This window comes from Homarus americanus, unplaced genomic scaffold (assembly GCF_018991925.1).
Source record: "Homarus americanus isolate GMGI-L3 unplaced genomic scaffold, GMGI_Hamer_2.0 scaffold4060, whole genome shotgun sequence".
NCBI classification, from domain to species: Eukaryota; Metazoa; Arthropoda; class Malacostraca; order Decapoda; family Nephropidae; genus Homarus; species Homarus americanus.
In genome coordinates this window covers 9,891,824-9,992,921 of record NW_024746161.1, presented here as the reverse complement: position 1 = coordinate 9,992,921, position 101,098 = coordinate 9,891,824, and the positions used below count along the sequence as shown (strand labels likewise).

The window sequence follows — 101,098 nt, the reverse complement described above, 5'->3', positions numbered from 1 at the left end:
CTCGCCACTTATGCCGCATTGTATATTAAAAGGATCTCAAGGATGCATCTGGTTTAAAATAAAAATACTTCTTTGGTGGGAGAGGATTAAATAATGACTGATTAAGTGAACCGACAGTCCTACCTTTAGTAGGGTTCTTACGAGACGGCAACAGTTTGTCGACGATTAGCGACAGAAATCAACCAAACCGAACATATCACAAGATATGTAAGATTAGTTTGGTTTAGTTCGTGCTGTCTGTTATTATTAGTGATTTCAATCTCCAGCCTTCCTGGGGGAGTTTTGATGAGGTCATAAAGTTCTGAATGAAAATTGTATATTTCACATTGATACATGTTTTCTTTCTCTCCTATTAGATAGGCATCTATGGACTGTATTACAACAAAAGTGTCCGAAAAGTTCTGCCCTCCCCTCTTCACAACTAACAGGATCAACCATGATACTATTGATGTTTTTAGTTAACCCCCAAAATTAATTAAGATACTTGTCCTTCGTGTCATAAAAGGAGAAGTAGTGCTCACCCTATCCTGCCAGTTACACAAGGACCTGGTGGGACCCCCCAATCATAAAAGATGAGGAACATCCCTTCAGCAACACAAGGACCTGAAGGGACCCTCCAATAAACCCTAAAACAGCACATTCCCTTAGATCGCACGTTAAACCAGCTTAGCTTAGCTTATCTAACCTCCCTTGCCCCTGGAGGACTGAGGGACGTCTGTCACTGGTTAATCCACATACCAGCCTCCGCAAGGTGGAAAGCCCACCTGCTCTCATTCTCCTTCTGTACTTCCCACTTCTTAACTATACCTTGCCCTAAATCTCCTTGTTCACCTCAGAGTCACGGCTCTCTTATCTTGGTGTTCTGACTGACCTTGCCTGGTGGTAGAGTACGCCTTCATGGCGCCACCCGTCATGTCTTGGGCCGGGGATCATCCTACCTGTAACAACGTTCATGAATGAGGCTACAGTTCTGATTTCACTACTCTTATTATATACATCTTTATTGATATTTAAACCAAAATTCTATAAAGAGTAATACAAGAGAAAGTAGATACTTCTACTCTTCAACAAGGATCAATTCAGCTCATCAATATAACTTGACACAGCGAATACAAGAAATCATAATGGTCAGCACCCCAAATAATAATTACTGACAAACCATTTTCCGGTGGTGATTCTTTTTCATTTCATATGCAGTATTTTCCTATGACATTTTCTTTAAGCGAGTGATGCCAAATACTTGTATGTGTTATCTAACCAAACCTTACCAGAGAAACCAGAAGGAACTGACTTAACCTCCTATCCAGAGTAGCTCCGCTTAACCCACCAATTACAAGACAAAAGAAGCAAGAAACCAAGAGCACCAAACCTAAAAAAATAAGAAAAACACAACAAATTTATATTTCCAATGATAAAGCTGTACAGAATTATTTGTTTTGTTTTATCTCCCTCTATACAAATAATGATAAAGTTCCATGGTTGTCCTTTTCCGAATCTTAACGCAAACGTTTATCAACGACCGGATTGTTATAGTGATAATGTAATGCAGATTTATCCGGGAAGGTTAGGTTAGGTTAGGTTAGGTTAGGTCATCTTATGTTTCTGAGTCCATATTTATAGTGAAAATGTGTAAATACAAAATAACCGTGGTATTTTTTTTTAATTGTATGCATGTAACTCTACACAAAGTGATACAGTTGTTATTACAGTAAATGTTCAAAGCTCCCTCTCGCTGCCTCTGTATCACTTTGTAGAGGTAAATACTTGCCAAAAATTACACAAGAATCTAAGTTCGTTCACTCCAGCCTAACTGTCCTTACCTTTCAAGTGCTACGAACCTGATCTGACCCACCTAACTAAAAAGTTATGGTTAGGTTAGGTTAGGTTAGATTAGGTTTCCTTGGTTCGATACTAAAAATATGCAAGGTTTCCCTCCAAACTGTTCAAGTGAGTTAAACAGCTTATATCTGATGCCCAATTGTTTTTAAACTCCAGTTTAAAGTGCTGTATATTTCTTCTCTCACGCGCCAACTGACAATGTAAACATGAAATGGAGTGAGGTGTATCATTCTTCAATAAAATATGCTTGAAGCGTATTTAAAACAATTTTACCTGCTGTAAGGAAACTTCTAGTCCAATGTTTTCAGTGCCAGAGGGTGGACCCACACGCCATATTGTAAACACAGGCAACAAATTCATAGCTTATTTCCCTTTTAACTATAACAGTAAGATTTGACAAATGTTATTTGTGTTTTTTCGTGGAGTCATTGGTGAGAGTTTTTTGTTTAGGGGAATAAGGTAATGTTATATAGTTTTAGCAGTTGGTTCCTATGGGTTGCGTGACTTCAGTCAGATCCGGCACAACTACATCCTCACTGTGTAGCCTATTGTACATCCTTATATTTAACACATTAACCTTAACAAATACAACCCGTATTGACCATCACTTACCTCTTGATTTTATATTCTCCCACCAACGATAACACAGGCCCGCTTCACGCCGAGCATTCTAGAATTCTTCATATGACACTGGATTACTTCACCCGACTCGCGCCTATCAGACTGATAGGCGTTGGAAGCGCCTCTGATTATTTTAGTCAGGTATGTATTTTAAGCATTTTTTGGATTTTTACAAATAATATAATATTGTATTAAACCATATAATATTATACCTAAAACATTTTAAATATATATACTCACTACTGTATTTTATCATTCTTTACTTGAAATTGGCTCATACACACTTCTCTCATTAAACATATCCATTACCAGTGAGGCACAAAAAGTTAAGCCACAGTGACAGGCGAAGATTGTTAAATGAGTGTGTTTACAAATCCCTTGACTATAACATCCATTACGGTATTACATTCTTCTGAATTTAGATTATTGTATGTTCAGCTTGCTTCTCTTCGTGTCGTGTTAAACCGTGACACACTGTGGTAGAAGTGGTAGCTGTCATTTGAGGGTTAACGGTGTAAGATTTCCTGGTCGTCAACACCAGGAACATTACTTACAGCTGAAACATCTATTCTGGGCATTCTAAGTTGTGGGTCTTTATAATTATGAGTGTGGCTCATCTTGACGGAAGTGAAGATTGTTCTTTGGTGAACTGAAAAATGCGAATGTCACTTGGTTTTAGGTGTGTAAAACTAAACAAAAATTGTTTCTCTTCTCTTTCATCATCAATGTAACGTACCAAAAAACAGGAAGGAAGCTTAACCCTTTCCCGCCAATTGTCGCACTTTAAAATTTCATTCTGCATACCACCAGACAATTTTATACAGCTTAGAGAAAACCTCAGGAGCTAACGGTTAAAAACATATCTTGATTAATAACTACTTATGATGTTATCACATTAGGCCTATGGATGGTGTACAGTATACGTCTAGAGACGACTGTCCCCGAACTCCTCTCGCCGCCCGAGCCATCCTCACGTGATTGTAGTCACGTGACAAATCTATTTGACAAGTTTCATACGTATCTTATCTAATTGTTTTATACTCATAAAATATATAATGTATATTATTTATGAACTGAAGTGGTTTTTCGTTTAAATATTCTCCATAATGAATTATTTATTAATATTTATATATGGAAGTCATTTAGCGGTGACGCGGCACGTGTAACAGATTGGAAGCGTTACTCAGCTGCCAGACGTAAGATGCAACCACCACTTGAGTAGGTTGTCCAACTGATTTTCTTTGGTAATGGACAACTAATAAAATGTAATCAACTGCATTAAATCAAAACTATTAGTTATATTTTGTCGAAAAATATAATGAGAACAAGGATTTTATAGCTATCAAGCATGCGTGTTGCAGCCAGGACTGAGGCAGCAGCTAGGTGGAGTCTCATGTTCCTCGAAACACCTAGTAGTGCAGTGTGTGAAGCAATGGCAGCTAGGGACGCTTACAATTCAGGCCTTAGTTGTTAATGTGTCTGTTTCTTGTGCGCTGGAAATATCACAGTTCCAATAGTGGATGGCAGAGATATTGTAAGTATGTTGTGTTTGGCATACGCTTTCTCTTATTCAAATAGCACTAAGATTCAGTAATACTTAAATTCTTTTCAAGGTCATCTGCGATAAATTGTTAGGAATGACCTATACAAACGTTCATTAGAAGTATTATCATGATATTACATAAAATATGTACATGAGAGTGGTTCTATTATCAAATGTTTTAGTAGTTAATAAAATAAGGTAGTGTATCTGCTTGTCAGTTTGCGTTCACTCGACTGATTAAAGTTATTTTTGGTATGCATGGTAACGTGGATAATACATAAAAGTATTGAATGATTTATTTAATTTTGAGTTTGTTTCATCATTTACATAAATTATAACTGAACGGCGAAGAAAACTTTTATTTGTTTCATTTTTGAAAGAGTGGGGGGATGGCAAGCGACATTTAACCCTGACCAGTTTCCGTACGTCATGTTACTCTCTGACTCCTGCCCCCAAGGTCCTGGGTGCCTGCGCCAACGCCCGTACCTTAATAATTCTCTCTCTTTCTCTTTTTCTCGCAGTATGGCTGCTTAGCTACTTATTAAACTGAGTTGGACCGGGTGAGAGTGACTTTATTGCCAACTTCGGTACAGAACCGTTTTATATATATATATATATATATATATATATATATATATTCCTCAACACGGCACCTTTAACTTTGAGACACCAAGCGTACGACTGCTCTACCAAATCGTTTAGATACTTTACATTACAACGCAAAGAACATCCAAACACTATATAACTGATATTACCTTTAAGATTTTAGACCGGTATGGGGGTTTAGTAATTAAAACGAAGATATGCTGAGACTTCCAAACTGTAAATTAATTACGAGTAGTGTTTTAATAAATGTTAATTTAATGGACGTGCATTTAATATTGTACTGACAATTCCGTCACCTCTTCAAGTGCTTAGAATAAACTTGTAGGCGCACGGATTTAGTGGTGTACGTAGTGTACAAAATTTACCTCGAGCTTAAAGGTGAAATTTTACTATTTGTTGCGACTACGTTCTTATCTCCCAATAGGATTTTTTATTTACTTTATGCATTATACCAAACCTCTGAAATTTTGGATCGACTGGTGAAATACGAAGTCCATGCTGAAAAGTAGATAATGAGCGTGTTCTGTCATAAATGTGATATATTACCAGGAAAGTCATTGTCTCTGCTGTCTTGTTTTTGTCCTTAAAATTAGTTGTTTGGGTAAACTCAAGATTTCCGAATCTCGTCTACACTAGGCATATCCTCCCCTCCCCCACACCGGGCTTAACATAACCAAATAAGGTGTTGCACTACCAATTCATAACTGCTTGTTCCATGTACACTGTGACCGTTATGAACAACAAGCTCAAAATAACCAGAACTCACACGCTTTTATACTTCATTATCGGATTTATATTTTATCGCACGCTGCAACTCACTGCACATGAATAATTTGACCAAATCGGCCTTTTAATATTGACAAGGAATATGAACCACGTTTAGCTTGAAATGAATAGGTAGGTGTTTTTTTTAATGTCGCCGTGAAAGTGAGAAGAAATTTGATTTGGGCGTATTTTGTTTTCGCTTATTAAAGAGATGTAATATGAATTTGGTTTGTAGATTTGTCACGAGGAAGTCCCGATCCAATATGATTTTCGACGCATTTTGCGATTTCACGAAATATGCTCTTTTTTTATATTTCCGATCCCACCCAGTAAGAGAACGATAGTGAGGATTTAATTTGCAGTTGATAAGCGTTATGTCATAAGAACACATACAGTGTAGAGTCTGGTCATGGTTACACTTTATTGATTGAGTCAGTAGCTGGTGCCCTTTTAATTTTTGTTTTTGGTCGTTCGAGTTTTGACGGTGAGTAACTTCAGTAAGCATGCTTATAACGTTTTATTGTTAGCATTAAAGATGTTGACCATATATTTATTATGGTTGATTGTTTATTTCGGAACTTGAAAAATATTTGCCTTATGGTACTGGATAAAGTTAGTTTCATTTCCAAATAAAGGTAAACAATAAGTACACTGTTGGTACGTATGATAAGCTTTCAAGTTTACTCGTACGTAAAAGACTATAAGGTGATATTTTGTAATAAATTTATTCAAATTTCTTTATTTCAGATGTTGCAGCTCTTCATACATTTACTGTACGTGACTTAAAATTGCTGAGTGGCCGTAAAATTGCTTGCTATCAGACTACCCCCAGCCACCAGTGTTAATTATGAAAAATTGTGGTGTTATAATGTAAATACGGAGCATTACATAATCTGCATATATTCATATGTAGATCAAAAATAAATAAACTACGGGGATTCATGTCAGACAAATGTAAAATACATTTCTGGACTCATAAACAAGTGCAATGTTAGAAACTTGGCACAATGGAAACACTCGTAGAAATACTGTTGCCAAAAATCTTTGAAGATGTTTGGAACCTAGATACCCCATTGGAACCTGAGGCGGTGATGTTTACAGACTACCGCTACTACATTAACACAATGCAGATGTGTAAACCTCAGAGGCTTGTCCAAGCGCCACGGAAACCCAGGTAAGTTGTTAATGTAATAACCCAAATCATCACACTTTAGGTATGCTCATAAGTGACGGGTAGCTGCACATGAATTGTAATTTAGATATTGCTTGCTTCAGTACACCTGTTTTGCGTGTTACAAACATGTATAATATATGCAGTCACTGTTATTTAACAATCACCCACAAATTTTGTACATCCAATCATCAGACACAAATAAACACGTCTTTTACACAAGCCTTCTGTATTCACATGTCAAGTACTGAGGTGTATGTACTTGTAGATATACGCAACCTGTAGGTGTACATCCACTAAAAAATTATTCGGCACCCGTGTCATATTGTATCACGTCGTAAGGGTGCCGAATAATTTTTTAGTGGGTTTACATGTTTATATAAATGCTCACGACCACACAGGTGTACATAGTCATACAGGTGTACACACAATAAAACAATATTCGGCACCCTTACGGCGTGATACAATATGACACGGGTGCCGAATAATATTTTAGTGGGTGTACTTTAAATAACGCGAATGTAAGCAGGCGACCAAGAAAGTGTCGTAAATTGCCAGTGTGTGAGTCGCTACAAGTGTCAATAGTCATAAAACTCGTTAACTTCGTTTGTTGTACCAATTTGCCTCTATTTTTTAAAAGTTAATTATATGTTTCCGACACTTCATGGCCCACTGTATACTTTTGCTAATTATTTATTATACAGTTGTTAACTTTAAATTATTGTTAATATGATGTTGATGCGGCCCACAGGAGAGGTACATGGATTTCGTAACAACGCATACAGTGGTCTTACAAAGTCTGACTGCGAACGGTATTTTCCCTAAAATATGTTCATTTACTAAAAAAAATTGCAAGTCCTACATAAATACGTATCTGTAAGAACATTTAATTTTGTATTGACGTTAGAGAAAAAAAATTCCGTCCATGATTGCAAAAAGATTGTTCGTGATGGCATTCCTGGAGCAGCTCATGTTATTATTCTGCCCGCACAGGTTGGGCTTCTGTTCATAAAAAAAGAGAGAAGGCTTAGAAATGTATTTAAAAACATATGTTTATGGTGTGGCGGAGGACAACCAAGAGTAAGTAACGGCAGTAACGAGAGCCTTAAGTGGAATAAACGGTGAAGGTGAGGAAAATTAGCTTTTGTAAGATGTTGGACTTATTGGTGTACTGAAACAGCCCAAGACGTTTCGTATATACTCAAGGTGTAAACTCGTGATTTACACGTTTGGATTGCACTCCCCATTAAGCTGAATTGTGATATACGGTACTTTTAACACTGTCGGCGCAACAGAATGTGTGCACGTGCATTTTTAGAGTTAGTTATCACAAATAGCATCCGAGCGCATTTAGAGAAAAACAAATTAATCTATGACTCTCAACATGGATTTACAAAGGGAAAATCTCGTCTAACAAATCGGCTGACGTTTTTTAGGAAAGTCTTCGAGGTAGTAGATAATGACGAAAATTACGATGTTATTTACTTAGACTTTAGCAAAGCATTTGACAAAGTACCGCATCATCCATCATCACTACATATAACACCACCCATCATCACTACATATAACACCATCCATCATCACTACATATAACACCATCCATCATCACTACATATAACACCATCCATCATCACTACATATAACATCATCATCATCATAACACCACATTATCACTACATATAACACCACCCATCATCACTACATATAACACCACCCATCATCACTACATATAACACCACCCATTATCACTACATATAACACCATCCATCATCACTACATATAACATCATCCATCATCACTACATATAACACCACCCATCATCACTACATATAACACCATCCATCATCACTACATATAACACCACCCATCATCACTACATATAACACCACCCATCATCACTACATATAACACCACCCATTATCACTACATATAACATCATCCATCATCACTACATATAACACCATCCATCATCACTACATATAACACCTTCCATCATCACTACATATAACACCATCCATCATCACAACATATAACATCATCCATCATCACTACATTTAACACCATCCATCATCACTACATATAACACCATCCATCATCACTACATATAATACCATCCATCATCACTACAGATCGGTAAAGTAGTTTCCGAGATTCTCGTGCGGACACAGACAGGCAGACATATTTCTTTGTTTTATATATATATATATATATATATATATATATATATATATATATATATATATATATATATATATATATATGCTGATAACCACAAGGAAAGAAGAAAACACGAAGTTCCCAAGCGCTTTCGTGTAATTCACATCTTCAGGGGTGAGTACAGACTAGAGATAAGTACAAATCAAGGTGTATATATACAGAGGAGGGTGAGACCAGGTCTCACCCTCCTCTGTGACGGTATTGGCATGTACGAGTATTAACAAAATTGTCTGGCTTCGTCCGAGACATCTTGGTATTCCTAATGATCACGTACCCACGGTTGTCTGTCTGTGAATCTGTGACAGTCAAGGTTAGATTAGGTTGAAGTGGTTACCTGTGTCAGGAAGGGTAAACTGTGACAATTCGAGTTGTAAAACTGTATGATAAACGCAAAATACGGAACCAACCTTCCGAAATGTTTGTTTTCTCACGGGAACATTGTTATTGCACGTTAGGTGGTTTTAAAAACTACTGTATATAAAGCAGACTGGTCAATTAATCTTAAGAGAGAAATTTGGCCGTTAATAGTAGAGCAATTTGAGAATGTACAGTCTGGTTCAAGATTCTTCGAACTGCTGGAGACAGCTGGCAACTCAAGGCCGTTTGTTTACTATAGCACGAAGTATAATATAATACTAAACAACAATCCCTTCCATTTAATTAAGCAACGAGGAACTAAGTAACCAATCACTGATCACTTATTACGTACTATAGTAACAAACGGCCTTGTGTTGCCAGCTATCTCCAGCAGTGTTTGAAGAATCTTGAACGAGACTGTACAAGTTGTGAACAAGGTGTTCTTGTGTTTTGGCATGAATTTGAAATGAAAATACAGGTACATGCCAGACAGCTCAGCATAATGGCAGCAGTCATTAACATCACCCAACCTAAATCGAACATAAAACCTAAATATATGATTATGACATAACTAAAATCTTATTAATAAAATCTTAATTATAAGCTAAGACCCGAAACCGTTAAAAAATCAGAGGAAAGATCGTTTGGTTGAGCTTGTTCGTGAGTGTGAAAGCTTTTGGATGTGTAAAAATACTTTGAGAGTAAAAGCCTTACAATGTGTATCCTATAGGCCTAGAAAAAGACACGCCCCAATATACGAGAGGTTCATTATGAACATAAACTGCTAAGAGAAAGCATTGTACAGTATAAGGTCGTTCATGAGGACGTTAATGCTATGTAAAGTTAGCTTATATTTGTTTGAATTGACTAATTATTATATTTATATATTTGGGAAAATATCCAAAGTTCTCTGGCATCAGAAAACCTGTAAATTGTTTTAAGTGGTCTAATTTGTACTGTTATACACGTTGCCTCGGCTTTACGTGGTGTTATTGTAATCGTTACCAGGCCTTGATATGCGTTTATTTTTATTTTAGTAATTGAAGTTAGTGATGAGGATGGCCTGAAAATTGATGGTGACCATCTGAATGATCAATAGTTCCTGACTGTCATGGACTGGGAAATCTGCGAATTGGTGAAAAGTATCGTACCGCACTTTGGACCCATGGCCTCGAACGTCAACAGTGCCACTTGTGTTTGGCACTACTCACCTGTTGGTACGGTACTGAACAGCGAATATTATGTGAGAAATTGTATTATGGTACGAAAAAGAGTTCTTCATTTACTTTCCACATAGGACACGGCTCTATGTGAACACTGCAGTGAGTGACGCAGAGGAATGGTGAAAGTTTTGTCGTGTGAGTTCTTGTATTATTATTGACCTAATTTTCTCAATGCAGTAGATTTATTTTCCTTTTTTACCCAGTCTCTTCACAATGATAGTATTAAAACGTCTGCTCGTTATTCGTTTTTCCTCCTGGAATATTGGGGAAGATAATTATGATGATAAATCATTACATCCGTGTCGGTTTACCTTTAATAGCGCACTTAATAATGTACGTAGGTGCCAAGCACCGATCGGATAAAGTTTTGTTGTGTAAACATGCCAAGTGGACAAGTAGAGAAACGTACCAGCACCAACTTTTTACATGACACTCTGGACTTATTGTACCTTACTCGAATGATGGTGTTAGGGGTTCCGCATTAAACAGTTTGAGTAATATATATATATATATATATATATATATATATATATATATATATATATATATATATATATATATATATATATATATATATTGATAAAATCACACGGGAAAATGGAAACAACGGAGTACCTTAGCTTTCGTCTTTATTCAAGACATCTTCAGAGGCAACTGGATTACATGGACAGAGAGAGGCTTCCCATTGCTTGGGAAAAAAGCTTAGAAGTATTTAAATCATCTTGTGTCACAGAAAGACTTCTGGTTGAAGCTAGTTTGATTAAGGAATTAAAATCAATAAACCTTAGTGATGGTCAGTTCAAAACTGATAATATGTTACATAAATTTATTTGTCAGTGGCCCAAGGTTAAAAATGCTTTGAAAACCTTTGATCTAGATGTATGATAGTTATTTTGTGGGTCCCTTATTTTTGACCTGACCTGACTAGTCACGTCACCCCCCTCTTTAGCTCCTCTACATGTGTGTTGGTGTGGGGATTAGTGGATGACATCATTATGACCTGACCTCATGTTTTTAAGGTCACCCTGTATATTTAAGCCTCTCTCTGTCCATGTAATCCAGTTGCCTCTGAAGATGTCTTGAATAAAGACGAAAGGTGGTACCCATTTTCCCGTGTGATTTTATCAAGATTTATCTTATCCACGTTTCCATTGTGGATTTACATGAAATATATATATATATATATATATATATATATATATATATATATATATATATATATATATATATATATCTTGATAAAATCACACGGGAAAAGGGAAACAACGGAGCACCTTAGCTTTCGTCTTTATTCTGCAAATCATGGAAATTCTTAGTTGCTTATCTTTAACTGGATACAGAAAAGTGAATTAAAAATTTTGTTCAGGGAGGCCCGGGCGCGAGCTTACCTAACCTCGCGTACCTCCCTTTCACCCAACCCCCCTTCCGCGTGGTGTATTATGTAGCTCTGGCGGAGGTGCTCGAGCTGCCCCTTCCCCTCCTGCGCCAGTGTGGAGAGAGGCGTCGACCTGTGTCCTAGAACCTTCGCCCCGTGTCACTGTCCACATGTCCGTCTATTTTATCAGTGTTTAACACCGAGTCCGCGAAATAAAGTGTATGTGGAAGACTATAGTGCGTTAACGGTGCTTATTCATGTGCAAGTTCCCCTCTTTCAATTTGAGGGAGCAGGGACCAAACCAGCTCAGGACATTGGTAGGAGTGGAGGAATATCTGAGGGAGAAAGTTCGTTTACCTTTGGAAAATGAAAATGTGCAGGAAACAGTTTGCGAAGATCTATTGGAAGGAAATAAATGTCTAAGTTATAATCGTGACAAGGCAAAACAAACGCTTACTGATAATGTATACGCATTTGAATTTGTAATGCAAGTTTTATAGTTTGTGACATTCATAGAGAATGTTTATTACTACTACTTCTTATATTTTTATTTGTTGATATTTACGATTGTTATTGCTGTTGTTTGTTATTAATAATAATTAGTATTATTATTGTTATTACTAATACTATCATTGTGTTTAATTTGAACTAAGTATTGAGGGTGTTTTAGCCTTATGTAAGGAGAATTTACCCTAATTCTTAAGACACAATTATATACTGTAAGCTTATGTAACAGACAAAATTACTTAACGGTAAAACTACAGGAAGATGTAAACAAATTTTTCGAATGGTCTGAAAAATAGCAGATGAAATTCAATGTGGACAAATGTAAAGTACTCAGTATAGGAGATGTAAACAGGGAAACCAGATACCATATGAACAACGATGTTATTGAGAAATCCAATTGCGAGAAAGATTTAGGAGTAATGATAAGTAGGAATCTTATGCCTCATTTACACACAATTGCAGGGTCTCAATTGTTTCTCTTACTTTGACAACACAACATGCCGGTACATACAGCATATTGTGTGTGTGTGTATTTATTTTGTGCCTAAACACATTTATATAGCTGTCTCCACTTATCACTAACCCATAACTGTTATCATCTGCTACTCAGGGCCTTTTACTGAAAAACTCTCATAACAGTACCGGTATATCAGCTGTTATCGTGCTTCTGTGCAACCAATGGTTTCTGGTAGTGGTGTTTAGTGTTATATACAGCGCGTGTTGTATCTACCTACCCGAGGGATGGATGACGTTCCGGAATACTTGGATGGGCTCTTTATGTCATGATCCGGCCCTCCTGGCCTAACCCAACGTGTACGGGGTTAAGACAGCAAGGGGGCCTATCTGACCGGTCGGTAGTTACTTCACGATATATATATATATTTAGAGAGAGAGGAAACAGTACCGTCGCATATTCGTGCCTTTGAGGTGTGACGGGAGGTGCCACTTGCGGTGTAGTGCGAATACGAAGTGGTGTATGACTCGCAGGTCACTTGATGTCTCTCACCGTCACTACTAACGTCAAGGTCTCGTACGTGTTCTCTGCTAATCCCTAACGCGTCCTCTAACTCAGGTCTTTTTACCCAAGACGTTTATCATTTGAATTTTATTTTATCATTTGAATTTTATTTTATCATTTGAATTTTATTTTATCATTAGAATTGGTATTAGCTGCGTCAGCCACTTCTATGAATATCATACTAGATGGACTAACCCCACTCACTCACAAGTGCCCATCGCCCGCTGAGGCAGCCTATGACCAATGCTTGGTCACCTTTGTTTATGTTCAGTTTTTGAGGCGTACATGGGAGAACAAAATCATGGTGATAGAAACATCGTATCAGTTGTCTTGTGTCACTCACACACACACACGCGCAGTATCTCTGCTCTGCTTTAGGTTGTCCCCCGTTCCCTGTCGCACACTAGAGGGACCCAATAACTTTAATTTGACCTACTCTGCTTGCCACTTCCTATTTACGGCCAGTCTGCGCTTGCTTTCCTTCCCACATGAACCCAGATTTACTCTTGCACTCTCACTCATGCTTTCGCATATTCAAGCTATATCTATCGCACTCTTACACTCACGCTTATTCACGCTTACTCTATCGTACTGTCATATTCACGCTTACTCGCTAAACACTCATGGTCACCTCTAGTGGGCGGCCATTAGGTAAATAAGGTGAAAGGCTTCATAAAAAATGATACAGTAAACCGCATGCCTCCCACAAGTGTATACGGTGGACCTCCCTCAGCTAGGCCATCACGTTCAGCTCGACTTGGTTCACCCACAGCGATTTTAAGATGGTGCTGACTGACCTCTGTTGCTCTGCTTGCTCACGCGCCGGACTTAAAAAAATAAAAGATCTTCAGCTGGATAACACAACGGGTGGTTCTTTCCCGCATCAAGCGCTGTGTGAGTTAAGATCTGTATCCTAACAATAAAATGAAGCAAGCGTCTCTGTACCGTGCTGTGAGACGCTCTTCACGTAAACATTTCAGTTGTTGTCCACCTGCAGTATTATCACCAAATTTTGAGACGCATGATGTATTTGGGAATTATATAACGTTTTTAGGGTGATGTAAAGCCATACTCTTGTGTGCATAGAAACCTCGTTCTATATAACCCAATCTCCACTGTATTCATCAAGTGCATGAGTTCATCGTTGTGACTATAGAGTGCTGGCTGCAGTGGTGTTGTGTTTGGTGTAGGTTGTGTAGTGAGAATGGTTGATGACAGGTGGGTGGGTGTGATGGTTGTAGCAGCAGGTGTGTGTGTGTGTGTGGGAGGTTGTTTAAAGCGTCGCCGTGGTAGCATTACGTAAGTGAGGCATCAGGTGGGTTGTGTAAGTGGGGTGGTGGTGTGGCGCTGCTCTTCCCTGCCGTGTGTGTGTGTGCGTGCTTGCGTGTGCGTTTTGTGCTTTGTGTGTGCGTATTTGCGTGTATGCTCGAGTGGGTGTGTGGAACTGAGCGTTTTGTATGCGTGTTTGCGCGTGTGTGTGGGGGGGAGGTGTGTGTGTACCCAACATCCGCCTGCTGCTATCTCTGTACTCACCACAGACCCGACAACACTAGCCCACCTGTACTCTTGAGTTTACTTTACCCTGGACACCTTAACACATCCATTTGCTGATTGGTCACTTGCCGTCCGCTTACAGCCAACCAGCAGCGAGTTCCACAGACTGGGCCTTGCTTTCGGACAGCGGTGATTGGCCAGTTACTGCCTTCACCTCAGCCAATCAGCAGCGCCGCTCACTTCCGATCTGTCTATCCGATCCGGCAGAATCGTATAAATACCCCCAGCGCAAAGCTCTTTTTTTTTTTTTTTGAACTAGCAAATCCACTATCCACTGGCCATTACAACGACGCTCGCTGAAAAAGGCGTCAAAGGAAGGTTGCTGGGGTGGATCCAGAACTACCTCACACAGAGAGAAGCACGAGTACGCTTTCAGGGAGCAACCTCAAGCTACAGGGTCCATGAAAATGGAACCCCACAAGGAGGCATCCTCAGTCCAATGCTGTTCAATGTCCTGATGGAAAATCTAGTCAAACTTCCTTTCAGACAAACAGCCAAGCTCCTATGCTATGCAGACGACTTACAGCTTATAGTAAGAGGATCAAACAGACAAGCCAACACGCAACATGCACTCCAACTTATAGAAGAGGAGTGCAACAGACTTGGACTCAAGATAAACCCAGCCAAGTCGAAAGCGATGGCCATCTGCACAGACACACCAGACAAGATGCTCTCCATACAAAACACGCCGGTAGTCTGGACCAACACCCACCAGTGTCTTGGAATCTGGTTTGACCAAAAACTCACCTTCAAGCCGCAACTCGAGTATCTCAGGCACAGGACGAAGAGCAGACACAATATAATGAGGTCGCTCACCAGCACAACCGCAGGAGCAAACCTTCATGTGCTCAAAGCCTACTACACGGCCGCCATCAGATCGCTGGTAGATTACAGTGCTCCAGCACTCATTGGACTGAGAGAAGACCAAATAGCCAAGCTAGAAGTCATCCAAAATAATGCTCTCAGGACCATGCTCGGAGCACCCATGTGGACCAGAATTTGCAATTTGCAAATGGAAACCGAACTACCACCCCTGGCAGTACGAGTCAAGCAGGTGACAGCCGGTCTCCTCGCCAAAATCTGTAGATCAGATAAGCCCACAGTTGCCAAAATTCGAATCAGTGCCTCCCTCCACCTCGACCACAGAGTGCGAGGGGCCACCTGGTCGCACGAGGCAAGCGAGGTCATCCGACACCTGCAAGCAGAAACACTCGTCAAGAACAACCAAGACACACGAGACAATGGTTACGTTGTTCCTCCACCATGGAGCCCTCCACCAGCCACATTCAAAATTACCGACCTATGCGATAGTAAAGCCAACCTCCAGAAGGAGGACCTTAAAAAAATAACTCTCGAAGCCATAGCCACCGAGACACCGGCTGATGCAGCATCATACTTCACAGACGGCTCGGTGGACCCAAAACATCATAGATCCGGAGCGGCCTTCTACACCCAAGGCCAGACCCTCCGATGGAGACTTTCCAATGACTGCTCCACCCTACAAACAGAGCTGGTAGCAATCTCAAAGGCCCTGCAACACGCTGCAACACAACACAACAAGTCCATCATAATTCACACGGACTCGAAATCGGCCATGCAGGCGCTGCAACACAGTCAACCAAGAGACAACGTCCACATCATTACCTCGATCCTCGCACAGCTACAGGAATTCCAAAGCCAAAACCGCCCAGTCGTCTTACACTGGATTCCCAGTCATGTAGGGATCGGAGGAAACGACGTGGCAGACGAAGCAGCCAAGGCAGCTACACGTTCTAGTAGCGTACACATCCAAGTTCCAGCAAGCGTGCAACAGATCAAGAATCACCTCAGAAAGACTAGCAAGCTCCACATCAAAAAGAGCTTCCTTCACGCATTCAACGCTGGTTCCCAATCAGCCAAATGGTACCTGGCGGCCACAAAAGGGGAACCACCTTTCGCTGACAAGAAAACTCCAAGACAAACTCAAGTCAGCCTTCATCGACTACGACTAGGGTACAAGTGCTCCTGGCAGATGATCGGAAATGACGTCATGGAATGCACCTACTGTCAGGAGCCAGCAGCCAACCCACTTGAACACTATCTCCTCGACTGCGAAGTCACACAAAGCCTCCGAAACAGAACTCAAATCTCCCAAGAAACACACACAACACCAGCGGCCACTCTAACCCGAAAGGCCCATACAGACCACATTCACCACCTACTCCGGGTCATCACACGATACCCACCACCCAGATAGCTTAGAAAGTATCCTCTCCCAGCAAGTGCGGACCCCAGTTCGGGGGGCGCGCCACTCCGAAACTGACCACGTCCAAGAGTGGGGGTTGGTGGTAAGCGTCCACTGATCGGGGGTCCGCTCACACTTGCAACCTGCAGTATCCTTCCAATCTGCAGGTGGGACCACCTCCAATCCCAATCTGGTCTGGCTGCTCCTGGAGCTCCAGCCGGAACCACCAAACGGGCCGCCTATAGGCAAAGGCCCGTTTCGGACTACGGTCCGACAATCTCAACAACAACAGCTCTTTTTTATAATGAAAATTGAAATATCACTTCAATCCTCCCTTTATCCTTCCCCTGAACCTATTTCCCCCCTGTCACTAGCTTTTATTCATTCATTCATTGCTCTTTTTTTCTTTTTTCCCGCTCTGCCATTCGCTACCAACAACTTTTGGAGCTTCTAAACTTGGAAAAAAAAAGTTCTTTTTTCTAAACTTGGAAAAAAAGCTTATTAAAACAAAGGATACGTTGCTCAGCCAGCTCCACAGGAACCTGGCTAGAGGTCGTCGCCCCTTCCTTGGAACAATGGTTACTGCAAAAATAAACATATTTTTAACTAAATGGAAAAGGCTTGAGAGCTAGAACCTAATTACACAAGATGTAAGTTCAAATATAATCATAATAACCTCAGCATATCTGGTTGAGCCGGATACTGTCAACCTCTTACTGTCCTTCAAATTTCCTCCCTCTCTTTTCCTTGATCCTAAACCAGTCCCCTCTCCCCCCCTCTCCCCCAAATCGCCACCAATGTACTTCCAATCCTAATCCCAGCCCTCCCACCCAGCATTACAAGCAATAGCCCTCTACCTCATCTACAGATGCCAAGTCAAGGAACAAAGTGACTCAACACAGAAACTTACCAAAACTGGATGAATAATATAGATAACGAAGAATTCCAAGAACACAGTTGGTTTAAATCTGCCAGGAAGAAAATAATTGAACCATCTGCTCCAATATACACATAAAATATTAATAGAGAGAATAAAAGATGATAGTGATCTACCAGCTCCACTAAGAACCTCTCTCCATACTGTGTACTTTTAGACTAACATAACTAACATTTAACTAACACATTAGAAAAAAGTAACAAGTATAATAAGCAGCACTATACAAATAAACCAATACTAATACGAAGGTCTGACGACCCAAGGGAGCAAAACAAAGAAAAAAATAGAATAGATGAAGTGATCTGGTTGAGCCCTCCTACTGTATTTCAGTTTCATCACTTTTCTTCAATCCTTAATACAGTGACCCCTCGGTTAACGAACTCAATCTGTTCGAGGAGGTCGTTCGTTAACCGAAACCATTGTTTCAATGGGTTTTTGGGTAATTGGTTCCAGCTCACCGAAAATTTCCTAAATTCAACAAAAATGGTAGAAAAGTTCACTTACTTTGAGGTGTGTATGTAGAAGGCTCCTGGATGATGATGATGATGATGGGATTTAGAATGGGGGTGGAGGAGAAGGAAGAAGAGAAGGCATTGGGGTGGAAGAGAAGTCACCCCATGGTGCCATTTCATCCAAAAAAATTTAGCTCTCTTGGTGTAATTCAAGATTATTTTCTTTAAATCAACACTGCACTGCATTAAATATTGTCAATATGTAAAATATATTTCAAAATGACCAATAATTTGCTTGGAAACAGAAAAAAGCGTTTAGTTGAAGAGAGTCTCAAGCAAGATGTTACCTCCAGTGAAAACAGAGAGAGACTAACGCCTGTTTGCTGTGTTAAGAGGCTGGATGCCGCGCATTAAACTAGTCACTTTACCTTCAATTATGTTCAATAAATTGTTAAAATGACTAAAAAATTGAATATTAAACTTTTAAAATTATTGAATAGTATAAACTTCTTGATATTTACTAAAATAGTAAGGAATTTAAGCCCTAGAACCGATTACTGTATTGGCGGACTGATACTAAAGCTGGTTGCCCGGTCAGTGCAAGCGAAAACATGTTGAGGTCGGTTCGTAAGAAATTCGTTAACCGAATTGAAGATCCTAATGGAAGGCAGTTCGTTAACCGAGGCGTTCGTTAAACGAGGGGTCACTGTAATCTTCTTTCACCTCATAACTCATGACTCCAAAGCCAAGTGCGATGGAACAATACCATAACATAAAATCCAGGATGGGTGTTTAAAGGGCTAACTGACGCAACTATTAGTCTGGGTTTTCAGTGTGTAAACAGGAAGTAGAGTGTTAATGTTCCTTGGTGAAAAAAAATATTACAGAAATTGAGAATAATTTTAGGAAGGTTGTAAGTTGAAAATTTAATTTATCACTGTTTTTTGCGAGTACTTGTGGTCTCTTGGATTACTTCATAAACTGGTGAGGATTGTAATGCTGAAATATTTTAATATATTTTGGACTCAACTGTGCTGAAGTTATATGTTTGATACAATACAATATACTCCAGGAATATTATATATGGCAGAGTTATGATATGACAGTGAAGGATCGTGGGACATACGGGACAATGCGATTGTGTCGCTGGTGATGGTGGCTCAGGGAAGAATATCTGCAAGACAAATACGAGATTGAGGTTGCCTAACATGGATGCAGTATTGAAAAAGCGCTGCCACCGCAATAAACTATGTAACCACGACTCCCAAGACTGGGCACATGGGTGTCCGCAGCCTACTGAAATACCCGCCAAGTTGAAGGCCTCGTTGTGTAAGACGCTTGATGCAAGAGGCGATGATGAGGTACAGTCAGCAGCGATAGCTACCTCTTTCCCGGATGTGACCAGCCCAGTGAGGACTAAGCTGAAGCATGTTAACATGAGTGCTGGTGGAGGGGAAGTCAGTCTTGGTGATGGAGGGGCATCGGCCCACAGTCCTCCATCTCAACCATGGTTACCAAATCTTACTGATCTGTTGTAAGTTGCGTCGTTTTTGTTTTTGTAATTATAAGAGAACATTTTTCTTTATTCTCTTTCAAATGACATTAGCATCTAGATATTCATATACATGGTGTTCGGTAAATACCTTTCATAAATTAGATAAATGAATAAATGTCAATTCTCAATAGCTTTGGAGTTACAGCACATGTCATGCTTGGTAGGAATGTGATTAAACCTATGGGGTGTATATGAAACATGCAATACACTGTACTAGTGACATTTATTAACAATAATAATGCCATATGATTTGTATTGGTATTAACATTTAGAGGAAATGTTCAAGTTCCGCCCCTCTTGCTCAATGCAGGGCTCGGCCTGTCGCACTAGTGTCGTTAAAGACCCCAGGGCAAGGGGTGTTGTCACACCGTCCTGTACACGGCCACAATTCCTCAGGGCTTGCGAACCCCTGTAACATACACCTTGCTTTTTATGTGACCCCTCAGGTAGAAATCAAGGGGATTTATATCAGGTAACCGTAGGATTCATCACATTCCTATAAAACCTTTCATGTGCCATAATTCCGAAACTATTTAGAATTGACAGTTTGGTCATTTAGTCATTTATCGTCATTCATGTCTCAGGAATACATCCCCTGAATTATGAAAGGTATTTACGGAACACCCTGTATACCGTGTTTACTTTATAAATGGACAGAACTGTGTAGACAATCAGTAAGGGTCTATAGCTTCTTACGACAGTGTACAGTGCAATAATAATATTTCAGTCCGCTCCATAACTTATGACTCGGTGAAGATGTCACATGATCGTTAAACATTATCTCAATATGTATCGCCACCAGGTCATGCATCAGCAAAGGTCACCCAGCGTATGAAAGAGACAATCCATATATGGTTAAGTATTGGCGGTCTTGGCTGGAGGTCAAAGTACAACTTGTCTACGAAAAAGTGTCATACAGAGCTGTTGCAAGCCTTGATGACGTCCTGGGCAGAACCTGAATTTGCCCTCTGTAAATAATCATTGATGAATTTAATTTTAATTGATATAGATAATATAGCTTTAATTAGGATTGTTTTGACAAAGCTAATTATCTGTCGTGTTAGGGTTATGTGACTTATGTCTAAAACGATTACTGTACAGTGGTTACAGTAATCGTTAACGAAAATTGATACAGTAATACAGGAGTGCACATGAAAATAATGCCTGTATCTTCGAGGATTATCAAAATTATGTAAGGAGTTTTCTGGTGTGTGTGTGTAATACACACACACACACACCTCACAGTCATACACACTGTGTATGACTGTGAGGTTCTGATGGCGTGATTTGGATGAAAGGCTGTGAGGGATTGTGAGGGTGAGAGGCTCTGAAGATGGAAAGTTGTGAGGCATGAGTAAGGATGTGGTGATGTGAGGTTGTATGAGGGCCATGAAGTCATGTGGGGGTATGAGGTTATGAGAATATGAGGTCATGTGAAAGTATGAGTTTGTTTGGAGGTATGAGGTAATGTGATAATATGAGGCCAGATGAAGTTATGCGAAAGGTTGTGTGAGGGTATGAGGCATGATGGTGTGAGGTTGTATGGTGGCGCAAAGTTCTTTCAGGATGTGTGAGTGTGAAATTTTTTGTAAGAGTGTGAGGTCATTTATGAATTTGAGGTTTTGTTAGGAAGTGAAGATGTGTGACTGTGTGAGGCTGGTGTAAAAGTATGAGACTGGTGAGGCTGGTTTGAGTGTATAGGGTGTGAGGCTGGTGTAAAAGTATAAGGCTGGTGTGAAGATGTAAGGCTGGTGTGGAGGTGTAAGGCTGGTGTGAAGGTGTAGGGCTGGTGTGAAGGTGTGACACTGGTGTAAAAGTGTGAGGGTCTATGAGGCTGCTGTGACGGTGTATGCCCGTTGAAGGTGTGTGAGTAATAAAAAACATATTATATTAATATAACTCCAACAGAGACGAGAGATGTTTTACTCAACCTCAGACAATCTTTGCTCTGGGGGTGGCACTCATGTTGAGACCGGCCCAAAAATATTCTTTGCCCCAGCCCTACCAAGGCTTAATTTGGCCCTGGGTGCAATTACTTAAGGTGCTGGATGTGTGGACTCAAATCCTGGAAATGGCAATATCAACAATATACCGGGTATATCTGGACTTTGTCAAGGCTCTCGACAACGTACCCCACAAAAAGCTGAAAATTAAACTGAAATGGTAACAGAATTTGGGGGAACCTCCTAGAGTGGATCAGAGACTTTCTTCATGACTGCAAATACTGTGTGATGAATAATGGCACAAAATTGTCATGCGTACGCGTGACAAATGGGGTACCACAGGGCAGTGTGCTGGGACCATTGTTGTTTGTTTGTTTTGTAAGTTACTTACCAAAAGCTATACACTCCTCCATACAAATGTTTACAGATGATGCCAAGTTATTCAGGGAAATTAAAATCCAAGTGGACTGTGAAGAATTACATAAAGATCTCTCTCAGCTTCAGGAGTGGTCTGAGGAATAACCATTAAAATTCAATGTCAGGTATATATATATATAGTGTAAACCTGGGCACTTACTTCCCTATACAGTACTGTACTGTACTGTGTACCCTGCTAACTACAGTAAACGTAGAGACTTGTGATGCTGTTCATACCATAAATTTATTGCAATTTCCCATGTCACAAATGAATTTGGTGAAGTATCATTAGTGTGTGTGTAGTAGTGTACAGAAATATTCCCTCCCAGTTTGTAGAGTTAAATACCAGCAACCCCCCTTCCCGTTACTCACCTTAAAATTCACTTAAACCATTTTATAATTGCTATTTTCCTTAGACTTCTTAACTAAATTTTCATGAAAAAATATCATGGTCCACCACCCCTCATTGCACTTCCCTGTTCATTCTCTACCATAGATCATTTCAACTGGAGTAACATGTTTCATTCCCTACAGAAAGTCTTGCCGCCTGCAGAATAACTATAGCCCACTTAAGATCGTACGAGCCAGCTACCAGTATATGTACGATGACACTAACCTTGAGTACCTGGACTGTGTCAATTCTGTGGCGCACGGTGAGTCTGTGTTACATTTGTGGAATTTGACGCTCAAAATTCCGGTAAAAACCCTTACCTGATAACCCCAAGGTCTCTAGCATACCAGATAAATGGTCCCATACCTGTACAGAATACACTGTATTGTATTGTTATTTGTTGTCAGGGATGTGCAGCACACCTTCCGTATACTGTTCCAGGGTCAGAGAAATATATGCACACAGAGTTACAAGGGAGACACAAAATAAAGTTTGTGCTTATTGATTTATTTTTCTGTGAAATTAAGGGATCATTGTGCTTAGTGAAGATACAGTATAGTACTGTGCAGTATATGGAAATGTATTGTGCGTAGTGTAGACATAGTGTATTGTGTATACTTTAGGGGTGCAGTAGGCCTCCCCCTCCCTACTGCTGATGAAGCACTGAAAGAATAAATCTTATCTACCTCTTTTAATTGTTTGGCTTAATTTATATTTTAATATGAAAAATTCATTATGGATTAAAGACTCAATGTACTGTATACTGTACTGTATACATAGTTTATTTTTCTTCACAGTTGGTCACTGCCACCCAGCAGTGGTTAAGGCTGCCTCAGTAAGTATGGAGTCAGCAGTTACCAGCTGTGGATGGGAGATTGATTATGGGGACCTCCAATATCCAAAAGAGCTTCATCAATTTCTACCAACCTGCTTGAACACTTTTCTCTTTTGTAATTCAGGGTATGTATATGATTTAGCATAGGTATCAATAATATACAGTATAGCATATACAGTACTGTACTGTATACTCTGTATATATATATTCATTCGTTAACTCATATTACTGTGAAAGATGGGACTGCTTTGGTACTCTCCATCCATAACATGGCCCCAAATCTGGTTTGTGCCTCTTGCTTCACGCAATCCAAGTTGCATTACTAGACAAGACAGCCCATTCTCAAGCAATTCCTTGTTCAATGTGTATAAAGCACATGCTTAATCCACACCCCTTTTTCTTCTCTTCTCATATACATACAGGTTTCCTATTTTTTTTTCACTGAGAATTTTTCATATGTAAAGAGTAGTGATAACCCCAGAAAAGATGTAAATGTGCATGCCAATATTGAAGACATTGTTAGTATAAGTACCCCTTGCCATCTGGTATTCAACAACAACAAAAAATAAGAATTAACCTCCAAAAACTAACAATTAGAAGTTCTAAAAATCATAAGTTCTAGAAATGTTATAACTCTGTGCCTAAGTAGATACTGTACCTTTAAGAATGATGATTTTTTTTAGTCATTGAATGTTTACATCTGTATTCACATGATAGTCTGATAGAAGTTTGCAATCTTTTGTGATATTTATTCATTTATAGATCGGAGGCAGTGGATCTTGCTTTGCAGTTGTCACGACTATATACCAACGGCACTGATGCAATTGTAGTCGACAATGCTTTCCATGGGTCTATTGATTCTGTCCATCAGCTCTCTCCTAAGGTTTTCAAATGTAATAATATAAGTAAGTTTAATATTGTTCTTGTATGACCAGTGGTTCCCAACATTATTTAGTCATACTGTAGACAGTATCACTAACCTGTCTTTCCACCATTGTATACTACCTTACATATTAAGTCTTAGTTTATTATAGTAGAACAAAACTTTTAACACCATAGAACCAAAAAATTTCAGACTAACATCATGTACCGGTAATATCTGGACAGTTCTCACTTACCACTGGTTGGGAGCCACTACCTTAGAAAACTGCCTCAAGCATTATTTATACTGCATATAACACAAAATTATATTTATGAAATTAGTAGAGTATGTTTTTATGAAAATATTAGAATGGAAGAATTATCTCGAAATCTCATTTTATAACTGAAAATTGGACTGGACGACATGTGTTCATCATCATGATAATAAGTCAACAACTAAATCCCAGGAAACCCTTCAGCTTTAGGAATTGGTACTACTCCAATAATACTCCAATAATATTTACCTCCTCCAGATAAAACCAGAATACTGTACTATACTGTGCACAAAAAAGCTTCTAGAAGCTCATGTTGCCATTCAAAGAAAATTACATGCCAGCATATCAACAGGTGTTGACCTCACCTGTCACTTGTCAGTTACAACATATGATATCAAACCAACCGTAGCTCATTGCCAGCCACCTTCAGAACATACCCTTAGGAGGGGGGAGAGTAACTGAGTCACCGAGTCCAATCTTCAGTTATAAAATGGATTTTCAGGATCAATCCCACATTTCATTTATATCTGTAACAACTGGATTGCACAACTTGTGTACAGTATTTAATTGCATTACATTTATTTTTATCCAATGTTTCTCTAGCCTTGACATGAACTGGTTGATGGAAGAATTTTTCCACTACTGACTCATGTAGTGAACAGCTCATAGGTCTAAATATTTCCATAAGTACTCCCAGCCAAAGGTCAATACTGCAACAGAAGCTTCTATCAATGGTCTGGCCAAAGCACTATTATAAATCACTAACATTTAAGTGGACAACTTGTGTTTCTGAAAGTGTGAAATAAAAATAATCCATCACCAAAAATACTGAAATAGAATCCGGCTTAATTTATGTAATACAGAGTATAAGCTTGGAAATGCTTACAAGGGTGTTTATATTATCTGTGTGTAGACTTTCTAGGAAAACATACTAAAATACTTAATACTGCAGCATTTACCTGAAAGAAAATATTCTCACGAAATCTAAATGTTTAGAAAAATTAGGAAATGGGCAAGAAATATCATCTCCTACTCTGTGACTCAAATCCAAAGAAATAATTTGAATAGGAATTTAAAGCTGATGGGTGAGAGAGATGTCAATCTATCCTGCTAAAGAGGAGCTACCAGTAGAATGATCCTGAGGAATTTCATCAATTCCTGATTATTTGCAGCTTCTGATTAAGAGGCAAGAACAGAAAACAAAAAATTTCCAGGCTTTCTAAACCAAGGAGAATGTGTATCTTTCCTGAGACTCCCCTTAAACCCCTCCAGAGGGAGCTTTGGTATGAGCACAAGAAGTCTGCAATTGATATTAATGAAACCTTGTTTTGGTAGACATTACTGCAGATGTACAGTATTGTGCACAAAGAAAAGTTTGTTCTTTCCTCAAAGCTTGTCTCCCATAGCTACATCTCAAAAAGAAGAGACTAGAAGCTCCCTCAGATTTATGTTCAAATGTCTTAGAGGCTGAGACTGAATCCCTTTGTTTACAAATCCCTCCAAGAAATGGAAATCCCATCCTCAATTAGATCAATCTGTCCCAACAAATAGTTCTCATTGAGAATGCATGAGAAGCTCTTAGTGTTATTTTTCAACTATAGTATTCCTCCACCATATAAATGCCACTTCGAGCTGTTAAAAAATGTTTAATGTGTAGCCACTTCCTACCATATGATGTATTAATCACTGAAATAAACACAAATATTCTAGGAGGCCTGGTGTGATTTACATCACTTTTTGTTCAGTAATATAACCATATGGCTGTGTGTCACAAGCCAAAAGAAATACTGTACAGTATTCCAAGTATCAAAATATATGAATTGCACTTATCTACTAGTTATACTGTGGTGCAAGACAGAGTGAGAAGGCACTGGGAAGTGGGCAAAGGTTGGAGTTAATGTCATAGGTTGCAACTGACAAATGACAGGGTGAAGTTCACACTGCTGATATGGCATTGTATACTTATTAGACCTTTTGTGTTTAATTCTATGGTCTAAGCAGTACACTAGTAATATAGTACTATACTGTACATGTGCCATCCAGTCCAGTTGTTAAAGTTATGAATTTATTTTTGAAGGATATTTGTATTTGGACTAATATATTGTCTAATATAAGTATCAAGTATATACAGTATACAGGTACATGTAACAACATTGTTTTTAATTTTTTAATGAAGAAAAAATATTCTTTTATAATTGATGGCAGTTCAACCAGATTGGGTGCACACGGTTGCAATGCCTGACCTGTACCGAGGGCCATATCAGGAAGATGATCCCTTAGCAGTTGAAAAATATATTGCTGATGCCAGAGATATGATTGATAAAGCTCGGCATTATGGAAGAAAGGTCAGACTTTTGTGGATTCCTTTGAATGTGGATTTTTTTTCATGAAATTGAATGAGATACACCTATACTATTATAAGGCTTCATCCAAGATACATCACATTTTAGTGCATAACAGAGACAGGCCTACAATCCCAATTTAAGTTAACAATTAGTGCTTAGTGAGTAAGGTTGGACAGTGTGTACTGGTAGATGTAATGATTTAAATTTTCTCTCAGCATTCAAGCTGGTCCACGGTTGCAGTCCCATTAATTAAATCTCATCACTCACAGTGCCTCCATACACACTCAGTTTTCAGTGGTTTGATCATGAAACAGTGCTTTGAGTCACCAAAATCAAATTTCCAATGCCAGTGTACTGTGACTTAAATAACACTTGATTGGCTTACTTTCAGTAGTAAATAAGATTCAAATTTCATAATGGTGACATTCCCTCCCTGTGTTTTATATTGTAAGTATAATTAGTTTTGTCATGATATTTGAAATTAAGCATTATAAACATCAGTAGTATTGTAAGTGACAATTATCAATATTATTTTTCCATAGATTGCATGCTTCATTGCGGAGCCAATGTTAACAGTACCTGGTTGTATCATCCCTCCCAACACCTGGCTGCAGGGTATGTATAGGTGAGTGTAAACTTCTCTTGGAGGTTGGTTCTAGGTTCTCTTGGAGGTTGGTTCTAGGTTCTCTTGGAGGTTGGTTCAAGGTTCTGTTGGAGATTGGCTCAAGGTTCTCTTGGAGATCGGCTCAAGGTTCTGTTGGAGATTGGTTCAATTTTCTCTTGGAGAGTGGCTCAAGGTTCTCATGGAGGTTGGTTCAAATTTCTCTTGGAGATCGGCTCAAGGTTCTGTTGGAGATTGGTTCAAGGTTCTCTTGGAGATTGGTTCAATTTTCTCTTGGAGAGTGGCTCAAGGTTCTCTTGGAGATTGGCTCAAGGTTCTCTTGGAGGTTGGTTCAAAGTTCTCTTGGAGGTTGGCTCAAGGTTCTCTTGGAGGTTCCCAAATCTAAACATACGTAGTATGGGTGACCTCCCAGGTTGTGTAATGTGAAATGAAGTGGATGTGTAGTGGATATGATGTGTAATGAAGATTATTTGGGTGTAAAGTGGAGATGAAATGGATCTCTAGTGCATGTTTAGCGGAGATGATGTGGATCTTTAGTGGAAATGAAGTGGATCTTTTGATATGTAGTCAATGTCAGTTCTGTCACATCCACTGATCAGGGTTCGTTGTCTCCTCTTTGTGGGTTCCATCACATGTTTGGGGAATGAGTCTTGTCAGAGGTCAAGAAATTATTTGCCCTCATGTGTGAGGTAAGGTTCACTCAATCTATTGTTTCAAGATAAGAACTTGTGATCTGGATATGTCTGGATTATTTTGTGTTTTCAAATCACACTAAATTGATTCTGATGATCCCATTTCTTTTAGCCCATCATTGGTGGGCATTGTCAGGCGGTGGTGCATAAAGTTCTGGAAAATTCTACTTAAAACCTATCTCTATTAACCCTTTCACCGCATGTCACGCACTTGCTATTTTATTCCGGCTACCGCCAGACGATTTTATTCAGCTTAGGGTAACCTCCCACTGTGAAAGGGTTAAGTAAAAGTATTATTACTGGGGAACATTCAGTTCTAGAAAGTTGGATGTTTGCTTTGTAAAATAAATTATATGGAAAGGTGGATCAGCAAGGCTGATTACAGGTAAGAATGACAGACACAAAATCTTCCAAATGGGTAGTGATTCTGAGTCAGGTGGCATAGAGATGTTATTACTGAAAAGTGGGAGAAAGTGCTACAGCCTGTAATGGTAAAAGGGATAAATGCAAGTTTTCTGGTTTTGAAGGTGCTGGTAAACAAGAATCTGATAACCACTGTTATATTCATCACTCCACAGGTTAGGTTAAGTGACAAAGAAAAAGATAAATTCTTGAATAAGCTACTGGAATCAGGAGGCTTGTTCGTTGGTTAGTTGTTCGACAAAGAGTTGGACAGGGCTGTGTACTATCTTCAACATTATTATAGACAGGTATTCTATTTAATCAGAGTAGTGATAGACGATTAATGCAAGCCCATGCATTGTACAGGTATATACCGTAAGTTTCTTTTTGAACTCTTATCAGGAATGTTGGCAGCCATCTGAGAAGCCCACTGGGTCTACTCCAAGCCATAGGCAGATAGACATATGACTGTCCCTCAGCTTACTTTGAAGACTATCTGGCATCTCTGAGTCTGTATTCAACATACAGTATTACATTCAAGTGGCCAAAGCTTGCACTTGTATAGAGGTATTTTTGGATAAAATTTTTGTGGTATATCCAATAATGGATTTCACAGGGGCTATCAAGCCATTAATATTTAGTAGACCTCACCACACCAACTCTAAAGCTGAGAGCAACTAGATTTTACATAAAAACATGCCATCATTATTAAGTTCCTGTGAGTGGTGCCTAAATTAAATCCAGTAGATACTAGTACTACTGTGTAAGTACAGTGTAAAGGAAATCTGCTGTTACAGATAATGCAATTCTGTGCAAGATATAAACACAGATTACTGTACCATTAGTGATAGGTATTTTGATGCACCTCATCAATTGTCACAGCAGCTTAATCCAGAAGCAATGCATTTTTAGCATTATTTTGCATTTTGTTATCACAGGTATCCTGTTTCTCAGTGTCATTAGATATTTATTGCATTAATATTTTTATACCCTTTTGTGTCATCAGGATGGTGCGGGAATTTGGTGGTCTTTGCATAGCTGATGAGGTACAAACGAGCCTTGGACGTGTTGGTTCACACTTTTGGTCATTCCAAGCCCAAGGCGTCACCCCAGACATTCTCATTATTGGAAAGTCAGTTGGTAAGTGTTACTGTATTCATAAATTGAGCTGTAGTACAGCATGAAATGATATACACATGGATCTAAATAAAAATAAAAGTAACAAGCTTTATCATAATGTTCCTGGTACAATAGGCATCATATCTAGTCTTGAGGTTTATTAGTACTGTATAGTACATAGTCAAATTAGATTGACTCGAATATTTAATTAATTAATCAATTACTGGAACTATTTTGGTGTCTTAGAAATACAGTAGACTGTAAAACCATCATTGCATGTAAATAATCATGGCACAAATGCTGACATACCAGTACTGTACTTATGTTTAATTGTAATTTTTAATCTCTTTGCTCCAAGGGGCCAATTTGGCTCTTAAACCCCCTATCTGAAGTATAACATTTTACCTGTTCTTGGCATAAAATGTTTAATTTTTGCTATAATACCTCAATATGTTTACTGTTGTACAGCAATATCCTCTTTAACTGGATTAATTAGTGCAGAGCAGTTCTGGATCGAGAGATTTCTTGGGTTTGTCGACAAATTTTCCCATCGAGGGAAAAATTGTACAGTTGACCCTCGTTAAAACGGACTAATAGGGGGGGAAGGGTGTCCGTTTTAGCCGATTGTCTGAATTAACCGATTTAGGTTAGGAAATACAGTACTGTACCGTATATACACTTTACGCTGAACATGATACACAGTATCAAAAATACAGGAAATACTGTAAACATCATATAACTAGCTATATAAAACATTACAATATGTAAAAATAAAAAAGTTAATACCGTAAATTGTTAAGTTCATTTACCTTTGGTAGATGATAGATGAGCTTGATGTGGTGGAGGTGGGGGGTAGAGGTGATAACTTGTCATTCGGAGTCAGTAGAGCTATGATGCTCCACTGGTCCTTGTCCCCCACTCGTAGAAGGCTGAGGTGACTGAGGATGGCCTGAGTCAGCAGCAGGAGGGTCATCAATATCGTCAGCAGGCTCAACAGCTGCAGCAGGGTTGGGACGAACTGGCTTGAAGAATGAGTCTAGTTTCAGTTGTTTACCTTGATAATGCTGCCTCTGGATAATGAGTTCCCTAAAGGCTCTAAAATATTGATAGTAATGCTGAACATCATCAGTTTCTGCTGACAATTCAATGTACGAAGTGACATTATCAGTGGATTCTCGTATAACAGAGAGTTTGGGTTTCTTGGGCAATGGTTCGTCGTCTTCCTCATCTTCACTATCTCTGCTGTCACCAACGAGAATTTCATCCGCTATTTCTTCTTCTGTTAAGACTTGGTATCCAGGGTCACCCTCTGTGTCTTCTAGCCAGTTTCTGATGTCGTCTTCTGTGACATCATTTTCGCCCGCCCTCTTAAGGATTCGATGAAAGTCCCTTGCCTCGAATCCTTCGAAATCATATTCTACCTCCACATTGTACAGAAGTTTTTTCCAAGCATTGGCTAGAGTGGTAGTCTTCAGTGCCTTCCATGAAGCTGCCAAGTTTAATATTGCAGACTTGAGGTTGTAGTTCTTGACGTTATTAACAGTTCTTTGTCCTCGTGTGTCTTCCGTAAGATCTTCCTCTTCTTCTGTCACCGCAAGAACTTCGTCCAGATATCTTCGTTGGTATATTCTCTTGCAGGCTACAATTATACCCTGATCCATTGGCTGGATCAGGGAGGTAACATTGGGTGGCAAGAACATGCATCTTATTTTACCATCATTACTGACAAGCTTGTCAGCACCTGGGTGAGCAGGTGCATTGTCCAAAATTAGTAGCGCCTTCACCTCAGCAGCAGGAAGTTTGGGGACATCTTCTTGATATTATCGCACTGCAGGAATGAAATGCGAGAAAAAACAATCATTAAAGATTTGCATGTTGAACCACAATTTTTTGGAGTGGTAATAGTGCACTGGTAGATGGTGCATCATGTCTTTCAAAATTCGTGGGCGAGCTGACCTCCCCACCATCACTAACTTTAAACGGTGCATACCGTCTGTGTTCGCGCAACACAATGCCGAAAATCGTTCCTTACTTACTTTATGACCAGGTGAGGAGGCTTCATTCTTGAAAGCTTGGGTATTCTGGGGTAGGGACCGCCAATACAACCTAGTTTCATCCCCATTATAGACTTGGGAAATCAGGAGCCCTACACTCTTAATTAAGTCATTTAGCCTCTCCCTGAATGGTTCGATGTCCTCGGTGGGTGCGCTACCAGCTTCACCATGGGTAATTTTATTACACATTCCATGGCGATTTCTAAATTGTCATAACCACCCGTCACTAGCTTCAAAATTCTCGATGCCCATATGACTTGCTAGCTTAGCAGCAGCAGCTTGAATTTCTACACCACGGACGACATTACCACAGGATCATTGCTGCACAAACCACTTCGTCACTGCCTCCTCAAGATTTGTATCTTTTGCCACTCATACCCTTCCTTGCACCAACAGATGATGATTTGGAAATTGCATCAACATTATATTTCAAAGAAAATGCAGTGAGTTTGTCCTTAGCCTTGCGTATGTCCGAAACTGTTTGCTTTTTAACACCATACTCGTCACAAACTCTAGCCACCGAAGCACCAGCCTCTAACTTCCTTATAAGTTCCAGTTTCTGGTTCACAGAAATGGTCACATACTTCCTCTTCAGCGTATTACTCCCCCTTGAAGACATGATGTAAAATACAAGGCTGAAAGATGCCTAATCACTGAAATATCAACGAAAATTGCAGGGCAACACAACACTGATACTCGAATATGGCGCTAGGTCAACAATGACTGGCAGTCTTGTGAGCGTGAGTCACGCGCACTAGACCGCGACGTGACCCATCTATCGGACAATCCCAGAACCAGAAATTTGACACGGACAGTCCCTCGCTTAGTTCAGATTTCGTTCGATTTATCTGATATCCAGATTAAAGGGGTCCGAACTAACGAGGGTCGACTTTACTGTGTAACCCCAGAATTTTTCTGAGTACATGTACTGGGGAAAGTTTTCCAAGTCTAATTTATGCATCTCGCACAGACAGACACAGAGCTGTATTTATTTTTGCAAACGCCACTGTGCATGTACAATATAAATGTTGTAAATTAACAAAATATACTACTGTACACAGAGGGTCATTATACCTCGGGGATGTGTTCCAGAGAATAGTGTCTTGTAATGAAATGTTTTATAATGAGGAATTTTTCCCCATAAGAATTAATGTAATTAGGAATAAAGGAGTTTACTTAGTAAAATTCTTAAATTAATTTATTAATATTAAAAGACAATTGATCCAACCCTGTAATGTTGTTAGATTTGATGTTGAAGTAATATGAGCTTAATACTCATTTTGATTAAAAAGATCAGAAATAAACACTTATCACTGAAAAAAAATTGAGGAAGTCTATTTGTCAGTTATTATGTATAGATACATTAGATGACTTTTTTTTTTTTGTTAGGTAATGGGTATCCAATGGCATCTGTTGTAACATCCAGAGAAGTTGCTGCTCTTCTTGGAGAGCGCATAAAAGAGGTAAACTGTGGTATTCTGTTTTCTTTTTATATTGTGACAGTGATCTTTGTAAATACTGTATACAGTATCTTAATTTGATGAGATCTCGGGTCATGCCTAGGCCATGTCCATATGTGACATTAGTGTATTTTTCATAATTTGGCAAATTTGTGTGGTTAATGGAGCTACACCATAAATATTAATTTGCATGATAAACTCAGTAACATTGTATTTCAGTACCAGTGCACAAAAATGATGAATGCAGTGGGATGTGCTGTACTTGAGGTCTTACAGCAAGAACATCTCATGGGCTCTGCTTCTGTGGTAGGATCAGTCCTTAAAGATGAATTACTCAAACTTCAGCAGAAGCATGAGTACATTGGTAAGTAATATTTATACAGTATACATATATGTATACAGTAGACTCGCAACTTACGCATATTTTTCTTATGTGGTTTCAACTATATGCGGATTACCCCAGGTTACAACTTCCAATTTCGAACTCAAAGTTTTCCAAATTGGGTCATAAACGCACCAAACACTAGCCCACCAAACCCCATCCCACCTCTCTGTCTCCAGTTGCCGTATGGGTATTGTCGGAGTAACACCTGCCTCTTGTGTGTGTCAGCAGGGCATATGATTAAACCAGGCATGATTTATAGGTTTGCCAACCCTCGTGCTCTGAAGGGAAAAAATAAAAATCTCCTCCTCGTCTACTGGCAGTCAAACAAGAAAGCCTGGGTGACAGCAATGCTTTTCCTTGAGTGGTTCCACAAATGTTTTATCCCCAAGGTAAAGAACTACCTGGAGAAGCTGGGCCTGCCTTTCAAGCTGTTGCTGGTCGTTGACAATGCACCAGGCCACTCGGATGCCATAAAATTCACACACGATGACGTCGAGGTAGTGTTCCTTCCACCCAACACCGCCTCCATGGAGGAAGGCACTAACAACAGTGTTATGGCATGCTGGAAGGAATTCAAAATTGCCAATTGCATCAGTTTTGTGCAGGAGGCCATGGGTGAACTGAAACCAGAGTCAGTTAATTCGTGTTGGCGGGCACTGTGGAGTGACTGTGTGCATGCCTTCAAAGAATTCCCTACGATCGACTCTAAAGTTAAGCACGTCATGACAGTGGCCAGGGCTGTAGGCGGCGATGGGTTTGAAGACATGGTCGAGCAGGAAATCGAGGAGCTAATTGAAGGGCACAGGAAAACTCTGACTGAGGCTGAGTTGGAGGAAATAGTGAGAGCGGACAAAGAAGACGGCGGTGGCGATGATGAAGAACAAGAAGAACCAGCATGTTGGGATATACACATGTTAAGTGAAGTGTTTCAGGTGGCCAAGCACTTGAAAAACTTAGTGTCTGAGTATGACTCCTCTATGGAGCACAGCATAACTTCTCACGAGGTCTTACAAGCGTCATGGCTCAGTATAAGAAAATGTTCCAGCAGCTAAAGAAACAACAATGGCAGCTTCCCATCACCATGTTCTTTAAGAAAAGCTCAGCATGAACATCGTCAGCATATCAGCCAACGCCCTCAACTTCTTGTGGTGACCTTGAGCTGCCCACATCCTCCCTGCATTGTTATCTGAGCTTGACAATCCCCCCACGGTGACTTTGGAAAGGGATGAATAATCTCAAAACAACAACACGTGTCTGTCTACATAAAGTTTTTCAACTAATATTTTTGGCTTTATGTACATAACTTTCTTCATTTATTTTTACTCATTTACAGGCACACACTGTCCTAAGGGCAAAGCTGTACTGTACATGTACTCAAATATACTAAATAATTACTAACATTTTTGTCTAGTTCAAACTATAGCATGTTTACATTCAAATTAATCACTATCTTATAAGAATCCCAGCAATGTAAAGTATATTCTCCTAGGTCAGTTCATTGGCATTTTATAAGAGAAAAACTTAGTCACTCTAAAGGATTGATAAAAAAATACGCACAAGACCTTCGACACCAGCCGTTACAATACATCACCTCACCCCCCCTTTTCCTCCCTCATCTTCCCAGCCAGGGTTTGGTGGTTTTAGGCTTAAAGTTTTTCTCATATAAAATAATAGACTAAAGTTAAGAGAATATAATTTGCATAGCTAGAATCCTTGCAAGACAGCGAATAATTTGAATATAGACATCACCTGTATTACATTACAGTAGTGATTTATGAGTTTGAGTGTATATGTATGTATATGTCACAAATGAAAATTTTGTCAGTACACAGAGCAATCACTAACGTTGGGACTCGAAAATACGTAATTTGACAAATTTTTGTACGACTGAGGTGGTCGTATGTCCGGGTGGTCGTAGGTCGAGCAAACCCTCGGTTAACGAATTCCTTACGAATTTTCCCAACATGTTTTCGCCTGCCCTCTAGCTGTAGTATTAGTCCGCCAATACAGTAATCGGTTTTAGGGCTTAAATTCCTTACCATTTTAGTAAATATCAAGAAGGTTGTACTATTCAATAATTTTAAAAGTTTTATATTAAATTTTTTAGTCATTTTAACAATTATTAAACATAATTGAAGTACAGGAAGCTAGTTTTTTGCGCACCAAACAGCCACTCAACACACCAAGCTTGGCGTCAGTTTGTTTACCAGTTCAGAGGAAGGAACATCTTGTTTGAGACTCTTGAACATAAATGCTTTTTTCTGTGTTTCCAGTCAAATTATTGGTCATTTTGAAATATATTTTACATATTGACAATATATAATGCAGTGCAGTGTTGATTTAAAGAAAATAATCTTTAATTACACCAAGTGAACTAAAATTTTATGGGTGAAATGGCAGCATGGGGTGACTTCTCTTCCACCCCAATGCCTTCTCTTCTCCCTTCTCCTCCACCCTCATTCTAATTCCCATCATCATCATCATCAACCAGGAGCCTTCTACATGCACACCTCAAAGTAAGTGTACTTTACTGCATTTATTTTTAGTTTGTATGTAATTTTCGGTGAGCTGGAACCAATTACCCAAAAACCCATTGAAACAATGGTTTCGGTTAACGAATTTTCCTGTTAACGAGCAACCTTCTGGAACGAATTGTGCTCATTAACCTAGGGACCACTGTATATATACATGCATACATACATACTGTACAGTGGTCCCTCGATTAACGAACACAATTGGCTCCACAGAGTCGTTCGAAAACCGAAAATTTCGTGAACTGAATCAATTATTTAAATGGGATATCGGGTAATTGGTTCCAACTCACAAAAAAGTACACACACACACATATTTACAATACAGGTAAAGGAAATTACTGTCTCTAGAACAAAAGGTTCCCTGTCCCAGCCGCAAAAATGCTGGCAACTTTAAAACTACCCATAGACATTCTTGGGTACATCCAGGGTGTCATACGCGAATTATAGAAGACCACGAAATAAAAATCCGCAAAACTGGGGGGGGAGGGGGGGGGGCTGTAAAAGTAAAAAGGTAGAAACAAAAGAGCTTTATATAATATATTTGTTTTAAAATTACCATAGCTATGTAAGAAGTAGAAAGAATATAAAAACATGGGACAAATAACAAAGGTGTGCTGCTAAAGTTGTGTACAGTATGTGCAACTGGAAGAATTAAGTGCACCCCACTTGATGAACTATTGCATGGCCTCGCAGGTTAGAGAAAACATTGCTCTTGAAAGGTGTTATTTATTAGAATATTATAGGCTATATATTTCTTTGTACAGGCATACTTCTTACGGTAGTCTTGCTATATACTGTATATATTTCCATAATTTAAATTACCGTAGAAGTCCAAAAATCCGGACTGCTTGGGGATTGGGTCGGTCCGGATTTTCGGATTTTCCGGATTCTCAGGCAGTACTTTTAAAATTCAAATTTATATCATAAATTGTAGACTTTCCAATGTTGTATGTTTCCATTAGAACAGTATTGCTCACACAACGTTCTATTTTAATTATTTAAAGTTGGTCACTCAATTTCAACGTGTTCTTCTTTCTCTTCACACAACGAAGTTTATCTACTTTAGGAGCCATTATTATGGGCTCTGTAAATGGAAAGAGTAGGACTCAAAATTACATATGTTGTCACAGTTTGATTGCTCCTTTTAAAGTGGCGACTGCGTGGTCGCTTGTTGTCACTGTGCAGCTGTGGCGCTCACGCATGCACACATACACACAAAAGCCAGCTAAAAAAAAAGTTTGAGTTTTCGAAAAGTCCGGATTTTTGGACTTTTACTGTACCTACAAATTAAAACACATTGTCCACCTTTCCAGGCCAAGTAAGAGGGAAAGGTCTCATGTTTGGAATAGAAATAGTCTGGAGTAAGCAAAGCAAGAAACCTTCCAAAGAGATAGCCGATCACATTGTATTTGAGTAAGTATTAATATGTTTATTTTGTTCAGTTAAGTAATAAAAATGTTGCCAATGAAACCTCTGTTATATATATATCTTGATAAAATCACACGGGAAAAGGGAAACAACGGAGCACCTTAGCTTTCGTCTTTATTCAAGACATCTTCAGAGGCAACTGAGTTGCCTCTGAAGATGAACATTGTGGATCTACATGAAATATATATATATATATATATAAACACCACTATATATATATATATATATATATATATATATATATATATATATATATATATATATATATATATATATATATATATATATATATATATATATATATATATATATGTGTGTGTGTGTGTGTGTATATATGTGTATATAACCACAGAGGAAAAAAAAGCGCAAAGTTCCCAAGCACTTTTGTGAAATTTACATCTCCAGACCCCTAATTTTTGGGTAAAACAACCTGAATTTTTCATATATTATTCTTGAACAGTCTCGTTCAAGATTCTTCGAACACTGCTGGAGACAGCTGGCAACTCAAGGCTGGTTCTTTACTATAGTATGTAGTATAAAATAACATGAAACAACAAAGCCCTACCATTAAATTAAGCAACGGGGAACTAAGTAATCAATCGCCAATCACTTTTACATTTATTCATAATTTTTACTTCGTACTATCGTAAACAAATGGCCTTGAGTTGCCAGCTGTCTCCAGCAGAGTTCGAAAAATCTTGACCAAGACTGTACCCTCTTGCATAATTCGACCCTAGCTTTTGATAAATGCTGTACTACCAAGTGTAATCCTAGAAATATTTTGTAGCAGAACCCAGATTCACACCAACACATCTTGGCCATTACCACCACCACAACAGCTAATGCTATAAACAGTGCTACCAACTCTGAAACTCCTGAAGAAATATTTAATCTCTTTGTTTTTGACCTTATGGTAATTTTTTTTTGCACATTATATATATGTGAGATTGTATGCATGAAGTTGAGTAAAAAAAAAAGTATGCACTGTATTTCTATCCAAAATTACGAGTTGAAAAATAATTATTGTAATATAGCTCACAACTTAACCTGGATTGTTAGGGCGAAGGCTAGGGGGTTGTGGCTATAGTGATGATTTTTGTGTTACTATTACAAATGCAAAACTAATATAAAATACTGAAAACAGCAAAAATCTAAAACACGAAAGGAATATTATGACAGATGTAAAGTACAAGTAATGGCCTACATGGGAAGCCAAAAGGCTGATGCAAAGTCACAACTCCCAGTACCTCCTTTCCCAGCTTTCATAAACCATACCACCTATCTTTCTTATGTTGTTTAACAATTGTGGGTGAATTTATAGTAAAGCACTGGTCTTTCTCTCACTGTTATTAATATGCATTTCACAATGTTTGGACATTTCTAAGACTTTTTCTTCGATTATATTTCTGCCGGAAATTAAAAAGAAGCTCTGACATCCCCCCCCCCCCCAAGCCAGTGCTCCGTTACCTCCGTGTTTGCTTCTTAAGTGTCTACAGCACATGTGCTGGGGTGGTGTGGGAGTTCCTTATTGGCTATAGCGAGAGGAGACTTATTATTGGGCAAGAGTTTTTTGTCTAAGCCAATGAACAATGCATGGGTGCAGAGATTTGAATTTTCAGTACCAGATATGGCTGAACAGGTTGAAGAGCTGTGCCGACATTGTGATAGAGATTATTTTACATCAATTGCCGAGTTTCATCAGAAAAACAGTGAGGCCATTTCATTTTTTAGAAAACACGGTGCATTACAGAACAACGTTCAAATCGATTCAAACAATGACGTCCCAGATGAACCTAATTCTTCTTCAGATTAAGGTTGGATGTGGAGGCATGAACTCAGGGGGCAATTCCAAATTCATTCGAAGCTCATCAAAAACCATAGGAAAAACATACCGGGTATTTTTAATATCCAAAGAAAGAACAGTGCTTTTCTATAAATTTACCCAATTGTGCTACTTCAAGCAACATTTACATTATGTACCTTTAAGGAAAAGCTAAATGAAAGTTTAACACAACTGCCATTTGCAAAAATACTGGCTGCATGGCCTCAACTCTTGCCATAACAATGCAGCCCAGCTGAAACACTGCCTTTGCCTACCCACTAGCAATGGTGCTTCCACGGTCTGCTTCCTCCTTCCCTGCACAGCATGCCAACTCACACAAAACAATGTTTATTCCCTTTATGTTTTTAACCTATGATAATTATTTTATTTACTTTTTATGCAGAATATGTATGTAGGATTGTGTGTGCATGTAATTGAGTAAAAAAATAAAATAAATGGAGAAAGTTATGTACAGTACTGTATTTCTACCTGAAATTACAAATTGAAAAATAACCATAACATAGCTCACAGCTCGACCTGGTAGCGAGAGGGCTCAGGGAATGTGGTTATAGTAACAAGTTTAACTTGACAACAATGCCACCAGCGATGTTAACAGAAACAAATGAAAAGAAAATTATTTATAAATCTTCATTTGCATCAGGTATTTGTAGATTAATGCAACATATATATTATAGTGACTGAGGGCCTGCTCTTCATGTAATAACATTAAAAAAAAAAATTAGGAGTACGGCCTACCACAAACATTTACTGGGTAGCTATTGTTCACCATAAATGACCCATGGACATGAATAAATTTGAGTCCCTCAAAAATATTACATGTTTATAATCCAACCCTCTACTTTTTGCATAAAAATTGGATCATAAAAACTTGAATTATACTGGAGTATATATACTGTAGTATATACACCGTATATGTAAGTAAGACCTCCGTAAGTCAGACTTTATGTGGCTCGAGGCTGTCCAACTTTCCTAGAATACCGACTTTTGCCTTAACCTCCTCGTAGTTGCTTTCAATCATCATTTTGTTGAAAATTGCTTTCCCAAAACAATATTCAAGTTAATAGTATACATATACACTGTACTTACTTTTATTGTACCAGATGAATCTTGTAATGGAAGACACTGGAGGTGCTTACACTTACATATATTCACACTTATATTTACACTTCATATTCAGTTTCACTATTATCTAGTACACTATGCACTTAAATCTGGCTGTCATAAAAAGTACTCAACTTCAGCCCAAACTCCTCACAGATACCATTCATGAAGACTAGCATTGATTCTGTTTCATATCTTCAGTTTCTTTTCAATTGGTACAGTTCTAAGCACCATTCTTTTTCTCCTAGTGCTCCTCAGTGTTGTTTTGCCTTTATTTGCTGTAGAGGCAATAGTAATACACCAGGGAAGCACTAAATCCAGAATGGACAGTAGAGCAGTGATCACAACAATAAACATGTGGGAACTGACCTCTCTCCCAACTGCCTCCCCACAGAACCCCAAAGACTGTACTGTACTGTACATGAAAGTGACTACCCTAAGCACAGCATAAAATATGCTATAGAACAGTGGCACCATCTATTGAGATTTCAGCAAAATTTGCAGATGCCAGATACTTCCAGATATATATTGTTGCTCGATACTTCATTATATTTAATCACAAGTACTGTACCCTGTACCACAATATACATTTTTCATGTTTATCAGCAGAGTTCCATTCCATGGGAAAATTAGTTTTAGCAATTTTATCTTCATATTAAGGTTCAAATACTGTACATATTATGTTCAAGCAATCAGCGGGCTGGAACAGGCGTTTCCCTTTGTGTGGGCCTACTAGGGTACAGGAGGTCCCGACTTACGAAAGCCCATCGATACAAACAGGGTTAAACTTGAAATTTACAGTACGTATTTTATTTCTTGATTTATTTTTATTTATTTTATTTTTTTACTGTATTTTGTCATTCTATTTCTTCTTTTGTCTTCAATTGATTTTAGATGTATATAAGGACTTAGGCTATGATATAGTGGGTTTTAAACATTGTTCTGTAAGTATGGTAGGCATATAGCGTGTGTTCAGACTTACGGATGTCCTCGGGAACGGAACCCTTTCGTAACCCGGGAACCCCCTGTACTAATTTGTATATTTTGATCTTACTTTTCTTCTTTAGGTTGGACCTTCCTGGTCCAGCAAAAGATTTTCTTGTCATATGTTGTTTTTTTATACTTCCTTTACATATTTGTGCCAATTATGTACCTTAAAATTCTGTAACAACATTAATACATAATGTTACGATGACTTATTTACCATATACCTGTATGCTGAAGCAGAGTTCGAGTTTTTAGGACATTTTTTTTTTTTTTTTTGCAAAAAGTAGGGGGTTGAACTCCTGTACTGTATACCTGTATAAGCATAATATTCAAATTTATGCTTTTCTGTGGGCCATTTATGATGAATGATAGCGACCCATTATATACAAGCTAAATTTACCAGTAAGCTCCATTATCCTGGATTTGTCTACCATGCCCCGAGATTCTTTATGTTGCTACATGAAAATGTATCTACTCGATCATGTGCTTTTCCTAATTTCATGTATGTATATTTCTCTTATATACTTTTACACAAACTCTTGATCCACACATTCTCTGCCTTTCCTGAACTTACAAACATTGCTCTATCTCTAACACACTCTTTTTTGCTACAACTCTCGGTAACAACTCGCACCATGTTCTTTCACTGATATACTCAACAGAATTAAATCCTATGTTTACATGTGCTGTATTCTTGTCATATTTTTCTTTATAAAGTAGTTCTAAATACTTCACAGATTTTGACAACATTGTGCTTAAGTCAGAGTGCCTTTTTTTCTTTCTTAAACTGTACTTAAGTTGGAACAATAGTATGGTGTACTTCAAAATAAATGTACTTTCTAGAAAGTTTATCTGTAAAAAAGTTACTTAAATACAGTTACTGCACTACTCCACACCTCTGCCTAATTTACAATTACAATATTGTCATTCTTTTTTGGTTACAGAATGAAAAAGGAGTATGTCATAATGGCTAATGAAGGAAATAGTCGAAACATCCTCTTGCTGATGCCACCCATGTGCTTTACACAAGAGAATGCCCTCCTTCTCGTCAAAAGATTAGATAAGGTTCTCTCTGCAATACCAAGCAAGAGATTTTCAAGATCTTCTAACATGTAAGGAGTAAAATTAATTATTTCTACCTGTTGTCATTCTTAAATTTAGAGAGCCAGAGATGGTTCTTTATCAGGGGAACTTATAAGACAAATACATAGTAACTTTATTTATCTCTTAGAAAAAGCAAATACAGTATAGTCTTGATTTATGCGGATTTCCTTTACGCGGTTGGTCATTTACGCTGCACCTGGCCAGACCGGCAATTATTAGTTATGTGGTACATTCCATCATTTACGCAGGCAGGGTGCGCGCTAGGTCACCCAGTCAACAAAACATTACCGAGTTCTTCACCCACCACCCACCACAGCCAGCCCAAGTCAGTGATAGTGAGGATATGGACTTTGAGGGGTTTGACAAAGAGGCCCTGCAAGCCTCTGTGGTGGATAGTGATATAGGTGATGCAGGTGAGGGCCAATAATCTGCCCTCTGCCTCGGAACCAACCCCCCATCCCCGTGTGCCCAGCCATCTCTTCTACTAACGAAAGTGTTAAAAAACCTAATATTATTGATATTTCTCTTAAATATTAATTGTGTGTGCATACCATCATAAAATTAAGATGTTATTTTTACTACAACGTACGTATTGTCGGAAAAAGGGTAGTCTGGCGGTCGGCCCAGTCACTATTTCAATTAATCCCATATGTTCTGTTATTTCGTTTACGCGTTTCTCATTTTACGCGGACCTCCACGGGTTTAATTGACCACGTAAACCGAGACTATACTGTACAGGTAGAGCATCATTTGTTTAACAGAATAGATTGTACATGAAAAACAGTTAACACATCATATTGTGAAAAAATGGCAATTTAGATGTTTCTGAAGGATGAATGTAAAAATGAGAAGACAATTTCCCTGACAAGTGACTGTGTTAGTGTGTCAGCGCCAATATTACTGGCCAAGGTGTCAGTGACCAGTGCATTTATTTATGCCATAATTATGGAAAAACATGACCCTTTTTTTTTTCCTCTATATTTGCCTCTTCAGCAGGGATTTACTGTGTATGCTAAATTGTTTCTTCATATTTCAAAAGTGGTTAGGTTAGGTTACCGAATCCATTTTAAAATAAAAATGATGCTTGCCATCCATAAAGATATTATTGGTTATGTCACAAAGCAAACCCCTTTCTTGGGTTTCAAATGTGTTAGATCATTATACAATAATAGGTTTTACATATAATTGTTTCTCAAGAGATACAGTATTATTATTTTGTTTCCTCTTTCTCCGTCATTCCACACATGCACACCTTACTTCATACATAATAACCCTATACTGTATTGTATACAGTACCGTACAGGTATAAGTACTTGCTTGTTTTTATGTCCATTGCAGTATATTTAAGTCCATTTATATTTTTTAATATCTTATCTTTTTCCTTTTAGAGCACCATCAGCACCTGTAGGAATCTGTGAGGGTCGCTTAGGTACCTTTCAGCCTCAAGAGGATGATGACGATGATGGCACTTCATCAATGAGGGACACTGTGGATCTTGAATGTGCTCAACATAGCTACCAAGATCTTGACTGAAATTAATATTTTTGTAAAAGAAAAGAAAAGGAAATAAATAATAATCTAATTTTTCACAAAATTGTGTATTTTTTGTGTGTAAATTTATCATTTTATGCTTAATTACTATAATATTACTTTGAAGTGAGATTGAAAATTCAAATGTACCTAAGAATACAGTGAAAGCTTTCATAAACATTAAAAGAGAAAGACATTGCTCTCTCAAGATACTAAAGTTGAAAAGTGTTACAGGCAGTCCCTGATTTATGAACAAACAGTTTACAAAAAAATAAAGTTACAAAAAAAAAAAAAAAAAAAAAATCCCATGATTTACATTAACAAAATATCCAGTTATTAAAAAAAAATTCATAATTTTTTTAGTTTTTCCTAAGTACAGTACTGTGATGATAAAAATAAGCCAATTAAATATTGTAAAAAAAAAATTATTCTGTATTTTTACATTTCATATGCTATCAGCACAGTATACAGATATACAATAAAATTGTAGATATAAGAGAAAGTGTGGAATTTAGAAGCGAACAAAAGTTAGGTGTGGATATTGCTGGCTCACATGAGAGAATATAGCATCAACTGACTGATTAACAGCATTTACGCCATGTAAATAAGGTAGCGAGAATTTAGGATGATGCAATAACTCATCAGCAGTCTTGGTTGGGTCAAGCTGAATAAACACCCTTCTCGTGTGTGTCCAGGCCGGACAAGACTCAAACCCTTGACATATTGGTGAAAGATACACGAGTTACTGTTGTAGAAAGGGAATTAATGTATTACTACAGTAATATATTTATCGTACATGTTAGCTTTGCATTTCACTCTCCAGAATTCACTATGTTTCAAATCTTGTCCGGTTTCTCATAAGTACAGGTATAAAATTATTAATAAGATAAATAAATGCAATACAATTGTTATAGCCTGTTAACTATAGGTTCTGTTGAAGTTAACTAGGCTGGTACATTTATATTATATTGGGTTAGAGTAGCGAAACCCAATTGTCTGTTTCTTCCTTTATTGAAGAACTATCGTTTATACAATTCCTGAGTGTATATCAACCGTAACTTTCACTATTTATGGGTGTGAAGAGAAAGGACGGCGGCTATGTAAATAGACCATTTAATCACGTCCTTTCGATGTGAGATTATGAGTGGGACTTCTATGAGGAGTGACCCATCGAGGGAGAACGGAATAGGCAACGTCGTCCTCCCTCGAGGGAAGACGGAACCATCCACGATGGCTCTCAAATAACGTCTTCCTCTAGTCAAGGATATCAAACTACTGCCCGCTTTAGGTGGCCAGGGAGCCGGCTACTTAATGCCCTAACTCAGCATAATATGACGCAGCTTCCCATGGACACACCTTATCACGTGCACTGAACATGTCACCTCATAGCTAGTGTAGTTACAGGGGATGAATCAGTATATAAATCAAATGTAATTAACCCATTTATATAATTCTTCTGTTTATGAAACAGGGGCCATTACACAGTAAGTACTGCATTTATTTCTCTTACTATGTTTATTATTGCTATTAAAAAATATTCTGTTGCACTTTAAGACAGTTTTTTTTTCTCCATAAGAATATATTTTAGCTTTTATAATGAGAGTCTATGGGAAAATGCTATCTAATTTACAAAAACTAAAGACAGGTACAATATACAAAATGTTTTTTTCAGGAACAGAATCCTTTTGTAAATTCGGGAATGCTTACTGGTGTGGGATGTAGAGGTGTAAAGGACTCGGGCTCCATGAAAAAAATGAACTAGAATAAAAGTAAATACGAAGATACTTCTCAAAAGGTCTTTGAAACATGCAGTTCAAGCCCAGAAATCTTAAATAATTAAAATGCACCACTGCATTTATCAGCTGACATCAAGCAAAAGTTTTCACCCACTTCTCACTTGGTGGCAGCATGGGCTTTTTGCCAAAGGCCAGCCAAGCTTGCTTACTCTTTTCTGCTCAATCTCTCTGCTGTGCAGACCCTTGCTCTGCCTCTACCATAACTCTCGATCACATGAAAGAGGCACCAATTCCCATCAACATCTCGAGTGTTTCTTCTACCACTCCACGCTCCTAGAAGTCTCACATGACTTTCTCCATATAAGTTTGTCTTGGAAGTCTTACAAAATTTCTTGACCAGAGACAATATAAGAGAGGCCTGGGAAAAAGTGAGTCAGTTGTTTGAATAACAAGTGTCAGGTTTGGCCAGAAGTTGTTTATGATTTTGCAGGATGAAACTGCTCAGCTTACCAATGACCTGACCAACGAAGATGGAATGACAGATGTTGAAGCAGAAAATGCTTAAGAGCTTCTCGATTTCCAGGGGACAGAACTAACAGATGAAGAGCTAATGGAACTTTCATAAAATCCTGAACCTTCTGAAGAAGTCACAAAAGTGGATGAACCTGAATAAATTTTTGCAAGAAAAATATTGGCCAAATGACAGTGCTGGACAAGGTAACTGACAATAATCCTAATTTTGAGGGAAGCTACAATGTAAGGCACAAAGTTTTTGTAAGTTTGGTCAGTTACAACCAGGCCCATACCCTGTACTTACCTTCATGTATCTAAGATTAGGTTAAAACACAAAATTATACAGTAGTCCCTCAACCAATGTAAGTCTGCACAATACAAATCTGATAATGTGCATAAAATTTAAGTTTATACGCATACTTTTTTAGGTTCACATTGACAAAAAATGGTTAATAAATTTTCTGATACATAGTTCTCAAGTTGCCTTCCTCATCCCAATTATTTCTTTAATGTTTAAACTCTACTGAACACAAATCTGCTAAATAAGGCATTTCCAGGAATGTGCATCTCACATTGGATGAGGGGGTTCTGTATACTGTATAGTAATAAATCTGAAGGGTAATAACAGGGCCATGGTAGAATCATATAAATTATCAAAGTTATCTTTCAATAAATATAAGGCATTATAATTTTCTGATATCTCCTACTGGTAGCTTTTATTTTAAAAAAAAATAAATAAAATATGTTAGTACAGTATTCATTAAGCTATTTAATATTGCAGGAATGTCAGCACAACACACACAAAAATATTCATATAAATTTTATTTGATCATATAGAGGGAGTGTACAGTACCTGTACTATAGCCTCAGGAGACAGAGGAATGTTAAATTTTCCATTACTTTCTCTTTGTATTGGGAAGCATTCAAGTCTTGGTGAATGAAGTATGTGAAGGCAATAAAATGGAGGAAAGTATCTTGAATCATTTACAACAATGAGGAACTCCGACCTTTTTGTACCACTGTCACCCACTACAAATCATCCAGCTGAAAAAAATAAATAAAATAAATAAAATACAAATTAAAATTAATTTCATATTTTCATTACAGTATTACACTTAATAGTAGTAGAACAGTAGTGATAGAATAGTAGTAGTAGGAATGGTAATACTGTAGCAGTGGAGTAGTACTGTAGTTGTACTGTAGTAGTAATGGCAGTAGTTGTAGTATTATTAGTAGTAAACCTATAGCAGAAATAGAAGTAGTCATGCAGGTACAGTACAGTATCAATCTTCCAAAGAGTAAGGAAATTTGCACTCTAAAATTAACTTAGAATGATGATAAATTCTGAGTGCATGACAACCAATGTCAACAACATATCTCATACAATATTTGTAATTAACGCACTGATGCTTTGAAAAAATTCACCATAACTTAAATGCTTTTTTATACTGAAAATTTTATGAAACAGGTTTTGAAAATTCATTTACACCTAATACCACAAAAAAAATTTAAGAAATTCAACAATAATTCCACTAAGAAAATCAGTAGCATGAGAGTTCACCTGAGTACAACAACAACCTAGTACAGTACTTATCTTTCCTCACCTTTTGTCACTCTTGCAGTAGGTTAGAATTAACAGCATATGAAAGTCTTAAGTACTTTCATTCACTCTAACTAATCATACATGTGCATCATTTAGTGTTGTCCTTCCAGTAAAAGATCTCCAGATGTTTTCTATCTAGTTACTCCCCTCACCTCACGAAGACTATTATCACCCACCAGCAGCACATCCATCGCCCCATTACTATCTTTCCCTCTGGTAATGAGATTCACCATCATCATTTATTATCACCAACATTTTACAGAGCCTTTTCCACACTTACCTATGTTAGCCACAATTGTCTGATGTCAGCTCTCCATGCTGTGCAGTCTCTTGCAACCTCTCTCCTCAGGTTCTTAAGTCTAATATCATTTCTTTTAACCATTGACTGCTTTATTTTCAAGAAACCATTAACTATTACTATTTTTCTGCCCTCCCCCACATAAAGTACCTACACTTAAATACTAAAATGTACAAACCAAGTCTTCAACGTCGTCATCATTAACAGCTTGAGGTTGATCAACTGGCTGCTGTGGTTCGTCCATCTGAAGAAATGCCTCTGCTGCATCTGTTGTTATGTTGCTTCTTGGATTTTCTTCACTACTGATCATACCGAGGTTACCTGAATAGTGGACAAATGAGTCTTGATTCATCTTAGATAATTAAAAAAAATATTAGGGAACTGCACCATATATGTTCAATATAATTTATATAACTGCATCGCTATTTTACATGTGGGTTTGAAGGAATTCTAAAATACGTGTATTAATTTTTTTATAAACACATACTATAAGAGCTAATCAGATGGAATTACCATGGCTATCCTGAGCTATAAAATAAAGGTTACATAAAAAATAGATGCTCTATGACATTTCTCATCAAAGGTATACAGCCACTCTCTATATCGAGACACCAACCATAGACAATAAAAAAAGCCATCGTTATAAGGATAAATATGTAAAACACTGTACACCTATATAAAAATAACCACCACCGCACACCCTCATATCTTGGCAAACACTGTAAGTCTGAAACCATACAGTTATTTGGGGCCTTTAGGACTTCTGAATTTTGAATTTTTTAACTTTGAATTTGCATTAATAATTTCTAACTTATTTACTTAATGTATCTACAGTACTGTATATAGTACTGTACAAAGCAAATAATACATTAATATAGTTATGCATAATCTTTTTCAATCACTTAACTCTCACACTTTACATGTTTTTCCACAATTATCTTTAAGGAACATATCTATCATATTAACTGAGGAACACCAATAAAGAAATTATCTGCTAACTGAACAAAGGTGAATAAAGCTTACTTTCTTTGACACGGTCCCAAAGATTATGTTGAGACAGGTAAGTCACAGTATCTTTGAAAGTAGGGGCAAATTTGTTGTAGGTTGATGGATCGATGATAATCGACTCTCGGCGGAAGGCAGTGAGGCAATCCATCACTTTAGTCATCACTGCAGCACTACCACCAACACCACCATTACCAAGACCATCCATCAACTGTATTATAACATCTCCAAGTTCCTTACAAACTGAAAGAATATAACGACTTACAGAAGTTCATATACTGTATAAACAACACTTTTTTCATAAGTTTTCCATAAAAGTGAATCATGTAAGTATATAATTACCTTTACAAAACACATCTACTCTTCTCTACAAAGTTTGGTACAATACAAAGAAAAATTTTTGACATGACAATGAACACAAACTGTATATCATTAATGTACAATCTCTCACTCATCAATTTCTTGATTACACTTTTCACAACTTTCATAACCTGATCTAACAGCTCCAGGCCCATGTAATTTCCAAGTTCAGGTAAATAATAAACCACTTTAGAATTACAATGCGAGACATACTTAGGTTAAAGTTCGGAGCTTCACCGCCGAGGAGTGCCATAAAGTCTTGGACAGGTGTAGCCGAGGTGACATGAGTCACCAGGGGGAGAGTCAAATCACCTACACTCATATTGTCATCTCCATCCAGCTTGGCTTTCTTGTTGCTCTCAAAATCATCTTTACTGTTGACAAAATAATAAGTCTGTGACATGGAATCATTTCAAATACACTGTGATTCACTCAATCACCAGTCCAATTTTATTTTAAGTACTGTATATGAATACATGAATAATATAACACAACCTTTGAAAAGTTCCAGCAGTGACAGGAACTTCTGATGAGGTTTGTAAGAGTTACATGCTTTAATTTCCAGTTTGTCATGGTACAGTACAGTACTCTGTATCTAATTCATTATTCTCACCTTGCAAACATATCTTGGTTGCCCCTTTTGGTTTTCTTAACAATTTGTTTGGTAGGGAAGTGAGTCTTGAAGGAGGATGCCACTCTATCTCTGGTGTCACACAGCCTCTCAGGGGTCTCAAGAATTTTCTGTATAAGACTTATAACCATAAGCTTATATTCTACGCACAAAGTCAGTACAGCATGCCCTTAAAATTCGCGGAGGTTAGGTTCTCAAAATGGCCGCGAATAGTGAAATCCGCGAATAACATTTGCTGATCGGGGGGGGGGTTAAATTTTTACTTGTGTACAAAGAATGTATATTCCCTTTATGTGTTTGCCCTTAGGACAATTATTTCTTTTACCTGTATTGTTTATACTGTATATGTGTGTGTGTGTGTGTGTATAGACATACACACACAAAACACATACAAATAAATAATAATGGGAAAATCCTCTCACAAATAATCAGAAACAAGACAACAAAATGTAATTAAAATGCGAGTCTACCCTCAAGTTCACTCCGTGCTTTGTTATTAAATGGAGTTGACTTGAGGGTAGACTATCACATTTTTAATATATTTTGTTGTCATGTTTCTGATTATATGTGAGAGGATTTTCCAATTATTATTTATTTGTATGTGTTTTGTGTGTGTGTGTGTCTACAAACACATACACTAGTATACAATGTAGGTAAAAGAAATTCCCGTCTCTCGAACGAATGGCTCCCTGTCCCAGCCACGAAAATGCCAGCAATTTAAAACTACCCTTAGACGTTCTTGGGTACACCCACAGTGTCATCCACGAATAATCGAGGTCCGCGAATTGTCAAGGCATGTTGTACTGTTGCTCATGTACTGCCTATACAAAACTGAAAAGTCATAAAACTGTCAGGTACATTAATGTCAAGTTGTGAGCTCATATTATACAGGTACGGGACCATTTATCCAGTATGCTTGGGACCTGGGAATACAGAATAAAGTTTTTTTTCTCCAGAATTTGGAGTGCGAGGCCTAAACTGTACTAAATTAACAGTAAGCCCTCTGTAACTGGCTGCGAAGCCTCTGTTCAGATTACGTACTACATTCACCACTAAAAGTAGCTTTAACTGTACACTTCAATATCTCAGAACTGTAAAACTGCAGATATCAACTGAAAATAGTGCTTTTCACTTTTGAACTTAAAGAAGAAAAAACTCTACAGGAGAGGAAATATTTTTCTACTATTATTTGTAGAATTAACTGCTGCCAGTCTAACTGTAAGATACTCTAAGATAAGGCTCAAGAACTATGTACCAACTATATTAAATAATAGCCAGTCACCCTCTCCATAGAATAAACTACCAAGACACTGCTGTTACCCACACATTCCAGATCCTCTTTCTGGTTGTTGCTAACAATGATGTCATTGAACTAACAACCCACTCTAAGAAACACTCGCCTAAGACCATTAACTCTTCCACACTCTCAGTGTAAGTCAATAATTCATACAAGGTTCACTACCTTGAGACCCTTCCCTAAGTTTCTTACGAACATCAATTTCCACGATCAGTTTGCCAATAAAATCCAATCTATCATCCCCCTCTTTGTAATTCCAATCATAACACATGTTATTTCTAACCACGCTACCTCTAATTTGTGTAAGTTCCATATACAGTCGACCCTCATTAATTCGGACTAATAGGGGGGGAAGGGTGTCCGTTTTAGCCGATTGTCCGAATTAACCGATTTAGGGGTTAATATTGCATAATATTGCATAATATTGCATTATACAGCTATGTGTATGTTTATTTGAGTGCCCCGTCATAGGAGTCCGTTTTCTCTCACTTCAAGACGCCCGAGTCGTCCGTTTTCTCTTAATCTTAGAGTGCACCAGAGACTTCATTATTCCTTAGAAGTGACACAGAATTTGATATTGCAACTGGGGTTGCAATTGTTGAGGCAACTTAGGTATGTCTGATTACAGTTGGAATATTCAATATCCATTGTGAGTGATGTTTAAAGCTTCAACTGTCTTTATGGTTGGTAAAACTTGTCAAGTCTGTCAGTCTGAGTGGCATGTGTGAGGCCTTGTGTTTGTACAACCGCTAAATATATAAATATATAATGTTATGGTAATTATCAGAAACACACATAGGCATGACGAGGTTTATTACAAAGTGATGAAAAGGATACTGTACAGTGGGTAGTTCAAAAAACATGTAGCCATGTCTCTTTATTTGAGTGCCCCGTCATAGGAGTCCCTTTTCTCTCACTTCAGGACGCCTGAGTCGTCCGTTTTCTCTTAATCTTAGAGTGCACCAGAGACTTCATTATTCCTTAAAAGTGACACAGAATTTGAAATTGCAACCCCAATTGCAACTGGGACAATCCCAGAACCAGAAATTTGATACGGACAGTTCAGATTTCGTCCGAATTATCCGAAATCCAGATTAAAGGGGTCCGAATTAACGAGGGTCGACTGTACTCATGTCTCCTCAAAGTTCACCTCCCTTATGCCTTGCAGATTTTGCTTATGAAGCTCCCTGCTCCTGTCCCTTCACATCTTTCCATCCAAATATTACTTACAGCTCATTAACATTTGGGTATACAATACAGTCAGTCACCTCTTTATTACACAGCTAAATTATGAACTTCCATTTTTCTTATCCATTTGCCAGTTATAGAGCCCTTCAGAAGTCTCAGTCATGAGTAGTACCTATGCTAATACCATAGTCTGGAAAAGGTACTCAAGTTTCAATAGTACACATAGATCTGTCCAAAAACATGAATGGTAATTAAAGAGAGAACTTACTACAACATGAGTGGCAGGAAGTGGTATGGGATCGTAGGCGTGAACAGTGCGGTGGGTGAGGACATTGAAGAAATACTGCAATTGAGGGTTGAGCACTTGTGTGGGGACCAAATCTTCCTCTCCATCTCTGACATCATTTACATACAGTATTTCATTAACATCAAAATTAATTAAAATAACTAACAAAAACACTACTGTATATTCAATACTTCCTAATCTAAAGGCAGCTACAGTACTTTGGTTATCCCTAAAAGTTCCATGTTCACTATTATCATTAAATATTCATAAGAAGGGGATCATCATAATTATCACATTAAATACAGTACAGTATTCCACACTACAATGCATAATTACCTTACATACAAAACCTCAAAGCACGAGAAAAGTATCCATCTATAAAAATGGGTCTAGGATAACGATCAGTCCCTGTTATTTGTCAGGTTACGTCATAAAAAATAGAGATGAATGGTGAAGCAACTGACAGCGAGGAATTTTCCCCATAAGAATTAATGGAATAAGTGGGAGTACATTCCTAGTCATTGCTAGCATCACTCGTGAAAGAGGAAATTTTATGTAATTAATTTAATGAAAATGAATATTACTGTGTAAATTACATAGGCTCAGCGTGGCTGTACACCACAACAGGTAATGACAAATGTAAAGGACGAAAACCACGAATAACAGCAAAATTTTTCCACTCCTGACGAAAGACAAATATGTGAAATGACGAATAGAGACAAATAATGGGGACGAACTGTAACATCAATGCCATTAATACTCACTCTTCTTGGCTGGTTAGATCCATAACAGAAATTAAGTCATCCATTTTCTTAGTGTCACTGTCACTAAACTTCCCCGTGTAGCGTTGAAGGGTAGGAAAGGTGAACATACGAATATCTTCTTGATATGGAAGTGGTATCCAAATAAGACACTGTTAAAACAAAATAAATGTTACTTTGGGTGGGTAGGTAACACATTCAATCCCTGGTGAGAGTAAATTGAGAGGGTGGATAAATGAGGTGCTCTGGGTTGGAACAAGAGTAGTGTCAAAATGACTTGAGATATGTTTAAAGATACCATTATGCATAGTTAAAAACTGAACTCTTAACTGTATTTTCTGGTGTTCTTAATTTCTTCTCGTCTGGAGCCCCTCAAATAGTAGTAAATCAAGTGGCCCCCAGTCCCAAAAGGGCCCAACCTAATATAGCCAATCCATTACAAATAGGAACCATTAATATTGATGTTTACTTGGATTTGAGCTTACTATAATTCAGCCCTAATCCTGCTATGACTGGGGCTTATTTAACCAGTTTCTACTAATTAGTCTAACTTAGAAAAATTTTCACTACTCAGAGGCTCTCTAGAATTACTGACGCTGAAGGCAATATATTTGGACATAATTACCTCATAATCTGCTGTTATATCTGGGAAGAGTGCACCCATGACGGGATTAGAATTAGTGTTGTAGATCCTCCTGGTAATAGCCACCATGTCTAACTCTTCTAATAGTTGAATGAAGACTGACAGTGCCACAGCTGCTGCCTGCAACACCAGTAACTTGTTTGTTAGTCTGGAAGCATTTTAAACCAACAACTGTGCTAATACACCTACAGTAAACCCTTGATAACTCGGCACATATGGGGCTCTGGCCATGCTGAGTTATCCCAAATCCCGACTTATCGAGGCACTTCCCCCTTCCTACAAAAATACAATACAAAAAAATTATCGACCCATATATGTGTACACGTAATTACTAAATGTAAAAAAAGTAACACTTACCAACACTGCAGGTGAAGAATAAAGCATCATAGTAGGTGACACCAAGGCATGGTAGGTGACACAGATGCATGACAGGTGAAACAAAGGCATGGTAGGTGACACAGAGGCATGGTAGGTGATGCAGGTGGCCAGATATGCTGAGATTTTCCCAGATAATTTTACATATCTCGGAATTTCCCAAGTTATACTAATACATTCCGAGACCATATCGATGCCGAGTTATATGATATTCCGAGCTATCAAATGCTGAGTTACCGAGGGTTTACTCTACCACACAAGCACACTTCCCAATGTGCAATCATGGCATTACCCAGACAGTGCTCACTCACACTTAAAGATGCTCACTCCTACTCTCAATTCCCTTGAGTTTACCACTTGCACCATTTACCAAGAAGTCTAAATGCTCAGCACCTGCTTCTCCTTCCAGCCTACATCACCAAAACTGGTAAGGTCACAAATTTTTTTTTCCAGGAAACCCGGGTGTGACCGAGCTAGGGCTGGGTAATTGATTTTTCACATACATGTGCCCAACACTTTGGATTTAGTCAGGTGCTCCGTGACCCCACCTCCCCGTACATGTTTAAGGATTAGTGATTTATGTCAGGTGCAGGTAATGTACCTCTACGTCAAGCTGCCAACCTGCCTTTAGTCAGTTGGTGTCAAGTTGTCAACATTTCAAAGGAACCTGGTTTGTTCACATTTGAAGGACAAAATCAACCATTTCTACAATTACTGTACCTCCTCATCTGGTCGAGCAATGACGACCAAAACTTGATCCCCAGCACGCATTAGGTGAGGCACGCATGATGACTTGGTAAGTCCTAATACAGTAAGACATCGAGGACTGTTTGAACTGTACTTCAATTTTGCATCCTCATCTGTTCAAAAATACATAAATTGAAAAAGAACATTAGTATTATTAAAAACAAGTTTACTACAAAGTAATGCAAAGATATAAAAGGTTTCTATTATATACAGGAAGAAAATGTACACTGAGCTTTGAAGGAATACCATGTCTGAATGTCACACTGGAAGAAACTTTGATACAGGTAAAGAAATGTGGCAGAGGCTATAAGTGAGGCTGCTCAGCGGATGAAGAAAATTCAGGTTGTCCAGGTAGTGTGGCATCTAGAGCATGTTCAGTCAGTTTCAACATTTGGTATGACATGTTACATGTAACTTGTCTCAAGAAAGCGGAGGAAACAGGAACTGTTACAGACACCCGTGAAATCAATCCCATCTCAAAAGGGAATAAGATTTGCTTATGTTCAAGTTCAATGATGGCAGCATTATTTTCGTTGACTACAAAACCAGTGACTGACTGGTTCTACATACAAAACTGAAGAAAATAAGACCCTGGTTGTAGCTGTAGTAAAATTAATATGGTTGTTTTAAGTAATGTTATTTAATGTTAATAAATGGAACAATAGAAGTAGCTAACGATAATGGTAAAGAAAAAAAGAGAGATCGCGTATGTAAGTGCGCACATGTGAAAACATATCGTCATTACTCTTTATAAGAATATGAAAGCAACACTTATTTACCGTTCATATATATTTTAATTAATGTTTCTGATTTTTTTTTATTGAACTAATGTTTGTGTGCAAAATGAACAATACAATTCATTAATAATACGTGGAATATTAACACAAGGAGACGAGACGACTGCCGGCATTGTTTTCGTTAATTCTTACAAAACCAGTGACTGATTGGTTCTACATATAAAACTGAAGAAAATAAGACCCTGATTGTAGCTGTAGTAAAATTAATGTAAAAAAATTAATATGCTTGTTTGAAGTAATGTTATTTAATGTAATAAATGGAACAATATAAGTAGCTAACCATTAATGGTTAAGAAAAAAAGTGAGACTGCGCGTATGTGAAAACATATCGTCATTACTCTACATAAGAATATGAAAGCAACACTCGTTTACTGCTCATATATACTGAAGGGTTAAATGTTGTACTCTGTATAGACAAGCAGAGAGAGAGAGAGGGAGCAGCCGACCTGCCGGATGTAAACAAACCTTAATTTCCCCCAGCTTTGTTGTTTTTTATGGGGATTGGCCCACCCGGGCATAGGTCACTGACCCACATTGGGGCCTGAGGGGCAAAAATTTAATATTCCTGTAATTATAATAATAATAATAATAATAATAATAATAATAATGCAAAAAAAAAAAAAAAAAAAGCTGCCTATCTACCTATTGGACAAACTAAAATCGTTCCGAACCACGGGAGTTTCCAGACCACAGAATGCCGGACTAGAGAGGTACAACCTGTATACAATACATCAAAAGGGATTTTCACTAAAAATGAAAGTTTACCTGAGACAGGAACCAATGTTTTTCCATACTTGTAACCAGGAATAACTTCCTCAGCTTCAACTACTGTTTGTGCATCATCCTGGCGATGGTAGGACGCTTCACTCAAAATTTCTTCCGACTCATCATGGGCGTACTTTGTCTTCCATGTGGGGATTGTTTGACGCTTCACCTATATACAGTATCAGGAAAGAGAAAGGTCTTAAATATTTCAAGCAGATCATTAACCAGTTATATATTTGGCTAATAACAGACAATTTTATTCAGCACAGAGGGGATCCCATAGACAAGTGGTTAAAACCTAACCTAGGGTTTGTTTATACAAACCCTGCTCTTTTGTTTATTCAAGGATCAAGAGCCTCAGTACAGTACAGTACAGTACAGTACAATACAGTACAGTATAATGTAACGAGGTTCACGTGCATAGCCTCATGAGATGACATACTCTTAGTTTGCCTGAGATAAACTATGATTAGTTCACCTAGTCTTTTCAAGTAGCTCAAATATTCGATCTAATTGGTGAATAAAAAAAAAAAAAAATAAAAATTCTTAAATTCACTGCATTATGCTGAATGTAATTTTTTAGGATTCTGCCAACATAGGTTTATGAGCTCAATGTACTTTATATATTCGACCACTACAATACTCTACTGTGAAAATATTACTCCCTCAAAACAGTCAATACGGAGGACAATGGTGCCCAAGATAGAGAGGCTTATGCACCACACAACAAACTCTTACTATCAACCTCGAAATTCTATCTGTGTTGAAGTTGACAACTAAAACCTAGTAAAGTACTGTACTGTATTATATCTTAACCTTGATTAAGCCAGTGATGGGAATCAGTAACTCTCGGCCAATTTCTAATTCGGTGTTCCAATTCATACTAGATGCAGAGGTTCTTTGAAAGAATATGAGCTGTGGAATGGCTTCATCAAAGCTGCATGATATGCCATCAACCTGTGAAACAAAAACAAAAAATCATACCATTAACTTTTAGAATGACTATATTGTGATGGAAAAAAGGAAATGTAATAACATCAGATACAGCAGCTGCCTTTGGTTATTTTGTGACCTTTTATACCTAATTTAATAAAACAAATTTAGGTACCATCAGTCCCTGATGTAATGTTTAGCCTATTGTATGTAATAAAGCAATAGATTAATGAATAAACCTTGATCAAGATATCATTTCTTGATATTTAAAATATTTTTATTATCTACAGTACAGTATACTCTTTGTAGTGGGAATCACTGTGTGGATGCCATCCTGAACATATGGACAGCTGCACATTAACATGCAATAGCTCCAATGTTTACATCTGGTACAGATTTAATTCTGTATAAGCAATAAGAAAAACTTATTTATTCCCATCTTCTACAGAAAAATTTTCTCAAGATGTTGATTAGTGCTGTTACTGGGTAAGTCAGAGGCTGCAGGGCTGTGACGTAGTATTATGATACACCTCTATATTCTTCTATTGCTGTGAAATTTGATTTGTTTCTGTACAGTTTTCTTTATTTTTATTTTTCCTTGATGTATTAGAACACTGGTTGGTTGTATCTAGTAAGCAAATAAACCTTTTAACTTTTATTTGGTGATTTTTTTTTTGGCTCGGTGATTTTTTTTGGCTCTCCAGTTCCTAACCCCTTATTTTGTATTGAATTACCATACTGTACATGTACAGTATGTATTGTTATCTCTCAACAGTATACCAAAATAATTGGTAAGCAGCCAGTTCAGTACAGAGAGGTAACACTGAAATTTGAGGAGCAGTTCAGTATAGATAGGTACTGTAATACTATATTTCTATAACATGATTATACAATTCACAAACTTTCTCAGTCCCCATCTCACAAAAAACTTGAAGCTACTGTGCAGGGAACTGTTACAATGGAGCATTAGCTATTTGACATCAACATGTTCTAAATACACAAGAAACATGGGGAAGCTTGAATGTTACAGCTGGCAGTGAACCTCACAATCTTTCATGCTACATGTTATATTCTTAAATCATACAATAACCATAAATCACATACAGTACAGCAATTCCTAAAATTACACATGGGTCATGTTCCTAGAGAATGGTGTGTAAACTAAACTTGTTTAAATCAATGGTAACTATTCATGACAAATAAAAGGAAGCATTTCTTGACCTCCAAACAATATTCCTTCCTTTCATATACTGTACTTCACTTGTAGTTAAGGAAATAATGAATTAAAAGGTATATTTAATGAACCTCAAATGTAAAAATAAAAAAGGGACTTACTACACTTGGTATTCTATAGCAAAATTGTGTACTGTGAGTACTATATTGATCTCATGTAATTTGAGTGTTCACTGTACTTAAGTCTATACAATACTAACTTCTGTCACAATCCTGGTCGCAAGGAGTTCACCTGCTAGCTGGACTGGTGACTTAGGTTTACCATTCCAGTTCTGGGGTACAGCTCCTTTCCTATTCTTATCTTTACTTGCTCCATTGGATGGTCCGGGTTCATCCATATCCTCGTCATCGTCCACATCCGCCATATTTGGCCCACTGGTGGTAGAATTCAGTAAAATTCAAAATTACAATTCACATTACAACTATCCAATAGACATACAAGGAAAAAAATCTCATGCCTGTACCACACATGACTAAAGCAGCTCATTCATTTCTCAAGTTATATAGTGAACATATAAATTGGTTACTGTAGTTATAGACAACACTGACCTTACTAGTGAATTATAAAGGAGGTATAGTATAATGATCTAATACAATCAAACTATGGTCAGTGGCAGGACAATTAGGTAGTACATCTTCTGAAAACATGTGATTAATAACAAGCAGACAAGGGACTGATTTGTTATTAATCATAATCAAATAATCATATTTCCTACAATGATTTTTTGGATGATTAAAAATCTTTATTATAATTGTAATCATGATGTGAAAACATTTACTAATCACAGTACTGTACTGTGTAATCATAATCAAAATTTGACAATCATTCTGAATTGCTGGCAAAATGTTCCAACCTGATCCCTGCAAACTATCTGATGCCCACTTTGAGGAGCTCATGTTTCTAAAATGCAATATATAAGCTTGTCAGGAAAATTCAACATTTCAACAAGTACTGACTCTGATTAATCTGTAGATTATCGTTTGCTTATTTTTATCATTATGTCCAAAACATAGTACAATACAGTGATCCCTCGGTTAACGAGCAGCTCGGTTAACGAATTACCTTCCATAAGATTCTTCACTTCGGTTAACGAGCAATCCCTCGATTAACGAAATCCTTACGAGCTCCCCTCAACATGTTTTCGCTCGTTCACTAGCTGTCCTATTAGTCCGCCAATACTGTAATCGGTTCTAGGGCTTAAATTCCTTACCATTTTAGTAAATACCCTGTATCAAGAAGGTTGTACTATTCAATCATTTTAAAAGTTTTATATTAAATTTTTTAGTCATTTTAACAATTATTGAATATAATTGAAGTTCAGGAAACTAGTTTTATGCGCGCCAAACAGCCACTCAACACACCAAGCTTGGCCTCAGTTTGTTTACAGGTTCAGAAGAAGGAACATCTAGTTTGAGACTCTTCAACATAAATGCTTTTTTTCTGTGTTTCCAGTCAAATTATTGGTCATTTTGAAATATATTTTACATATTGATAATATATAACGCAGTGTAGTGTTGATTTAAAAAAAATAATCTTGAATTACACCAAGTGAACTAAAATTTTATGGGTGAAATGGCAGCATGGGGTGACTTCTCTTCCACCCCAATGCCTTCTCTTCTCCCTTCTCCTCCACCCCCATTCTAATTCCCATCATCATCATCATCAACCAGGAGCCTTCTACATGCACACCTCAAAGTAAGTGTACTTTACTGCATTTATTTTTCGTGTGTATGTAATTTTTGGTGAGCTGGAACCAATTACCCAAAAACCCATTAAAACAATGGTTTCGGTTAACAAATTTTTCGGTTCACGAGCAACCTTCTGGAACGAATTGTGCTCGTTAACCGAGGGACCACTGTACCTATATATACTATTATAAGGCATACTCATTTCACTTGCATTCAAGTAAAAAATGTTTGTAGTAATCAAGTAAAAAAATGTTTGTACAGTAGTATTATTATTGTCTACTACCTTGTGTAAACTATATCATAACAAATGTACTCATTTTACTTTCAGCTTCACACTACATCACATTCAAAATCATATACTGTAGAGTACTGTACAGGTATAATCAAATACCTGTACAGTAATCATAAAATCAAATACAGTACAGTATAGTAACCAAATAATTAATCATAATCATGTTTTTTAATGATTATATATTCCTAATACAGTTGTCCCTAGATTAACCCTTAGGCCCTGGGAGACGTTCAGCGCGCCCCGGGTGACGCTCCAGAGCGCGCACCTATTCCCGCCACAGTTTAAATGCCCAGCGTGACTATTCATTATCAGGTTCCAGTGTGACTATTTGCCTCTCACACCACACGCTCGGCCACAAGGAAGCTTCCTGAACATAATTACCTACTTTTGTTTGTTTCAATTTCATTGTTTATCAATTTTATCATGTTGTATCAAAGTAATATTGATAAAAGTTGTGTAGTTGTATTGTAGGGTAGTATTACTGTAAAACAATGCTATGATTATAAGTGTTTTTATTTGTGGAATTATTATTATTTTATGCATTACTTGCTCTACCAAACACAAAGACAGCCAGGCAGACACGGTGACCTAATGGTGAGTGTTGCCAACCACTTTTTTTATGAAAAATTATGCAAATACTGTAAAATATTCTAAATTAATTATTTATAGCAAATAATACTAAGATTAGTAAATACATACATTATTGACCACTTCAGACACAAAGGAGTGCTAAAAATACCTGCTAAGTGCTGAGGGACCACGAGCGTCAGCTGTCAAACTAACACTGTCTCCTTATCTTTCCCCCTCCTCCCTCCCTCTGCTCGGCCAGAGAAGTTTCTCGAGGGTCAATATATAGTTTTTCTTACTTATTTTTTATTGTTTTATCATTTTAAAAGGTTAAAAATTATTTCTGGAAAATTAGATTTTTTCTCAATTTACCCCCGGGTGGGGGGTACTGCCACCAGCACCCTAACCCGGGCTTAAGGGTTAACGAATGGGCCAATTAACGAAATTTCGGTTAACGAATTAGCTCCAATAAGGATTTTCAATTCCATTAATGAGTAAAACTTTGATTAACGAAAGCTTTGCGAGAAACACGCAAGAAATTGGTTCTATGTTTACATTCGTTTCCAATGGAGTAAATATCAAGAAAGTTGTGCTCTTAAATATTTTTGCAAATTTTATATTAAAATTATCGGTCATTCTAATTTAGTTAACATATTGATAATATATACAGTACAGGGAACAGTTTTTGTGTACCAATCAGCTGATCGAATCACCCACCAATGCTTCTCAGTTTAACTTTGTTTACAGTAGAGTGAACATCCAGTTTGTTGGTCTCTTGAATATTTTTGCATTTTTACATTAAAATTATTGGTCATTCTGAAATTTAGTTAACATATTGATAATATACAGTGCAGAAATTATTATGAAACATGAAGAAGGCATTAGAACCAATGCACTCTGTAAAGAATATGGCATGTCATCATCGACTGCCTCTACAATCAGCTGTTTGATATGTAAACAAAGCTGTCGGGAATATGACAAGTAAGTTAAAATATAGTATTCTATTGTTTTTTATTTATTATTATACAGTATACTGTACAGTACAGTACTGTATTTAGTTTATATTTAATGTTTTGTTAATTCTATTACCGGTATACAGTACTTCGTACGTATGTACTTTTTCTGTGAGTTGGAACCAATTACCCAATATACCATTGAAATATTAGATTCAGTTAACGAAATTTTCGGTTAACGAACGACTCTGTGGAACCAATTGTGTTCGTTAATCAAGGAACCACTGTATAGTCATAATCAGCATTTATTGTGATCATTAATCATAAGCTTAATTTTAAACAAATGGTGTAATCAGCTTCAAGATTGATTAACAAGTACAGCTGTAATGCTCACTTACATTATACTTAAGTCAATACCCGTATTCTTAAGTCCTGAAATAATCTTAGAGGACTGATCATCACTGAACTCCCCACTGAAGTCTGTTATCAGGACAATCTTCTTACTGCAAAACTGTAAATCACTGAAAAGACAAAATTACAATATTGAATTAATTTCTGACACAAGCCCTGGGATGAGGAATGTGAGATATATTACAAAAAATAACACATTTTGATCTACCAAAACCCATAATATCTTCAAAAAACAGCCACATTTTTTTTTCATTATTAGATGCCTTACTATAGCACAAGTTAGCCTCAACCAATCCCAACTAATTTTCCCTCATTTGGCTGCCATGCTATAAGTGTTTCCCCAGTAAATACCTAAGATATCCATTTGGTAATCCATGTCACTCCAAACATCAAGGCCATCTTCATAACACCAAGCTTTTCAAACATACACAAACTGCTGCTTACTAGATATATTCCCTCTTCTGTCTAGTGCCTACTTTCCCCATCATGTCTGTCTCCTTCTTCGTCTTTTCCTGTCTCTCCTAATATCCAGTGCCTATTTAAATACTCTTTCTACCACTCAATCCTTTCTACCTCCTTCACTGTGTCTATATCACTTCAGGAATCCCCAGTCAGGTCTTTGTCTAACATGCCCTCCCCTCCCACATCTCCCTGTCTCTCTTATTCTCTGCTCAATATAAATGTTGCTCTTAAACTCATCACTTTTTATTTGTTTCTTGTTGTTGCATCCAGAATCTTCTTGGCCAACTCTCCCCCAATACTGTACTCTAGTGATACTGGAAACAAACATCAAAAAGAAGAAAAGAAAAACTATTCCTGTGAGTACCATTACTGAGTCTCTCCTCAACTTACGACGGGGTTCCATCCCGACGACCAGGACGTAAGTCAAATTGGTCATAAGTCGAAAAGACGAGAATATTACATAGAAATTATAAAATGAAATACAGTAGAGTAAAAGTAATCAATAATGAAAAATGAATAAAGTGTTACTGTGCACTTACCTTTAACGTAGTCAGCTGAATGCACACGGGGCCTCAATAATATTTTAATTAAGCACGGAGACTACATTAATTGGATGAAGCAGAGGAGGAGACAGGGCTGGGTGGGTCATCAAGTTTGCTTTCTTCAAACAGGCTAACATACTTGCTTGTTGAAGGTATTGGATCATCTTTAGGAAGTGAAGAGGCAGCAGTGGTGGGGCGTGAGGAGACAACAGTGGGGGACTTCTTAAAAAATATGTCCAATTTAGACTGCACAGTTTGCCCTTTCTTTTCATTGTAAATCTCCCAGTAGCAAGCAAGTGCATCTTGGATCAGTCTGGCAACTTTTGCAAAATGCTCAACATTTTGATCCATTTCTTCAAACATTTGCATCCCTTTATTAATAGTAGCAAATGCCTCTGCCATTTGTTTCAATGAAAACTTTTTGAGGGGTGCAGGTTCTACTTCTACATCTTGTCTCTCTTCTTCCGCTGCAATTTTCTGTGCATCCAGTTCAATAAGATCCTCATTACTTAGCTCTTCTGCTACACTTTCCACCAACTGCTCAACATCTTCATTATCAATTTCTAGCTCCAACTATTTACCCATCTGCACTATCTTGTTACTAATCTCAGAAATTGCTTCATCTTCATTAAATCCTTTGAAACTGTTCACATATCTTTTCAGGACCTTCTTCCATATCACATTCATGCACTGACCTGTAACCTCATCCCATGCTGCAGCTATGTTCTTTGTACATTGCAAAATGTTGTAGCCCTTCCAAAACTCTCTGAGTGTTTTCTTACCTCCAGTAGCAGGTTTTGCCTATCTTTAAATTACCAACAATAAATACAAGCATCCTTCACCAAAAACAGTGAAATTATAATTTTAGATGTAAAATTAGAAATTATTTAACCATCATTTATGAGAGAGATAATACAATGCATATACTTCTTGGTAAATCACTCATTAGACATCTTATGTAATTTATTTATGCATTCTTACAATAATCACATGCTTAATGTATTAATGCCATACACTTACCAATAGTAAGAAGTGTATTACTGTATGTGCTGGCTAGCTAGTGCAGTGTAGTGGTGGTGGTCGTTGTGGAGTGAGGTGGTGGTAGCAGTGGTCAGTTGAATATGATGCTTTTCAGTAAATCATTCATTACCACAACTTATGCAATGAACAATTGTGCCTTATAAAGCGTAAAATACACTACAATACGTGCATCAGTTTTTTTTCACTCACCACTCTTACACGACGTGACCACCTATTACATACAATTACATCACTTTAATACTGCATCATGATATTGTGGCATTGAGAATTTTTAATATCATGATTTTTGGGCTTATCTGAATGAAAACTCCCACTTTGACTGACTCATGGAATGTAGCCCCATCAACACCATGCTAAAATATGTTCACTTAAAGACTGGGTTTTCAGGAATGCAACCTGAACATATACTGTATCATGAGATACCCGTACCTGTATGCAGAGGCAGATGTGCCTATCATTCACACTGGTCCTAGACCAGTTAACATAAAAATACACAACAAAATAAGAAGGCCATATGATACTCACTCAGGGTCTTGCAAAAGGTCCATGGCAACTATGAGAGCATCTAGCCAGTCTCCCGGGGAATTCCCACGAGGAAGGTCATCCACTTCAGCTATCATCTGCCAATCCACAAACCTTGGCTCTTTCATTACTATGGAAAATATAATCGTTCAAGTTAGTCTAATTAAGAACAGATTATCGTTTGGTTACATTCTGAAATGTGAAAATATTTTATTAGATGGAAAAGAATGAAGTCAATACCAAAAAAAGAACAAATGATTGACATTCAAATCTCTTGAAACTAGATGGCTGAAGTATAATGCACACACACACACACATTCTAAGCCTATGATCTATAACCAGGAGATATAATACAAGTGGCTTGAGGCTAATCTAAATAAGGAGTACAGGATCCATCACTGTTGCAAATGTCACCCTTATAAGGTCGAGTACAAGTAACTGTTTCTTTAATTGACACTAAACAACATGAGGTCAGAACAAGCTCATGAATATGCACCTTGCCCCTCCATTTGGGTCAGCCATCTTGTTTTTCCGAGGCAACAATACCCATTCATTCCCTGAAGAAGGATACAAATCATTTAGATTATTCCCATTCACTAATGTCGGGTCTCAGTGTGCACTCTACTTGAGCTGCCCAACTAAGTATAGCTACCAGTAGCCATAAATGAATACTGTAGTGCCTGTGAACAGTGTTGGGGAGGCCAAAAGGCCTACAATAAAAATCTAGATTATATAAAGTAAAAATGGTAACAGAACAAGAACTGTATAACTTTAATAACAGGGAAACTCTAACACCTCACCTGTGATGTGCTGGTACTGGTTAGCTTTTGCAAGACGATTCTCCGTGTCATTAGTGCCAAACAACACTATGCCAACCATGTCTCGACATTTTTCAGCAAACAGCTGCAGAATTTAATTTGTTTTATGCACACAACCAGCACCATATAATTATTGTAAATAAAGAGGTTCAGTATAGGTGCAAACTTAATAAACAAGCATCTAAAAATAAAACTTTCCTTGAAAACTATTTTTCACTTTGTCCATTGTATACAAGACAAGCAGCTATGTACAGTATAAGCATAATACATTACCTTTCTCTGCAGGATATTTACTAAACATGTCTTGGACTGAGAGAAGAATGTTTCACCTACTCCTGCTCGTACGCCAGGGCCGACATCCATCACCACCACAATGCCCTCCTAAAATTTATATGATATAGTACAGTAATTATGTTATGCCTAAGCTTAACCTCACCTACTGATCTTAGGTATACTGTACTGTAGTTTGGTTATTTTTGGTTATAAAGTTACAGTATTTCTCTATTTATGAACTTTAGGTACGATGTTTGAAATTTCAAGTTTAACAAAATAGGTATTGTACATACGGAAAGAGGTGAAAGAAACCCCATTCCATTCACCTGATGATAATGCCATGTTTGTTTATGTATCAACTGTTTATGTGACTAGGAATGAATCATGCTCACTAAGAAACAGCAACTACAGTATATCAAATTTTTTTTTTATATAATGATAAATTTTTCTGACAGGAAGATTTTCCCCCCAAAAGACAAATAGGATTTGCAATTCTTATAATACTGGACAGTATTAGTTTGGCAATACACAGAAGCCCTTCCCACCATTGTCCTTCCATACACATGAACACCTCAAGGTTTATTAGGTGGTATCATTTTACAAGTGGACTCTCAAAAGATGTTTCCAAATGAATAGTTGCTATAGGTAGATCTCATCCAACTCTTATGACTTTTCCTTATGGCATTTCTATCCCAAATTACATTAAGCATGATATTTAATTTTTTTGGTTATTTACAATATATATTCCTCCAACAAATTTGCTCTTATTGGTACCAGATAACATAATACCCGGTGAGTACTTTCTGCTTAATATGGCAAGGGGTCCAGGGGGGGGGGGGGATCCCCCAGCTAGGAAGTTAGGTAGGTTTCTTTCGTTAGATAGGTCAGGTCTTATCAGGTTCATTATTATTCATTTGCGACAGAAGTGTATAGAATGAAAGTTACTCGGAATGATGAGATATATCTATTGCATGCATTAAAAACCTTAAAATCACAGAGTCCACTTGTAAAAATTTACCTATTAGGTTGTATTGGGTTAGGTTAGGTTAGGTTAGGTTTGGTAGGCTAGGGTATTAATACAGTATTTTGGTTGATATAGGTAGGTCGCTGGGAAGCATTCCGTCAATTTGGGTTTGGTCAGCCAGTTTTGGGGAAACATTTGTCAACAGTTCAAGCCAAAACAAAGTATTGCCAGCTGGAGTGCTGGATGACATGTACAGTCTTTATTTGCAGAAAATTTGGGAAGAAACAATTGAAAATAATATAACTCCTCTTCCCAAATTAGTTTATTCTTGCAAATTTTTCATTAGGTAGCTGGTTAACACAGACCCCTGTCATTTAGTGTTACCTAGATTTCTTTGGTTCACGTCGGTCCGACTAATTACCCAAATGTAGCCGCAGTGAAGTCAAATAATGGTCCTACATGAATATATCGGACTGCCAATCACTTCTCGACTAGTATTTGGTGTCACAAAGTCACAAAAAATTGGAAAACTTACTTTAATCTGAGTTAATAGATCGCATGCATGTACCGAGGGAGCGAGTAATTACCCAAATGTACCCAAATGTAGTCGCAATGAAGTCAAAAGATGGTCCTACAAGCGTAAATCGGGCTGTGAATCACTTCTCGATTATTATTTGGTGTCATAAAGTCACAAAAAATTGGTAAACTTAATTTAATCTGAGTTGCGTTAGGTTAGGTTAGGTTAGGTACATGCACTCGATCTATTAACTCAGATTAAATTACGTTTTCCATTTTTTTTTTTACTTTGTGACACCAAATACTAGTCGAGAAGTGATTGGCAGTCCGATTTATTCATGTAGGACTATTATTTGACTTCATTGCGGCTACATTTGGGTAATTAGTCGGACCCAAGACAGACAATACTCTATGGTTCATTCCAGCCAAAATTACACATAATTCAGAGACCAGTGTTTGTCAAGTCACTCAAGTACCAATGGTGTAGAAGCAGTGGCACTACAAGGTTAAGAAAGTCACTAAATGCTTCAAGAGGCTCCAGGTAGATAAATAGCTACAGTATTTATTCAGTAAAATCATTTTACAAGTTCACATTCATTCCTCACGTATAGTCAGCCATGTGAGAATTGTACTCAGGACACAATGGTGAGACATACGCTCATTACAGATGTACAATATTAGTAGAAAATAGGTGATTTAGGTGACCAAGAATTACCAAATTTAAGGTGAAAATACACGATATAATTCTCTCCTTTACCAGTGGTTGAAGTATTTTTGTGTATAGCTTATTAAAATACTTACCCCGGGTTTAGCTCTCGGTCCCATTACGTAGATGTGATATAATACAATCAAAGATTATAACAAGAAAGATGTTCAATTCTCCAGACAAATAATAACGCGTGTGAGTCGCTGCTTGCCGCCACTTTCCTTTTACCACAAGAGAACAATGTGTCTATCTCTGTACACCGTCCTGTCTGTATCCGAATTTGTCGCCATAACTACTGGTACAATAATTTCTTTTTCGCAATTTACCCACTAGTTAAAGTTATAATTACAACTTTATAAATCTATCAACATGGCATAATAAATAGACTCTCGGGAATTATCCGTAAATAATTATGGTTTCCATTACGTGAGTCGAGATAATAATTTAATTATCAGTTTAAACTGTTTGAACACTTATCAGCTTACTCTCTTTTTATAAAATGACAAAATATATCTAAATAAAAACTTTTATATGAAAGAACAGTGATTCGAGGTTAAGACCGACTTTTTTTTAAACATGTAAAGTGATGTGTCAGTGGTCAAAAATTTTAATAATTTGTTTATACGATCGGTAACTTAAAATAGTTAAATATATCTGATAACATAGTCAAATAAAACATCACAAGATAACCAAATAAAGAAATTCAAATTATTTTTAACATGTCGCATCAAGATAACGCTTATCTATAGTGCTTGGTGAGTGGTGACGTCAAGAAAGTGAGTGAGTGAGTGAGGTGACAGTGTTTCGTAACAATGACATTTTACGCTGTTGTCATCCTGTGAACAATTGATAATCCAGCATACTTAATTGAGTTTGCGTCAGTGTAATGGTATGCTGCTACCAATTACTGATTTAGAGAAGTTAATCATCCATGCCCACCCATTTTCTATCATGCCTCACCCAATGTGCACCTATTCTCTCTCATTATTACGTCAAACTCATTTTCTATCATTAGTTACTCCCATACTCACCCATTCTTTATCATGATATTCTTGGAAACTGATGATCAAAATAAAAATCAAGACGTCGTGATAGACCAATCGCTTTAGGCATTCCCAGAAAAGGTGCAACACAGTGAAGTGGATTTCTCCCCTACAAACGCTGTTTGTCGCTGAGTACTGAGTAGCCGACCCAGCGAATTCCCCAGTGTTTGCCTCGTTGTCTAGGTCAACCAGCGCCGCCCACGGAGCGGGGGTTAACTATCTACCCACGCCTACCTCCGCTATAAAAGACCTGACCTCGTGGTGACCTCTCTCTTCTTCTAGCTACAGCCGCAGCAAGCAACACCTCCGCCGCTGCCTGGCGGCCCTCGCTCCCGCCGGCGAGCATGGCGACCCACAAGCTGTTCTCCTCTGAGCACCCTCACCAATCAGCTCTCTCTACATCACGCTGCCACTTCCCAGCACCAAGCTCCATTGTACATCCAATACAATATGTATACAGAGAGCACATTGTGAGTTTCCTTCCTCCATCCCATCCTGAGTGTGAACCAATATCTCATAACCCCACAACAGCGACTAAGATGATTCCTTAACTAAATCGTCTCAATTATCCAACTACAGTAGATTGAGGGTCTTAAGACTACTTGCTCCAGCGTAGACGGTTCCTATTCTAGAGGGACTAGCACCACCCCTAATCTTCCTAGCTGTAGATAATAGACAACCTTCCTGGCCAGAATCCATCAATCACGCCGGCAGACTAGGAAATAGGGCCTTAAAGCCACTAAGCATGAATAAAATCACCACTTACCCAGAGCGTATATATAGTATTCAAATACACTTTACATTCTCTTACATCCACAGAAAGTACTCAGCTATTTCTTCAACTTGAGTATTCTTTTCTTCGACCACTAATTTCCTTTCACTTCCTCTTCTTTTACAAAAAGAAAACCCGTTGATAACAACCTCACCCTGACACTCTTACCTCTGGCATTCACTGATTTGGTCTCATCAATCAGTAGAAGTTTAAATGAAGACACACGCAACCCTCGTACGTCCATCCAAAGTGAAAAAATGCACATTCTCATCAAAACAATATACGTAGTGATATATTTTTCATGAATGTCAAAGTTGATATAAATTAAATGTTAGTATTTTGACGATTCCCTTACATGGCGTTTTAGAGCGATAGAACGATATGATAAGATAAGAAACCCCCAAAGAAGGGGAAGAGGTAGGAAGAACACTTTTAGTTAGTACATGTGTGTTCCCTAGTGCGTCCACACCTCCCTCACACCAGCACTCTATTTGGTGCTTCTTCCACACTTCTATGTACTTGGATAAGTGGTTGTAAGCGACTTGAGATTAAGGACAGCACTACAACAGACAAAATGCGTGGGTTTCTCGTCTACTTCCTTGCCTTGGTAGTTCTTGTGTCCCTGAGTGAAGGTAAGGAAGTTGTTCAGCGTCCAACAAGTCCGTTTATAGCCATTTACTGTTATTATGTAAGGGGGTGATAGCTCTTAACACGGTACAGTATTGTTATGATCAATATTAACGTATAAAACATCTACTACTGTATATATCATCAGCCTCCTTGTTGAGGGATAAAAAAGACGGGACAGTTAACTTTGCCCACAGCATGATTATGTGCTTATAATTCCATTCCTAACTCAAACTAGTTTTCAAAACACATTTCTATGACACTTGATGTCTATATGGCGACAAAACCTTATCAGTTATTGACAAAAAAAATGCGTGTAGAACCAGCCTCTCCTGTACACGACAAAGTGAGGAAACACTGGCTGTACGTAATTATTTATAAATACAGTACTCTGAGAAAACTATCAATGTATTTATGCCATTGACGGTGTTGTTGTAATGCTGTTTCTGTTTTGATAGCTTCATCAGAAAGTTAATAAACTGTTTGGTAGTCATTTGTGTACAAAATACCTTTTTAGTCAGCAAATTTGATTATAAATATAACAAGGGAAGCTTCACATAGGGTACCGAACACGGAGAAAGAGCGAGAGCGTGACGTGCTGAATAAATCATCCGGCATTAGCCAAATAAAATATTAAAAGTGGCGTCCAGTAGCGAAGGGGTTAGTGGAAATAGTTTATTAAGTAAACCAGTTAACCGTGTTCTGAAGTCTTTAGTTATAGAATAAATTTACCCAACAATCCTTTGAAAATCCCTCTTTGTGTCGTAGCTAAAGTTAACCAATTAGAAGGGTTATAGAGCGAAATTTGAGAACCATACCACAGGTGCTATCATTTGTTGCCGTTATCACTACCGATTTAATCTTATCTGCACCACACACATGCACACAAGACACAACTGATAAGACAATTAGTAGTTATGTCTCTCTTGTTTATCGGTGGCACTTTGTGTGCATCAATTTTTGTTATAACAGATGTATTATAGTCCTCCCAGGTTAATTAAAGGAGTATTATTGACCTCCCAGGCAAATTAGAGCTGTATGATTGACCTCCCAGGTAAGTTACAATTGTATTATTGTCTTATCACGTAAATTAGAGCTGTATTATTTACCTCCCAGGTATGTTACGGGTGTTCTCTTCTCCCCAGGTCTCGAGTGCTACACTTGCGTCAGTAATATGAACGACTTGACATGCGTGAACAACCCATCTGATGTGGTGAATGGCTCGCCCATCACCAACTGTAAACAAGGCGACAATATGTGTTGTACCATCCTTCGGCAGGAGTACCTAGAGGAAAAAGGTATGCCCTCTCCAACAGTAGTACACTCCAGGTTCAAGTTTAAACCACCGTCCTCAAAAGGGTTATATAATATAGTTTAATTCGTCTCAGATTCTCTTCTTTCAGCATTATAATTTTAGTTTCTACGTGTATGTTAACTATTATCATATGTTCGTTCTTTATTTCCCTCATACAGGTAAGGTAATATCCTTCTCCCGCTCTTGCCAGAAGGATTGCCCTAAAAATGGCTTCCATAAGCTGCCAGACTCCACTTTCATGATCTACCAGACTTACTGTGACACTCCTAAGTGCAACAAAGGACCAGGGAACAAACCCCTTAACGGTATTTGCTTCAACAGTTCTTTAATGATATATAGTTTAGGTATATAGTTAAGGTAGAGTTTCGGTGTTAATTTTGATGCTGCTTTTTTTTTAAGTCATTTTTGTGTTTTAATTTAAGTCGTCCAGGTAGTTGTATTTTTACAGTATCATTTACGAGGACTAATGATCGTAGGAAATTTTATGACCCAGAGCTGTATATCGTAAAGCCACAAACTTAGTTATGTCTATACACAGTACCTTATGCTATTCTCTAATGTGGGAAATGTTTCAGTGGTCTTACTTCTTACATCATTAACCTGGAATGTTTTCGGGTCTTGCCTGAGCCCTTTTACTCCTGAGCCTATTGAGAAACTCGCTGATGGATGTTCTCATGACAGATGGCGGCGGAGGTGGCGATGACGATGGCCACGTGATTCATAACATCCCTGGTAACAGCTGCCCGGCCTCAGCCACAATCAACTCTGGTCTCCTCTTGACAGCCGCCGCTCATGCCATCTTCCCCAGGAACTAAGGGGTTGTTGTCACATCTGCTTTCTCACGAACAAAGGTTTGATCAAAGATACAGTATATAGTCTTTGGGTTTGTTTTCACCTTATTGTTGCCAGCTTCGACAGCAACTAGTACTTTATAACACCATGTTAGCCTTCCCAGGAACTAGCTCTTTGTTGTCACCACATTTGCTTTGATATTGTAATCAAAAACTGTACACTCAATGGCAGGGTTTCAATTGTTTCTCTTACTTTGACGTACTCCTGTACAGTATATCATTTCTCACTCTTGATCTTTTATTATTATTATTGTTATTATTATTATTATTATTATTATTATTATTATTATTATTATTATTATTATTATTATATTTGATTATATATATTTTATAATTTGTTATTAATTTTTTTATCATTTTATATTTTGTTTCGCCCCCAGGCCCTGATGTAAGTCATTGACCTGTGGCCTGGTGGACTAATCCCGTAAAAGAAAAAGAAATATATAAAAATTTGTTGCTCCTAGTTTGGCCATTCCCGGTCACTACTGTGTTGTCATCTCACTGCCAACCGCTTTAGAGGTGAATTTCTACAGGGATTACTTCCTGTCAGCCTGTCTTTGTAATGGAGTTTGGGTCATGACAATAGTTTATATACTTGTTTTAATTGTTTTCCTTATATTTGACTTTTATTGTATCAAGATATTAAGGAAAACTTTATGATGAATATCTACAGAATATATCACTGTGTTTATTATATATCCTGATATTAATGAGCCAAGGCAATGTATCGATAAAATTTCTCTTGTCAAATAAAAATGCATTTATTTATTTTTCAATTTGACTTCGAAGATCCTGCGAATGGAAGGAATAAGGAAACAAGTCATGTAATAAAAGTAGTTTATAGTAAATTATCACAGACAAAATGGATGGGTAAATCGAAGTGCGTTTGAAAATTATTTTAGTACAGTATAGTAAAAGTTAATATGAGTGAGATATTAACTTAGAAAATACTGTAGAATGTGTTTATGATACGGTTTTATGGAGATAGATTGATTATATACAGGAGACATGCAGTTAATATATCCCTACGTGTATACAGATATCCCTTGGTTTGTGCTAAAGAGATAAATATACTCTTAGGTGTGTATAGAAGCTATTAATATCTCTCTCTCTCTCTCTCTCTCTCTCTCTCTCTCTCTCTCTCTCTCTATATATATATATATATATATATATATATATATATATATATATATATATATATATATATATATATATATACAGGAGACGTTGATAATATCTCAATGACACCACTATTAATTGTCTCCCGTACACACACAGACGCCATAAAACAGTAGCCTATTTCCTTTGAATCTGACATGTTCCCATACCTATAGACAACCACAATATACCGGTGCATATACGTCAATAGAAGCTGTAACTGGTTAAAACTTACACCAGCTCTTTGTTTGTGGTAGTAGTGGAGGTGAGAGTAATGGTGTTTTGTTTTCAGTCCACCGCTGTACACTCACTTCCCGGCAACAACAGTTGATACGGCACTCAAATATGCTTCTAATACCCCCCCCCTCCCCCCTTTCAATAGAGGAAGGAGGGTACTTGTTCTCCTTCTGTGGGTGCGGGAGAGGATGGGTGTTCTTCTACCCTGAGGGGGGCGGGGCGGAGGGGATGATGCACTGTACCTAATTGGAGGATGTGTATATATTATCATCTCTACAATGTACGGGACCATAATGCTAGGAATTAAGTCACGAGGTGGGCATTTATAGCAAAATATAACATATGAATAGCTGAAAATGCACAATATATTTTCCGTACACGCACACACACGAGTTAACGGGTTCGTATCCTCCAAAATCGTACTTTTTTTCTTAGTCTAATTAAATATAAGGGTTATCTACCTACGGTGATAGTCTGGAACAATTCTTAGGCTACATTGTCCGTCACACAGTATTCATATAATGAATACCCGGTAATGCGAGCTAGTTTGAGGCTATCATTGAAATACTAAACTCTTAGATTACGAATTCTACAAGCAAGAAATAATAGTTTTGTACACGATCACTACACGATCACACTTACAGAGTCCTTCCTTGATTGGATGATTTAAACTTAAGAACTAAAATTACTTTCAAAAATATCAACGACATTACACTGATACGTTCATTTGACCGATAACCCTTTAGGCGCGAAATTTCAACCACGAGTCCTCATTAAGAGGTTATTACCAAACAAACGTGATTACACTAACAGATCCTATGGAAAAGATTCTCTACCTTAACTCTGTTTCTGACATTAATTTTGGATGTAATTTATAGTTTCTACGTCAAAAGGTTCGTCATACTCTTACATCATTAGTCGAGGAATATTCACTGCACGAACTTTTTTTTTTTAAATATCAACCCTGTATAGAAGGATGGCTTAGTCTTCGAAACCACTTGGTGACAGAAGGCGTTATAGTAGCACGAGGCCATAGCCAGCCACTGTCTCGAACAAAGGAATTGTCACGCATCACTGTGCACACTAGTGATGCTGTGTGTGTTGCAAGACTTAAAGAGAGAGAGAGAGAGAGAGAGAGAGAGAGAGAGAGAGAGAGAGAGAGAGAGAGAGAGAGAGAATTAGATACACAGACAAATGGAAATATAAACATTGAGACAAGGCACAGATATAGATGGGTAAAGACGAACAGATAGAGACAGTTATGAGACAGAAAAACAGACAGGCAGATTTGCTGGGAGACAGAGGTAACATGAAAGAGCAGGCAAGCTCCTACAGTTGCGTGTAAGCGAGGATATTGGCATTATCCTCTTTGTTTTCCTAGCGGACTTGGAGGATGAGACATAGACTATGTTGTTAAAAGTTCTCGAGTGCCTTGAGGTATCTCCTTATGTGACCCATGTCTCGCTGCCATACAGCTGGGTGGGGGAGAACCACAGATTGACAACCGTGCAGCTTTGTTGATATCTATATCCACATGTGTACAAACACACACACACACTATTATATACATATGTCACGCTAAGTAGGGCTACTTTATTGGGTAGACAATATTAATACACTACAAATGCCTAATGTAATTACTAACCTAACTACCGTAATTTGAAGATAGTTTGGTTCTGATGTAAACGATTTCTTATGGGAAACGACACATTTTATCATATATGAACTAATTTCCAATAACGCTATAAATATATATTACATGCCTTTCATCAATAAAATAATATTTTGAGGGTCGAGAAGGTAAATACTACCTCATTCACGTCAAGGAATCAGACAGGAGTTTCAGATTCAGCAACTGATTGTAGGTTAAGTCACAGTAAATAAATTCCTAGATGACCGCCATCAGCCACAGATAATTATGTAATTGAAGCTTTAATTAACAAATATCATACACCGAGAATAATAAAGCTTACATTTCTTTGATAACTTTCAACAGCTTCAATCAGTCTTTTTCTAGCAACAGGAGCTTCTTTGACACCCCGAAGTCGTCCTTCTTGCCGTTGTGGATCCACTTCCAGAAGTCCTGGAAATCGTCAGCCTGCTCTACCTCCGTCACTTTCTCCGAATACGTCTTTTTGGGGTTACGATCTAAACTCCTGACCCCGTCGCCGTCCCTTCCAGGGTTATTCCCATCCCCGTTGGAGGCACTCTGACTCTGCGGCTTACGTTTCCCTGCTTCATCTACCTGCCTCCGACCTCTCCTTTCCTCTTCCTCTCGTCTTCTTTCCTCTTCCGCTTTGCGCCGTTGTTCTCCTTTTCGACGTCTATCCTCTGCTTCTTTGCGCTTGCGTTCTTCTTCTTCTCTTGCCAGTTTCCTTTTATCTTCTTCTTCTCGCCTCCTTCTTTCTTTATCTCGCCGTCTCCTCTCCTCTTCCCGCCTGTTTCTCTCTTCTGCGAGCCTTTTTTCTTCTCCCCTTCTCCTTTTCCTTTCTTCACTTTCTCTTCGTTTCTTCTCTTCATCCTCTTTATTAATTATCTCTGCCTTTTCCCACGTTCTCCTCTCATCTTCATCCTTCTTTCTCTTCTCATCGGCCTCTTTCTTTTTTCGCTCATCTTCCTCCCTTTTCCTCCTCTCATCTTCCTCCCTCTTCCTCCTCTCGTCTTCCTCCCTCTTCCTCCTCTCATCTTCCTCCCTTTTCCTCCTTTCATCTTCCTCCTTTTTCCTCCCATCGTCCTCCTCCCGCCTCTTGTCATCGCCATTTGTATTTCTCCCGTCATCACCATCCCTCCTTCTCTTCTCTTCTTGCTCCTGTTTAAGTCTCTCCTCCTCTCGTTTCTTGGCTGCCGTGTCGTCGGTTTTAGTTGAGTCCCCCTTGCTAGTGTTTTGTTTTTTGTCATCACTGTCAGCGTTCGATTTCTTGCTCGTGTCGAGTGGCTTTAACCTCGGCGGTCTACTTTTCTTAGTTCCGTTCAGTCGTCGGTATCTGATGTACTCTGCAAGATACTGTTCCTTCCCAGCTTCACCATATCTCTTGGGCATCATCTTGCTGCAACACACACCAAAAAATAATGATTAGCAGAAGGTATCATGACAAAACGTGAATGCAATTTTATATTTATCTTATTTACATGTAAAAAATTATGTCAGATTGTAACGTTCCCTCTGTCTGTCAATCTCCTTTCTATTAATCTTTTGAGTATGATAGCTGAAGCTAATGAACCCCGAGTGTGATGATAAAACCTCGAAAGTACGCTGCTTTAACCCGAAGAGTACAATGAATTAAACCCTTGGCTCCTTTTCCCGGTGAGCACGATGACTAAATTCTATGATGAAAGTGACTTAACCCCACGAGTACGAAAACTTAAGCACGTGAATAAGACGGACTTAAACCAATGAGTATAATGACTTACAGTGGCGGCTCGTGCATAGGGCTGCAGAGCTGCAGTCCCCCCAGACACTCACTGCCAGGCGTATGATTCCTTTAGAGAGACAGCTGAATAATACACTACCAACAAATATATCATTTTATATGTTATTTAATTATTTTCAATACGTTGCTAAGTGAATTTTCATTAAAATCAGACCAAAATTTAAGTTACTTTCATAGTTGCTGTCAATGCTGTACGATTCATGTCTGTTATTAATTGGCGCCGCTCAGTCTGGTGTTTACATTACGTGTGGACGGTGTGGTTAAATCGTGCTTTCTTTAATTACCCTTTGACGATGGAAAATCGAGTGAAGTATTTGCAAAACATCAACTTTTCCCAGCTGACATTAAATGAAAAGACTGAAATCAAAGCAAGAGGAAGACCTACACCAGTTTTATCCATTCAACAGAACAGTACAAGCAGGAACAAAGAATATACACGCCAGTTTAACATGAGTGTTTATCAGAATGACAGACTGTCTGCTTTAGCAGTGATATCCATTGAAAATAAAATGATAACAGAAATAAAGGATTTTAATGAAATAGTAATAAACAATTTTGCTACATCGAAGAGCAGACACGCCGACTTTATTTTCAATTAATACTGGTCCATCACCACCAACACTTCTACCATGCCCTGGGAATTCGTGGACATCAACTACAACTCATACCTGAGGTAGGTCAAATTTGTGTATCCTACTGTTGTGTGAGGCTTGCAGTCCCTCCATTTTATTTTTCACGAGCCGCCACTGATGACTTAACCTCTGCGAGTACGAAGCTTTAACCCCCTTGAATAGGATGACAAAACCCGTGAGAACGATGAGTTAAACCCTTGGGTATGAAGACTCAAATACAAAGATTTGACCTTTACCTGACGCTCCCCGACTGAACCCCATCTCAGCTCCCCCATTCCCCCCTTTACCTGCCCCCTTCCCCTCTTTCCACACCCCAACCAAACCCCTTCCCTCCCTCAGAAGTCCGTCACGCGAGCCACACGACAGCCTATTACTTCGCGGACTCGTCTCACTAAAGGAGAATGCTTGTTGCGTTCGAGGGATGACTAAACAAATTACGGCTTTATTTATGCGCCGTATTAATCTAATCGTCTTAACAATCTGGCCTTTGTTAGTATAGAAATTCTATGATATAAGAGAATTCATGGCAGTGACTTGATATTCTTGGAGTCTTTATTAATTTTTGGGAGAACTGGGTCGTTGTCTGAACTGTGAATTGTGTTAAACTTGAGAACTATTTGGCGGTGACGTATGGGGCCTTGAGCGTATTTTTTTTTATGGATGATTTGATTCGTGTAGTTATAGTACAATTGGCATCGAAAATTAACAGTAAAACCTAACCTGACGAGTTTTATCAGAGCTAGGTAATTCAATTTCAATCTCAATATTTTATTCCTTGATAGAGGAAGCGGGATCCTAGTACTGTCACTGAAGCTAGGTAACCAGTTCTCTGACACACACACACACACACACACACACACACACACACCGGCAAAAACAAGAATAATTCACTCGATTACAACAAGTATAACAACGCTCATATCATACATTATTCAATGCAATAAACTTACACTGACGACAACCACTAAAACAAAATAAGAACGGTCACGAAGTCGTATTTCTTTACTTCATTATATACATCGGGTGACATAGTGTGTCGGATACTCCTTACTAATGGAGTTTTTAAAAGCACATGGATTTACGACACCAAACGGAGAGGAAATAATCGAAGGGTATTGACACCAGCATCGATCATTGAGTGTTTGAGATACGCTATGTTGAATCAATGAATGTTTTAATTATAATCTTTGTCACACGATGCGTTTAACGAGACACGAAATGATTGTTAAAAATATTTATACTGTTGTGGTAACCTAACCTTCGTCGGCAGCGCGAGTCATGTCGGCGTGAGTCAGGGAGGTCTACGTCACGGATTATTGAATTATTTTTGTCATTTTTTGATATATATATTTACTGTTTCTGTATCGTGTAGACGCTGACCAAATACCTGATAGCTTGTGGCCATTAAGTGTATTATTATATATCATTATATGTATTTTAGTATATTCCAGAGGTTATTAGGCACAACAAGGCCAGCTGGGGTGAACTGCTACTTGTACAATATCAAGCTCCATCCTTGTTACACACACACACTAGGTAGTTCGTGACGAGAGAAGGCATCTGACTGGTTGATCAGCTGACCAATAAGAATACGTTTGCAGTTCAAAACAATCACAGCGTTGAACAGAAAGCTCTTAACAACAGCATACAGAAGTCTTTCAAAGGGGTTCAAAATGTCGTCGTCATGTAATATGTCCCTTGATGAGCGAGTTTAGGAGTGAATCCATCAAGACGGTATCATCTTTAGTGAGGTTATCAGTGATTTCCTGTATCCTGTAAATAGTCAGTGAGTCACTATAGTTTAATCTTTCAAACACTCCTTCTGTAATGCTGTAAAAAGCTACGTCTAAAGTCTTGTCCTGCTCAAACATTTTACATCCAACTTTAATTCTGATTCTCACGTACAGTACTTTCTTTTCGATCACGTCTCGTGTTGGTCAACAAATAAACCAATCAGGTGCCATCGTTCGTTGCTATTTACTCATCTAATTTGATAAAATACTCCTCATATCCTCGGATTTTTTTTTTTTTAATTTCACAAATTTTATTCGTTATAACACAGGGTGGAGATGAAGCTAAGCTAGCTAGGCATTCATTGGTGTAATGGGTGTTAATTTATGTTTGTTAGATGGTGGTGTTATTTGTTCACACATGTACAGGTATGTGTAAAGCGGGTCTTGTTCTTCTATGTTAGCATGGAGGCTCTTGGGCCACCAGCTGTGTGTTTTAGTAGTTACTTCTTGTTTTAACTGGGAGAATTCTTAAGTGAGGCAGATTTTATACCTCCAGTTAGGGGAAAAAATTACCGTTAGTAGCTTTGTTAAGACTCCCAGGCCGTGTGTTGATGTGTTTGAGCCGAGTACAGTACACTGCCACCCTCCCTCCTATCATAGTTAATAGCAGTATATATCACAGCTGTACTTGTTGACCTTCGTAGCTCATACACCGTCAAGCATAGGAAATCAATATTAATTACAGCGATAAATAGCTTCCATGTTATATCTATTCTTCACCTCCAAAATACGATCAAAATTACACCAGACAGAAACTAAACAAAATCCCTCTTGAAAAAACAAAATCCCACGAGATCTAGCTTTGATTTTTTGACGAGGACTCGGTTATGGCTGGTCTGACATGTACACTATAGATAGATGGATCTCACACGTTCAGTACCCAGGTCTAAGAAATTACTACAGAAACCCTGAGAACTTCGCGGAAAAACTGACTCACCGATTCCGTAAACATCACAGTTATGCCACGCTTCATATACTGACAGCATATCATATTCAGTTGTATTCTTATCATTATCATTCATCTCCTTCATTCCCCTTATTTTCTCCTCTTCCTTCCCTCTCACATCTTCCTAGTCACATACACAATAAAGATATATAATGGTGTAGACTATAGAACCACATTTATTACTCAGTTAAATCACGCATCCTCTTCGTCTTTTTTATTCATAGTGAATTAAACAAGCTTTTCACTTCTTCAATAGCTGTGTTCTTCCTTTGTTATATAGTTCTGTGTTCTTCCCTGTTATATAGTTCTGTGTTCTTCCTTTGTTATATAGTTCTGTGTTCTTCCCTGTTATATAATGTGTATACCCCCTTCCCTCCGCCCGTGTGTTCGTGTCAGTTTCCATCATAAGAATGGCTGGCGTCACCCTCCCTCCCTCCCTCCACCACTATCCCTTCCTCACCCTCCCTACACCACTCTCCCTCTCTCTACCACTCCCCCTCACCATCACCCTCAACCACCCTCCCTCCCTCACCCTCGCGTGCATAAACAACACCGTCACCAGGCCATCGTCAGACACACTACCCGACCATTCAGGAGGCCCAATGATCCCACCCCGAGTACTGTGTATACTGCCTTCGTCCGCCACGCTACCTGAGATAGATAAATAGATATAGATAGATAGATAGATATAGATAGATAGATAGATTTATAAATAGATAGATTTATTCAGTAAAATCGTCAATCAAAATTACAATTAGTTTGGCGTGTTTATAGACAATGCAGATAGTATATACAGTTCTTCATACATACCTGTACACACACCAACGCAGATATCGTGTATACATAGACCATACAGATGATACACGGTACAATACATAGACCCGTGTATATATAGTGCAGATGGACAATAAGACGAGGTCGATGGGAAGTGGCCGTTTACAAAGGTATGAATGACGTCACGAGACACACCTTGTTTTGTTATCTTACTGTCATCTGGACGCTTGGAGCCCCTCATGTATACTCTTGAGTAAACTACAAACTATTATTTTCTTGGATATGTGAAGATTAACAGCCCAGCTAATGATTAAACAACCCTAACCTAACCTAACCAAGATTGAATTAGTTCTCTGGGGTACGTATATACAGTGAAACCTCCATATAACGAACTTATATCTATATAATCCATTAGATGTGAGTTTCAAATCTAATGGTCCCTCTAAATAACTGACTTTCCTCTCCATATAGTCCGTTAAATAGAGGTTTTGTTGTATAGATATAAATCTGGTAATAAGATACAATGTGGGTGTTTTATCAGAATAATTGTATTTGGATGTACAGAACTGTTCTTCGGCGCGAATCACGCATATCTCTGACTCGAGCCCAGTGTGGTGGGGATATTCCCTAAATTGGCCATATTATCGTAAAAATTTGTCAATGTGTATTTTAACACCTGGGGCTACTTTTGGATATATTTCAACACCTAGGGCTACTTTTTCGTATATTTCAACACATGCAGATACTTTTTGTATATTTCAACATCTGGGGCTACTTGCATATTTCAACACCTGGGGCTACTTTTGGGTATATTTCAACACCCGGGGTTATTTTTCGTATATTTCAACACATGCGGATACTTTTTTGTATATTTCAACAACTGGGGCTACTTTTTCGTATATTTCAACACCTGGGGCTACTTTTTCGTATATTTCAACACCTGGGGCTACTTTTTCGTATATTTCAACACCTGGGGCTACTTTTGGCTACATTTCAACACCTGGGGGGTTGTGCGTTAAAACGCCAGTCGCAACGAAGTAATTTCCCGATTTTAAATGCTAACTTACCCGGTTCCGGATTGATCCATGGTGGAGAGACAGTTTAACGCGATCCACTGGCGTACTGTGTTGACGTGTTTCTGGCAGTGCCGTGGCCGTCCACACTGGCGGCGCCAATTTTCGTGGCCAAACAGGGAACTAACATGATTTAAAATCTTAAGCCGAGTGGCATCTGTGCATGTTTATATTATTGCGATCAACTTCGACCATATCTATTGTCTTCTAATTCCAGATATCACGACAAATATACAAATACTATTGCTGATATATGATGGAACGCCTGAGGGGGCAGCGAAATATATACCACCTCTGTTGAACACTCCTGCGTATGAACTTGTATATTTTTCACCAAGCAAATCAACGCCGTCGGGATCAATGGTACGCCAGACAGTTTCTGACAGAAACCACATCTTGCCCACACACTCAAGCTCTGGGCCGAGTAATAAAGTAAGATTTATAATGCTCTGTTTAGACTTTAGAGGATGTTAACACGGGTCACATTGGATAAGACCCTTCTAACGAGTGTCTGAGACATGCCTCGAACACATGACAGATTGGAGAGATACACACAATACCGCTGTACCACCAATTTACATTTCGGTTTATTATAAAATTGTATATAACAAGCAGAACTTTACATAAGAGGTAGAACAAAAAGAGATGGAACTTTATATACAGGTGAATCATGGCGCGAGTTCCCGTATAGCCCATGCCAGGCAGGTTATAACTCTCCAAAGTAAAAGGTAAAATCAATGTCCCTAAAATAAAGATGGGGGAAAATACTGACTAACTTCCTAGAATGTGGAGGGGTAAATATGGATGAAATTTCCCTAAAATAAGTAAGGAAATAATAATGATTCCCTAAAATAATAAAGGCAATAATACTCACTTTTTTTTATTAATGCAATAATACTCAGTGAGGCGACCATACGGACTGGCGGTAAGGGAAAGATTCATTCTCATGTACACATTATTTTAAGCCCGTTGATTGTGATTGCGCCTATTTATCTTCCTTTTCTCTTTTTTTTTACCGTTTGTAAGATTTGAATTTCAGTTTAAGAAAAGATTCGAAACTTTATAATGGAGTTTGACTGCATCGATCGAAGAGATTGCAATCTTGGTACCCAGTGAAAAAAACGTTTGCTGTAAATCCTGGCGACGAGGAGTGAGTAGTGATCAGCTGGGAGGGCATCACCATTCCACCTAGTTGGTTAGGTTAGGTTAGGTTAAATCGTTGATCGTATCCTTGGGAATCGTCTAAGTGGCATGTAAACGCCGTGCGACCTACTTGGCTTGAGCATAAACAATACTAAGAGCGTGTCATGGACGATCACGTGCGAGTCACTGCTCAACTAGCCTGAAGAATGAAAAAACAGTCATATCATTCACGAATAATAACTCTGGGCCAGGGTTTTTATGTGGCAGTGACCATTGACCTTTGACAACAAAAAGTGCAACATTGAGTGGTAAGAATGTTACCTAGACGACACCAAAAAGACCTTTAGAAAATTAAAAGAATACTGGATGATTTTTGCTCTAAGGCTGCATTTACACCAAGCCAGTCAAGTCAAGTCAAGTCAATCAAGTCATTTGACTTGACTTGACTCGACTCATTGCCGTTCACACCGACTGAGTCAACCAGAGTCAATCAGGACTCAGTACCCTGACTGATTTCGAGGAGGATGGACGCATATTCAATCGCTGAATTAGCTGTTTTGTTGTGGATTTGGAGTCGTAAACGCAAGAGGAGGACCTGAATCTGGATGCATGAACTCAACACCAAAAGACCCAATTTTGGAAGCTTCAGTCATTTATTCCCAGACTTGGTGAACCATCAAGACAAATTCTACAATTTCTTTAGGGTGACATCACGATCCCGGTGGCTACGATCAGTGGGATCATATATAGCAGGACGCTCTCGAACTAAATTTATTAGGACGTCAACCTGCATGATGTACACACCACTGCGGACTCGGCGTGACTGATGAAGAAAATGGGCCCAACCCCATCTGTGACTTGACGTAACACGATGCGACGTGACTTGACTTGACTCATCGGGTGGGAGTTGTTTCTGAGAATATACATTGGAGTAACTGTGCATTAGAGTGGCGATTCACGATGAGTCATGACTTGACGTGACTTGACTTGACTTGATTGGCTTGGTGTAAATGCAGCCAAAGGGTCCATTAACGTTTGTGTATACAGTCCTTCAATACAGTATTTGTGTTTACAGAATCCCTTAATGTTTTAAATTTAGTCACTTGGAAAGCAGACAAGTGCAAACATGCAATAGTTAATCCATTGTCTACCATGATCAGATGTATCCAGTGAAACAGGTACTGTATATGGAGAAAGTTACACTATCAATATATTACAAGATGTAATCGCTAGAGTCTAGACTGGGCTAGGATATACGATAAGTACCTCTGGCAGTATGTCTCCTACTGTATAGCATATGTAAACAAAACTAGATGTAAAGTGTGTGACCACACGTATTGCCACACATTCCAACACTACGTTAATGACCGTGAGAAGATAATATAGAACATTCTAGGGACAGGTCCAAGCACACTGTGTGGTGTAATGGCACAGCAATTATCTTTAATGGCAAGATTAAGATTGTATCCATTTTTTTTGCACTTAGTAGTTAAGTCAATTCTTATGTATATAGAACTAAACACACAATGTGCTTGACTTCCCTCACGCAGATGTGAATAACAAAGTGTGAGACCAGACATAATTGCCTCACAATGCTGCACTTACGCAGTTGTGAATAAGTCACCATCTTTGTACAGAACTAAACAAACAATGTACTGGAATAAATACTTATAACATTCAATGCCATGATATCCCGACCACTGTGCCCTAATAAACACCCTTTGTGGCCTCTACTCTGCAATCCTTTTGCGCTACCGCTCACAGGATGAGTATGGGGTGCACAATAAACTACTCCATAATTTTTTGCATATAACTGTATAGCTTATACTTGGTCATGTTCCTGTAACTAAAACTTGTACAAGTCTATGGAAGATGTCACTGCAGCCTCATGGTGGAGAATACTTTTATGTGAAGAAAATGGCGGAGCCCATTACCTTTTTATTTGGATGTGTCTTTCTAAATGGACTCAGTAAAAACACATGTTAGTGGACTCTGTAGATTGAAATATTGAAATACTCTGTAAATGCAAAGATTAAAGGACTGTAAACACAAACATTAAGGGATTCTGTAAACACAAACATTAAGACACTTTGTAATCACCAACATAAACGTACTTTGTTAAAACCTGATAGTTGTACTGACAAGATTAGAAATAACAACAGTCAGACCCACAGGAGACAACAATACCCTCAGATCAGAACAGACCGAGAGGCGAGCCGCGAGAGTGAACTTGGCGGCATATTCTCAGATCGTGCACCTGGAGTTGGGCTAAAAAGAAGTTGACCTACGAGCCTTTGAGTCCTCCTCCAAGCCACAAAGTAAAGGGTGGCATAAGTTAATTGATGGTTTCTCTTTCCATCATGCACGCCATGCCTAGACATTATTAAGGATAAAATCGATAAGCTTGTGTCGGGTTGGACTTGTCTATGTTATGCCTGGCGTGCACTGTACAGTATAGTCACTATACTATAGTGCTTGGTGTGTATCTTCTTTAGTCTGGAGTTTATGTTACGGTAATTCTTATTGCCTGACTCGTATTTGTTAGACTGGCGTGCTTTTGTATATTACAGACTTGAGAATGTACAGTAAGTTGGACGTGCATATAGTAAATGCCTTAACGTATACAGTATTTGTAAACGTCTGTTGTGATTTTGTAAATGTGTTACATAATATTAGAAATGTCTGACGTACCATTGAATGCCAAATGTACATTTGTAAATTCTTGATTACCATTTCAAAATGCCGGACATACATTTGTAAATGCCTAATATGCATATTTCATCTCTAACACGCATTAATAAATAAATGCATTTTTGTTAATATTCTAAGGGTACAGTATTTATAAATGTCAATTGGGTTTTTGTAGACGCCAATATACAGTACAGGTATATTATTATTGTTGTGCTTCGTGTACAGTGAAAGTTTCCGCAACACTTCTTTAAAAGTATTGCATGATAAAATTTCACTAAATTCAACGACACTCAACTCTCCACTAGCTTATGAGAAGTCAAGGTACTTATGTCATCACTTTACGACGCGTCAACTTAATAGTACTGTATACAGTACATTTTCAGTGTGTGAAGAATTTATAATTTATTGACTAATCACATTACAGAATGTCATTGTATTAACACTGTATCGTTTGTGGAAATTGTATTTTTAGGAATTCGAACATACATTTCGTTGCTGACACCATAAAGTGGTATGTTATGACTGCATTTACAACTACTCACATCAAATCCGATAAAATTAGAAGTTATTCTATGCAGTAACAATTATATGAACGAACAACAGTCATAATTATCCACCAAAAAATGGAACGAACACGAACTCTTCTAAAGACTTCCACCGCCAGAGCCTAGTCAATATTGAAGTCTACAAGCAGTAATCAATCCTTTCTTTCATTAAATGTCTTTTTTTATCGAATGGGTTCAGTGTCTGAGGTAACTGTCAGAGAGATTATTGGCAGCTTTCTTACTATTGGACAGCGTCACCTGGATTCGGCAATGAAGGAGTATTTTCACAAGTGTTCATCATGAACAATGGATACTAATGCCATCGCCCCGTTTAGCTCCCGAGACTGAGTTTATTGATTAAACTTTCAAATAAATTCCTCCTCGCTCATTTACTCTCCTCATTTACATAGTTCATTACTTTTTGGTAAATAACAGTTGCAGTAAAGACAACAATAAATCAAAATCTAGAAAACAATAAAAATTTAACAAGTAGCGAACCCCCTAATACATGAATATTAAATAGGATAATATGCACTTTTAACCAATTTTCTTTCTAAATTATTATAAAAAATCTAATTTTAAATGAAAAATCGAGAAAAAACACTTTCGTAGATCATATAATAAGACCACATACCCTGGGGTAACAGGTTATCCCTCGTTAGCCACTGTGAAACTCGTGTCCGTCCGCCGCGCTGTAATGGCGTCTACTGTTCAAACCTCTCGATCAGGCAACCTTCTCTCCCTCCCGCTAGTTAATGAACAACATGCACCAGGATCCCCCCCTCCCTCAACTCAAGTGTGTTTATATATCATGAATCACGCCATTAGTACTCGCAGCTAAACTTTCATGAAGAGTGGCATGTTTACCTTCGCCTCTACAGTACGTCACGTCACGTCACGTATTCCTCAACAGACTGTAAGTTGTCAATTTGTTCAAGGATCTTAATTGAATGATAGTATTGGATTGATTAAAACATGTGTTCAAGTGTCCCCCCCCCCCCTTCCCGCTACTGCTCGCACTTAATAGACTCTTTGCACTGCTTATCTTATTGAGATAGAAGTCTGATAAACATATTTGTCACATTTATCGGTAATTTATATATGGACATTGCCGCGACTGGCCATGAAGACGAAAGAGTAGTGTTGATCCCCTTGTGCTCTGGTAGCTTTTGGGTAACCGTCTATGCTTCTATGGTGATTATTATTTTCTCGTGGGAGTCTTTGTACGAGTTCTTGTCTATTTTTCCCCCATATTCCTGTAGCTAAGATGTGTGGCTGCTGGTTGATAAGTCCCTGTGAAGTCTGACTGTGGTTCCATTGTCTGGATATCTTCCTGCTATGATAAATCCTCTGGTTATGATTCTGGACCACCTGTAATTTGAGTTTATAACTGGTGCTTGTGTGGAGGTAGTGCTGGGTGGGTTATGGGCTGAGTAGTGAGTATATTTATCAAGCAAAGGTTTACCGTGTCTAAGAGGGCGTTGAATCCATATATTATTTCTTCAGCTCCCTTTTGTTACTTCCTGCTGTGGCGCGATGGAATCAACAGCCTGTAGAGGAAATGTTTAGGCTCGTAATGGTTACGTCTCCTATTGTACACCACTGTAGCGTTGTTGATGTGTCGAGGCTTCTCTCTACTCAGGGGGGGGGCTCACCTTGCACTTGGCGGGGAGGCTGGTTCGAATCTTTCATTATTCCTCAAAGGTGTTCACCCTCTCGACTTCCCCTGGTGGTGTTGTCGACCTGACTTGTACGTGGTGCATGACAGCTCCCTGGAGAACAGGTGGGAATGTTGGGTGGAGGGGTGAAGGGGGTGGTAGGTGGAGGGACAGGGGGGGCTCGGGGTGGTAGGTGGAGGGACGGAGCTGGTGGGTTGAGGGAAGGGGGAATGGTTGGGGGTAAGGAGGGACGGGGGTTGTGGTAAGGGAATAGAAGGGAATGGTGGTGGGTTAGGTTAGGTTGGTGAGGGAGGGACAGGGGTGATGGGTGGAGGGAGGGAAGGGTAGAGGAGGCCGATTCCTCACAACATCAATACTGAATAAGGGCCACACGTGCGACACGGGGGAGGAAGAAGAGAAGTGCCCAGTGAGAAGGAATGGAGGGAAGGAACGAGAAATGAGAAGGAGAAGGAAGAGAAGAAGAGATGGAGATATGGAATGGAAAGAGGGAGAAGGTTAAAATAAGGAATGCTTTATGTGAGAGAAGGAGGAAGGAATGGGAGGGAGATAGGAATGGGTGAGAGGGAGATAGGAAGGAGTGAGGGGGAAATAGGAAACAAGGACCCGACGACACTACAATACCCTGTATATCGATTCAACAGCAGAGAAATACTTGCCCCAGATCTACTCGACGTAAATGACTCAGTAACTCCTCAGCTAACTGACTCACTGACTCGGCCACTGATAGACAGTGTGGTGTAAACGAATAATAAAAAGTGACGTTGCGTTTTATAGATAATTAGATTCTTTTTAATAGGATTCACACGCACTTCAAATGTAACGACTCCATTCTCTTTAATAGCATTTACATGCACTTATGTTTTTTTTTCTTTTATAACATTTCCTATAATATTTTATCACAAGACAACATACCACATGATGTTCTTATTAACTTGATGTAAACTAAACAAACACTAATATACAAATAAGGATAATTAAGAAATACTGAAACATTAAAACTATGTATGTATTTTACGCCCTCAGTAAATGATGAAATATGCAGTATAAAACATTATTCGCAGAAAGATAAAATGAGATGTACGGAGATAATTAGTAATGGAAAATATATTGAAATAGATAGGTAAATAGAGAGACAATTACAGTGATAAGTAGATAATTATATAAACTCATACGGGTACATAAATGAATAAAGAAATAGCAGATATGTAAATAAACATAAAATGTGGGAGATACGGCATGAGTCACAATGGTATTCCGAGATAAGAACGAAGTAAAATGAATAAATAGGGAAGTGTAGAAACTGTGTGATCGTATCGTGGTGTTTCCCGCCAAAGATGAGATAGTGCAACAGCTTGGTTGAGATTTATTTGTTTATTTTCCCATCCATGCTAGATTAAAGTCTGGTTTATGCATTTATACATACATTTATTATTATTATTATTATTATTATTATTATTATTATTATTAGTGGTAGTAGTAGTAGTAGTAATAGTCGTACACTATTAATATTACACTAACAATTGACTAACAACAATAACAGTGGTGGTGGTGGTGGTGATGGTGGTGGTGGTAGTAGTCGCTGTGGCGATGGTAGTGGTGGTTGCCCATAACGACCACTAACAGAAACCCATAACACAACCACCACTTGACTGTCAAGTTAACACGCGACCGATGTGTATGAGAGAGAGAGAGAGAAAGAGAGAGAGAGAGAGAGAGAGAGAGAAGGGGTTTAATTCGTGTGACCTCTCTAATTCTCTCATTCCCTGCATCTCTTCTTTTGGATCATCTAACCTAACTTTTTTTTTCATATAATAACAAAAACCACAAATTATCTCCAATATATTTAGTTCATCTTTTAAGGTTAGTAAAAATCTTTTATTAAATATTCCAAAGTATATTTATATTTGACACCGTATACTGTACAATACTGTATTTGCTTGGACATAAACTCTGTTATTTTATGCTTGAGTTAAATTGTTATTGTGTGTGGGGAGGGGGGTAATGTGTGTGTGTGTGTGTGTCTTCAACATACAATAATAAACAACAACAAAATCTCCATCCTAATTAACAGTAACAATAATAACAATATATATATGTTAATATAAAAAGCTATATATCTGTCTCATTCAATAAACACTATAACTATTACGTATAGAACTAAGCCAGTCCACAAACTAACTCACCAGCGATTATCAAGTCATGTTAGTAAGTAATGGCGAATTCTGTTATATATAATTTAAATAGTACAAATTATTTATAAATATTAACATCATTATTTCATTGTATTACAGTAAAATCCTCCCAATTACGATTTTTTAAATATAGTCCATTAGCTGGGAGATTCTACATTTAACGGAACTTCGATATAACGGACTTTCATCAATATAGTTCGTTAAATAGATATTTCACATCTATTGAGTTTTTGTGTGTGATCTAGAGTTACAACTATCATCATTACAATAGATATAACTAGTTAAGAGTCGTTTACTAATACCCAAGTGTCATTGTCGACAGCTCTACCGTCGATTGTACTACCATTATCCAAAAAAAAAAATAATCCTCTCAGGTTTTATGCCAATCGAGGTGAACTGCACAAGACGATCTTTCGGTAGTTCAAGAGGTGACTGATCGTTAACCTCGCCAATTTAGGTATACAGTATAGTTTAATGGCGTCGTACAGTATAAGTGGTTGTTAGGTGCTCAGTTATGGTAGTTAATGGTGCTAAAAGTGTTGATGGTTGTTTAGTGTTTTCGTTTAGTTCAATGGTTCATTTGTTTAGTTAGTGGTCTGGGAGTCGGTCATCTTGTGGTCGTGGTGTAGCGTTCTTCGTCGTCGTTGTGGTGGTCGTGGTATTGAGCCGTCCTCGTCGTCGTCGTGTTTAGTCGTCCTCGTCGTGGTGGTCGTGGTATTCAGTCGTTCTTGTCATCGCCATAGTCGTCGTGGTATTCATTCATCATCTTCGTCGTGGTGTTTAGACGTCCTTATCATCGTGATCGTTGTCGTGGTATCTAGTCATCGTCATCGTCGTGGTATTGTCATAGACGTCATCGTTATCGTGGTATTCAGTCATCGTCGTCATCGTTATCGTGGTATTCAGTCATCGTCATCGTTATCGTGGTATTCAGTCATCGTCATCATCACTACAGAGGAAGGCGCCAGACTTGCCCATGTCCTTCTTGTCGCCGTTGGTCAGCCAGCCCATAAACTCCTTGAACTTGTCATCATCCGGGTTGACCTTCTTCTGGCTTAACTTCTTCTTCTTTTGCTTTATCTCGTCTTTCTTCTTCTTTAGTTTCTCTTCCATCTCACTTCTCTCCTTCTTCTCGTTCTCCTCTTGCTGCCACCAATTCATCTCCTCCTTCTCCTCTCTCTCCTTGCGTTCTCGTTCCCTACGTTCTTTCTCCTCCTTCGCCTGGCGTTCCTTCTTCTCCTTCTCTTCCTTCGCTTTACGTTCACTCTCCTGCTGTTCTTGGCGTTTCTTATTCTCCCGTTCCTTCCGAGCTCGCGCATGTCTCTCCCGACGTTCTTTCTCCTCTTTCTCCCGGCGTTCTCTTGCTTCTCGTTCTTTCCTCTCTCTCTCTTCACGTTCTTTCCGATCTCTCTCTTTCTTTTCTTTCTTTTCTCTCGCCACCCTCTCCTTCCGCTCCTTCTCTTCCCTTTCTTTTCTTTCCTTCTCTTCTTTTTCCTTCCTTTCTCTCTCCTCTTTTTCCTTCCTTTCTCTCTCCTCTTTTTCCTTCCTTTCTCTCTCCTCTTTTTCCTTTCTTTCTCTTTCTTCCCTTTCCTTCCTTTCTTTCTCTTCCCTTTCCTTCCTTTCCTTTTCCTTCCTTTCTTTTTCTTCCCTTTCTTTTTCCTTCCTTTCTTTTTCTTCCCTTTCCTTTTCCTTCCTTTCTTTTTCTTCCCTTTCCTTCCGTTCCTTCTCTTCCTTTTCCTTCCTTTCCCTCTCCTCCTTTTCCTTCCTTTCTTTCTCTTCCTTCTCTTTCCTTTCCCTTTCCTCCTTCTCCTTCTTCTCCCTTTCTTCTCTCTCCTTCTTCGCTTTCTCCGCCTTTTCCTTCTCCATTTTCTCCAGTCTCTCTTTCTCCTCTCTGTCCCTTCTCTCCTTCGCCTCCTTCTCCAGCCTGTCTCGTTCCTCTAAAGCCTTCTTCCTCTCATCTTCGCTGTTGTCTTTTGGGCTCGGCTGTGTCTTGGCACTCGGCTGCGTCTTGGCACTCGGCTGCGTCTTGGCACTCGGCTGAGTGTTGCTGGTCGACGGCTGAGTGTTGTTGGTCGACGGCTGAGTGTTGCTGGTCGACGGCTGAGTGTTGTTGGTCGATGGCTGAGTGTTGTTGGTCGACGGCTGAGTGTTGTTGGTCGACGGCTGAGTGTTGTTGGTCGACGGCTGAGTGTTGGGTGCAGGCTTGTCATTGGTGGTCGGCTTTGGTGCTTTGGGTTTCTTCGGGGGCTTCGCGCTGGCCGGGATTAAGCCTTGGCGCTGCAGCCGGATGAACTCTGCCACGGTCATCGTCATCCTGTTGGACAAGAGCACATTGAGATAACCACAGGTAGACTAATAGTGGGGCAGCTAAATATATAAAAACAAATGAATAGCAGTCAGATGAGTATATATATATTGATGAATAACGCAGTATGTATATATGTAAAGATTGTTGAATGACATGGAGGTTGGTATATAGTTTATGTATATAGTTCGGTGAGTACGTCTACAAGAGGCTCCTGGTGAAAGGGAAAAAAAACGTACAAACCTAAATTTGTGAGTTCGGGAAAATGTCAACAAAACGCGGCCATACTGACAGTGCTGCCATCTGGTGACCGAGTTCCGTGACTCACCAAACACAATATTGTAAAATAAAAAAAAATAAAACGAAAAAAAGGAAAAAAAAAGATGAAACGTAATAAGTAATTATATGGTTAAATACAAGTAGTAGGTAAGAGATGGAGAAGTAGATAAATAGTGATAAGTTTATAGGTGGGTAAGGAAGGTATTTTTTTAGGCTATTAATCTATTACTGTTGCACTTTAAGTAACACCATATTACTGTCGCACTTTAAGTAACACCCTATTAATATTACTTTTCGTGGGTCATCGAATACATGTGTGTCACAGGAAGGAAGGGGGGGAGGGAAGTGAAGGAGGGAGGGAAGGAAGGAGGGAGGGAGGGGAAAAGGGAGGGAGGGAGGTGGTAGCACTAGTATAGATTTTCATTATAGTTCGCCAGTGTGCCAACGTGTTCACTCATGACACACACACACACACACACACACACACATTCTAGAACAGTGTGGGTGACTAACCCTCGGGGTCTACCATAACAACCACAACAACAACCCACAACAACCACATCAACCACCAGAAGGACACAACTACAAAAATAACACTAGTAACTTTATGAATGTTAGTAAGAATGAGGAGAACGTTGATGGTAAATGGAAATAAAAGTAGAGTGATGAAATTAGGTGTGAATGTTAGGAAATAGGGATATAGAAGAGATATATATATATATATAGAGAGAGAGAGAGAGAGAGATAGGGGGAAACGGTGATCAGGGATATTCATAGACAAACTGATAAAATAATAAATTAAATATCGGTAAAAATATCGCATAACTCATAGATATATATAATAAATGAAAGAGGAAAACCAAGAACGTGACGGGAAAATGGAGTGAAGTGCGCGCTAGAAAGGACCAGGGTACACATCTTGAGCGCCAGTGCATGTGAATCGGAAGGACGTATTGTTGATGGATGATGATGATGATGATGATGATGATGATGATGATGAAGGAAGCTGGTTTGTGTATAAAGCCCTAATAGTGAAACAGATCTAGGGTAGTGTTGTGGAAGAGTATATTACAGCTGATCGTATCTTTTACCTCAGAAAGAATTTAAAAAAGTGGTGAAAAATGACGTGAAATGTGTGTGTGTTTACCTGAATGATTGTTTGCAATATTAAGGAAAACAAAAGTATTGGTAACGGAGGCACACACAACAATGACGAGAAACAAAAGGAAAAAATATATAGATACTTATGTAATCTGTATATTTTATGTATATGTGTATCAGTATACTGTATATCTGTCTCATTACCAATTTTCAGAGTTGTAAATTGGTTTTGTAATTATCTATCTACACATATAGTATGTCATCCAGCTGTTTATATAACCGTCTTTCTCTCTATTAATGTGAACTATCGTACTAAAATTCACGTTAACGATTATATCAGTACAGTAGAGATAATTTTTAGACCAATAAACACAGTCATTAGACATGTTTACTGTGAACCTTACAGCTCGCCAAGTGATAAAATACAAACATCAGCTGTTCTTAAGGCGCAACACCCTGACGCCACTGTTATGCACATCACGCAACACCACCACACTAACATGATAATTTATACTCACTTGATGGCTGGCTTGAATAATAATCACAGTAGTTGAATTAAGTTGATATTTACTTCAATGGACTTTTTAACTACCAGAGATCTAAGCCAGGCGCGAGTGAAGGTTAAACTGAGGTACAGTAAGTAAGGAGGGGCGGGCTACCCCTGGGTGGATACCACGGGAACGCAATGTATACAAATAAAGCGCGCCGTTCGTCATTGATGATCCAAACGGTGATGTTTGTGTTCGTGTGGCCGAGGATGTGACGGTATGTGATGTAAACTTCACTATCTTGTAGAGTTAGAATACTGTGCACTTCTAGAACTTACTGATATGGTGCTATATTATGGTACACACACGCTCTCTTTCACACACACACACACACACACACACACACAACAAGCACACACATATTAGAAATTCTTGGAGAAGACAAAAACTAACTAGGGCAAGCATTTGATGGAATTGACAGAAAAGTGCTGCGTGTGGGAAGTAATAGAGCATTATATAACGTGGTATATATCTTTAAAAAATATATTCCATGCCGTTCAGAGTTTTCATAAAGAGTGAAGCATGTGTCGAGATGAGGAAAATATGTTGCCAATGACAGTCTGTTTACGTCAGGGTTATGTAACGTCGTTGAAGCTGTGCGAGAGTTTACTGAAGAAGAGAGTAAGTTTGGTCAATATTATACTAAATAGCCTTGACTAATGATATTTAACGTGATGAATTGTGAGACGAAGTTAGTATCTCTAATGTGTGTGTGTGTAGTAGTCACTATACTGCAGGAAGCCACAAGTAACTATATGTGAAGGTCAACATATATGAGCATATTGGTCATACTAATGCACTCTATCGCACCTGTTCCTCCTCCACCTCTTCCTACCTTCCTCTCCTTTCCTTTCCCCGTCCTCCTTCTCCCTTTCCCCGTCCTCCCCCCCCTTTCCCCGTCCCCTCCCTCCCCTTTCCCCGTCCTCCTCCCCCTTTCCCGTCCTCTTCCTCCCTTCCCCGTCCTCCTCCCCCTTTCCCCGTCCTCTTCCTCCCTTCCCGTCCTCCTCCCACCCCGTCCTCTTCCTCCCTTCCCCGTCCTCCTCCCCCCTTTCCCCGTCCTCTCTCCCTCCCTTCCCCGTCCTCCTCCCCTCCTCCTCCCCTTTCCCCGTCCTCTTCCTTCCCTTCCCCCTCCTCCCCCTTTTCCCCGTCCTCCCCCTTTTTCCCCCCCCGTCCTCCCTCCCTTCCCCGTCCTCCTCCCCCCCGTCCTCCTCCCCCCTTTCCCCGTTCTCTTCCTCCCTTCCCGTCCTCCTCCCCTTTTCCCCCGTCCTCCTCCCCCTTTCCCCGTCCTCTTCCCCCTTCCCCGTTCTCTTCCCTCCCTTCCCCGTCCTCCTCCCCTTTCCCGTCCTCTTCCCCTCCTTCCCGTCCTCCTCCCCTTTTCCCCGTCCTCCTCCCCCCTTTCCCCGTCCTCTTCCCTCCCTTCCCGTCCTCCTCCCCCTTTCCCGTCTCTTCCCTCCTTCCCCGTCCTCCTCCCCCTTTCTCCGTCCTCCCCCCTTTCCCGTCCTCCTCCCCCCTTTCCCCGTCCTCCTCCCCCTTCCCCCTCCTCGTCCTCCGACCCAGTCTTAATAACAACCCAAACAGCACAAAAGAACAGAAGCAAAGAGCACTTCTCGGCCATTGTTGTTGTGACGTCATGAAGGGTGGCGTGACGTAGGCCATCAGTGTTACCAACTTGGGAAGAGACATAGATAACGAGACATAGATGAGTAGAGGAAGTGAGCGTGGCAGTGTTTGGCGAGCGAGGAAACTTCCAGACTGTGGCTTCAACTAATAGAGCGATTTCTTTATGTTTCGTTTCTCGAGGAAATAATCATCTGAGAGCTTTGTCGGCTACCCTAGGTCAAATTACTTCACTATTAACCATTGTTGTATACCCGTACTGTGTAATCACATATGAAACTGTATACTCCCAAGGCCTACGTGCATTGTCTACCTATATTGTCTATATCAATGCTGAACTGTACACCTGCATTGTTTATATACAGACCTATCCAATTATAAGCCTGTGTGACATTTCTTGCATCAATGGTGTTAGATCCTTGGTAAACTACGTCTCAAACACCACTGTAGGGAACTGTGGATTCATTCTACAGCTCTTCAAACCATGACCAGGATGATAATCTTGTACTTCAACTCATTCTGCGAACTTCCAAACTCTATGCAGTTGAAGCAGTGAAAGCATTGTAACCCACGTGTAATGATAGTCCGTCTACAGTCCTCTTCAAAACTGTACCGTAATATTCAGGTGTAGGAGCTATGCACAGTCAAGTTGATACAACACTCGTCTTCTGACCCAACAGTCGCCGGTTCGAGTGTTGCGGCTGATCACTGAGGAGGGAGGTGGGCGCTCCTAGTCGACCCAGCTGTATAATGGTTGAGTAAGTGAGAGGCATTAGAGTATAGTGTCTCCTTGTGCACTGAGAACAATCATCAGTGTGCTGCATGCTCCCAAAAGGTTCACCAGGCCTATATCCACTGTTCTATGGTAGAGCGAAAGAAAAGAAAAATATCCACACAAGTAGAGTGATGAAAATAAAAATCACCATTTGTCATTATGTTGGTAAATATTCTGAATGTTTTAATTCGCCCCGTGACGAACTGAACACACCCCTACCACCCACCCACACATGGTGATGACGATGGTGATGATGATGATGGTGATGGTGATGATGATGATGATGATAAACAGTGAAATTATATTGTATATACGTAGTTCACTGTTGAGAGTTTTTAATATAAGGATAGTTGAATAATGATAAATAGACATAATAATAATAATAACCATAATAATAATACCGTAACAGCAATAGTAAAAACAATAACAAAAACACAACACACACACACACACACACACACACACACACACACTATAAATAAGACTCCTTCAGTATTACATAAATGGCAGGTGATATAACACAGGTGTCATTGCGTGTCAACTGAGACCCTGACGGCAGGCCACCTATACCTGACGATGGCTGACGGTGTTGACTAATAGGACCTAAATGTGTTGTGGGATTACTGCACACATGTTTACAGTCTTGAGATGTGTGTGTGTGTGTGTGTGTGTGTGTGTGTGTGTGTGTGTAAGACAGATAAATCAAGGTACCCTCCCTCCCTCCCCCGATCACACACACACACACACACACACACACACACCTGCTGTTGTGACAACCTAAACATAGTTACCACCTGAGACTGTTGAACCACACTACCTTCCACCCCTCCATCTCCCCTTCCCATCCTTACTCCCCTCCATCTCCCTCTTCTTCTCTCCTTTCCACATCCCACCTTCTTTCCCTTCCCCCTCTTGTTCACTTCCCCTTCCTTCCTCCTCCCCCTCTACCCTACCCCCTCCAGCCCTCCTCCTCCTCCCCCTTTCTCCTTCTCTCCCCTTCAGTCTCTCTCTGCTCTCCTCCTCTCCTCTCTTCACTCCCCACCCTGCCTCTTCTCCTCCCCAATCCTGTCCCTCTCCATCCTCCCCTTCCCTTCTCTCTTCCACCCCTTCGTTCTTTCCTCATCTTTCTCCCCTTTCCTCCTCCTCCTTCTCCCCCTTCCCATTCCCCTCTTCCCTCACCCCTCCTTCCCCTTCCTTGAACAGTACAGTGGGAGGAGAAAGGGAGGACCGGAGAGAGGAAAGGGGAAGAGACGGAGAAGAGAGAGAGAGAGACGAGAAAGAGGGAGAGGAAGGAGAAAGAGGAGAGAAAGAGGGATAGTAGAGAGTGAAGGAGGGAAGAGTAGTAAGATCTCTATCATAACAAGAGCCAGAGAATACATCAGTACTACCAGAAGCCAAAACATCAACCTAGGTATTGATTGTGTGTCCCGTGGGAGGGGGTGTGAAGGGTTGACGGACCGTGTGGAGTTGGCTACACTGCACCTGGGCGGACTACACGAATTTAGGTACAAAAAATAAATAAATTACAGATATGAATACATAAATATCCGTGCTGTTATAGGTACTGATACAACTACAGGTACAGCAATTAATCTAACACAGGTACAGCTGCAGGTGTGAATATAGATATTGTGTACATAAGTTACAGATACATTGGTAAACTTGAGATACAGAAACAAATAGATATACTCATAGAATAGCATCAGGATACACACAAACACAAATACATTCATGCCTACATATACAGTATACATACCCGAGAAATACATACATACATACATACATACATACATACATACATAGATTTGTAGATATAGAGGAAAAAACAAGTATACATGAGTTCACTGCTTTATACCAATGTTTCTATGTATACTGTACAATGTATACCTGCACTGCCTATATACATTGTTTATCTGCACCGTCTATGTATATTTTACCTATCTCTCTGTCTATCTGTTTACATCTTATAGTTCCCGGTGGTGACGTGAAGATAAAACGAATTAAAAAGCTCATAGGTAAAAGGAAACACTGGTTCCCTTTTCCTGTCAGATTTTATTAAGATATGTACTTTTTTCCTTCTATTTATAAAGCATTTATATCTATATATCTATCCATCTAATTTATCTGTATATCTATCTTACATTCTCAGCTCCCTGGACACACACACACACACACACACACACACACGTACACACACACATACAAGTACACACACACACACACACACACACACACACCGTCGCCACAACAAACTGCAAATATTCTGTAATAATTTGTCTTGGTAAAAGAAATAAATATTTTTGTAGTAATTTACTTCTGCGTTAAGTGTGTTATATTTACTAGGGACAAGGG

General features: G+C 38.6%; 5 protein-coding genes across 11 annotated transcripts; 2 read left to right on the top strand and 3 right to left on the bottom strand.

Annotated features, from left to right (window-relative positions):
* The first annotated feature begins 3,836 nt into the window (after nt 1–3,836).
* Nucleotides 3,837–44,595, top strand: LOC121879078 (5-phosphohydroxy-L-lysine phospho-lyase-like). Of its 5 annotated transcripts, none has more exons than XM_042385578.1 (13): nt 3,837–3,994; nt 6,122–6,548; nt 22,859–22,977; nt 23,513–23,675; nt 24,313–24,455; nt 26,892–27,031; nt 27,574–27,656; nt 29,754–29,887; nt 33,310–33,383; nt 33,600–33,744; nt 37,613–37,712; nt 42,603–42,770; nt 44,151–44,595. In XM_042385578.1, exons 2-13 carry the CDS (start codon nt 6,382–6,384, stop codon nt 44,293–44,295), a joined length of 1,581 nt encoding a protein of 526 aa, XP_042241512.1. In that variant the 5' UTR covers nt 3,837–3,994; nt 6,122–6,381; the 3' UTR covers nt 44,296–44,595. The 5 variants fall into 5 exon arrangements, with proteins under 5 accessions (XP_042241512.1, XP_042241513.1, XP_042241514.1 ...); XM_042385579.1 differs by lacking the exons at nt 3,837–3,994; nt 6,122–6,548; nt 44,151–44,595 and adding exons at nt 10,303–10,477; nt 19,482–19,943; nt 41,361–41,471 and having other exon boundaries at nt 42,603–42,709; XM_042385577.1 differs by lacking the exons at nt 3,837–3,994; nt 6,122–6,548 and adding exons at nt 11,842–11,936; nt 19,482–19,943.
* On the bottom strand, nt 43,817–69,559 carry LOC121879077 (X-ray repair cross-complementing protein 5-like). 2 transcript variants are annotated; one of them, XR_006091271.1, is made up of 18 exons: nt 69,315–69,559; nt 67,034–67,141; nt 66,743–66,845; nt 65,946–66,072; nt 63,363–63,485; nt 59,664–59,838; nt 58,114–58,254; nt 57,298–57,466; nt 55,709–55,848; nt 54,596–54,733; nt 53,974–54,122; nt 53,192–53,318; nt 50,421–50,548; nt 50,021–50,181; nt 49,466–49,690; nt 48,621–48,763; nt 47,395–47,585; nt 43,817–44,291 (listed from the first exon to the last, which is right to left on the bottom strand). XR_006091271.1 is itself a non-coding variant. In XM_042385576.1 (17 exons), the coding sequence occupies exons 1-17, from the start codon at nt 69,336–69,338 to the stop codon at nt 47,571–47,573; spliced, it is 2,196 nt and encodes a 731-aa protein (XP_042241510.1). In that variant the 5' UTR covers nt 69,339–69,559; the 3' UTR covers nt 47,347–47,570. The 2 variants fall into 2 exon arrangements, 1 of the variants encoding a protein (XP_042241510.1); XM_042385576.1 differs by lacking the exon at nt 43,817–44,291 and having other exon boundaries at nt 47,347–47,585.
* Nucleotides 69,560–71,465: 1,906 nt separating this feature from the next.
* LOC121879076 lies at nt 71,466–74,257 on the top strand. 2 transcript variants are annotated; one of them, XM_042385574.1, is made up of 5 exons: nt 71,466–71,666; nt 72,807–72,959; nt 73,135–73,281; nt 73,658–73,827; nt 74,208–74,257. In XM_042385574.1, exons 1-4 carry the CDS (start codon nt 71,609–71,611, stop codon nt 73,789–73,791), a joined length of 492 nt encoding a protein of 163 aa, XP_042241508.1. In that variant the 5' UTR covers nt 71,466–71,608; the 3' UTR covers nt 73,792–73,827; nt 74,208–74,257. The 2 variants fall into 2 exon arrangements, with proteins under 2 accessions (XP_042241508.1, XP_042241509.1); XM_042385575.1 differs by lacking the exon at nt 71,466–71,666 and adding an exon at nt 72,611–72,715.
* A 2,967-nt stretch (nt 74,258–77,224) lies between these two features.
* LOC121878984 (vicilin-like seed storage protein At2g18540) lies at nt 77,225–85,807 on the bottom strand. Its single transcript, XM_042385434.1, has 3 exons — nt 85,707–85,807; nt 78,004–78,269; nt 77,225–77,583 (listed from the first exon to the last, which is right to left on the bottom strand). Exons 1-3 carry the CDS (start codon nt 85,805–85,807, stop codon nt 77,225–77,227), a joined length of 726 nt encoding a protein of 241 aa, XP_042241368.1.
* A 6,158-nt stretch (nt 85,808–91,965) lies between these two features.
* LOC121879008 (histone-lysine N-methyltransferase, H3 lysine-79 specific-like) lies at nt 91,966–93,585 on the bottom strand (the record flags this gene model as incomplete). Its single annotated transcript, XM_042385460.1, has 1 exon — nt 91,966–93,585. A coding segment is annotated over one exon (534 nt), but the record flags the coding sequence as incomplete, so codon positions are not given.
* Nucleotides 93,586–101,098: the final 7,513 nt, after the last annotated feature.

Coding starts and splice junctions, on each gene's coding strand:
- LOC121878984 (XM_042385434.1), bottom strand. CDS start 85,807: ATGCAGGTTGACGTCCTAATAAATTTAGTTCGAGAGCGTCCTGCTATA. Junction 78,270..85,706: donor GATGTCACCCTAAAGAAATT/GTAGAATTTGTC, acceptor TGTGTGTTGCAG/CAAGATGATGCCCAAGAGAT. Junction 77,584..78,003: donor AGAGAAGAGAAGGAGGGATG/GTGATGACGGGA, acceptor AACTGGCAAGAG/AAGAAGAAGAACGCAAGCGC.
- LOC121879077 (XM_042385576.1), bottom strand. CDS start 69,338: ATGGGACCGAGAGCTAAACCCGGG. Junction 58,255..59,663: donor CGACCAGGATTGTGACAGAA/GTTAGTATTGTA, acceptor TTTGTTTCACAG/GTTGATGGCATATCATGCAG. Junction 53,319..53,973: donor GATCTAACCAGCCAAGAAGA/GTGAGTATTAAT, acceptor AAATGATGTCAG/AGATGGAGAGGAAGATTTGG.
- LOC121879076 (XM_042385574.1), top strand. CDS start 71,609: ATGCGTGGGTTTCTCGTCTACTTCCTTGCCTTGGTAGTTCTTGTGTCC. Junction 71,667..72,806: donor TCTTGTGTCCCTGAGTGAAG/GTAAGGAAGTTG, acceptor TCTTCTCCCCAG/GTCTCGAGTGCTACACTTGC. Junction 73,282..73,657: donor AGGGAACAAACCCCTTAACG/GTATTTGCTTCA, acceptor TTCTCATGACAG/ATGGCGGCGGAGGTGGCGAT.
- LOC121879078 (XM_042385577.1), top strand. CDS start 19,618: ATGGATGCAGTATTGAAAAAGCGCTGCCACCGCAATAAACTATGTAAC. Junction 27,032..27,573: donor CTCGGCATTATGGAAGAAAG/GTCAGACTTTTG, acceptor ATTTTTCCATAG/ATTGCATGCTTCATTGCGGA. Junction 42,771..44,150: donor TTTTCAAGATCTTCTAACAT/GTAAGGAGTAAA, acceptor TTTTCCTTTTAG/AGCACCATCAGCACCTGTAG.